Raw genomic sequence first — 111472 nt, forward strand, 5'->3', positions numbered from 1 at the left:
CTAAGAATCTCAAATCTGTTTCGAGAGAATTAAGGAGTTAGCAACTAACCTGTACAGTCCCCATAAAAAAAAAAACAGGGGTTCTGTCTCTTCAAGAAGTGGGAAATCTGAGGCCCTGGGGCCTGTTCTGTGTCCTGCGGTGGCAGACCTGATTCCTGCCCCAGAGTTCACTGACAGTTGAAAATATAATGAGGTGGTGAGGAACGGGGAGTGACGCAGTTAGAGAGAGCTGTCTAAAGGTCTCAGTAACCTGGAAACTACTGACGTGTAAAAGTGCCTACTGTTCCGAAAAAGCAGATAAGCAGATGAGAAAGAGCAGAAGGAATAACATAGACTCTATAGTATCATCAAAGGAAAAAAAATGTTTTTTTCAAACCTCATCTTAATTATAAGGAGGTACAAATATAATGACGAAGCTGCAAGAATTATGATTTTTTTTGGCAAAAAGCTATGCAGTTTTGGGGCTTCCCTGGTGGCACAGTGGTTGAGAATCCACCTGCCAATGCAGGGGACACGGGTTCGATCCCTGGTCTAGGAAGATCCCACATGCCGTGGAGCAACGAAGCCCGTGCGCCACAACTACTGAGCCTGTGCTCTAGAGCCCGTGAGCCACAACTACTGAGCCCTCGTGCCACAACTACTGAAGCCTGTGCCTAGAGCCCGTGCTCCACAACTAGAGAAGGCACCGCAATGAGAAGCCCGCACACTGCAACAAAAATTAGCCCCCGCTCGCCACAACTAGAGAAAGCCTGTGCGCAGCAACGCAGATCCAACACAGCCAAAAATAAATAAATTAAATAAATAAATTTATTTTTTTAAAAAAGCTATGCAATTTTGTTTCCTCACAGGCTATGTCAAAGGGAAAACACTGAAAAAAATTTTTTTAATCCCCAAGGGAAAAAAAGACACAAGTAGAAGAAACACCTTTTTCCCAGACCTGATCGCACTTACATTTGAAAAAATAGTGCACCTGTATTTATTTTAGAAAGTTTCCACCTATCAGAGAAACACCTTCTTTATCACCAGTTAAAAAAGACTGTCGGGCTTCCCTGGTGGCGCAGTGGTTGAGAGTCCGCCTGCCGATGCAGGGGACACGGGTTCGTGCCCCGGTCTGGGAGGATCCCACATGCCGCGGAGCGGCTGGGCCCGTGAGCCATGGCCGCTGAGCCTGCGCGTCCGGAGCCTGTCCTCCGCAACGGGAGAGGCCACAACAGTGAGAGGCCCGCGTAACGCATAAAAAAAAAAAAAAAAAAAAAAAAAAAAAAAAAAAAAAGACTGTCTCGGGGCCTGGAGGAAGAGGCTTGTCCGGTAAGAACAGAATGGGTGAGGCGTCTGTGCAGTACAACCCAGAGCCCCCGCCCCCTCGCGCCCAATACTCCAACATCCAGGCCAATGAGAGTGAGAAGGCCCGGCAGTTCCGGAGGCTCTTTGCCCAGCTGGCTGGAGAGGACATGGAGGTCAGTGCCACAGAACTCATGAACATTCTCAACAAAGTCGTGACCCGACATCCTGATCTGAAGACTGATGGTTTTGGCATTGACACGTGTCGCAGCATGGTGGCCATTATGGATAGTGACACGACCGGCAAGCTGGGCTTCAAGGAATTCACGTACTTGTGGAACAACATCAAAAAGTGGCAGGCCATATACAAACAGTTTGACATTGACCGTTCAGGGGCCATTGGCAGCAGTGAGCTCCCAGGGGCCTTTGAGGCAGCAGGATTCCGCCTGAATGAGCATCTCTACAGCATGATCATCCGACGCTACTCAGATGAGGGAGGGAACACTGATTTTGACAACTTCATCAGCTGCCTGGTCAGACTGGATGCGACGTTCCGTGCCTTCAAATCTCTTGACAAAGATGGCACTGGACAAACCCAGGTGAACACCCAGGAGTGGCTGCAGCTGACCACGTATTCCTGAACGGGAGTCGCAGACCTGCCCCCTCATCGCCTCGCTGTAGCAGTCACCTTGGACTCTTCATTCTCCCCCAGGGCTGATCCTGTTTGCAGTCACATCTTCATGGCTCCTGCTGACCCACAGGCCTTTCTGTTCTCCCAGCCCTTGGCACCCGGATTCTCAGTCAACAGCCAGGGCCCAACATTCTTCAACACACCCTGCCCCAGCACACCCATCTCACATCTACTCCATAACCCCTCTCTTGCATCTGTGCCAAGCCCAACATTTGTGTTGCTTGCACACCCCAAGGGCCCTTCTCTCAGTTCTGGGAGGATCACTCCAGTCCCCACACACCCTGGCACACCCACCCAGTTACCACCCAGGCAGCTGAACTCCAGGCCATAACAGGTCACATGCCCCAGTGCCTTTGTCTGTATTCTGCTCCCAGCCTGCCAGGCCCAGGAGGAAATAAATGCACCCTAGCTGCTGCTCTCTCTGAAAAAAACAACAACAAAAAAAGATTGTCTCCACCCCTTGCTATCAAGAATATTAGTCCTAGTGACTCCTTCCTTCACGTCTAAGAAAAGGGGATGCTATTTAACCATTTATTCACTTTATTCAACACGTATTCATTCAGTGCCTGGTGGTGTTTTTTTTTTAAGACCATTTTTATTTTCATTTATTTTTTAATTAATCTTATTTACTTTTGGCTGCGTTGGGTCTTCGTTGCTGTGCACGGGCTTTCTCTAGTTGCAGCAAGCGGGGGCTACTCTTTGTTGCGGTGCAGGGGCTTCTCATTGCGGTGACTTCTCTTGTTGTGGAGCACGGGCTCTAGGCACACGGGCTTCAGTAGTTGTGGCGCACGGGTTCAGTAGTTGTGGCTTGCAGGCTCTAGAGCACAGGCTCAGTAGTTGTGGCGCACGGGCTTCGTTGCTCCGCGGCATGTGGGATCTTCCCGGACCAGGGCTTGAACCCATGTGCCCTGCATTGGCAGGCGGTTTCTTTTTTTTTTTTTTTTTTTTGGCAGGCGGTTTCTTAACCACTGCGCCACCAGGGAAGTCCCAGTGCCTGATGTTTCCCTGGGCACTGGGGATAAAGTAATGACCGAAAAAAGACAGAGCCTTGGACTGGTGGTCAGAATCACACCAATAGATGTAAATTACACTCTGTGATACGTGCTTATCTTTCCAAGAGGAAATTCTCCCTGTTCTTAATTTGTCCCTTTTGCCTCCTTGTATCCCAGCTGCCTCCCCTCTCCAACATCAATCTCATCCACCTTCTTCCCTGTCAGCAACGTGCTCTGGTTCTTCCCTTTTACCCTGCCTCCAAACATCTTGACAGAATAGTTTTATATTCCTCACCTTCTTTTCAGCTAGCAAACCATGTAAGTTGGTTTCCGTCCACCCCACTCTACTGAAATGCTCTCTCAAGGTTGGCAACAAGGATCCCACCATTACGAATCCTCATCGCAGCTCCATCGTGGCTCTGGCATCATGGTCCTCTCCCAGGACCTAACACCCCAACTACCTCCATCTGCGAACGTTCTTCCCTACCAGACGGTGCTCTCTTCTTTCTCCTTATACTGCCAAGCCACTGGTGTTCCCAGGGTTCTGTCCTCAGCCCCCTCTGTCTTCTCTCCAATCTGGGAGATGCCATTCACTTTCCAAGCGTCAGTGACACTCTCTTTAATCACAGCTCCAGTTTGGGTCTCTCCTGGGCTCAGATCCATATTTCCATCTCAGACTTTACTTTTGGATGCCCTGTTGAACTTCAGATCTAAGGATGTGCAAAACAAAATTCATGGTTTTCCCTCCCAGCCTGCTTCTCCATTTCTATCACAATCAGTAATATCATTTTCCATTCAGGCACCCAAGTCAGAAGCCTCCAAGTTATCTGTGAGCACACTTTTCTCCTCATTCAGGCATTCTGTCTGCCATTGAGTTCTACACCCAGAATGTCTATCCCAACAAGGGATGGCAAGTAGGTTTCACCTAATGTACCGACTCTAACCAGTTAGTAGTGGCTGCCTGGAGGAGCACTGCTGTGTTGGGAAGGATGCTGAGGCAGCTTGTGGCCTAACCAAGAAAAAGCACCGTGATCAGCTATCGGTTCTGCTTTGGGTGGTGGTACACATGCCAGGTATTTGCCATCCAGCTCTAAACCTTCCCTGGTGAACAAATGAGATCACCCTTTACCGTTCCCATTACCCCTGCTCTGGATACTCTCTTAAAACGTATTACAGGGCTTCCCTGGTGGCGCAGTGGTTGAGAGTCCACCTGCCGATGCAGGGGACACGGGTTCGTGCCCCGGTCCGGGAGGATCCCACATGCCGCGGAGCGGCTGGGCCCGTGAGCCATGGCCGCTGAGCCTGCGCATCCGGAGCCTGTGCTCCGCAATGGGAGAGGCCACAACAGTGAGAGGCCCGCGTACCGCAAAAACAAAACAACAAAAAAAATGTATTACAATAGTCTCTGGGGTTTGCCTCCTTTCAGTCTCTCTCTTCTCCACATCATCAATCCTTCAGACCTTGGTTTAGCTCTCCGAAGCAAAGATCTATCTATTCATGCCCGTTTAGAAAGGCTCCCTCATACTAGAATAAAGCATACAGCATTAAAGGCCATTTAGACTCTAACTACAGCACACCTACCTACTGCCATATGCCCGTGCCTCCCAGATCAGGCAGTATAGCACCGTGGTTCACGGAACAGACTCGAGACCGCCCTGCCCGGTTTCAAACTTCAACTCTGCCACTTTGGTTGTGTGACCCTGAGCGAGTTATTTGACTCTCTGTGCCTCAGTGTCCTCATCGGCAAAATGAGGAGAATAATCCTACCGAGCTCATAGGGCTTAAATGAGTTAAAGGATAGAAAACACTAGAAGAGCTCCCGGCATGTGATAAACCCAATATAAACACTGACTCCTATCACTGCTACTACGCCTGGCACACTTACCCCAGTGACTTTGGCCAAGCTGTTTCCACTGACCCTGCCCCACCTTTCCCCACTCCCAGGGAGAATACATGTTCCTTGCTCTGTCCTCCCCCAGAATGTGTCATACTCCTCAACGCCAGCAGTTATCACAGTGTACTGTACTTAGTTGTGCTTTTTGTTTTTTTTTGGCCGAGCACAGCATGTGGGATCTTAGCTCCCCAACCATGGATCGAACCTGTGCCCCCTGCAGTGGAAGGGCAGAGTCTTAACCACTGGACTGCCAGGGAAGTTCCTGTACTTAATTTTTTTTTTTTTTGCAGTACGCGGGCCTCTCACTGTTGTGGCCTCCCCCGTTGCGGAGCACAGGCTCCGGACGCGCAGGCCCAGCGGCCATGGCTCACGGGCCCAGCCGCTCCGCGGCATGTGGGATCCTCCCGAACCGGGGCACGAACCCGCGTCCCCTGCATCGGCAGGCGGACTCTCAACCACTGCGCCACCAGGGAAGCCCGCTGTACTTAATTTTTAATGTGTGTGCCTGACCCAATAGTTGGGGGCTCCTTGAGGTCAGGGAAGGTTCATGAGAGAAAGTTTAGAGACGGATGAGTGGGTGTCTTATTTACTTCTATGTCTTCTACTTCTAACATGGTGTCTGGAAAATAGTAGATATGATTACGTCTGAATGACGACATGATGGATGAAGGAAGAAATGAGTTGGCAGAGGCAGAATGAGCACTGGGTAGTGATAACGATTATAGTTGAAACCGTGGTTTACCTACAAGGGAGCTAATATAACAGTCAATCTATTGGAATCCTGTATCAGTAGCAGGTATATGTGTTCTTACTTTTACACCAGTATATCAGCAGGAATCGATTACCCAGTTCTGACTTTTTCTTTGGCCCCAGAAAGGGCTTTTATTCACCTAAATGTTAGAGTGCACATTCTCATCTCTATAAACACGAACTGCATTCTTCACGGCCCAATTCCAACGTCACCTCCAATTCTATGCTAGATTTAGCACAAACAGAAGCTCCTTATTGGACTGTGAGACCCTTGAGGATCCCATGATCATGGCTATCAGGAGCCTGTCAATCCTGCTCTAACCCTACAGTTAATGATAAAAAGGGATTTGGAGAGCTTTGACTTACCACTTGGATTAGAAAGAATTAGGTCTCTTCTGAAAAGTACTTATCACATCACTGCCTAACACTCCGGGTATGATTCAGAATGTATTTTTTTTTTTCTTAACATTTTTATTGGAGTATAATTGCTTTACAATGGTGTGTTAGTTTCTGCTTTATAACAAAGTGAATCAGCTATACATATACGTATGTTCCCATAAGTCTTCCCTCTTGCGTCTCCCTCCCTCCCACCCTCTCTATCCCACCCCTCTAGGTGGTCACAAAGCACTGAGCTAATCTCCCTGTGCTATGCAGCTGCTTCCCACTAGCTATCTATTTTACATGTGGTAGTGTATATATGTCCATGCCACTCTCTCACTTTGTCCCAGCTTACCCTTCCCCCTACCCGTGTCCTCAAGTCCATTCTCTAGTAGGTCTGGTCTTTATTCCCGTCATAATGTACTTTTGTAGGCAATAGATTTCCACAGTTTATAGTAAACAGCCAGGCATACTTATGTGCCTCTTAGCTTCTCTTCGAGATTTACAACCTTGGTTCTGCCCTTGTGGGTTCAGAGCACATGGCATGCCCTTCAAACGTGCAGAGGAGGGAATCCTCCTCCATGTTCTCTTATTTTCTGCACAAACCAGATCTCCCAGTTCATTCCACAGAGATATTTGTTTGCTGACCAGCAGATGCATTGAAAATATGCACAGCACGTTGGCAGTGTGCAGATTGGAAGGACCTGTGGGCAGGAGCCTGTCAACCCTGTTCCACCCCACCCCGCTACAGCCCTGGCAATGTCCAGAGATCTGTTTGCTCCGCAGACGAGATGCTTATCTATAGCGGCTGAAGTGCTTTCCAGCTGGCCTTCTCCTCTTTGCCTCCCCTAACCTAACAGACTGGCAGGTTGGAGAAGACACACACAGAGAGTGTTATTGACTGTTCCAGTTTTAGCTGAAGGCTGAGGGAAATCCACGTAAAGCAAGCCTATGTGATTCTGTGCTGGGGGGAGAGGAGGTTGCATAATTTGGGTGTGTATGTATGATTTGGGGAGGGAGAAAAGAAGAGGAAAGAATCTGCTGAGGGATAGGTGGGGAGAAAAATGACAGTCCTGGAGAACGCAGCAAGGTGGAGGCCGTGAGTATTTGTTGGGGACGAAGACCAGATAATTGTGAATCTGAGCAAGCCTGGGCTGACAGTGGACAGGACACCTTGTAGAGAAGGTGTAGCCCAATGCCAAGTTCCCAGAAAAGACCTCCCAAGAGCAGGGTGTCCCCCAGGCCCCTGAGTTGTGGATGGGCGGTGTGAGATTCAGCAGGGAAATCCTGGAACATGAGTCAAATAGCAGCAGCTATGGCAACAACACTGAAAGCCAGTTCTGGTTCAAGTCTTTCTTTTTCTTTCTTTTTTTTGGCCATACTGTGTGGCTTGCAGGATCTCAGTTCCCCAACCAGCGACTGAACCCGGGCCCCAGCAGTGAAAGCCCGGAATCCTAACAACTAGGCCACCAGGGAACTCCCCCGATTTTTTTTTATTTTTATTTTTTTTTGCGGTACGCGGGCCTCTCACCGTTGTGGCCTCTCCCATTGCGGAGCACAGGCTCCAGACCCGCAGGCCCCTCAGCCATGGCTCACGGGCCCAGCCGCTCCACGGCATGTGGGATCTTCCCGGACCGGGGCACAAACCCGTGTCCCCTGCATCAGCAGGCGGACTCTCAACCACTGCTCCACCAGGGAAGCCCCGCCCAATTTCTTTTTTTTTGGTAGGGGGAAGACCCAGCCGTCCACAAGTCACATGGACTTCAGTGAAGCCCCATGAGGGCCTATGTTCTACATTAAGGCTCCTTGATGGCAAGTGACAGAAACCAGCTTCAGCAAGCCTAAGCAGAAAAAGGGGGGATGGGAGTGGCAGCAAGAGTGACATCGAAAATCCACATGCAGAAATGAGACTTGGCCTCTGAAAAGGCCTGGAACCAGACATTTAAATACAAGTCAGAACTCTCTGTGCGTCTTGTCTCTTCTCCCCATGCAGCTTCTTGATTCATCTCTGCAGACCAGCTTGCTCTGCTCTTCATTTCACGTGGCAGAACATTTCAAGTGGCTCCCAAGTTTACGTGGTACAGATGCGGCCACACATACCGACCGACTGATGGTCTCTTGGGGCCCCAGATCCAAGATCCCAGGTGAGAGAATCCAAGTGCTCAGCTTGTTTCAAGAGTTTGCTCCTGATCTTATCAACTCCAGCTGGGGCAAGAGGTCTTGCCAACAGGGCTGCTGGACGGCGGGAGGGGACTTCTGAGAGAAGTGGGCTGGAGAAGATGTCCAGTAGATGTCTACCCTGTCGCTTGTCTCTGCTGCTTTCAGTGTTGTTCGTGTTGGTCCCTCGTTCCCCAGGTCTTTACATGGCTGCCGCCTCCTCCCTGTTTACGTCTCAGCTCCATTATCATCTCCCTGGAGACAGGATCCCTGACCACACCAATTAAAATAACACTCACCCTCTCTCCACCCCTTCCCATTGTCTCTCTGTTGTGGGCTGAATCATGTCCCCCCAAAATCCATATGTTGAAGTCCTAACTCCCACTACCTCAGAATGTGACTGTGTTTGGAGAGAAGGCCTTTAAAGAGGTAATTAAGTTAAAATTAAGTCATTAGGGTGGGCTCCAAGGCAATATGACTGATGTCCTTATAAGAAGAGGAAATTTGGATAAAGACATGTATAAAGGAAAGACCATGTGAGGCCACAGTGAGAAGGTGGCCGTCTGTCTGCAAGCCACGGAGAGAGGCTGAGAAGAAACCAACCCTGCCGACACCTTGATCTCAGACTTCCAGCCTCCAGAACTGTGGGAAAATACATTTTTGTTGTTGAAGCCACCCGGCCTGTTGAACTTTGTCACAGTAGCCCTAGCAATGAATTCCTTGTTTGATGTTTCCTCAAAGAGGCAGTTTAGACCATGGTTGATGCCCAGACTGTGGCTCTGGGCTCTCTCAACAGTAATGGCAGCAGCTGGTGTGGCAGGTATGGGGGTTTTGGTGGTAGCTGGGGAGAAGGCAGGCCTAGGTCAGGCTCCAGGGACAGGCAAGGCACGGCTCAGGTGGCCAGGCCAAGGCAAGGCTGGAGAATGGCCTTTCCATCTGCTTTGGTGCCAGGGAGACCTTTTTACTGGTGCTACTGTCTTCCCCATCAAAGAAGGGGCAGGGGGAGGGAGCGTCTCCCTGCTAAGCAGGCTATGGCCTCCACTGTACTCCTGAGGGGCTCTAGTTAGAGTATGGCAGGGGACCTTACAAACCAGCACTGAGCTTGTCACTGCCACTGACCCCATTTCACTTGTTGACCAGGCTTTGATGAACCCATCATCCGGTGACCTAGTGGGGGTAGATTTTGCAAAATGGTTGAGGCACATATTAGGCCCCCATTAAATACCTCAAAAATGAAGGGAGTACGTGCAAACAACCAGGAATAGAAATGGCACACAGGCACAATCACTTTGTCCTGGATTTGGAAATTTCTCTGCTTCACAGGATATATTGTGTCCTCATAACACCCTGTATCTCCTTCAGTCATGCCAGCCACATGTCCCACGTTTCCAAGCTCAGAATCCAGTTGTTGGCATCAGATAGACCAAACGTCCCAGTGCCTGACACAACTTCTCACTTGTCACCTGGATGTGTTGATACTCTGTGGACACAGACAGAATTGCCAAACTTGCCAGGGGTTCTCCAGGGTCCAAGATCTGTTTGTTTTCCCTTATCTGGCTGTTCCTGTATTCTGTTTTCTATAAGACTTACTATCAACATATATTTGTTTATATTTCACACCGTATATCTCATAAGGGCTTCATCTTTCGTCAGACATTCTTTCCTTATTTGGCCCAGTGTCATGCTAGTTTCTGGGTAGTTTTTCATCATCTCTTTTCTGGCTTGTTCCAGCTCACTCAGACTTTTTATATGTCCATAATTCTCCTATTGTCCTCTCTATATTCTTCCTCTCCAATTCTATTTTCCTATTAAAAATTTGGCTGTGCTTTCTCCCCCACTTTATTTTTTCTCTTTTCTTTCTTTTCTTTTTTTTTTATAAGAAAGCATAGTTACTCTACCTATTCTTTTCTTTTTCTTTTTTTAAAATAAATTTATTTATTTATTTTTGGCTGTGTTGGGTCTTCGTTTCTGTGCGAGGGCTTTCTCTAGTTGTGGCGAGCGGGGGGCCACTATTCATCGCTGTGCGCGGGCCTCTCGCTATCGCGGCCTCTCTTGTTGCAGAGCACAGGCTCCAGACGCGCAGGCTCAGTTGCTGTGGCGCACGGGCTTAGTTGCTCCGCGGCATGTGGGATCTTCCCAGACCAGGGCTCGAACCCGTGTCCCCTAGCATTGGCAGGCAGATTCTCAACCACTGTGCCACAGGGAAGCCCTCTCTCTTTTCTTTACTCACCCTCTTTGCTCCCCTCTTTGTCTACTCTCCCCTGGCTCTCTCTAACAAAAGTTCCCCTCATCCAGGCACCCTCAGGATCTTCTGGCATGCCACCAGCTTCCTCAAAGTTCCTCCTCCCCATCCTGGTGAGAGGCCTCTCCCAGGGTCCTTGCTTTCATGGCAGGGTCCTAAAAATCTCTTTATCAGTAGAAATCAGCTATTGCTCGAGGGCTAATACCGGCCTTGTCCCTTATTTCAAATAGCATAGTGATTTGTATACAGTAGTCACTCAATGATATTTTTATTGATGTTATTAGATTGTTTTTTACACTTATCTTGGAAGAGTTTTATAGGCTTTGGGTAGGGTACTGTTGACTCATTTACTGCATGTATACAAATTATAAATTCCCAGGCACACCCGATCGTAGCAAAACCCTTTTGTTAGCTCTAAGGGGCATGGATTTGACACCAAAAAGCGGTGCTTGGGGATGTGCAATTAAGGAAGTGAAGCAAAAAAGATGTTTGAGCACATGACGAGCCCACTAAGAAGCAAGGGCATGAGCTTTATCTATCCCTGAAATGACCGAGAAAGAAAGGCAAGAGGGTGACTCATCTCTTGTCTCCATAACAACTGCTTTGGCCATCCCTTTTTCTTATTACCAGAGGCTAGCCCTCTAAGGACAGCGATGCCACTCCTCGCCCTGTGGCCTCATGACTCAAAGTCTTAAGATTTACAGCATTTTCTGAAGAGGCAAAGGCCCTTCCTGTCAGTAACTCCTTTTTAACACTCATAGGTTAGTCACTTACTATGGATGATTCTTTCAAGTCAATTGGTTGCCAGGCACCCTCTTCAGAGAAGGGGTTATATTTTCATAAACAATCCCCATCATACAGTGACTTCTATGTATAAGCCTAGAGGGGACAGCAATGAAAAAACAGTACCAGCCACTAAGGCACTTTCAAATGCATCCTAAAGGATGCAAGACACCTTCCCAATTCCATCAAGTGAGTCCTTCATGTGCACACTTCCCTCCTATGGTAGAAAACTGGATGAAAGAATTCATCTTTACACAATGAATTATTTGGTTATTTTAGAGGACAGGAAATTATTTAGGAACCAGATCATACCTGGTTTCCTCCCTAGTTTACATAAGCCAGTCCCTGCAAGGATTCACTGCTCCGTGTTTGTCTAGATAAGTTGTAAAAGTCAGGACTTCTGTTCTGTTCCTAGACATGGATGAGCTTGGATAACTGTCACTTTCCCTGACAGTAAAAATGAGATGATAATACTTATGTATGTCTTCCAACAAAAGGATAAGACAAAGTTAAAAGGAGAGTATACATAATTTGACTTTCCTGTGCAAAATGTACTAAGGAGGGGCTTCCCTGGTGGCGCAGTGGTTGAGAGTCCGCCTGCCGACGCAGTAGGACATGGGTTCGTGCCCCGGTCCGGGAAGATCCCACGTGCTGCGGAGCGGCTGGGCCCGTGAGCCATGGCCGCTGAGCCTGCGTGTCTGGAGCCTGTGCTCCGCAACGGGAGAAGCCACAGCAATGAGAGGCCTGCATACCGCAAAAAAATTTAAAAAGTTTTTTTTTGCTTTTTATTGTTTTGTTTGTATTTTACAAACATAGCAACCTATTAATTGAATTCATTATTAAAATTTTAATCATTTTAAGAGGCATTAAATAGTTAACTAAGAGGGAAAAGCACTGAAAGTGATAAAATCAAACAGCCACAGGGTTTTTCTCCAGTGCTCACACTATGAATTTATTTACTTAGCAAATGTTGAGTGCCTACTATGTGCCTCTTTGATTCATCAGTGAATAATACAGCAAAGAACTCCGCGGTCAGGGAGGGGAGTAGAAGAAAGTCAGGGGGAATCAACAATAGACAGTAGATATAAGAAATAAATCAATTCTGTAGCATGCTGGAAATTGATAAATACCATGAAGAAAAGAAAAATTAGAGCAGGGTAAAGGGGGACCAGCAGCACGAGGAACTGGGGAACTTTTGAGCTGCAATTTTGAATAAGGTGCTAAAATATTGAATAGTAGACTCCTGGAGAAGGGCCATCCGAGCAAAGACTTGAAGGAGGTGACAGAGTCGGTAATGGGAGGAGAGAGTTTCACATATGGGGACAGCCGGGCAAGGATGCTAAGCTCAGAGTGTGCAGGGATGGAACAGGTGGGGGCCCTTGTGGCCCCAGTGGGTAAGCAAGGGGAGGAGAATAGGAGGGAAGTCAGAGTTAAACTCCAAATAGAAATGTTTGCTTCCTTCAACTTTCTTAGGGGCAATACAGCTTTATACATTACATATCCTTCATTCTCTGACATCATAAGGCCCACGCAAGCAACATTGTCAGGCTACCTGGGTCACCTTAATGTAATGTCGGAGTTCATAGGGACATTGCAGTCCATCATGAATCATACATTTTAAAAACATTAATGTATCTTAGTTTTCAGAGTTATTTACGGATACATGGAGTGATAAATATTTATATATCTAAATATATTTTGCGGGCATAAAATGTAATTTGGACTTTTCATAAATTTCTACCCTTCGATCCTATTGTATCAGAGATTACACCACGAGGCCACATTTCCATTTTCCACTTTGGTTTACTGAGTGAACTCATTGCCCAAAACACAGAACACATGTAACTATCACCAAGTTACATCACAACTCCCAGTTGGCCTGTTCTAGCGAGGCCTCCTTTGTCCCACTGTGGGACTATGCCTCCCATAGTCTGTTCTGGCATAGAGCAGAGCCCTCCGCAGCCCCTCCCCTGCTCAGTGCACCTCAAAGAAGTAACCTGTGTGGACCCTACTCATGCTAACAAACCAGTGCGCCGGCCACCTCACCTCACTCCCCTACCCCCCACCCCAGCCCCTGGCAGATGCAGCCTCTGCCCGCCCCTTGGGAAATGTCCATTACCTACATGAGGGAACTCCCAGCGCCAGTGGGTCTTCCTGGTGAGAACGCCGTCGGTCCCGGGAGTCTGCTCTGGAAATCTGCAAAGAGCCAGCAAGTCCTGGGGTATGTGCAGAAGGGGAAAGGATAGATGCCGTATACCCCAGAGCTGTATTTTGTCACTTGGGCCTTGATGCCACTTCTCAAAAAGCTTTCACAAAGACAGCCCCATCAGCTTCTGGCCCCATTCCTCTCTCCCTGGGGCTCCAGCCCAGCAAAAGAGGCTGGACTGGAATTGGTTTCGACATCCCCTCCCTAGTTCTCTGTCCTTACTCCATTGTCTAGCACCAAGTCCCTTCCTCCTCTAGCCAAAAACCCAAAAGCTCCCAGACACAGGTCAAGCAAATACAGAGGCTTTCTCACATATGCTATCAGCCAGACACAGAATCCCACTATAAGATAGAAAACTGTCCCTCAGAATTGAAACACTGGAATCAAAAGAGCAAGTCTGCTCCTCTGTTCTTTCAGAGATCATTTCACGGTGAGGTCAATTCTTCTTTCCCTTTCTGAATGATCCCCTCCAACTTCTAAATCTACCAATTTTTGGTGGTCTGCTGGCAGTGGCGTTTTCCCTCCCTCCCTCCCTTCCTTCCATCGTTCATTGGTGTATTCTTTGCTTCAGTCTGTGGAATAGCAAATCCCATTTCCAAAGGCTTATTTCTTAGACCCTGACATACTTTCAACTTGATCTGTGTTGTGATCTTGGTCATATCTAATTCTCTATGCCTCAGTTTTTTCATCTTTAAAATAGGGATAAAAATACCTACCTCCCCCCCATATATGCATGTAAAGCACTAGGTATAATACAAAACACATAAGAAGTGCTTGATGAATAGTAGCCGTTAATATTATCTAAACTTCATTTACATATACATATAAAATGAGATATATTTATATATAATGGATATATATACATATATATATATGAAATGATTACCACAATAGTTACCACATCCATCACTTCACATAGTTACCTTTCTGTGTGTGTGTGATGAGAATATTTAAGATCTACTCTCTTAGCAACTTTCAAGTATTGTTAACTATAGTCACCTTGCTGTACATGAGATCCCAGAACGTATTCATCCTGTAACTGGAAGTTTGTGCCCTTTGACCAATATCTCCCCATTTCTCTCATCCCCCAGCCTCTGGCAACCACCAAACTATGCTTCTGTTTCTATGAGTTCGACTTTTTTAGATTCCACATGTGAGTGAGATCATTTCGGTATTTGTCTTTCTCTGACTTACTTCACTGAGCATAATGCCCTCAAGTTTCATCCATGTTGTCACAAATGGCAGGATTTCCTTCCTGCCATTTTTTATGACTGAATAATGTTTCACTGTGTGTGTGTGTGTGTGTGTATGAATGTGTATAGATATAGATACAGTATATAGCTATAGATATATATCTCACATTTTCTTTCTCCCATTCATTCATCCACGGACACTTAGGTTGTTTTCAGGTCTTGGCTATTATAAATAATTTTGCAATGAACATGGGGGAGCAGATATCTCTTCAAGATAGTGATCTGATTTCCTTTGGATATGTACCTAGAAGTGGAATTGCTGGATCATATGGTAGTTCTAGTTTTAAGTTTTTGAGGAACTTCCATACTGTTTCAATTTACATTCCCACTAAAAGTACACAAAGGTTCTCTTTTCTCCATCCACATCATCTCCAACATTTATCTCTTGTCTTTTTGGTTAATAGCCATTCTAACAGGCATGAGGTGATACTTCATTGTGGGTTTGACTGGCATTTCCCTGATGATTAGTGACGCTGAGCACCTTTTCATGTACCTGTTGGCCATTTGTATATCTTCCCTGGAAAAGTGTCTGTTTGGTTCCTCTGCCCATTTTTTAATCAGATTTTTTTTTTTGTAATTGAGTTGTATGAATGAATTCCTTACATATTTTGGATATTAACCTCTTCTTTGGATATATGATTTGCAAATATTTTCTCCAATTCTGTAGGTTGCCTTTTCACTTTGTTGATAGTTTCCTTTGCTGTGCAGAAGCTTTTTATTTATATATTGGCTGCATTTGGTCTTTGTTTCTGCACGCGGACTTTCTCTAGTTGTGGAGAGCAGGAGCTACCCTTAGTCGCGGTGCACGGGTTTCTCATTGTGGTGGCTTCTCTTGTTGCGGAACACGGGCCCTAGAGTGCATGGGCTTCTGTAGTTGTGGCTCGCTGGCTTAGTTGCTCCACGGCAGGTGGGATCTTCCCAGACCAGGGATCAAAACTGTGTCCCCTGCATTGGCAGGCAGATGTTTAACCACTGCGCCACCAGTGAAGTCCCTGTGCAGAAGCTTTTTAGTTTGATGTCCTCCCACTTGTTTACTCTGAGCTTTTATTGCTTGTGCTTTTGGTGTCATATCCAAAAAAATCATGGCTAAAATCAATGTCAAGGAGTTTTCCCCTGTTTTCCTCTAGGAGCTTTATAGTTTCAGGTCTTACATTTAGGTCTTTAATCCATTTTGAGTTAATCTTTTTTTTTTTTTGAAGTATAGTTGATTTACAATGTTTCAGTGTACAGCAAAGTGATTCAGTCATATATATATTATTTTTCAGATTCTTTTCCATTATAGGTATTACAAGATATTGAATATAGTTCCCTGTGCTATACAGTAGTTCCTTGTTTTTTATTTTATATATAGTAGTATGTATCTGTTAATCCCAAATTCCTATTTATCCCCCCCTCACTTTCCCCATTGGTAACCATAAATTTGTTTTCGATGTCTGTGAGTCGAGTTAATTTTTGTGAGTCTAAACTTAAAAAGAAATTCATCTTTGACATCCTTAGCCATTTCACTCAGCTATTACCCAGCTAAATGCTACCAAACAAATACCATTTCCCTTGGAAGCATCACTACTTGTTGTAACAACCTTTTTGGAGCCATAGCTTTATTTTATTTAATTCTTCCCTCCTTTATCAGGACTCTTCCCAATAGGAAGTGATTCACCATTTCAATCATTCATTCATTAAATAAATATTTACCAAACACAGGGTAGATGCTAAGGATGCAGTGGGGAGCAAACAGCAAAACAATTTAGGGCTCCTAGTCTGAGGTGTGGACCCACGTCACAGTTCATAACGGGACTGAAAGCAAGGCCAAGAACACGGAGCATCTCACCTAGCATCTCAGAAAACTGTGACCCAAGTCACTGTGCGAAGGCTTTGATGCTGAGAAGGGATTTAGGTAAAGTAAATGCAGAAGGGCTGAGAGTGCCTGAGATTCAGGCAGAAAAAGAGTAAACACGGTTAAAGCAAGTAAGCAAGCAAAACTCCCCAAAGAAGCACACACAAAAAGCTTCGCAGACTCTCCCTATCTTGGCCTGAGGAGTTAGCAGGTGAATCTGGTGAGAGGGCGGTGAACCCCGATCTCCAGCGGCTGCGGAGGGGACCGACTGGACGCTGCGGGGATGGAGGCCTCGGGTCAGGGTCCCACCCGCCGCTGTTCCGAGTCAGGCGTCTCCTCTGCGCCCTGGAACCGCGGCGCCTGGCCGCCCGGGTGTCCAGCGAGGCCGGGGACTCGCCCCGCCTGGTCCGCAGAGCGAGGCCGTGGGTGGCAGGGGTGGCGGCCCCGCCCCGGGAAAGGCGGGCCTGGCCCGGCGTATTTGAGGCGCAGAGCCGGCCGCCGCCCAGCCAGGACGACAGCACCTCTGCCGAAGCCACCCCCGCAGCGCGCGAGCTAGTGCCGAGGCGTCGGGTGAGTGGCGCGGGGTGCCGGGACTGGGGCGCGCACGGGCTTGCTGGCGGCTGAGCCTGTCAGGGTGAGGGCGCCCGGGCGCTGCTCGGTGCGCGGCCGGGGCTTGACTTCCCGGAGGCCCGCGGGAGGGGGTCGCCGAGAAGGGAGAGTGAAGTCTGAGACTCGGGGAAAGTTAGCAACGCCTTACAAGGACTCACCTGCATTCACTCGAGGCGGACGGGTGTGTTACCCTCTGAGGCGACTGGGAGGCTCAGCCCCGGCGTCGCGCCTTCCAGTCGTCGGCCGCCCAGGGCCGCCGGCGGTGAGCGGCGGGCGCGCGCGCATCACCCCAGCCCCGCGCTCCAGCTGGGCGGGAGGAAGCAGGCCTTCCTGCCCCCAGTCCACAGAGGTTACTGCTCCCGGACTCTGTCGGGCGGCTCCACGACCCCTGACTTGGCTGTCGACCACTTGATCTTGCTGTGGGATGGGAATGCGCCCTGCTACCTGGCCAACAGGGTCAAGGGCTGCAGCCTCTCTCAGGATGCTGATCCCGTAGAAAATGGTGCTGCCCCAAGGCTGAGTGGACATGTGCCCGGCTTGACAAAGATCGTACACCCTCAGTTTTTGCAAACCAGTGACTCATCCCTGTCCAGATTTGGGCATTAACGATCTCACATCTGTGCCAGGGATATGTGGGGTGTAGCAGAATGTTGGTCCCAGGGCGCAGAGGCCTAGCCGAGGCGGGGGTGGGGAGGCTTTTCAAACATGTTTGAGCATTTATTCTGGATTGTGAGTTGCTCAAATCAAAGCACGAAAATGCATGCGCTTTGAGGAGTAAGAGCTCAGGGACACAGGACTTGAGGCCGCGCCTTAGGCTTCATGCCCTCCCCTTAGCGATTCCTATTCCAGATACCGTGGAATATTTGTAAAGTGACTCCTGGGAGTTGGGTTGCTGGACAATGAGGACAGTTGGACCTCAGTGACCCAGTCTGTTTCTAGGATTCAGGAAAGGGAATGGAAGAAAGGCTCATTTAGTTCTGAAGAAAATGATAGCAATGAAAATTGACCTCTTGGCACAGAGCATGAGAGAAAATTTTCACCAGCTTCCAAAATTCTGACTCATTTGCCCCAAGTTAATCTTTCATACTAGGAAATTGTTTCCATAAAAGTTAAAGTTTAAAAATAAAAATTTATTGTTCCACAATAGTCTCCTTTTCAGACATTGACTTTGAATCCCTAGAGGAGAGTCTTTCATTCCTTTGATGGCTATGCCTCATCCTTGATCTATGGGAGATTGGAGCTCTTTCCTAAGTTAATAATGTGTGGGTGTTATACTTAGAATCAGCATTTACTTCATATTCTTGGGAGAAGTTTGATGATGGGTCTTGAATGTTTTGAGCTTAGAAATATTACGTGGTGCCTCACCCGGTTACATAAGAAGCAGAAAAGAAGGAGCATTCCTTGATAGATTGACCCCAAAAGCTAGTTTTTTGGGTTTTTTTAAGACATGCTTTTCTTTTGTAAGTCACCAATGCCTTTTTAATTTTTATTTATTTATTTAAATTTATTTATTTTATTTATTTATTTTTGGCTGTGTTGGGTCTTCATTGCTGTGCACGGGCTTTCTCTAGTTGCAGCGAGCGGGGGCTACTCTTCGTTGCGGTGCGCGGGCTTCTCATTGCGGTGGCTTCTTTTGTTGTGGAGCACGGGCTCTAGAGCGCAGGCTCAGTAGTTGTGGCGCATGGGCTTAGTTGCTTCGCGGCATGTGTGATCTTCCCGGACCAGGGCTCGAACCCGTGCCCCCTGCATTGACAGGCGGACTCTTAACCACTGCGCCACCAGGGAAGTCCAAAAGCTAGTTTTAAAAAAAATGGAATAGCAAATCTCACTTTGTTGAGGGGTCCTTAATCAATGACATTTTGCTATGCCACAAATATGCAGAAGTGCTTTATAAAGACTTTTTACTTATTGCTAGTGAGATCAAAAGCCAATATTGGTCTCACCTGTGATTTAGATACTGTTTGCCTAGAACCTTCATCAGTCAGACTCTAAATTTTAACTGTAATAGAGATATTTATTCATATAGTAAAATTTGAGACTCTTATGTTATCTTAAATACCATTTGGCTTGTAAACTTCATATACCTGAGACTCATAGTAACTGATCTAAAACTTAGCCTCTCTTTCCTGTGATAGTTTGGGACACAGGCTTCTCTGAGGACAGCTAGTTAACATTTTGTGTCTGGTGCCTGAACGGGTTCTTCTCATTAAATTCTGAGTGGTAAGCCTGCCAGGGAAGTAATTCCAATTTGCTGCTGACTAAGTATCATGTGTTCTCTCTTGACTGATGTTCAGCTTTTCCATAAGGGAAAAAAAAAATCAGTAACTGAGAGGCACAAAGTAACTTTACCTTCCTTGATGCTGAGGAACAATGATGAAAAAGAAATCCTAGTAAAGGACCAGTTTCCTTTATTCTAACCAGCATCATTGAATTTGGCTTTGGTAAGTGGGCGTTCCTCAAGGCCTGTTCTGTGTTTCAGTAAGGCCAGGACGTAGACTGCCTGTCCTGTGTTCTTTGGGGAGGAGTGTGGGCGGTGCTTGGGGTTCTGAAGAAATACGTTTGTGATCTACTTCCCTTACAGCTCGTATAAAAGTTGGGGCCCTTTGTGGGCAGAAATTTCAGAAGTGCTCCTGGGAACCCTGGCACCTGAATTAATTGCTGCATGGGCCTAGAATAGCTTAGTACAGTGGATAGCTACTCTTTATTGAAGGGCAGAGCTGCAATTAACAACCGATTAAAGTGGCCTGCGTTCTGACTCATGTTTAAATTCCTTATTCCAAAGCAATACTGAACTACTTTCTGTAGGTTTTTCCAAATGTGAAGACTCAGGTAGTAGTTTTTAAATGTTTTTGTCTTTGATGTAGTTTTTAAATGTTTTTGTCTTTGACATAGTGTTTCTATCCTGGCTTTCAAAATTCTCTGATTCTGGGAATGCCAGAGTTCGCAAACCTATAGTACCTGTGGAGTGGGAAGATTTTTTTAATTTTACATTTGATTGTCTCTATAAGCTACTCCTCTTAAAAAAAAAAGAAAGAAAGAAAGAAAAAAAAAGAAAATTTCCACGCAAGTAAGGAAGATATTTACCCAAATAGATGTGTGTGTGTGTTTTTTTTTAATTCTTTTTTTGGTTCCTTTTTTTGTTTTTAAGTTCTAAGGTTGCTAACCTTGATTTCAAAAGAACATTGGTTAGAACCTGTTTCATCAGAGATCTGATGGTTGGGAGTTGACATAATCAAAACAATGCATACCCAATTTTTGGAAAAGTAAGCTTTATCGGTTTAAATGTGGTTATAATTAGCAAAGTGACTGTGCAAAATGCCATCCTTGTATTCAGTATCACTGCACACTGAGTCACCCAGCTAGTTTTCTGACAAAAACATGATTTCTTTTAACTTATTCATTTTATTTACTTATTTTTGTCTTCATTGGGTCTTCGTTGCTATGGGCGGGGCTTCTCATTGTGGTAGCGCACAGGCTCAGCTGCTCCACGGCATGTGGGATCTTCCTGGACCAGGGCTCGAACCCATGTCCCCTGCATTGGCAGGAGGATTACTCAACCACTGTGCCACCAGGGAAGTCCCCATGATCTCTTTTTAATTTGTTTACAATTTCAGCATGTTTATGCAGTTCTGAATGTTTAAGCCAGAGAATGAATTTCTAAATGAAGTAACTAGCACTTTCGAAGGACTCTACTTTAAAATTTCAAAGTGTGAGGTTTTATACTAGTGTAAAATCAGCCTGAATTAGGAGTCAGGATGCTTGGACCCTGGTCCTTGGCCTGCCAATGACAGAATGACTTTGGGTCACCACATTACCTCTCTGAGACTCAGTTTCCTCACCTTTAAAGTGAGGATATTAATTTTTCCCTGTCAATCTCATAAGATTATTATCAGAATCAAAATAGGTAAGGTATGTGAAAGTGCTTTGTAAACTGAAAAGCACCACATAAATGCAGGGTGTCTTTATTCTAATGGGCTTGTCTAATGTGTCACAACACAATCCAAACTGTCATCCTTGGTGTCATGTGAAACACAGTAGAAATAAAGTGGAATCTGCTTTGTTTCTTAAATTGTTTGGGGCTAGTTGGATAATAAACTGAATATGCTTGAACAGAAACTTTGAAAAGAATAAATGTTACATTTTGGAAATGTAAATGTAAATGTCCTTGTGTGAGTTTCTGGTTATGATCAGCCTTTAAACACATCTAAATTTAATTGGATTTATGTTAATAAGACACTTTATGAGGCCAATGGAACAGAGTTAGCTAGTTTTAACAATTGAAACTACCTTTCTGTTTTTTATTGACCTGCATAGGTCAATGTATGTGAGGATACATATGCTAATTAGCCTACACCAGTGGTTCTCAAACCAGGCACAATTTTGCCCTCTTCCCACTTCCCCCAGAGTTATTTGGCAATGTCTTAAGACATTCTGCATTATCACAATGGGGGGGGAGGGGTGCTACTGGCATCTTGTGTGTTGAAGCCAGGGATCCTGCTGTACATACTGCAATGCACGGGGCAGCCCTTCCCTACTAAGTATCCCACCTGAAATGTCAGTGATGTGAGGTTGGGAATAAGCCCGAACACAATGGGGGTATTTAAAAGAAGTCAAAACACTTACCATGTTATTGCTGAGGCTTTGATACATTGCCCAGGAGTGGAAGAAGTTGTGTAATCAAAGGAACTAAGTAAGCTTTCTGCCCACCATGAAGTTCAAGATTGTTTCCTACTGGCATCCAAAATGAGAAGCTTTATTTTCTTGACTTAAGAAATGTCCTTTCTTTGTCTTTAACAACTCTTAAGTTCTTTCTGGGGTAGCAGCACAGTTTTCAAGGTAGTGGTAGCCTTTTGGGGAAGGAAGCACAGAAGAGCACCTGACTTTTGCTTTAAAAGGTCAAATACTATATACTAAAGACAGTGAATATAAGCCCTGGGAGAGTCACCGTGACTTCCTAATCAAATTGCTAGCAGTTTCCACGTTGGAAGATGGGCACAGTGATAACAGTGATAACCTGAGTGTTTCCAAATATATTTGGGAATGCCCAGATTAAAAGAGATGTGCAAAAAGAAAGACAGAGTATTTTATCCTACAGCAGAGTAGGATAAAATATCTGGTGTATAAATAAAGCACACATTAAGTTCTAGGAGGAGGTCTGCCTGTTTGGTTTTTTTAACAATAAAATCTAATATTTTACATTTTTAGGACCTATCAAGGAGCCACCATTTACTCCATTATTTTAAGACTAATAATTGAGTAACTATCACAAATAGGCGACTTAAGGAAAAAGATTCTGATCGTTCAAGTCCAGGTAATTTTGGCCACAGCACCAGTGATCCTGAGCTGAGAAAACTCACCCAGGCCTGAGGAGTCCAAAGCTACTCTCCTCCCCTCACCGCTAGAGAGCGCCAGCAGCGGGAGCAGGTGTAAAACATCCTGTTTGGATGGGGCCTTGGCACAGGGGGAGGAGCCGGAGAAGCAAGAATGATGTCTCGGGGCTACCCTTTGAGGCAGCTGTGGGCAAGGCCAACCCTTTCTGGTAGCATCCTACCCAAAAATATTTTCCTCCACATTGTCTAACTTTTTTTTTTTTTTTGCGGTACGTGGGCCTCTCACTGTTGTGGCCTCTCCCGTTTTGGAGCACAGGCTCCGGACGCGCAGGCTCAGCGGCCATGGCTCACAGGCCCAGCCACTCCGCGGCACGTGGGATCTTCCCGGACTGGGTCACGAACCCGAGTCCCCTGCATTGTCAGGCGGTCTCTCAACCACTGCGCCACCAGGGAAACCCTGACTTTTTTTTTTAACCTTAGTTGTTTGTTATACTGCCAGACATTTCATTTGGAATAACAAATATCTTTTAAAAAAAAAAAAAAAAGGAAATCATCTTGTGCCCGCCTTTCTTCTCTATTGCTTCACATCACAAGTCTCACATTTCCTTCAAGGCTTAGCTCAAGCAACACTGTCTCTTCCCCTGTTAGAAGTCATCTTTCGAGTTGTGACTTCCCACAGCATGCAGTCTGGCTCACAGAGTCCATCACTTGTGACCCCCTTCTGGCCTCTGGACCCTTTGGCCATACATCTTGGTCGATTTCATCTTCAAACCCAGACAGGAGCCTCCCGGTGCCTGGCCCAGAGTAGGCATAAATGTGTACAAATGAAGGAATAAATCAACAGCAGCAACTAGGTCTTGGAGGGTGGGGTGGGGAAGGCAAGGATTGTCTTTCAAATCTCAGTAGGAAGAACCAACTGCTTCCTCCCAAAACCCAGAGGAGGGTGTGAGGCTGTTAGAGGGAACCGGAGGGGAGGTGGGTGAGATTAATTCACTGAACACTTTTTATGAGGTGGTAGAAAAAGAACACAGGAAGGAAGGTGAAGGAGGACCAAAAACCCAGGACTGTTTACATTTGTTACCTAGGAAAGGGGCAGAGCATTTTATTCCCCCCTCTCCCACCTGCGTTGGATCGCCTGGTACTCCCAGGATTCAGGCCACAGGCTAGTGTGATTAGAGTTTAAAGGTATGAGTTAAATAGGGCGTGGTGATCCAGGTGGAGTGCATCTCCGCCCTTTGATGAGACATTTTTGTGGTTCCCAGCTAATGATTTCAGCATATTTGAGGAATAGACTGGCTTGTGTTAGAATGCCTGTACACTGCCTAGACCTGCACAATGAGCTGTTTGTGATGTTAAATTCATACGGAAACCAGTGAAATCTTTTCGGATCAATAACCTGTGTGTGTTTGTTTCTCCTTTCAGGAAAATGGCAGACAGTTTTTCGGTAAGTGTTTTATATCTGTTTTCCTACCCTAATATGTATGCAGTCATGCAGGTTGAAGGTGGTTTTTTTTTTAACCACTCAAGTTTTCCTAACTCTCCCACCACTTGGCTTCCTCTGGCCTCACCCGTCCAATGAGGGCTTGTCAGCTGGAGTCTTGTTTTTCCAGCAACAGATTTGGGAAGAAAGCCAGGAAGAGAGAGGCCTGGGCCTCACTAACAGTAACCCCTTTACCCAAGGCCTAGGACAGAAGTGGGTGGATTCCACGGGCAGGAGCTGAGAAACCAGCTGAACAAAGGGCAGTGTGGTACAGTCTGAGCATCCTGATTTTTTTTTTTTTTAATCCTGCAGTGCCCTCTACTCCTCCTTTCCCAAATGCTGGAGTAAAAGGCAGCCAAAATAAATTCCTATTAGCATGCTTATGTATTCTCAAATCCCTTAACAGAATGACTCACACCACCTACAGCCCTGAGCTTGAGTTGTTTTCTAAATCCGGTTTACTTTCCGTCATCATCCAGCCCTCTGTTTATCTCTCCCCCTCCCCCAGACCCCATGGGCTCCCTTCACAGCCTCACTCTGCTGCCCCATACCAGGTCTGGGGTTGGGTTCCTGATGCACCAAAGGGTCAGACAATCCTGGCAGATCATATTCAATCAACATAGAAGTTTTTACTGAGTATCTTCCATGTACCACCTAGCACTCTGCTAAATACTGTAGATGTCAGAGAGGGAGAAGGCAGAGTCTCCTCCTGGAGAGAAAGGACACAAACCAATGCTGGCACAGCATCTTGCGGTCTATAAAGAGCCGTCCCAAATGCTGCCTCATCTGTGCCTCACAACAATCACATGAGATAAGATCATTATCCCTGTTACACAGACAAAGACACTAAGTCCTGTACAAGTGACATGATGGCTCCAAGAGTTTGGGGCTCTTGAAGGATGGCACTGGATTTCAAACCAAATCTTGTGATTCCACATCCCTGTGTACAGGGCAGCTTCTCTGATACTAGCCTGGATGCCACTAAGTGGTGACTAACCTGGTGCACCTGAAGTGCAGTAGACATCCAGCAAAGGGAAGGCCAAGGCAACCAGCGCCAGCTTGGTGGAGGTTTTCCAGCCCAAATGCATCTTGATTTTCGTGATTGTTTTTCTCATGTCAGAAAGTATGTGCTTTTACACAGAGGATGGCTAGCTCCTGACTTTAGCAAATTACGAAAAGGCAACCCTTAATGATCTGAGAATAGAGTGATAAAGCATGTATAATCCTAAAGTCTAATTTTAGTCTTAGGAACTGAAAACTAATAGGTGGGGAAAATTTTATTGATATGAATTTCATATCTTCACCATATCGCTCTAATTCTTAGGTCACATATTCCTGAAAATTCTGTTGTTGTGAATGTCTTTCATCCTGTAACTGTTCATGTCTTTCTTTCCAGCTTAATGATGCCGTATCTGGGTCTGGAAACCCAAACCCTCAAGGATGGCCTGGTCCATGGGGAAACCAGCCTGCTGGGGCAGGAGGCTACCCGGGAGCATCCTATCCTGGGGCCTACCCTGGCCAGGTACCACCCGGCCCCTACCCTGGCCAGGGACCTCCTGGGGGTTACCCAGGCCAGGCACCTCCAGGGGCCTACCCTGGCCCAACTGCATCTGGTTATCCTGGACCAACTGCACCAGGTGCCTACCCTGGGCCTGGGGTCTACCCACCTCCTGGACAGCCAAGTGCTCCTGGAGCCTACCCTGCTGCTGGCCCTTATGGCATCCCCTCTGGACCCCTGGTAAGATGGTGTTAGTCATTTCATATGCTTGACTGTGATCAGGACAAAGCTAATGAAGCACTAGCAATTGTCTGGAGCGGTGGTGCCATCACTTTGTAGTGCTGTGGCTGGGAGCTGGCTCTGGCTACTGACCTGCAGAGGGCTTCTGGGAGAACTGAAGCTTTAAACTCACTGCTTAGAGCTGCTTTGCAAGGACCAGCCACAGTGTATGTTGGTCCAATAGAAAAAATAGTTGCTCATGTTGAGTTCGGTATGTGTACTGTTAAAGAGAAGCTAATGCATCTTTTGAAGGCATCTGTAAAGCAGCTTTAATATAAATCAAGTTAAGATCATAGCAATGGGGGAAGTTTTGGTTATTATTATTAATAAACACTGAGTATATAACATGTGCCAGCTGTGTGCTTCTACATGGATGATCTCATTCAACCCCATAAGCACCCTCTAAGATACTGTTATTATCCCCACTTCACAAATGAGGAAATGGGGCAATAAAGAGTTATACAACCTTCCCGTGGTCATAGAGGGAACCTTTTGGGGAACCACGGTAATCGGGTTTTTAAAAACCTTCTAAAGATAATTTTGTCATCTAAGGATTAAATTTTCACTTACATTAAAACCCATTTCAATAAATGAATTCTAAGCATAAAACTCTGTGGGGCTCCAGCCACATCTCAGACACAGACCCTTCCCTTCCAAATAGTGTAGTTGGGAGAAAAGATACAGATATGAGGAAAGAGTTCAATAGCACAGGACTATTGAGTTCCGGGAGGAAGCACAGGACTAGTACAGATCAGACAGATCAGTGCTAGAGAGAAAAGACTTGGGTGATGGTCGAACCCAGGGGGAAACAGTTTTACAGGAAAAAGAGAAGAGGCCAAGGACAGAGCATTGGGAATATTTACAGTGCCTTGAACATAGAAGGTCAAGAAATATTTGTAAAATGAACTGGGGAAGGTATTAATTGGAAAGTGTCCATTCTACAAATATCAAGTACCTGCCACATTCGAAGCACTCCTCAGGGCCTTGTGTGGGTGGAACATAGGGTGCCTCAGAAGCCCAGAAGGTACCACAGTGCCTGCCCACAGGGAGCAGAACAACCTGACAGAGAATGTTATATGACAAGGGTCTTGCCAAAAAATAGGTCAAGTGGATGAGTTATAGATTGGGATAGGCCTTGTCCTGAGAGATACAGTGCTCCGAAAGGGAACATGTTCTACCTTGGCACCAATTAACTGATGGCCTTATTCTCGATTATTAGCTGCAGTTGTGTAGGGAGCCGTCTCTCTTCAGGCCCTGGGCAAGGTGGCCTGAGAGTCTGAAAAGATGGCTAAAGTAGGGTTATGTGTTATTCACACATATTAAAAGTGGTTGAACTTTAGCGATATCTTTTTCTTTCTTGCCAAGAAAACATGACTCTTTATTGATATATATATATATATATATATATATTTTTTTTTTTTTAAATTCCCAGAATGTGCCTTATGACCTGCCTTTTTCCGGAGGAGTCATGCCTCGCATGCTGATAACAATCCTGGGCACAGTAAAGCCCGATGCAAACAGGTAAAGAGCAAAGTCAGCAAGTCTAACATATTTACTGATTGCTTTTGGAATAAAGGGTGATCTGTTTTGAATTTTGATAGAGTTTTTAAAACTGCACATTTAGAATCTTGGCTATACCATAGTTTGGGATTTCCCCATAAATCAATACGCATTCCCACCAAGAAGACAAGGTTTCCCTCACTAAATCTTGTGTTTCTCCCAGAACCAGAATAAAACAGAGTTTTACTTTGTGAGGACAAAGAGGAAGAGCAGGAAAACCCATTCTGTTGGTTCTTCTAGGCAGTGAAAGCCTTAGAATTAAAGGAAAGTAGAGCCTTTGTAATGTAATGTTTGGCCATCCCTCCACCTCTGAGCCATAGATTGTCTAAAACACAAAGCCCATCAAAAATTAGGGTCAGGGACTTCCATGGTGGTTCAGGGGCTAAGACTCCATGCTCCCAATGCAGGGGGCTGGGGTTTGATCCCTGGTCAGGGAACTAGATCCCACATGTGCCTCAACTAAGAGTTCTCAGGTTACAACTAAAAAAGATCCTACATGCCACAGCTGAAAGATCCTGCATGTCGCAACGAAGGTCATGCGTGCTGCAACTAAGACCCGGTGCAGCTAAATAAATAACTATAAAAAAAAAAAAACTAGGGTCAAAGACAAAAAGATGCCTAGTTGATCTGAGAGCTTAAATATTATACCTCTCGGGGCTTCCCTGGTGGCGCAGTGGTTGAGAGTCTGCCTGCTAATGCAGGGACACGGGTTCGAGCCCTGGCCCCGGAGGATCCCACAGGCCGTGGAGCGGCTGGGCCCGTGAGCCATGGCCGCTGAGCCTGCGCGTCCAGAGCCTGTGCTCCGCAACGGGATAGGCCCGCGTACCGCAAAAAAAAAAACCAATTATACCTCTCTGTCCTCATAGTGGTACAAATCTCCCTGCAGTTGTGCAGGTCTTGGTGCACTCTCAGATTTGTGAGCTTGGCCGCCATTTCCGTCTTCATACCGGGTGAAACAGCAGAGTCACAGATTCCCACGTGTCGGCCTGGTCTACAGATGATAAGTGACAAGGTGGGGAACCCCAGTCTTCTGAGTAGACACTGTTTACTTAAGAAGTTTGAAAAGACTCTGCAAGTTAAAGACTTTAAAAGTAAATCAGCCTCTGCCATTGGTACTGGTGGGGTGAGCTCGGGGCGGATAAGACTTTGAGCTCACTTGGAAAATCCATGCTGATTTACGGGCTGCCCTGGGATGCTTGGCTCTGGTTATCACCACTGGTTATATTTATATATAATACAAGCAGGCTAGGGCTATCCTGAAGCTGTTCAGTATGTCTGTCCTTGAGGTTAGTAGTACTATTAAAGCTCCTAGATTAATTAATGTTTCTGGGTCTTATAGAGAGGACACAAAAGGTACAAATTCCAGCTGTGTACACAGGTTTATTTAAGAATCTATAAACAGCCCCTGTGAGTGCCTGTCATCTTGATCCTCGTGAATCGGCAGGAGCAACCTCTGTTACCAGGAGGTGGACTCCGATTCTGATCTGATCGTTTTACATTCAGCTAACCAGTTCACTCCACCTCCAGCCAGCCTCCTCTGGTTCTACGTGGTAGTCACTACCCTAAGCCAGCTCTTCCTTCCACACAGCCTATACAGCTTCTCTCAGCACAATACTTCCCTACATAATAAAGCTTGTCTCACAGCAAGTTACACAACATACATATCCTCTGCCTGTGTCCTTATCCATCTTGCCTCCCAAAATAACATAGGACCCAGCGCCCTGGTCCTCTGCAGACAGCACTCACGATTCGGTAATATCTGCTCTCCTCCAGCTGCAGCTGCTGTCACGCAGGACCACACTGGTATCTTTGCCTTATTTATGACTGTTGCACTAAAAATGTTAGTTCCAATAACAATAGAGATGTCGACTGAGACTGGGGCAGGTCAAAACCAATTTTGGTTGAAATGATTAAGGTGGTAGTAAACTGAGAAATGTACTGCTTTGATCTGCAAAATCTATGTGAGCAGTTACATGAAAGACAAAAATCCTTACGGCGGTAGAGTTGACAATTATCTTCCTTTTCACTACTGAGAAAATACAGGCATTGCACATTTAGTCAAATACAAATTCTATTGCCATTTGACCATATTGGTCCTTTCCCTGTGAATTTAATCATTGGTGGTTGTATGTGTCTGTTACTGGGTGAATTAAATACCCAAGGAATCATTGTTAGTAGGTCTAGAAAGCAGACCTTGCTTTTTTTTTAAAATTTTACTCAATTGAATTTTCTTTTTTAAAAAATTTATTTTTATTTTTGGCTGCGTTGGGTCTTTGTTGCTGCGCACAGGCTTTCTCTAGTTGTGGTGCACGAGCTTCTCATTGCGGTGGCTTCTCTTGTTGTGGAGCACGGGCTCTAGGCACCCATAGTTGTGGCACGTGGGCTCTAGAGCACAGGCTCAGTAGCTGTGGCGCACGGGCTTAGTTGCTCCACGGCACGTAGGATCTTCCCGGACCAGGGCTCGAACCCGTGTCCCCTGCATTGGCAGGCGGATTCTTAACCACTGCACCACCAGGGAAAAAAAAATAGAACGCTTCATGAATTTGCGTGTCATCCTTGCCCAGGGGCCATGCTAATCTTCTCTGTATCGTTCCAATTTTAGTATATGTGCTGCCGAAGCGAGCACACCTTGACTGTTTTATGTGTAGAGAGTAAAAAGAGAATTACAGCTGAATAGAAGGATATGACCAAAGACAACGAGGCCAAAAAACTCAACACATATTGTTTTGTTTACTTTGAGATACTGTGGTAGTACATCGAATACAGTAGTCCCCCCTTATCTGAGGTTTCGCTTTCCACGATTTCAGTTACCCAGGGTCAATCGTGGTCTGAAAATATTAAATGGAAATTCCCAGAAATAAGCAATTCATAAGTTTTAAGTTGCCACCGTTGTGAGCAGCATGGTGAAATCTCACGCTGTCCAGCCCCATCCTGCCCAGTACGTGAAATCATCCCTTTGTGCAGCAATATCTGGCCTGTTAGTCACTTAGTAGCTCTCGGTTATCAGATCCACTGTCATGGTACCCTGGCGCTTGTGTCCAAGTAACCCTTTTTTTACTTAATAATGACCCCAAAAGCAAGAGTAGTGATGCTGGCAATTCATATATGCCAAAGAGAAGCTATAAAAGGCTCCTTTTAAGTGAAAAAGGGAAGGTTCTTGATTTAATGGAAAGAAAAAAATTGTATGCTGAGGTTGCTAAGATCTTTAGTAAGTACAAATCTTCTGTCCATGAAATTGTGAGAAAGGAAAGAAACTCATGCTAGTTTTTTATTTTTTCCTGTCATACCTCAAACTGCAAAAGTTACAGCCCCAGTGCATAAGTGCTTAGTTCAGATGGAAAAGGCATTAAATGTGTACAATATTTTGAAAGACAACATTCACATGACTTTTACAACAGTATATTGCTGTAATTGTTCTATTTTATTATTAACCTCTTACTGTACCTAATTTATAAATTAAACTTTATCATAGGTATACATGTATAGGAAAAAAGTGTGCGTGGATAGCTAGCCAGCTAGCTAGCTAGCTAAATAGATATTTGGTTCGGTACTATCCATGGTTTCAGGCATCCACTGGGGTCTTAGAACATACCCTCTGCACATAAAGTGGAACTACTGTACTTGGCCCAGTATACTTTCCAGTTTGAACCCATTCTCCGGTTTATTTGCTTTCTGTTTAGAAATTTTTCCTGTATTTTATAAATGATTTGCTCTTTAGAAAATTTTATGTTCTTCACTTGATACAAATGTACAATTTGAATAATTTTACTAACTCTGGTCTTTGGTTTAAAACAGACTTGCTTTAGATTTCAAGACAGGAAATGATGTTGCCTTCCACTTTAACCCACGCTTCAATGAGGACAACAGGAAAGTCATCGTTTGCAATTCGAAGCTGAATAATAACTGGGGGAAGGAAGAAAGACAGACGGTTTTCCCATTTGAAAGTGGTAAACCTTTCAAAGTAAGTTATTGCTACTGTTATATATTGATAATGTATATTTCTCATGGGGAATCACTCTTAAACCACAATGCACTGGAAATGAATTTTCATCAGCTGTCCTGGGACACCTAACCAGTACATCTGCCCTCCGTACCAGGGGACAGGTCTCAGAAATAGTGGCACTCTCCCCAACTCCATTCAGACACCTTACCGTCACCCGTTACCACCCCTCTGAGTTTAAGCTTTTCTGGAAGTGAGAATAATAGCTTCTTTAATAAAAAAAAGTAGAGAGTCTTTATGGTACAGTTGGGCTGAGACTTAATTCCTCAAAACAACATAGTTAGCATGGCAGTCAAAACGAAATATTGGATTTCCCTGGTGGTCCAGTGGTTAAGACTCCATGCTTCCAGTGCAGGGGGCGTGAGTTCAATCCCTGGTTGGGGAACTAAGATCCCACATGCCGTGTGGCGTAGTCAAAAAAAATTTAAAAACCTGAAATTTTTAAATTCTAAAAGTAATACGTACTTGTTTTATGAAAAGAAAAATTTATAGATTTTTAAAAATTAACTAAAAAGTCCTCCATCCTTTACCGCTTCCCCCATCCTCACAAAGGTTTCAACTTGAGTAACTTTCCAGTGTTTTCTATGACAAGCAACACACTTTTTATTTTTAAGCACTGCTTCAACAAATATTAGGTCCACAGTATCGGGTAAGGGTTGACTATAGAGTGGATTATAAAACAGCTAGACCGTGCAGGGGGGCACGGGTTTGATCCCTGGCCCAGGAAGATCCCGCATCCCGCGGAGCAACTAAGCCCGTGCGCCACAACTACTGAGCCTGTGCTCTAGAGCCCATGAGCCACAACTACTGAAGCCCGTGGGCCTAGAGCCCGTGCTCCGCAGCAAGAGAAGACACCACAGTGAGAAGCCCGTGAACTGCAACAAAGAGTAGCCCCCGCTCGCCGCAACTAGAGAAAGCCTGTGCGTAGCAACGAAGACCCAACACAGCCACATATAAAAATAAATAAATAAATTTAAAAAAACAGCTAGACCGCCAGCTCAAGGGCAGGGTCTAACAGGGACCATATTCTACATTTGGTGGACATCTTTCCTTATGAGAACATTGCCACCTAATAGTACTTCATTGTTCAGATGTGTATTAATTCAGCCTGTACCCTACTGATGAAAATTTGGAGTATGGAAATATTCCAAACAAATAAAACCAGGAAAGTTTTATTTATTTTACTAAAATACTGTGATAGCTATCCTTATAAATCTTTGCTTCCTAGAATAACTTTACTCAAAGAATATACATGTTTAAAATTTAGATAAGGATGTTGCCAAAGTGCTGCTTCCAAAAGGATGTAAGGATTAACACATCCTCTAACCACTGGGAGAGTATGTTTCCCCTACTCTTGCCAAAACTGGTTATTATCAATCTTCATAACATTTGCCACTCTAAGTAGAGGATTCCTATTTTAGCATTTATTTTTAGTTTTAGGTGTTTGAGGCCATCCAAAAACTTTAGGTTTTTTTTTTTTTTTTTTAACTTTAGGTTTTTATGTAGATAAATTATTAATCTTTTCCTCTGTGGCTTCACCTATATATCCTTCTAAAAATTTTATCATTTGTTTTGTTTAAATCTTGAATAAGTTGGAGTTTATTTTTGCTGTAAAGTTACTTTTTCTGACTTTAATTAGTTCTACAATTGATCATAAAGGTGAAATGCTAGACATCCTGAGCTCAGGCCACACTGGTTTTGTGATGAATGGGCATTCCTAACAGTTTTGTGTATGTGCCATTTCAGATACAAGTCCTGGTTGAAGCTGACCACTTCAAGGTTGCGGTCAATGATGCTCACTTGTTGCAGTACAATCATCGGGTGAAAAATCTCGGGGAAATCAGCAAGCTGGGAATTTCTGGTGACATAAATCTCACCAGTGCTTCGCACACCATGATATAAAGGGGCAGATACTTTTTAAAGAAATGAAATCGAACGTAAACCTTACACATTTAAAAGTTTCATGTTCGCTATGAGTGAAAAATTTTACCTTTATTCATCAATGTCCTTCTTGCAAATCATCCATTTAATAAAGAGTTACCTGTCTTTATATGTCGTTTAATTGGGGAAGTTTATTCTTGATAATGCACAATGGACTCAATGGAAAAGGACTCAATGGAAAAAGAAAGCTGTAGCAATGTTAATACTGCATCAGAGTCTCCCAAAGTTTTCAATATTTGCTAAACTATTTTTTAAAAAGGAGGGACTTCGCCTTCCAATGCAGGAAGTGCAGGTTCATCCCTGGTCAGGGAGCTAAGATCCCACATGCCTCATGGCCAAAAAACATAAAACAGAAGCAATATTGTAACAAATTCAATAAAGACCAAAAAAAAAAAAAAAAAGTAAATAGGAGTAAATACTACCCCCAAATTAACCTTTCCAACAGATGCTACAAAGAAATCGTTCTATTTTCTTACTTCAGGAAACATAATATATTCAGGAAATGAGAAAAGCAGAAAGAAAAATTTTACATATAGAGAATTACTGTTAGCATTCTGGTATATTTCTCTGGACTCCTTTTAACTATTTCATCTCTCTAAACTATACTTCACTGCTTTCAAATCAGTAATGGATACCAATATCAGACAATCTTCCCGTGGGTTCTTTTGGTTTTATGAAATATCCAGATTTGTAGAGGGAAAAAAAAGTAGGTTTTTAATTAGAAATGTAATCAGCTTGAAAAAGTTTATAGTTCCCATTGTTAATACTCTCAACCATGCCTTTCTGCCTTTCCTCATTACCAGCAAGGCCAAAGATTAATATAATTTCAAAACCTGGGTGTGCTCACATCACCTCATTTTATAGGAGATCAAGTATTACTTGATCTATTATTGTTTCTACAATACCATCTTCTCAAGTATTTTGTTGCCACAGGTTGGGTCCCCCAGGAGGCAAAGAGATTAGAATGCAAGAGGTTTATGAAGGAGTGCCCTTTCTCTCAACAGGTGTGGAGACGAGAAGGCACACAATTAGGCAGAGTAAGAAGTTGAGCATCCATGCCTCAGCCTACACTATAGGGGTTATGAGCCGGGATGATGTTTTAGAGCTGTCAAGAGGGGGATGCCTTCATATTTTCACTTCAGTCAGTTAATACAGGCCACAGTCTGATCTTGGGTGAAGTGGCTTTCTTCACCTGACACAGTTCTCACACGGGATGATTCCCAAGGACTGTCTGCTAGCAGCAGTTATAAGAACTAAAAAAATGAGTCCTTCAGTCCTAAAGTGGGATGTGAGCAGCACATCACGTCTCATTTCAAAAAGTATGTTAATTCCTTATTCTAACATTCTGATCTTGACTGTTCTACTCCAGTGATTAAACAGAAGAACACAGTAAGCTATGGAGAAAAAAGGGAATTTGGTTTATACAAAATTACTTAAATCCTCTGAGCCTTGGTTCCTTTGTCTGTAAAACTGTATAATACATTTTATAACACATCTTTTGTCTATAAAATGGGTTACTATGACCACTGAATAAAATATTGTTTGCAAAGATGTTGTCATATAGTAGGTCCTCAATAAATGGAAATTCCATTTTTTTTTTATTTTTGGAAAGGCTCTTGTTCTACCGTTTTCTTTCATTTTGTCTTTAAAGATTTTCTTAATACCTCATAATTCTAGAGTCCAATAGCCCAAGGACACTCTCTCTAGTTGTAGGACACATTGATGGCTGCCTACCCAACGCATTCCCTGCTTCCTAACAGTCCCGGTTTTACCCAGGTATAATCCCAGATAAAACAGGGAAACCTGATTAGTTTAAGCACACCCCAGCTGATCTGCAGATGGAGATGTGGCATTAGCTGGCCTAACCAGACTAAAGGGAAGGATACAGCTCTGATTACCACTAGCAACCATCATGTGACTCCAAAAGGACCCAGCTTTAGAGACACTGACACCAAGGATGCCAGAATGAACTATGAACAGATGTTGGACTTCGATGGCATCATTGAGCTGTTGATTATAAAGTGCCTGAAATCACCCTGACAACTTGTGAAATAATAAATTTCCTTACTGTTAAGCCAATTCGAGTTCAATTCATTATCACTTAATAGCCAAAAGCTTTCTAAATGATTCAATAGTACATCTTATTAAACCTACCAAAAAAAATCATGTTTACTCACATTGTTTTATTCTTATCTACTTTATCCTTGAGGGCAAATATTATTTTATTGTTATGTTGCATTTTTAAAAAAATTTATTTATTTGGTTGCGCCAGGTCTTAGTTGCGACAGGCAGGCTCCTTAGTTGTGGCTCCAGGGATCCCAAGTTGCGGCTCACCAGCTCCTTAGCTGCGGCACACGGGCTCCTTAGTTGTGGTATGCATGTGGGATCTAGTTCCCTGACCAGGGATCAAACCCGGGCCCCCTGCATTGGGAGCTCGGAGTCTTATCCACTGCACCACCAGGGCAGTCCCATTGTTGCATATTGCTTTATATAGATTCTAAGTCTTGGGTTGCTTTGTACCCATGTCTTTTACACGTTCATGGCCCTGGACCCTTAGAAAACCCTAACTTTTACATAAAATGTTTCTTTGTTCTGAATGTCTTGCTTGAATTATTTATTAATGGGCTGTTAAAGCTGCTTTTATATTTTGTTAAGACTAGGCATTCTGAGAATATGCTTCTAAACCAGCACCTCACATAGTCTCCTAACTGCTCACGTGGGCTTGATAATAAATACTGTCTTTTCCACAAGCCTAACATACCTTCCTCTGACAACAAAAGTAGATGTGCTTTCCCTTCTTGTTTGGAAACTCTTCATCTTAAAGGACTATCCATAAAGTTGCTGCTTGTTTGGTGAATACCTCGAACACTCACCTCATTTGCAAACAGAAATAACTGGATCCAGGTCTGGTGACAAGCTTTAGCTACAATGAGTCATCTTGGTGCTCTGTTATTCTGATCACCCTCTCTTCTACAAATCCTGTAGTTAAGAGTTTTATAAAAGAGAAAATATTTCGAACGCATTAAGTGATTGATATAATTCTCTTTAAGGGAAGGCAGCATTTCCTTCAAAGGCTGTCAGTCACGTCAAGCAGAAAATGAAAAAAAAAATACAAGAATTTAATGGGAACCGCTTATAATTTAACCATTTGAAACTGCAGCATGTAAACTGACTTCAGAATCCAGAAAGCTCATCTAAAGAAACTCAACATACCCTGGAAAATGCACTATGCAAAGCTGTTCAACATCAACAAATTTAAGAGTTCAAATTAAGAGTAAAGTATAAAGGAATGCAAATATTTCTGTCAGAGTTTAACACTGTATTTTGATTAAATGAAAGAATGTTCATAAGCTCTGAGTAGGTATACTTAACATTTAAGTTTATACATTTTAAACAAGAGAGGCAAGGCACAGTACATTTTTATTCTGCATGGTTAATATACAAAATATCCCCACTTCCCTTGAGAAACAGTATCATATCTAAAACATACTTTGATAAACACTGAATATTGAAATAGTATACAGTTGTTCCTCAGAATCCTGGGGTGGGGGGTATTGGTTCCAGGACACCCCCCCGCATACACATGCACAGATATCAAAATTCAAGGATGCTCAAGTCCCCAACAGTAGGCCCTCAGTATACGGAGGGCTGCTGTATGACACTATATAAATGGATTGAATAGAAGTGAACACAAATACATATTCTTCAACTTTTCAATATTCTAAGAATATACCACAGCACTGATAACATGAAGAAAAATGTCTGGATTTATTTTTAAATTCAAAATTCTTCTGGTTGATCTCCACTGAGGGGCTTTAGAGGTGAAAACGTAATCAGGTTACCACCAAAGGGAATGTGTCTGGTACGTTCTTGATGTCTTCTTTCCACCTGAGTGAATGTATTACTGCAGTTTAGGCCTGGCTAGAGAATAAATTTAGAGAAGTCACTATAGTAACCATCAAGAGTTTCACCAATTAAGTTTTCAACATTGCAAATTAGTAATGGATTAATTAATAATATAAATGACGTTTCTTATACACAATAAAAAGTTATTAATGATTATGCTACTTTCCATGGATCTAATTTCAAACATATAGTTTTTTTTAACTGAAAAGCATATTAGGAATATACGCCTTAAAAGGTGATTAGTAATATGTAAATGGACTTCAGCAACATATGCAGGATGAATAAAACTGAGGCCACTTATGCAGATTCCACAAATCCTAGTCCATATAATTGTACTTAATAGGTCTTTTACTAGTGTGATCCTGCTGGGATCCTTTTCTTTGTTCCCTCTCAAACCCTACTTCAAGTTCAAATGATGCACAGAGCTAGTAATAATGTGAGTCTAAAATAGACAGGTGGACCTATTAAAAAAAAAAATCCAAAAATATAACTTCTAAAATTTATGGAAGTGGAAAATAATTCACAGGGAGACTAAGTTTTAAGATACTAAGATTTATCAACAAGATAATATATGATAACTGTGAAGCAATCTTAATCATATTACTAATGTATCAAAAATAGAATATTATGATTAACATCCAGATTTACTTATAATACCACATATTATCAGAACCAATCATTCAGAATTCAGCTCTGAGAACAAGATTAAATCAGGTTTATATAAATTGGCCTTATGCTGAAATCCATCTCTCTAGGTCTCAGCCTAGGATTAAAGAAACCCAAGACTGGGACTTCCCTGGTGGCGCAGTGGTTAAGAATCCGCCTGCCAATGCAGGGGACACGGGTTCAAGCCCTGGTCCGGAAAGATCGCACATGCCGCGGCAACTAAAGCCCGTGAGCCACATAAACTGAGCCTGTGCTCTAGAGGCTGTGAGCCACAACTACTGAGCCCGCGCGCCTAGAGCCTGTGCTCTGCAACTTACAATGAAGAGTAGCCCCTGCTCGCCACAACTAGAGAAAGCCTGCATGCAGCAATGAAGACCCAATGCAGCCAAAATTAATTAATTAATTAAAAAAAAAAAAAGAAGGCTTGGACTGGGACTTCCCTAGTGGTGCAGTGGTTAAGAACCTGCCTGCCAATGCAGGGCACACGGGTTCCAGCCCTGGTCCAGGAAGATCCCACACGCTGTGGAGCAACTAAGCCCGTGTGCCACAACTACTGAGCCTGCACACCTAGAACCCATGGTCCGCAACAAGAGAAGCCACCACAGTGAGAAGCCCGCGCACCGTAACGAAGAGTAGCCCCCGCTCACCACAACTAGAGAAAGCCCATGTGAAGCAACGAAGACCCAAATAAAGCCAAAAATAAAATAAATAAATTTATTTTTTAAATAAATAAATAAAGAAGGCCAAGACTAAGAAGGAACAGTGTGGTCGCAGTAACACACTCCGTTCAGCTCCTGAGATGTAGCCACCCCAGAAGGCTGAATACAAAGAAGGCATCTTCGAAAGATAATAAAAGTCAACATATTCAGAGGTCCTTAAGGAATTAGTGGCTTAAGGAAGCCAAGCATTTGCCAGGCTTCATGAGGTTAACAAAAATTGTTTCTGTTTGATCCTACATTTGCCTTAATGAATTTTTTATATTCTGAGATGGAAGATTAGCAAACCAAAGCCACTCCCTGATTTATTTTAGCAATTGGTCCTGGAAAATTTCAAGGTAAGGTTATAAACCAGAGTTGTTGACCATGGCCACATGTTAGAATCGCCTGACAAACGTCCTAATACAGATCATTGAAATAAAAATATCTGGCAGTAGGGGTGAAAGCCAATGCTGTAAACAGTTAGTAGGCAAGAGAGCACCATTCCATTCATGCCCTACTATTCAGTGCCAGCATCCATGAATGCGAATCAGACAGCTCTGCCTAAAGAGGAATTTATAGTTAATAAGGGAAATAGATTCCTGAAAGTACAGTATGTTTTAGGAATACAGTATCATTTATTCATATTATACTCTTAATAAGAGATTCAATGTGTGCCTGTATGCATTGTGCACCTGTGCCTATACAGAAATTAACATGCGAGAGATGAGAGCTTTTACAGGAAGGCTTCACAGATGGGCAAATGTTTGAACTAGATTTAAAGGCAAGAGGTCACTAAAAGTAAAGGCTGGGGAGCTTCCAAATAAAATAGCAGGACATAAATATAGTAATCTAAAAGAACTAGAATGAAAATAAGCAATGACTGAAGGTAGGACAGACATTATCTCCCCAACTGTAAGCTTCAAAAGTATAGAAATCTTGCATTATATTTTTCATACATCACTGAGAACTACCCAGCATAATCCAAGCTACATATTAGATGTTCAAGTGTTCAACCACTTTGTCACAACAAATTTGATACATAAACCATATAGAGAATTAAATCTTCAGAGTTTAATACTAAAGCACACTATATTTTAAAGTATTAATATAACTTAATACAATTTTTCCCATTTTGAGAAAAAATGAATAAAAGTGAATTTCAGAGTAAATAAAACAATTACAAGATGTAAACTTTGCACATAAATTGAGAAGTGAGTAATATTCATTTTATAAAACAAATCTGGAATATAAAGAACTTTTCAAATCAAGTTGGAAAACTTACTGAATCAAGAAGATGGCATTCAGTAGTGAGACTTTTATTATCAAATAGTACTGAAAAACAAAAAGGAATAATTTTTAACTTTTAAAGTAATATTCTCGCAGTTAAGTGTTGTTAGAAAGGAACAAAGTCTTGAAAGATATGAAAAATTCCATACATCATATGCTAAGAAAAATATGGATCATCTTATGCTATAATATATTTTTAAATGTAGTTAAATTTCTTTGTAAAATTCTCATCCTTAATTTCAGTATAAAAAAAGGCTTCTATAAATAAATCTCATGCTTGTAATTTAAAGGTACCCAAAAGATGCTAGAACATAGCTGGAGTGCCTTAAATTTCTGACCAAGGTTATAATGTTTATTTTGCCTTAGACCCCAGCCAGAAAAGCACCATGCAGTAGCAGATGAAAATAGTAGGTGAAACCATCACACATTATATTATAACAAAAATACAAGAGCCATTTCCTACTGAACAATCACAACACAGCAGGTAGGAAAAGGCACTAGGGCAGAAAAAGAGGGTGTTTTGAAGAAAGGCTTGAGGAGTTTGATGGAAAAGAAGAGAACTAAAAAAACTTCAGGGAATTTTTCTGAGTCTTCGCAAACAACAAAGGATGCCACATAGTTAGGTCTAATGTAAAGTGCTGCTGACATCCAATATGGATTAGTATCTGTCGTTGATTTTTAATGGGTCTACCTCAAAAGGTTTGGGTGGATAGTAGGGTACCACAACACAAACTAATTCTCACAAGATATTTATTGCAAGTGTCCAATTTCTCAGCCTTCATTCTTGGCAACTGTATCCCGAAGTGTTTATAATAATCTATACTTTAGTCCAAGTTCATTTATTTAACAAAGCCTCATTTAAATATTAAACATTAAAAGACTTTACCTGACTGAGAAATTTTAGTTTCTTCTTCCTGTGAGATGTTATTTTGTGATGGTACATTTTTTTCAGGGCTAATCATCAAAACATCCTGTGCTGTAATTGAATTTAGTTCCATTCCATACACAACATCTGAAATTTCTTCCTTTTTGTTAGTATTAACATCATCTGCCACTTTGCCAGCAAGGAGAGCCAAATTCATTCTTTCACTAGGCAAACAATTTATTTCAAAGTTTATCTTATTTACATCCTGCAAGTAAAAATGTTATTACATTTAATTACCCCAAATTGAAATAAACAGAAAAAGTCTCATTGCTATTAAAAATGAGAAATAATAGAAGGATGACATTCTGAGCACAAGCTAAAGAACACTGTAAATCCTACCATCTTGCTTCTTGAACAATTAGATCAGATAATATTACAGCAATAGTACAAATGAAGGAAAGTTTCTCAGCAAGTACCAACAGTCCAGCTCAGAGATTGGCAAACATTCCATGTGATAGGCCAGGTAGTACAGCTGACCCTTGAACAACATGGGTTTGAACTGCGAGGGCCCACTTATACGCAGAATCTTTACAATTGTAAATACTACAGGATCTGTGGTTGGTTGAATCCACGGATGCGGACCCACAAATATGGAAGAACCAAGTATAAGGGGTGCACCGACTGTAAGTTATACGTGGATTTTTGACTGTGCAGAGGGATGGCAACCCCTCATGCTGTTCTTCAAGAGCCAACTATAAATATTTTAGGCTTTGTGATCCAAAGAGTCTCTGCACAAACATGAACACTCTACCATTATATTTTGAAAGCGGCCAGATACAATACATAAACAAATGACTGTGGCTGTGATACCATAAAACTTTATTTACAAAAATAATCTTGATGTGAGCTGAAAACCAAATTGGCACTATGATCTCAAACAAGCCAAAGGTCTTTGAAGTAAGAACTGTAATTCTATATGACTGCTTTAGATTTCCAATGGAAATTCCGGAGGTTGTTTATGGAGTTACTATATATAATGATATAAATAGATAACATACTGGGCTATCTAATGCACTGGAATAGGACTTACATGGTTTACTTCAATTAAATCTTGTAATCCAGGACACTTAGCATCTTCTACTATGCTGTTCCTGAAAAAGGAAAAAGGCAGCATTGTACTCAGATAATTAAAACATTTTGCTATGTTTTGAGACTATCCTTTATGGGTCAAAGATGGAGCCTCATCCAAGTTCAGGCCTGTTCCAAATAGATTAGTTGTGGATGACAGCTACTTCAGGATGGCCTTACAAACCAAACACATTTTCCTCAGAAAGCTCACAAGCTGTGACCGTGCTGGTCAGTCTGCTGGCAATCTTTTGAACCTCAGTCAAACCCAGAGCCACATACTAGAAAAAGTCAGGATAAAGCTTACTTCTGGGGGATTAAAGCATCAACTCAATTACTGTATGGCTGGAGTTGCCTACCTTTACTTGTTAGCTAGTTATAGCACAATATATTCTAATCCTGAAGTTCTTTTTTTTTTTTGCAGTACGCGGGTCTCTCACTGTTGTGGCCTCTCCCGTTGCGGAGCACAGGCTCCGGATGCGCAGGCTCAGCGGCCATGGCTCACGGGCCCAGCCGCTCCGCGGCATGTGGGATCCTCCCAGACCGGGGCACGAACCCGTGTCCCCTGCATCGGCAGGCGGACTCTCAACCACTGTGCCACCAGGGAAGCCCAATCCTGAAGTTCTTAACTTGCATTTTACTAGAAACATTTGTCTCAACCTCTTGGAGTCATTTAAAAATATATATATATACTCTATTTTTCTGGTTTTCAGCTTCACTTTGCCTTCATTGTACGAAGTTGTTTATTTGTAAGATGCTCTTTCAGGACTATTATCAGAAATAAAGTAAAAAATTTTTTTAAAGAGTACTTGTAATATCACTTAAATACAATTTTGGATCTTCTTAGTACAAGATAATGAACTACAGGGTATACAAAGTAAAGTAACTTGCATTTAAGAAATGACAATAAATTGGTATTTTATAATCCACAGATTTCTAAAACAATTTAATCCCTACAAAGGCTAAATATACTTTAGTTTATACTGAAAACTAGAAATTTTATAACTTGTTCCATGAAATATTTAAAAAGAAAAACTTTCATTTGTTTCCCCATTGAAATAGTCAATGCATAGGGTGTTCTTTATTTTTTGACAACCTTGTTTGGTGTGACGGCAGGATATTCAATGCTGTCCCATCTCCAGATTAATAATAAATCCAACAGTCCTATCTTGGCTCCAGACTACAATTTTATTTCCTACTTAAAGTATCTTTTTCCTATCATATTTCTGGTACATTTATGTTCCACGAACAAGGACTATATAGGTAATTTTGATGCATCTTTGCAGAGGCAGTACTATGTAGCATAAAGAATGTAGGTAACATCCACTTTCACCAACTGTAAGCTGAATTTGGGTAAGTTACTAACTTTTCAAGTTTCCTCAATTTTTAAAAATGGAGATCTAGTACCTCACATGGTTGTTTTGAGGATTAAATGAGATGATATATGATAGGAACCTTGAACAATGTCCAGCCCATAATAATTGTTCAGTATATATTAGCTCCCCCTTCTCTCACTCTGCCATCTGTCAAGTCAGCAACCTCAAGGTACTTTCTATAATGGCCGGTACAAAAGTGCCTACCTCTCAACGACACTGCAGGGAGGTATCAGCACTGTTCTGTGGATGATGAATCTGAAGCTTAGTGAGTTAATTAAACTTGTCCTGAAGTTTCATAGCTAGTATGTCATAGAGCTGGTTTTGAGCTCAGATCTGTCAAGCACCAAAACTTCAGGCCGTTTATCAACAAAGAACACTATATTACTTCTTTTCTTCTTGGTTCTGCAGCATTTACTTTGCCCATCTAGATATGACCATTTACCAATCTGAAATGTGAAGCCCTAATTTCCTCATTTATAAAATAGAAGTATTGCCTATACGTTACAGGGTCATTGTGAAATTTAATAAACAATACATATCTTGCATACTTAACCAGGTTAACAATCTGAAATGGTATTTAATGTCTGCATCTGTTAAACTCTTAATATTAAAGAAATACCTGTTTCCAGGAATATTTGAAATCAAAGTCTTATCAACATGTTCACTTTTGGTGCCCTGAGGATCAGGATTCTCTGGTGATGTGGTTTGTCTTAGAACGCCCATCTCAGCCCTGCTCTCAGACGCAGCTTTGCTGGCAGACTTAGGTATTCTAAGTCGTTGAGAAAGACATTCAGAAGAAAGTCCTAGAAGATGAGAGAAATCATCTTAATACCAAAAAGCTCTTTCATTCATTTTTCACTATAACTAGGAAGACAGTGCAAATTCTTCCTATTCCCCTACCTTTCTCCTATAAAATAATGTTTGTTAAAGTCAATGCCTGGGACTTTCAGTTAAAGATAGTACTGAATACACACACTAAACTGCTTCCTCTTGACATCCCACTACTATAAACAGTAACAGATAATCTTGAAAGGATGAATGCTACAAGGACAAAGCATCCTTTTTTTTAAGGTCAGTGGCTTTTAAAATTCGAAATATAATTTTCAAGGACAAAGGAAACTAAACCAGAAACAACAAAACTCAGAAAAATTTGGAAGCGTAATATAGATAGATGAGTGGGATATTACTTAGTAGACTCAAGAAAATAAATCCTAAGCCACTAGTCAGGAAAGATGTGAATCAACCCAGTTTAAAACGCAGCACCTCTCAAAAGAATTGGTGGCCTCAAGAATCTCTGCAAGCAGAGGTAAAAACAGGAAGATTGGTTCAAAGTCAGTTTAAAGAACAATTAAGAGTCCAGATTCCTTTCCTCATTATGCACAGCTGGGAAACTGTCAACAACCCCCTCCCACCACCAAGATAAAAAAAACTAGAGGCTTATCTCCCCAGAAAGGTGAAACAGGGCGTCTCTGGTTTAGGGGATAAAGTTGAGAGACTGGTACTATATGGAAAAGGGAGGATTAAATGAGTATTATTTAAATTGTTGATACACTCAGTTTCCCTCCCCCCATGTGGCTCCTGAAAGACTGGAAGCCAGAATTATACCCTCCAGGCAACAGATCAGAAGGATCTTCTCTGGGGAATCCAACTAGCCCTGAGAAAAGACTTAAATACAGTGATGATGTGCAGGTTCCCAGCATAATGGTGCAGCTAAATCACCCCACAGTAAAGACCTTATTACCCACACGCTGCCGTGCAGAGTCCCACTCTTAACCATAAGCAGGCAGTGAATGATCATCAGACACCCGATGGAAGACTCTAATATGAGAGACAGAAACCAAAACCAAACAGATGAGAGTATCTTGGAACAAATTATCCAAGGGAAGAATACGTAAAAGCTATCGTTAACGTCTGTAGAAAAATAAGACAGTGCACTTATGAAACAAGTACAGAATGTTATAAAATGGAACATTCAAAGACTAAGAAAGAGTTCTTGGGAATTAAAAACATGATAGCCAACAGGAAAGTTGAAGAAATTCAGGAAGTAGAAGAAAATGACAAGTACAGGAAAGAATGATAAAAACAGTCTATTTACCAGGAGAAAGATAAGAGTTTCTGAAAGAAAGATCAGAGAAAACCAAGGAAAGTACATCAAAGGAATAATTCAAGAAAAAAATCTACACCTTGTTCAGAGAGGGCTGTAAACAATACCCCAAGACTCCTTTAAGCATTGGAAGTGGTTGCCTTTAGGAAGTGACAAACGGGATGAGTGGGGCTTCCTGGGGACTTCTGTTTTGTAACAAACCTCATATAAACTATGAGTCCTACAATTAAAACTCTATTGAGTTCTATAATTAAAAATCAATTTCAGAAAGATCAATTTTGATCAAAAACCTTGATCTCTCTAGTCATAAGTACCAAGACAGCTCCCTGAAAGAATAGACAGTGGTGGGCCCATAGTCATGGAAACCACTAGGATCCTTGGGAAGTAAGTAACAAGGACCCATGCCATTAGCAGTGAGGCAATTCCTGGAGTCCAGGGAGTGCAGCTGCTTGGTGTAAAGGAAACACACCAAAACCACACACTAGGTGTGATACCTAAATTGACAGGGAGGTAATAATATACTTGAGGTGATAAATTTACATTTTAATGTAAATATTAAGTAGCAACTCAAGTTTATTGTCAGAAATCTTCCAAGTGGACACACCTAAATAATAGGAAAAAAAATCCCTTCTCCTGATTAGTACTTAAAGAGGACTTAGCCCCTTTCTCCTTGAAAATAAACATCTAGCACTTAAAGCATTAATAGAAGTGTCGGGCTTCCCTGGTGGCGCAGTGGTTGAGAGTCCGCCTAACGATGCAGGGGACATGGGTTCATGCCCCGGTCTGGGAGGATCCCACATGCCGCGGAGCGGCTGGGCCCGTGAGCCATGGCCGCTGAGCCTGCGCGTCCGGAGCCTGTGCTCCGCAACGGGAGAGGCCACAACAGTGAGAGGCCTGCACACCGCAAAAAAAAAAAAAAAAAAAAAAAAAGGTGTCTACCAAGATTGAAGGAACAGATTACCTCAACTATGACCTCTCATTATATGGCTTATATATAATTTCAATCTAGGTAAATAAATTCAATCTAATAAAGATAGCCTATGAAAAATGGCTATTGAAAAATACAACCAGAGTTAGAAAATCATAAGAAAGAATGGTTTCCTGAAGTAGTAAAAGCTGGTTACACTGCAATATTTTAAAATTAGGAAAATGGGGGACTTCCCTGGTGGTTCAGTGGCTAAGACTTCGCGCTCCCAATGCAGGGGGCCCAGGTTCGATCCCTGATCAGGGAACTAGATCCCACACGCCGCAACTAAGAGTTCGCATGCCACAACTAAGACCCGGTGCAGCCAAATAAATTAAAAAAAAATTTTTTTAAATAAAATAAGGAAATTGGTACATTTACTGTATTTCAAAAAGATAAGAGGAGGGGTTTCCCTGGTGGCGCAGTGGTTGAGAGTCCGCCTGCCGATGCAGGGGACACGGGTTCATGCCCCGGTCCGGGAAGATCCCACATGCCGCGGAGCGGCTGGGCCCGTGAGCCATGGCCACTGAGCCTGCGCGTCCGGAGCCTGTGCTCCACAACGGGAGAGGCCACAACAGTGAGAGGCCCGTGTACCGCAAAAAAAAAAAAAAAAGATAGGAGGAAAATTTTTACTCTAAATGAAAATTAAACCAAATCCACCTTCCATAAGCTATTTCTCAGAAATCACAAAAAACACATAAATCTTCATGTGAAAACTATTTTTCACCTCTTACACAAGCTCCCATCCAACCCAAATATTTCCGTTTAGTAGTCTCAGCAGAAAAACTAACCTGAGAATGATTTAACAGGACTTTCAATTCTGAAAAATCCAGCATCAAACACTATTTTATCCACTTCCTTTGGCATTGCAGAGGCTGCTGCCTCAGCATGTTCTTTCTGCTTAATTCTCTCTCTCACTGCATTTTTTATGGCAGCTAGGCGATTTCTAGCTGCAATTCTTCCACCATCATCCTGTTTGGGTTTACTCACTATACCTGAGACAACTTTTTTCTGTGAAGAGAAATTATGACTTATTAAAGGGATTCATTACCATCTTATAAGAAAAACAAATAAGGCATACATGAAATACTCAACACATTCATCATATACTTACCAACCTCCTAATACGTGCTAAAATGCTTGGGGGGGGTGTTGGACTTCCTTGGTGGCGCAGTGGTTAAGAATCCGCTTGCCAATACTCGGGACACAGGTTCAAGCCCTGGTCCAGGAAGATCTCTCATGCCACGGAGCAACTAAGCTCGTGCACCACAGCTACTGAGTCTGCTCCCAAGCCCATGGGCTACAACTACTGAGTCCGAGTGCTGCAACTACTGAAGCCCGCGTGCCTAGAGCCCGTGCTCCACAATAAGAGAAGCCACCGCAATGAGAAGCCTGCGCGCCACAACGAAGAGGGGCCCCGCTTGCTGCAACTAGAGAAACTCCACATGCAGCAACGAAGACCCAAAGCAGGCAAAAATTTAAAAATAATAAATTTTTAATAAATAAATAAATAAAATGCTGGGGGTCAAAAGGTAAAGGACAAAGTTCCTGCCCTCAAGGAGTTCTCAGCTTCACAGTGGAAGAGCTAGATAAGGACACTGAGAAGAATAAATGTCGTGTTAGAAATAAATTCAGAGGGCTGAATTTATCAATTAATCAACCTTCAGAGGCACCAAGAAAGGCTTATAGGAAGTAGCACCTGAGCTGAAATCACAGCTAGGTGGGCTACAAGATGGGATGAGGAAAGGGCTAGGTAGAGAGAATAGCATGTTTGCAAAACCAGAAATGAAAGAAAGCACAGAGGAGTTGGCAAGAGGTAAGTAACAGCTAATTATGATCCCTCACATGTAACCATTTTGAGGAGCTACATTTACACAGAGGACAAAGTAATAGAGGTTACTGATGATTTTTAATCAGGAGGTTAACATTATCAAATCTGCATTCTGGAAAAGTCACTCTGTGTCCAGCCTGGAGAATGGATTGGAGGGTTACAAGCCAGTTTGGAAGGCGATTACTTCAGGGATACTGGAAAAAGATGCTAGTAGTTAGATTACGGAGGGAAAAATGGAAAAAAGTAAACAGATTCAGGAGATATGAGGAAGAATTGAGAGGACTTAGCAATCTTTTAGATAGGTGGAATGAAGATGGTGAAATACAGAAAGGAAAGGACCACAGAAGATAGCCAGGTTTCTATCTTGGATGCCTGGAGGGATGATAATACCATTCTCTGAGACAGGGAAACATCGATGTGTGTGAAGATGATTTCAGTTTGGGATACACAGATTTTAAAGTATTACTGTGTCAGCAGTAAGAGTGGTTTGAAATACAGATTCGGGAATCATCGCCGAGTGGGTAAGATTGCGCATGAAGAATATGGAAGGAGAGAAGAGAGTTGAGGTAGGAACTGGAGTATCACAAACAAGGGATAAATGGAAAGAAACTTGCAAACATGACTGATAAAAAGGGACAGAGGTAGGAGGAAAATCAGTATAAAATAATTTCAAGAAAGAGGGAGTAGACTGTATTTAATGCTGCAGAGGGACTAGACTTTATAATTAAGTACCTAATAACTGCAGCAATTAGTGGATCAATAACCTTGGTCATAACTGTTCTGGAAGCATAGAGGGGGTGAAGCTGAATTGCAGTGAGTTGGAAAGGTAAGTGGGAATCAAAATAGTAAAGACAGAGTATAGACAACTTTTTCAGGAAGTTTGTCTGTGACTGGGAAGAAAGAAATGGGAATGGGGGAAGGGGAGGTACAGATAACTGTAAGAGATGTGGACCTCACATGTTTAGCTGTTGTTGTTTTGCTTTTTCCTAATGTAAACAGAGATAAGACCCTTAAACATATCTAAAAACTGATGGAAAAAAGAGGGAAAGATGAAAACAGGATAAGTGATGGAATGAGAGGCAATGAATAGGAGGTAGAAGGGAATGGTAACAAAGTATAGGTAAAAGACAAAATTTATTTTATTTGTCCAATATCTTAACAGTAGCCTATAAATAAAGTAGGAGGAGAGAGACACCTGGTGATAAGGGGCAGAATTACAAGGCTCTGATATACTACTGTACTGATACAGCCATTATCTGCATCACTGATGATATTAATGTTTCCAGGACTAAGTACTCAATAAGAAATATCCACAGTAGCTTCAAAATGTTCAAGCATCCTTTATTGTTTAGTAGATTTAAAACTCATTCAATCAATTTTGTCAATATCCTTTGAGTCTGTCATAACAATTAGTAAAATAATTTTATTAAAATGTTTCTTTAATACTCTAACAGCATAAACTCCTAAGGATTCAAAACAGTTTTGCTATGGATTACATAGCATGATAAAGTACCAATCTAGAGACCTGATTTTATAACCACAGGCATTTTTCTAAAATCTAAAAGGAAAACTGGCAATGCTCTACTGTGGTTTGAGAAGCATTCATCTGAATCAAAAACTCTGAGTTTAAAACATTACTAGAAAAAATTCTACAAATAGATAAGAATGGAAGCTATCATGATAAAGTAATAGGAAATTTTACAAGATAAAGTATAGGAAGAAGACAGACATTCTAAAGAGCCATTGTTTCTCTTTCTTTTCTATTTAAAAAATTCTTTCAGGACTTCTGTGGTAGTCCAGTGGTTAGGACTCCGCGTTTACATTGCAGGGCGCCCAGGTTCGATCCCTGGTCGGGGAGCTAAGATCCCGCAAGCCACACGGCATGGCCAAAAAAACCCCAAAAAATCTTTCGTTTTGAAATATTTCATACAAAAGCACAGCCTACTGGATAAGAATAGGAATTCTGGAATGAGAAAGTCTGGCCTGAAACCCAGTTCCACCTTGGGCAAGTAACTTAATCTTTCTGGGCCTCATATTCCTCAACTGTAAAATGGGGATAACAGTACCCACCTCAGGAGGATTGTTGAGGATTAAATGGGTTAAAACATGTAAAGTATTTGGAACAACATTTGGCACATACTAAGCATTATATAAATTATTTACTTCTACCATTATTATTACCAAAAAATGTATAAACATAATTTAAAGAATAAAACAAACACACACATACCCACTATGTAGCAACTCAGAAGCTCTCAATCAATCACAGCCCCAAATCAATCATAGCCCCTATCCTTCCTCCCTCCGGAAATAACCATTCTGAATTTTGCATTGCTCATTTCCTTTCTTTCTTCAAAGACAATCAGCACATTGTAAGCAATATATGAAACTTATTTTAAAAAATGATAAAAAATCTGAAGCTAAATGTTTATAAAGCTTGAAAATAAAAATTATTTAGAGTAGAAGAGTCTATATTAGAAACCCACAAACTTACCCGAAAAACTTTTTTGCTTGTATTGTTATTGTTTTGCCACCCAGATTCCTCAAGTTTGGTCAGATTGTTGAATTTTTGATTTACGTCTTCTATCTATTAACAAATAAAGCACAAGTTTATCAGATTAATGCTAACCACATTAAAATTACAAACTAATAAACTGAAGCTTCAAAAAAACTGAGAATGGCAACATAACATTAGACTAAATCCCCCTGAATTTAGTATTCAAGTGAAAAACTCTTATAGTAAAATTGTTCATTGTTATTTTTGGTGTTACAGACCTTCAAAATCTACATAAAGAATGTCATATATGGGGGCCTCCCTGGTGCCGCAGTGGTTGAGAGTCTGCCTGCCGATGCAGGGGACACGGGTTCGTGCCCCGGTCCGGGAAGATCCCACATGCCGCAGAGCGGCTAGGCCCGTTAGCCATGGCCGCTGAGCCTGCGCATCCAGAGCCTGTGCCCCGCAACTGGAGAGGCCACAGCAGGGAGAGGGCTGCGTACCGCAAAAAAAAAAAAAAAAAAAAAAGAATGCCATATATGGATAACTCTCCTAAATTATTTTTGATCACTAAAATGGTAGGAGAGATATCCTAAATTACACAATATGAATACAATCTCTCTCTCTTTTTTTACAGGACATCTTGGTTGCTTCCAAGTTTTGGCAATTATAAATAAAGATGCTATAAACACCTGTGTACACATATTTGTGTAGACATATGTTTTCAACCATTTGGGAAAATACCAAGGACTGTGATTGCTGGATTGTATCATAAGAGCATGTTTAGTTTTGTAAAAAACTGTCAAACTGTCTTCCAAAGTGGCTGTACCATTTTGCAATGTACCACCAGCAATGAATCAGAGTTCCTGCTGCTCTCCATATTCACCAGCATTTGGTGTTGTCAGTGGTTTGGATTTTTGCCATTCTAATAGGCATCCAGTGGTAGCTTATTATAGTTTTAACTGGCAATTCCTTAATGATCTACGATGTTGAGGCTTATCTTGTCATATGCTTACTTGCCATCTGTATAACTTCTTTGGTGAAGGGTCTGATCAGGTCTTTTCTCCATTAAAAAATCAGGTTGTTTAAAGGGTTCTTTGTATATTTTGATACAGATGTTTGTATCAAATATCAGATACATCTTTTATAAATATTCGTTTCCCAGTCTGTGGCATGCCTTCTCATTCTCTTCACACAATCTCATTTTAAAAGATTCAAATAATATCCCCATCCTTCCGGTATTTCCAATCTCCTCCAACGAGGTAACCACTGTCAACAGTTTGGTAAACTTGCTTCAAGACCCCTTACTATGCATTTATATTCATATGTACTCTCAATCTCTCTCTCTCTCAGAAAAAAAATGTAAATGTCAAAACGACTCAGGATTACATTTATGATCACTGATTTTCAACAAGTTGCCACTGTAATTCAATGAGGAAAAGACAATCTTTCCAAGAAACAGTACTGGGAAAATTGGATATCCTCAAGAAAAAAGTTGAATTTAGACTCTTATCTATACCATACAGAAAAACGAACTACAAATGGATCACAGACCTAACAGTAAGAGCTGAAACTATAACACTTTTAGAAGAAAACATAAGAGAAAATCTTTGTGACCCGTGGTTAGGCAAAACGAGTTCTTAGACATGTACACAACATAAAAGAAAAAAAGTTGATAAATTGAACTTCATCAAAATCAAAAACATTTGGGACTTCCCCGGCGGTCCAGTGGTTAAGACTCTGAGCTCCCAATTTAGGGGCACGGGTTCAGTCCCTAGTCAGGGAACCAAGATCTTGCATGCCGCGCAGTGTGGCCAAAAAATACAAAAATCAGAAACATTTATACTGCAAAAGACATCATTAAGAAATTATAACAGAAGCCACAAATTGGGAGAAAATATTTGCAAATATTTCTGATAAAGGACTTGTATCCAGGATACATGAAAAACACCACTCAGTAATAAAGGCAAACCAATTTAAAAATGGGCAAAAGATTTTACTAGACATTTTGCCAAAAAAGACATATGAATGGCTAATAAGCACATGAAAAGATGCTTAACATCATTATCAAAACTACAGAGACACTTCTCACCCACTAGGATGGCTGTATTAAAAAAGACAGACAATAACAAGTATGGATGTGGTAAAACAGGAGCACACATTGTTGGTGGAGACGTAAAATGGAGTAATCACTTTGGAAAACAGTTTGGTACTTTCTTAAAAAGTTAAACATAAATTTACTACATGATCCAGCACAATCTAGGTATTTACCTGAGAGAAATGACAATATATATCCACACTCATATCTGTATATGAATATTCATAGAAGACTATTCATAATCACCAAAGAGTAGAAACAATATAAATGTCCATCAATTGATAAATATAGATACAAGCTACAACATGGATGAACCTCAAAAACATCATGCTAAGTGAAAGAAGTCACATACAAAAGACCACATATTGTATTATTCTACGTAATGTGAAATGCCCAGAAAAGGCAAATCTACAAAGACAGCAAGAAGATCAGTGATGCCAGGGCTAGGAGTGAGAATGGGGATTGACTTGCAAATAGGCAGGACGGATCCTTTTGTGGTGCTAAAAATGTTCTAAATTTGGATTACGGTCAGGGTGTGCAACTCTGTAAATTTACCGACAGTCATTGAATTGTACACTTAAAACAGGCAAATTTTTTTAACATCTTTATTGGAGTATAATTGCTTTACAATGTTGTGTTAGTTTCTGCTGTGTAACAACGTGAATCAGCTATATGTATACATATATCCCCATATCCCCTCCCTCTTGCATCTCCCTCCCTCCCACCCTCCCTATCCCACCCTTCTAGGTGGTCACAAAGCACCGAGCTGATCTCCCTGTGCTATGTAGCTGCTTCCCACTAGCTATCTATTTGACATTTAATAGTGTATATATGTCCTTGCCACTCTCTCACTTCGTCCCAGCCTACCCTTCCCCCTCCCCGTGTCCTCAAATCCATTCTCAATGTCTGCGTCTTTATTCCTGTCCTGCCTCTGGGTTCTTCAGAACCATTTTCTTTTTTTTTAGATTCCATATATATGTGTTAGCATATGGTATTTAAAACAGGCTAGTTTTATGATACACAGATTGTACTTCAATACAACTCTTAAAAAAAAAAAAAGGCCCCAGCAGCCAGTTTGAAGAGGCTGTCATTGGCCAAAGCTGAGAAATGAGCATCAATAAAGACAGTAACTGTAAATAATGAAAACACATCAAATATCTTTAAATCCATAAATTAACAATGATAGTAAGAAACACAGAATTAATTGATCACCATCAAAGGATACTAGTTAACCAACTCATCAATATGAAAACTGGTAAATGTATATAAAAACTGCTCACAAAGTAATGCTTATATTATGAATAAACACTATTCACACCTGGGCCATAAAGTTATTGAGACTATCATGTTCCCTTACTCACTTTTCTCTAGACGTAATAAATTGTTTTGCTTTTTGTTTGCTTAGTTGTTCATGTGTCTATCATCGATTCAGTCTAAACTCTGCACAGTAAGTATAAATCTCCTCTTAAGGACTTCCCTGGTGGCGCACTGGTTAAGAATCGGCCTGCCAATGCAGGGGACACGGGTTCGATCCCTGGTCCGGGAAGATCCCACATGCCGCGGAGCAACTAAGCCCGTGCGCCACAGCTACTGAGCCTGTGCTCTAGAGTCCTAGAGCCACAACTACTGAACCCACGTGCCACAACTACTGAAGCCCATGTGCCTAGAGCCCGTGCCCCGCAACGAGAAGCCACCGCAGTGAGAAGCCCACACACTGCAACAGAGTAGCCCCTGCTCGCCACAATTAGAGAAAGCCCACGCGTAGCAACAAAGACCCAACGCAGTCAAAAATAAATAAATAAAATAAATTTTAAAAATAGAAAAGAAAAAAAAAAGAATGCATTAAATCTCCTCTTAATAAAAAACAAATCAGGTATTTTACTCAGTTCAGCTTTCCAGAGACAGGTCTGGTAGAGCCCCTGGTCCCCTTGTGCTGGTCAGGAAGTGCTGCTTCCTAAGCATGCTTCACACATTCTTGTCTCCCCTCGGCCTCAATTCTCTTGGCCCCTTGTTGGGGATCCAACCCACCTCCTCCTCCATTCTTGGCTTACTCCCTCATTTTTGTGAGGTACTTTCTCACTTAGCTTGCTAAGAAAGAGTGCTTGGGAGGTAAAATCTGAGACTGTGTGTGTTTGGAAAATGCCCTTCCACCCTCACACTTGATTGGTTCGCTACAGAACTCCAGGTTGGAAGTTATTTCCCTCAGAAGTTTGAGGGCATTGTTCTCCCAGCTTTAAATGTTGCAGTTGAGAAATCCAAGGCTACTGTGATCCTTGACCCTTTGTATGAAACTTGTTTTCTCTCTGGAAGCTTCTACAGTTTTCTCTTCATCCCAAGAGTTGTACAGTTATACTTAATGGCATACGTTGGTGTGGGTCTACACTTGATTCACAGTGCTAGGCACTCAGTGGGCTCCTTCAATCTGGAACTCATGTCCTGCAGTACTGGGGAAAATTTTTAAACCATTTCATTGATGATTTTCTATTCTTTCAGTACTCCTTTTCTGGAATACCTATTATTTGGATACTATACTTCCTAGATTGGTCCACTTCCTCCATCCAAATACCTTTCTTCTTATTTTTGCTTTGGCTTCTTTCTTTCAGGTTTGAGGCTTTCTTGAAATGTCTAATAGTTGTTGACTATAGGTTCCTGAAATAGTAATTTATATGCTTATTTCTAAAATATGCTCAAAAAGCTACAAAGTATCATCTCCTCCCATGCCTCTACTGATCTTCCTAGTGATTCCCTCTCTCACAGCACTTTTTTACATTAGATTGGAATTATATATTTTGTCTAACTCACTAATCAAACTACAAACTCCTTTGGGGCCGAGAATGTGCCTTATTTTATCAACTCCTAGTACAATGTTTGGCACACGGTAGGAACTCAGTAACTGCTGGATGAACGGAACTACTAAAGACTAGATTTACTCATCTTCTCACATGTAGAATCATTACAGATTATTCAACAGTTGAATATAATCTCAGTTTCCAACCCAAATAGAAATCATACTGACAATATAGGGGAGGAGAAGAAATCAGTCATCAAATTTAGACAGCACTTGGGACTTCCCTGGTGGTCCAGTGGCTAAGACTCTGCACTCCCAATGCAGGGGGCCTGGGTTCGATCCCTGGTCAGGAAACTAGATCCCACATGCCACAACTAAGAGTTCACATGCTGCAACTAAAGATCCTGCATGTCACAACTAAAAGATTCCCGAATGCCGCAACTAAAAGACCCCGCATGCCACAACAGAGATCCCATGTGCTGCAACTAAGACCCGACGTAGTCAAATAAACAAATAAAATAAAAATTTAGACAGCACATTACAGTTTATAAAGGTGCTAATATCTCATTTAATATTACAGGCACAGGGACTGCCCTGTTGGAGCAGTGGTTAAGAATCCGCCTGCCCATGCAGGGGACACGGGTTCGAGCCCTGGTCCGGGAAGATACCACATGCCGCGGAGCAACTAAGCCTGTGCGCCACAACTACTAAGCCTGTGCTCTAGAGCCCACGAGAAACAACTTCTGAAGCCCGTGAGCCACAACTACTGAAGCCCATGTGCCACAACTACTGAAGCCCACGTGCCACAACTACTGAAGCCCACACACCTAGAGCCCATGCTCCACAACAAGAGAAGCCCCCGCTCGCCACAACTAGAGAAAGCCCACGCTCAGCAACGAAGACCCAATGCAGCCACAAATAAAGAAAGAAATACATAAATAATATTACAAGCACATAAGTAGCTAATACTAACCCTTTTATACTACTGTTACCTCATTTTCAAAAAAACCAAAAAAACAAAAAAAACAGACTCAAAGTATTCAAAATACTTGACCACATACCTGAAAATTAAGCATATCCCAAAATCCATCCAAATCTGTACAGGTAGTTTCCTTTTCACCTCGTTTATATTCACAATTGTCCACCAGTCCTTCAAACTGTTTGAACCTTTCTTTCATAAGGAGTCTTGTTTGACCAACTGCTGTGCGAATAAGATCTTTAGCTAAAAGAAATATGAGGTTTTTAAAAGTTAAAGGACAAGACAGGACCTTTACTGCAAGCCAACCAGCTGATAAGACGACCTCATTCCAAATATCCTACAGTTACAGAATCAAATTCTTACTTTAAAGCAAAACAAAAAATATCTACTACAAAACTTTGCCATACAAATATTGAGCATTTACTATCTGCTTCAATTCCTGCTAAAAATTATCAATATACATTCTCATACATATTGCTACACGGTAAAGAGCATTCTACCTCTCCTTGTATTTTATAAGAATTCAACGTCAAACAACTCACTGCACATCAGTATCTAAGGACTGATGTGGCAGTACACAAATGACTTTTTTCTAAATAGCTTTCCTGAATAGGTAAGGTTGGAACTTTTCAGAAAACTTGATTGATTTTGCTTTGATTTCATATTGATTTAGGTAATTTTTGTTCAGAAAATATTTTTGTATAATTAAGCAATACCAGCTATAGCTGTCATTCATAAAGTCACAGTAAAAAAATCTAATAATAAAATAGGCAAATGTCTAACTCTCAGGAATCATAGTCAATATTCTAACTACTTATATCTTTTAAGTCAGGTACCATTTTAGCACAGAGATATTAGTGAACATATGTGAGATATGAAAAATTCTTGCTATTTTGAATAACAATGAAATTATAAAGTTGGACAACACTGGATTTTTGTGTTTCAAATAAATGTAACCATGTTAAAAAAAATAAAGGTAAGACATAAAAACATATAAATGTGCCCTCACCATCATCTGGAATGTCCAATTCAAGCTTTCTGTCCCACTCAAGGCAGTGTGAAGTTAACTTCTCAGTTTCTGACTGGAGAATATATCTAAAATGATGACATACATTAGCACTATGACAATTATACAACATTAACTTCCCAGAGCTGATGCTTAATTATTTTATGAAATGTGATATGTTAAAATCCATAAATACAATTTGATATTCTATGTATGTCCATCCTTCCACACCTAAAACTTAAGTGGATGGTTAATGCCAAGAGCCCATTTTTCAAGCTAATATTTCTAGTCTTTTCTGTTCTTATTTTTCAGTGGCTAAGCAGAAAGAATCAGACATTCCTTAGTTCTGTTATTTTCCATGAAACTAAGGCGAATTCAATTGCCAAGTGTAAGATGAAGCTAAAAACTGCTAAGTCTCAAATTACTGTAAGTCTCAAATTACAGTGATAGGGCCTTACAGATTCTATTAGGCTTTGCTTGTCCAAAGGCAGTGGTTCTCAACTGGGTCAATTTTTCCTACCAGGGAATATTTGGCAATATCTAGAAGCATTTTTGATTGTCACGAACTGGAGGAGTGCTACTGGCCAGGGATGCTACAAAACATCCTGCAATGCAGGGGACAGACCCCACAACAAGAATTATCCAGTCTAAAATGTCAGTAGTGCCAAGGTTAAGAAACCCAGGCTCGGGCTTCCCTGGTGGCACAGTGGTTAAGAATCTGCCTGCCAATGCAGGGCACATAGGTTTGAGCCCTGGTCCGGGAAGATCCCACATGGCACAGAGCAACTAAGCCCATGCCCCAGAACTACCGAGCCTGCGCTTTAGAGCCCGTGAGCCACAACTACTGAGCCTGCGAGCCACAACTACTGAAGCCCACACACCTAGAGCCTGTGCTCCGCAACAGAAGCTACCGCAATGAGGAGCCCATGCACCGCAACGAAGAGTAGCTCCCGCTCGCCACAGCTAGAGAAAGCCCACGCACAGTAACGAAGACCCAACGCAGCCAAAAATAAATTTAAAAAATAAAATAAATTTATAAAAAAAAAAAGAAACCCTGGCTTAAAAATTTAAACTGTTTCTTTACAAAAACATCCAAGCAGGAAAACTGAGGATAGTTTTTCTTAGAAGAATAATTTAGCTGCCTATGTCCAGTGGCAACAGAGAACAGCTTAATTAATAAGAAAGAGACCTGGCTTGGATCTGACATTATTTAGTTGGATAAATTGTTTATCATCTCAATGTCTCAGTTGAACAACACAGTGGATTAGCTAATCTCTGAAAGATCTTATAATTCTAAAACATTATGCTCTAAAAACAATTGAAGTGGTTCCCCAAAATATAAAAAGATACTCATTCATAATAGAAAGAATGGATATTAGAACTAGAGTAAGGGGAATTCCCTGGCGGTCCAGTGGTTAGGACTCCAAGCGTTCACTGCAGGGGGCACAGGTTCGATCCCCGGTCGGAGAAATAAGATCTCATATACCACACAGAGCAGCCAAAATAAATAAATAAATAAATAAAATAAACTAGAGAAAGCTAGTATTTTTTATCTGTTTGATTGGTAAAGCTCAAAAATTGTTAACATTGTATTGGAAAAGGTATGGGAATTTTCTTGCTATATTCACTCAAAGATAACAGAATGTAATCATTTTCTGTGTGATGTGGAATGTTAAGGCCTTTCTCGAAATGCACGCCTCTGATATGCTTCCAAGGCATTTAGGTGACATGTTGAAGTTCCCCAAACAGGATGTTAATTTTCAATTCAGTTAGAGAAACATAATCCTATCTCATAATTTGGTGGGCCAAAGAGCCTCCTACCATCTCCCATTATCCTTCTTTTATAAAATAAACTTTAATTTAGTTCTTTGTGGAGGAAAAAAAAAAGGTATGAGAAAATAGGAACTCCCATACCTTGCTGGGGGGAATGTAAATTGAGGTCCTTATATACTTGTACATGAGAAAATTGAAACATATACAAGTTTGTTGTTGGCAGCCTTGATTGTAATAGTAAGAGACTGAACCCAATGTAAATAACCACCAACAGGGACCTATTAAGTAAAGTATGGTATATCCATATTATTGGATACTATGTGTCCATTAAAGAACACACACACACACAGACACACACAAAAAACAACATGAGAAAGCTCTTTAAGTACTAAAATGGAATGTCTACTACATTTAACATTAAATGAAACAATATTAAAAATATATATATATATGTTTATGTTAGTTTACATATGCATTATCTACCTCTGGAAATATTCACAAGAAATGAGTAACATTTGCCTCCGTGGAAGGTTCAAACTATCCCTGGGAGGCAGAGTTGGGAAAAAGACTTCTCACTTGTACCTTTTTCTACCTTTTGAATTAGGAACCACATGAATGTACTAGTTACTGAAAAAAATCATTAAAATTTAAAAGATAAATGAAAATCACCCAAAATTCAATTTCCCCCAACTCATCTATTATATTCAGGTTAAAAATAGTATAATTTTGGTTTTAAATGTCTAGACATTGATACAAAATTCTTACACTAGGAACAAATGGACAAACCTGAAATATGGCACATCATGTTGTGGCTGAGATATCTGATCTTGATTTACTTCAAGTGATGAGACTTCTTCTTTTATTGAAAGGCCATCTGAATTTTTATTAGTAGTTTCCTTTTTATTTAAAACATGTTCTATAGATTAAAGAAAATATTACATATAAATTTCAAAGCAGCAACTCATAAAATGACATCCCCCACAAGACAAATTTTTTTAAAGCCTTTAATTTTTTTCAATGTTGAATTTTAAAATTTTATTTCTGACTCAATGATTTCATTCACCACATATCCTCTAAAGTGTCTCCTTATATTCATCTCCTCAAATTTACATTTATTTCCCCCCATCTTCTCAGTCTGTATTCCTTATTCCAACTCTTTCTCTCTCCAGACATCTTTCCCCATATTTTCCCATCTCTCCTGACCCTGAGATCACATCCCTGAACTATATGTTGAAAAGGGCTCTAAACAAATGTCTGATAAATCACAATCCAGAAAAGCAAGTAAAAAATTAATTAAAATACAATACCTTTATTCCAAACTGTGAGAGAACCCAAAGGACATTGCAGTTTACTTGAATCTTGATGTACTGTCTTGGCAGAGAAAGTTTTACATTTTTGTGCCAAGATTTCTTTTGTTGCTACAGTCTTATCACTAAAAACAATAGCAAAAAAATACTTTATGAAACATGAGTCTCCTATATCTAACTGAAGGATTTCAAAATGATGTTACTTTTTAAAAACCTGGGATTTAATAGAAATATGTTTCTATTTTTTTTTAATGTGTCTTTCTGGAGGGGAAAAATTTAAACACCTATAGTGGAATGTCCATCTTTACTAATTATAATGAGATCCAAAGACTGTGAAGATCTCTTCACGGAACATAAGCACTCATAGTCTTGGATGCTGCTGAGCAGTTTCTAGTAGATTTGCCGCAAATTTGCAGTCTTTGCAAAACAACCTTGCTGTTTCTCTTAATGATTCCAACTGATTTTCCCCCCACTTTGCAAGTTAATTATCTTTCGCTTTAGAAGTAGTTTTTCTAAAGTAATACTCGGCAAAAAAACAAACAAAAAAACCCCCAAACCATGTCTGAACTACAGTACTATAGAAATTTCTTCCTTCTAAACATTTATTTCTAAGTATTATAATAAAGACACTTATAAAAAGCAAAAAAACACAAAGTGTACCATGAAAATAATGATAAAAACAATGTATAGGAAATACCAAAACTGTCAAATACATTACTGTAGCCTTCTGAAGAATTTTTTTAAAAGACCAAATTTTCATGATTTATAATTAACTAACTAAATATTAACTTTTAAAAAGCACAGGACAAATCTAAGAAAGGCATTTGTTAACCATCTTAGCAAGGAATTCATTATTAACATTAAATTCTTACACTTCTGTGTTTAAAGGGGTCCAGGTATAACTGGGTGTCAAGAAAGCACTGGCACTTCTGGGAGTCATAGGTGTTACTTGATAGGTCTTCAGACCATCTAGTGGCTGAAACATAAAATCTTTAGGTGCAAAGGAATTCTTCCCCTTCATTTTTGCACTATTTGTCTTAGATAAATTTTCCATTTTTGATAAGACACCATCTGGATCCATTCCAATTGTTGTACTGGTTTGTGAATCCAAAGTACTTTCTTCACTATCAACTTTAAAAGAAATGGCCTAGATGGGAGGAAACAGAATGGAGTAAGAATTTCTCTTCTGGGGATATATTCAAACCAATTTTTACAGGCCTGAAAATATGAAAGTTGAGATATGTGTCCCTTGTGCATAATTTAAGAGAAAAAAATAAATACAATTAAATGTAAATATGGAATCAGTAGCCAGCTAACTAAACCACTGTCATGATCCAGAGAGAGACAGAACCAATCCTCATTAAAAGGACTAAATAATAGGTTTTAAGTATTAAAATTAAATATATGAAAACTAAGGTGGAAAAATTACCCACCTAACAAATATCTACCTTTTTATTTAAATTATGTTGATAATTACAATGGTTGAGAATCAGAAATCCAATGTTTATTGGATGACTACTATTGTCAAGGACCAAATCCTCTTTTAAAATCACCTTGATTATAAATAAATTTATCATGAGAAAAATATTTTTCAGTGTGATGACACAGTGAGATTAACCATATAAAATGTGAAGCTTATTTTCTCTGTCAATTTAATTATTTGGTTTTTTTAAAACTGAGATATAACTGACATATAACATTATATTAGTATCAGGTGTGCAACATAATGATTTGATATTTGTATATACTGCAAAATGATCTAGACGATGAGTCTAATGAACAACTGTCACTACACAAAGTTACAATTTTTTTTTCTTGTGATGAGAACTTTAATGACCTACCCTCTTTGCAACTTTCAAATATACAACACAGTATTATTAACCATAGTCACTATGTTTTATAGTGAATTCCCAGGACTCACTTTGTAACTGGAAGTTTGTAACTTTCGACCACCTTCACCGATTTCACCCACCCATATAAACATAATTTTTAGAGGTTTTTACATTTCTGATTTTTAATTTTTAGTTAAGAATCTAGCCACATTTCTTATACTTTGGCATAACTTTTTTTTTCTTTTAAAATAAATTTATTTATTTATTTTTGGCTGCGTTGGGTGTTCATTGCTGCACACAGTCTTTCTCTAGTTGCAGTGAGCGGGGACTACTCTTCATTGCAGTGCATGGGCTTCTCATTGCAGTGGCTTCTCTTATTGTGAAGCATGGGCTCTAGGCACATGGGTTTCAGTAGTTGTGGCATGCAGGCTCAGTAGTTGTGGCTCGCGGGCTCTAGAGCTCAGGCTCAGTAGTTGTGGTGCACGGGCTTAGTTGCTCCACAGCATGTGGGATCTTCCCGGACCAGGGCTCGAATCCGTGTCCCCTGCAGTGGCAGGTGGATTCTTAACCACTGCGCCACCAGGGAAGTCCCTAACTTTTTTTAAGGTTAAGGAACTGTGTAGCATGGATTATAAAACAAGGCATTGGGGCCTCAAAATTGTGGCTCTTTTTTGAAGACTCTACCACGTACTATGGTAGACGCTATCAGAAATGTTAGGTTATTTAATTCTTAAAACTACTCCATGTAGGTATTACGGGTTGGAGATGGGAAAACAAATTCCTAAGTTGTCCAAGGTTATATAGCTAATTGGAAGCAGAGACAATATTCAAACTCAGGCCTAACTGAATCCAAAGTCAATGCATTTCACCCTACTCCATCCTATCTCTTAGCTAGTTCCCACATGAAGGTTTCGGTCAGCTGTGTTTTTATCACTTTTCTCTATTTCCTGTTAATCAAATTATGCTTTCTCCACCTATAAAACTCTGAGGATAAGACACGTGAAAAACAACAGTAAATCCTCCTGATGCTTCTTTATGGTTCAAGAGATTTTAACACATGTGTAAGTTATCTTCTTGAAGCAGTGCTATATGCTTAATTTCAATTTTATGAAAGTAGCAGTGAGATTTTCAAAGTACCTAGAAATAAACAGATGTTTATACTCTACCTTGTCAGGTTTTGTTTCTAGCTTTTTGGCAGGTCTTCCTTGATTTGGTGCCTCTGTTTCTGCTTCATTATCTAAAATAAAAGTGAAATAAGCCATCCATTTAGACTAGATAAAAAAATGCTGCATTAAAAGTACTAGGTAATTTGGGAAAGGAAAACAGGCAATAGGAATGTATGTCAAAGAATTTTATGATTAAAAGTCACATTATAAAATAGGAAAAAAATAGATGAAATTTCCTGCCAAGTTTAGGCCATCTGTTTTCAAAACAAAAGTGTTAAGGTATTTTACCTTTTGCCTCTGAATATCAAATATATATTTATTATAGAAAATTAGAAAAAATTTTAAAAAGCACAAAAACAACAACAATCAAAAATTTTACCCAAGCTTACACTACTCAGTGGTAATCACTATTGACACTTCGGAGTACGTTTTCCCAGTTTTTTCCTATGTTCACATTCACATACATATTTTAGAATTTCAATCATACTGTTCAGAGTTTGAGCTGATTTTCTTTGCCCACTTAATACGATTAACCATGTCATTAAGTGTTCTTTCATACATTGTTCTTAAATGGTTACATTGTATTCCACCAAATGGATGGACTGTAACTTATTGGGGCCATTAATTTTTCACTTTGAAGCACTGCTTACACCAATTCAGTACTTCAACATTTGAGCACCCACTGTGTGCTAACGGGATATCGGGGCACAAAACCTATCTTTGGGAATTAGAATCTCCATTTCCTCCTCTCCTACTCAAAGAAGTACATGATGATTTTAAAAATTGAACACAGGGGCTTGCCTGGTGGTGCAGTAGTCAAGAATCCACCTGCCAATGAAAGGGACACGGGTTCGACCCCTGGCCCGGGAAGATCCCATATGCCGCGGAGCAACTAAGTCCGTGTGCCACAACTACTGAGCCTGTGCTCTAGAGCCCAAGAGCCACAACTACTGAGCCCACGTGTCACAACTACTGAAGCCAGTGCGCCTAGAGTCCATGCTCCGCAACAAGAGAAGTCAATGCAATGAGAAGACTGTGCACCGCAATGAAGAGTAGCCCCCGCTGGCTGCAACTAGACAAAGCCCGCACGCAGCAACAAAGACCCAATGCAGCCAAAAATTAATTAATTAATTAATTTAAAAAAATTGCACACAAGGAATTTCAAGTACCAAAACATCCTAGCTCAGTCACTGATCAAGAAATGTTCTTACCATTAGTAGCCCTTGTCACTGGCTTTCTTGCTGTAGTAGGCGGGACTGTTCTGGCAATCTGCTTTGCTGCTTGAGTAGCCGATCGAGTCATTCTCACTGGCGGCATTACAGGCTGTATAGCTGTGGGAACAAATAATAAAATCAAATGTTTGTGGTAATTTTAAATTATTGTTGTGGCAACATCAGAACTTACCTTTTTTCTCCTTGTCCAACACTTTCTTTTCAGAAGCCTGTCTTTGACCAGGTCGGATTGCTCGAACATCACTCCCATTATCAATCTATTCAAAATATTAGGTACTATGTGATTTAATTGCATAATGAACCAAACCACCACATTTTTAATGTGTAAATTGACCCCTCATTTGAAACCTGATATTGTAAATGACTCAGCAAAAAACCCACTACCCCAAATAAAATGAGATGAAGAAACAAGTTTTCCATTATATACATTTCCTTACAAGCTTTTTCAGAAACCTAGAATTTAGAAAATGCTAACAAGCTAAGCTATTAAAAAAATAACTGACTATAATCTTCTGAGACTCCTTAAACATACCAGGCATGTTTTCAATTCAAGATCTTTGAATTTTGTCTAGAAAATTCTTCTCCTGGAAGAAAGCTCTTTCCCACAGTTCACTCTTTTACTTCCTTAAAGACTTCATTTAAAATGCCACCATCTGGGAACTTCCCTGGTGGCGCAGTGGTTAAGAATCTGCCTGCCAATGCAGGGGACACAGGTTTGAGCCTTGGTCTGGGAAGATCCCACATGCCACGGAGCAACTAAGCCTGTGCACCACAACTACTGAGCCCACACACTGCAACTACTGAAGCCCGCATGCCTAGAGCCCGTGCTCTGCAACAAGAGAAGCCACCACAATAAGAAGCCTGCGCACCGCAACAAACAGCAGCCCCTGCTCGCAGCAACTAGAGAAAAGCCTGCGCACAGCAATGAAGACCCAACACAGTCCAAAATAAATAAATAAATAAATAAATTTATTAAAAATAAAATAAAATGCCACCATCTCAGTGAGGCCTGATCAAAATTCCACCCTACACCTACTTCAAAACTCCCCACCTCCCTTCTTCTTCTTTTTTTTTAATCTCCCCCATAATACTTAATACTTTTGACCATCTGACACACTTTTTTAGTGCTATCTCTCATGTAAGCTCCTTGAAAACAGGGAATTTTGTTTGTTTTGCTCAGTTATATTCTAGAGCCTAAAGGAACATGGTAGTGACTCAAATTCATTGAATACATGAAACTTAGCTTCCTCACCTGACAAAGAGGCATACTATTTCCCTCTTTGCCCACTTGATTTTATTTTAGTAATCCTCCTAATAAGTTTATCCATAACCGTGTTTTGAAGACCCATAAGTTTATAACACTCACCCTGTATGCTTTATATTCCTATCTGCACTTCATGGTGACATGGGATGCATAATAGAAGCCCGGTAAACAAACAAAGGAAAAAGAGTGTGGCACAGAGTTTAGTATAGATCTCATAAGGGATGTCTGGGCAAAGAATATTTTAAGTGACTATTTCCTTAGCATCTAGCCAAATCTGTTCTGCCACCATACCAAAACAGTGATTTTGGTAGTACTATTGACTCTAGTAAAATAATTACTATGCTTGAAGATGGTATTAGATTAAAAATAAATGTACTTACTCTGAGGAAAAAAAGTACAATTTGTCATTTTAGTAACAATGACCTACTAACTATCAACTTTACCTTTGTCAGCTCCATTTGGTCTTTGGCCTTTGACCTTGTAATCCGTACACAAGATGGAACAGCCTTAAAACAGTCAAAAGAAGATAAAGTTAAAAAAATAAATAAATAAACTGGCAAAATTTACTTTCATTATGAAATAAAGTTTCCATTTTAAATTTAAATTTTATCCTTAATAATTTATGGCAAAAAGATACTTGCTAACTTAATTTTTTTTTTAATTTAAATTTTAATTTTTTTGGCCGTGCCGTGCAGCTTGCGGGTCTTAGTTCCCCAACCAGGGATTGAACCCAGGCCTCTGGCAGTGAAAGCACTGAGTCCTAACCCCTGGACTGCCAGGGAATTCCCTAAGTTATTGTTTTTTCTGGTTCTGGCTTGATTTAAATTATGTTTAAGTTAATAACTTCAAAACTTACCCATATTTCTCAATGAGGAGAGAGAAGAAATTTCAAAGCATATTTTCCAAGTATTAGGATCCTCATTAATGTGATTAGCTAGACATATTTAAAAGGGGGTAGATGAACAAACTAGAGTATTAGGATCTTTTGTTTTCTGTTCATGAAAAGACACTGTACAGCTTACTTCCCTAGCTTTGACAATTTGCCTTCAAATCTCATGATTATACACCTGTCCATTGTCAGTAAGAAAATGGAGACCTAATCCCAAAATGTGAAAAAAATTTAGCATGAGAAAGACCAATTAAAAAATTATAAGGTATTTATCAACTCTGTAAAATTTCTTAAGAAACGTAATCAGGGACTTCCCCAGTGGTCCAGTGGTTAAGAATCCACCTTCCAATGCAGGGGACATGGGTCTGATCCTTGGTTGGGGAACTAAGATCCCACACGCCACGGCGCAACTACGCCCGTGCGCCACATCTAGAGAAGCCCACATGCAGCAACGAAAACCCAACGCAGCCAAAATTAAAAAAAAAAACAAAAAACCCACAACGATGTGTCTCTTGTTCCTCCTACGTATATTTTAAAGATATTTTAAAATAGTTGTTTACAGTGTAGACCAATGATTGTTATCTACATATTCCTAAAAAGACAGCTTAAATCTAATCCCTTCCAAGAGGTCTTCTTCGATGTTCCTCCGAATATAAACAATCTATCCTTCCTCTAATATAAAGAACATATTTATCTGTATCTTTCCACCATGAACTACAGTTTATTAATTTTGGTCTCTTCTACAGTGTCCTAAGATCATACAGAGTAAATAAATCAAAGATCTGTCAAATGAATCATTGAGATTCATGAAGCCTAGAAAAACAAGCAATATCTTCGGCCTTTATATTATTCAGTTCTTATTTAAATCAGGAATGAGTATACAGTCAATGAGATCTTTTATACATATCTTTAAATAGCAAATCAGGGATTTCCCTGGTGGCGCAGTGGTTAAGAATCCGCCTGCCAATGCAGGGGACACGGGTTCGAGCCCTGGTCCGGGAAGATCCCACATGCCGCGGAGCAACCAAGCCTGTGCGACACAACAACTGGGCCTGTGCTCTAGGGCCCGCGAGCCACAACAACTGAGCCTGCATGCCATAACTACTGAAGCCCGCGCGCCTAGAGCCCGTGCGCTGCAAAGAGAAGCCACCTCAGTGAGAAGCCTGCGCACCACAATGAAGAGTAGCCCCGGCTTGCTGCAACTAGAGAAAGCCTGCACAGAGCAACGAAGACCCAACGCAGCCAAAAATAAATAAACAAATAATAATAAAATAAATAAATAGCAAATCACCAGTGACTAGCAAGTTTACAAATCCAACTGATCTGTTCAAACTTCATCCTTCCTGATTCACTAACCATTCTCTTTAGATCACCCCTCCTTTAGCTTCTATCCTCCATTTTAGCTCTGCTGCCACTCTGACCAGTCCTTTTCAGCCTATCACTGCCCACCTAAAGGTATTCTCTAGACCTCACTCTTTCATAATTTTATGTACCCTAATTGGAATGGTCTCATTTAGTCCTACAGCTTAAGTGTCCATTCATACTCCCAATATCATATCCAAAATCCACATCTTAGCATGGATCCCCATCCTGATTTCCAAATTTTTATTCCCAACTGCCTGATGTCTAGATGGCCCAAATAGGATTTTTTTTTAAAAAGGGTATTAATATTCACCCACTAAAGCTTTTCTTGCCTTCCTCATCTCTTCTAGCAGCAGCAAAATTTGTATTATTGATCAAACTATTATCTTCAGAATCATCATCTTATCTCTAACTTTTCAACTTCCTCCACCCCTCACATCTACTTGGTCACCAGTCCTATCAAATTTATCTCTTAAGATGTCTTACATGGCACCTGTTAGAATGGCTATTATCAAAAAGACAAGAAATAATAAGTGTTGGTGAGGATATGGAGAAACAGGAACCCCTGAGCAGTGTTGGTAGGAATGTAAATTGGTGCAGCCACTATGAAACACAGTATGGAAGATCCTCAAAAAATTAAAATTAGAACTACCATATGATCCAGCATTTCCAATTCTGAGTATTTATCCAAAGGAAATGAAAACACTAACTCAAAAATATATATGTATCCCCATGTACGCTGCAGCATTATTTACAATAGCCAAGACTTGTAAACAACTCAGGTGTCCATCACTTGAGTGAGGTACAGGGTAGGTGAAATGGGTGAAGGTGGTCAAAAAGTACAAACATCCAGGTTTAAAATAAGTAAGTCCCGGGAATGTAATATACAGTATGGTGACTACAGTTAATAATACTGTATTGTATATTTGAAAGTTGCTAAGAGAGTATATCTGAAATGTTCTCATCACAAGAAAAAAAGTTTTGTAACTATGTGTGGTGATGGATGGTAACTAGACTAACTGTGGTGATCACCTTGTAATGTATACAAATAATGAATCATTATGGTGTACACCTGAAACTAATATGTCAATTATATCTCCAGGAAAATGATGTCTTAAACCTATTTCTTTTTTTGTTTTTTTTGTTTTTGTTTTTTTGCGGTACGCAGGCCTCTCACTGTTGTGGTCTCTCCCGCTGTGGAGCACGGCTCCGGACGCGCAGGCTCAGCGGCCATGGCTCACGGGCCCAGCTGCTCCACAGCATGTGGGATCCTCCCACACCAGGGCACGAACCCGCGTTCCCTGCATCGGCAGGCGGACTCTCAACCACTGCACCTCCAGGGAAGCCCCTATTTCTTCTTTTTAAACAAATGTCTCAGTCCACTTATCTCATCTCACCTATTCTATAAAGAATATTCACAATATAGACTCACAACTGGTCTTCCTATCTATAAATGCTTCCCTTTCTAGACTATAATCCTCAAGTCCAGCCTAATCTTCCCTGAGTATTACTCTGATAATGGTACAACCTCGTTTATAAACCTCCCTTGACTCTCCATATCCTAGAGGATAAATGCCAAATACTTTGGTATAGCATTCACTCTTCAGCCTGGCTCTACCAGCTGTCCTAGTTTTATCCAATCTCAACCTAAATATAGCTACATCAAGAGACCCTGTTTTCATCTTGTGAGTTACTGTTATGTCATTCTCACCTCCTACCAGCTAATTAAATGAATAAAGGGACTCAGGGGAAGTGGTTATTTTAGTCATCTAATCTCCTAAAGAAAATTCCAGTTAAAAGGAATATATATCAAGTTAGGATACTAAACTTACCTTTTTTGGCTCAGCTTTCACAGTACTCTGGTTTGAGAAAAGAAAACAAGGAATATCAGGTCTATAAAGACCCACTTTAAATACTCCTCGTTTAGCTTTCTCTCTCTGCTCTTTCAATTTTTGAAGCTGCTTTTCTTCTTTGTATTTTTGGAGCATTTGTTTTCGTTGATCACCTAGAATAGTTTTCACTGACTCTAAGTAGGAAAAAGAAAAAAAGAAAAATACAATATATAAAACATTTCAGATAAAAAGTTAGGCAAACAACTTCTAACTTCAACTGTTGCTAAGAAATGCTTTTAGTAACGTCTTGTTAATTCCTTAGCACTTCAAGTTATTTCCACCCCTATTTTAAAATTCCTATTTCTTTCACCTTCATTTGTTCAAATATATAACTGTTTACTATGTACTAGGCATGTATTACTTCACGTTTAAATTAACTAGCTTCTATGATGGTCAGCCTCCAAGCTGACCTCCAGCGATTCTCACCTCCTGGTAGACATGCCTTGTGTCATCCCCTCCCATACTGAATAGGGCTGACCTGTGTAACCAAGAAAGTACTGTGGAAATGATAGAGAACGACTCCCACAACTGGGTCATTAAAGACATCGCAGCTTTTGTCCTGCTCTCTCTTGGATCCCTTGCTCTGGGGGGAAGCCAGTGGCCACGTGGAACCTTAAGGAACTCAAGCGGCCCCATGGAGATGTCCACATGACAAAGAACTAAGGCCTCCTGCCAAAAGCCAGCATCATCTTGCTGGTAATGTGAATGAGTCACCTCAGAAGCAGATCCTTTACAATAATCAAAACAGGGACTTCTCTGGTGGTCCAGTGGTTAAGACTCCCAATGCAGGGGGCCCGGGTTCAATCCCTGGTTGGGGAACTAAGATCCACATACCACAACTAAGCCTGTGCACCGCAACTACTGAGCCCAGGCACGACAACTAGAGAAGCCCATGTGCCGCAACTGAGAAGCCCATGTGCCGCAGCTAAGAAGCCTGCGTGCCGCAACTAAGACCCGGCGCAGCCAAAATAAAAAGACAATGTCCTTATAATGATGGCCCTCAGGGCTCTATGGGAGCTAAGCTGTTTGCCTTCTCTAGTCATGCTTACCTACTTGCTTTCTCTGGAACATACCAGACCCCCTCCCACCTCCAGGCCTTCGCAAATGAGGAATAAAAGATATTCTAATAGCATATTGACAAGGTTAAATTTTGTTTGAAAGACTTTGGTCGAGGAAAGAAGCATTTGAGAGGGTATGAGTAGAGGCAAGGAGACAACTCAGAAGGTAATGTCACCTCTTCTCAGACAGAAAATGTCTAGTTCTTCCTTCAAAGGCCATCCTATATAATCCTACGACCCAGTGTTCATTTTCTCTGAACTCCTAAGAGATGTTATTCTTTACTCTATCCCCCTCAACCACCAACCCACTTCCTTTGACCTTCAAACATAAACTGATCACTTCATCTCAAAAACAAAAAAGTACCCTACGACACTCTAATCCACTTCCTTTCTCTCACTTTCCTTTAGAATCACAAAAATGACAAATCTGGAAGAAATAGTTTAGCTCAACCTCCCCTTTTACAGAAGCAATTAAGCTGAATATGTTGAGTGTCTTGTACATGTCACACATTACACTGGTTCTGGAAAAATGATAAAACTGAAGTAGTGAACACGTAAAACAACGTGACATCTCATTTCTTTCTCTATAAAACTTTTAAGACTTCATCTTTCTGCCATTTCTTCACAATTTATCCTTGCTTTATTTCACTGCAATCTAGCTCCTAGTGCCTGCTATATAAACACAACTAAATAGGAGTCCAATAAGTCCTTCCGATTAAATGCATGTTATTTCCCAGTTCTCTTCCTTCTTTTCTATAGCATCCCTTGCCTTCTAAGACAGCCATTTTTATTATTTTTATCTCTTGCTGAGATCATTCTCTTTTCTGGTTGGTTCTTTCCCTACTAATTACCCCAAATCCTTTTGGGCAAACTACAGGGATGAATCCTTTGCTCTTCCCTCTAAGAAGAGCTCCCATTGGCAAAGTACCCTTACTTCATGGATACTTCAATCAGTTCTATTTCTATGTCCCTTATCAATTTATCGTGTCAATATTTATCTTATCCAAGCTCCAGAAGTAAGAACTTTAGGATTCCTGTAAGGCCATATAGGTAAAAACTGTTATAATACTCCATAGGTGAATGGCTTTAGCCTAGCTAGGACGTCCACAGCCTTTACTTGAGTGCTTTTATTTGTGGGGGAGGGGGGCACACCAGGCAGCCTGCAGGATCTTAGTTCCCCCACCAAGGATCAAACCCGGGCCCCTGGCAGTGGAAGTGTGGAGTCCTAACTACTGGACCATCTGGGAATTCCTAACACAGCCTTTACTTGAAATAGACAGTATTTAGTTGTAGAAAACACCAAGTTATTTATTTAGAATGGCATTTCAAAACTCCATTCTTCTGGTCAGGGTTGTTTTTAACCTCAGGTATTAAACCAACTTTTATTCACTTTTCAAACACTTGAAATTACAATAGACTTTTACTTACTTGGCTTGACATCGGCCTTTTCTGGAACAAGCTCATGAGATATCTCATCTAATTCAAGAAGAATTCTACCTTCCAAGGTTGGAACGTTGACATCTTTCAAACCAAAGTGTCTATTGCGTTCATATTCCTTATGTCTGTTTTCTTTCTGAGACAGTGATTTCCTATGAGCAATTTTAGTTCTAATCATGTCGGTACTTAATTGCTTTCTGTGTCGACTGGCAAAATGTGATGAAGCCATCCTGTCAGGAAAAAGAGAGAAAGACCAACTTACATGAAATTTCATTTGATTATTTAAAAAGTTAGAATTCCAGTTCACCTCCCACCCCAGAGTCTTCTGAAAAAAAAAAATTAAAATACAGCTCTCTGGGCTCAGACCTAGGTTGTGGCAACATGGCTAAATGCACCAAGGTCAGAATCGTGGGTAAATACGGGACCCATGTTGCCTCCCTCAGGAAAATGGTGAAGAAAACTGAAATCAGCCAGCACTCCTAGCACACTTGCTCCTGTGGCAAAACCAAGATGAAGAGACAAGCTGTGGGCATTTGGCATTTCCTGCATGAAAACGGTGGTTGATGGTGCCTGGACCTACAACACCATTTCTGCCATCACAGTAAAGTCACCAGAAGACTGAAGGAACTGAAGGACCAGTAGAAGGCCACCATTTGAAACATTGCTAGCCTATAATAAATGGGTTAATTTACATAATAAAAAATACAAAATGGAATAAATATGTGACTGAAGAGTGGGAAGGAGGTTATCAAGAGATAAAACACTACAACCTATTTTGAGGTTCTGAACAGGAACTTGCTTGACAGATGAAGTGAAGCCCAGAAAGCTAAAGTCCAGAATATAAATAAGAGGGTCTAGGCTTACCATGGAGAGCACTGCAAAATAGAGTAGGAAGTAAAGGTGAAAATAGAGATATAGTATACAGAATAGTTTCCTTAACTTTCCCCTGGTGATGAATGCAGGCGGGCTGGCATTTTTTCTCAAGGCAAAAAACAAAACAAACAAAACACACAAGATGCCTATTAGGTAGGTAGGAATGATAAATAGGCAGTTAGATATACGAGATTGAGAAAAAGAAGGTTTTTTTTTTTTTTTTTTTTTTGCGGTACGTGGGCCTCTCACTACTGTGGCCTCTCCCGCTGCGGAGCAGAGGCTCCGGACGCGCAGGCCCAGCCGCCATGGCTCACGGGCCCAGCCGCTCCGCGGCACGCGGGATCTTCCCGGACCAGGGCACGAACCCACGTCCCCTGCATCAGCAGGCGGACTCCCAACCACTGCGCCACCAGGGAAGCCCAAGAAGGTTTTCAGAAATACCATGGTGATGCAGAAGGATAACCATATCAGTTTGCCCTGGTGAGGGCAAAATAAAATTCTTTTCGGCCATGTAAGAAATCATATAGTTTACTTGGCATATGCTCTTTTCTTAGAAAAATTCTTGGGAGTCCAAGAAAGACAATGTCATGGGTTCCAAGAAATCGCGGATCCAACTGAGGAAAAGAATAAAGGAAAGTGGAAAGTCTAAAGGCATCTCCTATACAGCTGGTATGGAGAACAACCAAGCCAAACTGGAGAAAGAGGATTGATTCTCCAGGGAAAAGTCTTACCAGCTTAAAATAGAAGGAGAAAAAAAAAAAAGGACGGAGGTCTGCCATTAGAAAGTTAGGGCAGGAATAAAGAAGTAGACATAGAGAATGGACTTGAAGACATGGGGTGAGAGGGGAAGCTGGGGCGAAGTGAGAGTAGCATCGACATATATACACTACCAGATGTAAAATAGATAGCTAGTAGGAAGCAGCAGCATAGCACAGGGAGATCGGCTCGGTGCTTTGTGACCACCTAGAGGGGTGGGATAGGGAGGGTGGGAGGGAGGCTCAAGAGGAAGGGGATATGGGGATATATGCATGCATATGACTGATTCGCTTTGTTGTGCAACAGAAACTAACACAGTATTGTGAAGCAATTATATGCCAATAAATGTCTATTTAAAAAAAAAAGATACAAGCACACTATACCTTCAACAAGAAGAGAATCCACTAGAAAAATGCAGATAAAAAAACTTCACAAGAAATGCAACAAATTAAAATGTTGTATTATTTTAGGCAATCAACAGAGTATAAAAACATGAGAATTCATCTGACCTGGATGCTAATAACATTCTCCTTTAAGGGCCCAGGGGAAGTGACAAAGGACTGTGCTTTTTTAATCAAGAACTCTCCTCTACTATTTGATTTGCCACTTCCCGCAAATATTAAAGAAAATTAAAATTACATACTAGGTATTTAAAAACACAGCATAGAACTATACACGGCAAATAGAGAGAGAGAGAGAACTAACACCGAAGGCATATTTAATTATCACCTAAACCCTAAAAGGTATTTAGTAAAACTGCCGTTATACAGATGAGGTAAATTAATTGCCCACATTTGCACAGCTAAAAGGTAGTGGAGCTGGAATCTTAAGCCAGGCAGCCTGGCTCTTCACACACATCTAAGTTCTCTTCTTTGGCTGACTGGAGTTTCTTCCAGCTTGAAAGTCTAGAATGCCTTAGTTTTGCTTGCCAAGGTTGTCAACCCAGGCGTTTTTAGTTGTCATAGAACCTGGAAAGAGCCACTGGAATAATGTTGGGGCCCAACGCCAATAACGCCCCGGTGGTGAAATGATGCTGCTACACAGATCATGGCAACAAATATTTACTCTTCCGAAGGACTGCGTCATCAGCTTCGGGAAGGACAGGTAACACGGTCCTAAGAGGAGCCTCCCCTGAGCGGCGTCCAGCTCGCAGCCGCCGGTCCTCCGACACTTCTAGACCTTCTAGAAGGAAGCGGACCAGCGCCCTCCCCCAGCTCCCCAGCATCCACCTACCTGAGGCAGCTTCTAGCGTGAAACCTCAACCAAACTAAAAGTAAAGGAACCCTCTGGGCCTGGAAGACCACCGCCGCCTCCGAAGAAGGAACGCCTACAAGGCTCGGCAAAATTCAAACTTCCTGCACGGAACTTCTGATTGGAGATATTTTAAGCAACACTTCCTGTAAAAGTACCCGCCTCTTCCCTTCGCCGAGGCTTGCGATTGGTTAGCTCCTTGCTATGTTTGAATTGATTGAAAGGTGAACGGACCGTTCAAAGGGTGGCTGTGAGCTGAATCAATAGGCGGGTCCGCGATGCGATATTGATGAGGCGGGGAGCGGTGGGAGCACTGGGGCTGGCGGGGAGCTACAATGACCGGCGGTTGACAGGGCGCTACGCCTGAAACCGCGGGGCCTCGCGGGTATCCGAGAAAAGACCGAGGAACTCGGACGGAGGAGAGGGGACTCAGAGTCTGAGTCCTTATTTGATTACATAAATCCAGCAGAGCTTATTGGAATATTTTCTTCACTTAACGTTTTAAAGAAAGGGCTTATTACCACATCAAATTTCTTCTTACATCTTTTACTGTTACCTTTCAGCGTTACCAGTCTTTTTTTTTTTCTCGTCCTTTTTTTTTCTTTTTAAATAGAGGTAAATTATCAAATACAGTGAAAAGCATAGTTTTTTTAGTATATGATTTGATGAGTTTTGCTAAATGTAAACAGCCGTGTAACCACCACCCAATCAGGATATAGAGCATTTCCATCACCGGTTCTCTCAAGCCCCCTTCCAAATTTCCCACAGCTTAGACAATCACTCTTCTGATTTCTATCACCTTAAAAATAGGAGTGGTAGGTACTCTTGTCTGCTTTCTTTCTCCCAGTGTAATGTTTTCGAGATCCATCCCTACTGTTACATGAATCAGCCGTTGTTTTTATTGCTGAAAAGTATTCCATTGAATAATTTGCTTATCCATTCTCCTGTTGATGGATATTGGATTGTTCCAATTTTTAGCTATTATATGAATAAAGTTGCTATAAACATTCTTGTACAAGTCTTTTTGTGGTCATGTTTTATTTCTCTTGGGGAAATGTAGGTGTGGAATTTTTTTTTAACTGAGCTCTAATTAACATACAGTATTAGTTTCAGGTGTGCAACATAGTGATTCAATATTTTTATACATTATGAAATGGTCACCACAATAAATCCAGTTACCATCAGTCACCATACAAAGTTGTTACAATATTATTTACCATATTCTGTGACATTTGTTTTATAGCTGAAAATGTTTACTTCTTAATCCCCTTCACCTATCTGGTCCTTTCCCTGACACTCCCTCCCTGGGCAACGAACAGTTTGTTTTCTGTATCTATGAGTCTGTTTCTTGCCGCGGACCAGCCGCAGGAAGAGGATTTCACCGCCCAGGGTCAGAAGGGAAGGGGTAAGGAACTGAAGCAGTACCGACGAATGGGGTCAGAAGGACCAAGACAACTGATGGTTGCAAGGCAAATTTTATTATGCTACAGTTGCAGATTATATAGACTAGAAAAAGGGAGGTTGGTTGCCAGATGGTGGTTTACATCATCTACAGACTGTCTCGGCTTCAAGGTTAACTTCCCTGGGAGAAAACCCATAAACCCGGAATCATCCAAAATGCAGGGGGGAGACAGCTTTGCTTGTCTTATTTTACATTCTTTCTGATTTCTGGGCCCTGGTGATTTATCTCCCATGGAATGAAACAAGGAGGCGAACAAGTAGGCACAGTCCCTTGGAGCAGCGGCGGCATGCCTGGCATGTCCGCAGCTTGCTCTCAAGGCTGACCGTTTCCCACAGTTTCTGTTTTGTTTTGTTTGTTTGCTTGTTTTGGTTTTTATATATAAATGAAATCATATGGTATTTGTTTTTCTCTGTCTGACTTATTTCATTTAGCATATTACCCTCCAGTTCCATCTATGTTGCCACAAATGGTGAGATTTCATTCTTTTTTAATGGTTGAGTAACATTCCTGTGTGTGTGTGTGAGTCTGTGTGTCTGTGTATACTACATCTTATTATACCACCGACGCATCCATTGATAGACATTTAGGTTGCTTCCATATTTTGGCTATTGTAAATAGTGCTGCAATGAACATAGGGGTATATATCTTTTGAATTATGTTTTCACTTTCTACAGATAAATATCCAGAAGTGGAATCGCTGGATCATATGGTAGTTCTATTTTTATTTTTTTATGGAACCTCCATACTGTTCTCCACAGTGCCTGCACCAATTTACATTTCCACTAACAGTGCAAAAGTGTTCCCTTTTCTCTACATCCTTGCCAATACTTGTTGTTTCTTGTCTTTTTGATAATAGCCATTCTGACAGGTGTGGGGTGGTAGCTCATTGTGGTTTTGATTTGTATCAATATTTCCCTGATGATAAGGGAGGCTGAGCACATTTTCATGTGTCTATTGGCCATCTATATGTCTTCTTTGGAAAAATGTCTATTCAGGTCCTCTTTTTTAATCGGGTTGTTTGTCTTTTTGATATTGAGTTGTATGAGTTCTTTATATATGTGGATATCAACCTCTTTTTGGATATATCTTTTGCAAATATCTTCTCCCATTCAATAGGTTTCCTTTCCATTTTGTTGGTGGTTTCCTTCACTGTGCAAAAACTTTTTAGTTTGCTTTTGTTGCCCTTGCCTGAGGAGACATATCCAAAAAAAAAATTGCTAAGACCAATGTCAAGGAGGATACTGCCTATGTTTTCTTCTAGGAGTTTTGTAGTTTCAGGTCTTACATTGAAGTCTTTAAATCTGTTCTGAGTTTATTTTTGTATATGGTGTAAAAAAGTGGCCCAATTTTATCCTTTTGTATGTAGTTGTCCAATTTTCCCAGCACCATTTCTTGAGGAGACTATCTTTTCCCCTTTGTTGTTCCCCATTCCCCATTCTTGCCTCTTTTGTCATAGATTAATTGACCATATAAGCATGGGTTTATTTCTGACCTCTCTATTCTGTTCCAGTGATCTATGTGTCTCTTTTTGTGCCAGTACCACACTATTTTGATTATTGTAATTTTGCAGTATAGTTTCAAGCCAGGGAGTGTGATACCTCCAATGAATAAAGTTGCTATAAACATTCTTGTACAAGCATGTTTGTGGGCATGTTTTATTTCTCTTGGGGAAATATAGATGTGGAATTTCTAGGTCATTCTGGGTATGCTTAATTTTATAAAAAATTGCCAAGCAGTTTTCCAAAGTGATTGTACCATTTTACATTCTCACTAGTGATGTTTAAGAGCTCACGTTGTTCCACATGCTTGCCAACGTTTGGAGTTCTCTTTAATTTTAACCCCTCTAGTGGTGTAAAATGGCATCTCATTTTAATTTTATAGTTCCTCAATGACTAATGATGATGAGCATCTTTTCATGTGCTTATTAACTATTTTTATATCTTGTTTTGTGAAATTCCTGCTCAAGTCTTTTGCCTATTTTTGTTTTTTTAATAAATTTACTTATTTATTTTTCACTGCTTTGAGTCTTCATTGCTGCGCACGGGTTTTCTCTGGTTGTGGTGAGCGGGGGCTACTCTTTGTTGCCGTGTGCGGACTTCTCATTGTGGTGGCTTCTCGTTGTGGAACACGGGTTCTAGGCACGCGGGCTTCAGTAGTTGTGGCACGCAGGCTCAGGAGTTGTGGCTCACGGACTCTAGAGTGCAGGCTCAGTCGTTGTGGCACATGGGCTTAGTTGCTCCATGGCATGTGGGATCTTCCCTGACCAGGTATCGAACCCGAGTCCCCTGCATTGGCAGGTGGATTCTTAACCACTGAGCCACCAGGGAAGTCATGCCTATGTTTTTAAAATTGAGGGTTATCTTTTAAAATTTGGTTGTCTTTTTAGTATTCAGTTGTAGCAGTTCTATCTATTCTGGGTACAAGTCCTTTTTCAGATATATGTATTTTGAGTATATTTTCCCAGTCTGTACATTGACTTTTTAAAATAATAAATCTTTAATTTTAGAATAGCTTTAGATTAACAGAAAAATCACAAAGATAGTAAAGTGAGTTCCGATATGCCCCACATCCATTTTCCCCCTGGTTACATTAGTTATGGTACATATTGTTACAATTAATGAACTGATACAGATACATTATTATTAACTAAAGTCCATACTTTATTTAGATTTCTTTAATTTTTACCCAGTGATCTTTTTCTGTTCCAAGATACCACATTATATTTGGCCATCATGTTGCCTTAGGCTACTTAGACTATGACAGTTTTCTTAGACCTTTCCGTATTTTTTGGTAACCTTGACAGTTTTGCGGAGAGTACTAGTCAGGTATTTTGTAGAATGTCCCTCAATAGGAATTTGTCTGATGTTTTCCTATAATTAGACTGGGATTATGGGCTTTGGGGAGAAACACCGTAGAAGTGAAGTGCCATTCTCATATCACATCAAGAGTATATCTTATCAACATGATTTATTACTGTTAATGTTAACCTTGATTATTTGGTTGAGGGAGTGTTTGCCAGATTTCTCCGGTGTAAAATTACTCTCTTTCCCCCTTATCCGTACTGTACTCTTTGGAAAGGAAAGGAAGTGTGGGCAGAAAAACACTTAAGGACTGAGAACATATACTCTATCTTCTTGAGGCACAAATATGAACCTAAAAACTACTTGTAATTATTCTGCATGGGAAATTTGTCTCTTCTCCCCCATTATTTGTTTATGCAATCACTTACATTAGAACTTGTGGATATTTATTTTCTACTTTGGGTTATATGCTAATACTACTTTATTTTGTTGCTCACATTGTTCCAATTTCAGCCATTGGTAGCTCTTTCAATTTGTTCCTCCTTCACTTGGACATGTCCCCATTGTTGTGGGTGTTTTGTTTGTTGTTTGCCTCTTTTTGTTTATTTGTTTTAGTATTACTTTACTTTCTGGCTCTACAATATGCTCCAGGTTCATCTTATATTTTCCTTGCCTCAGTACTAGAATGAGCCATTTCTCTAAGGAGCACTGGTTCCTCTTATTGGAGAATGGTACTAGAAACCAAGATCTGGACAGTAGGTGTGCTCCTTGCTACTAGGGAGTTTCTCAGCTGATAGGGTGAGAAAGTAGACTAACATATGTATATACAGATCTATAAATATTTCTATATGTAAACATCTGTACCTACATTAAGCTAATCATGAGTTCATGCTGATGTCTCCAACTCTAATCCATTACCACATGGATCATTCTAGCCTCCTCCCCTTGCTTATCTGTAACCTCCCACCCTAACAGTAGAAAACCTGGCTCTGTTGGTTGCCTTTGCATTTTCTTAGCATCACTGGTGAGCAGAGGGTTTAAGTTTGATGAAGTCTAATTTAAATTTTTTTCTTTTATCTTTCGTGCTTTGTTTCCTCTCTAAGAACTATTTGCCTACCACAAGATCATAACATTATTCTCCTATTTTTTTTTCTAGAAACTGGGTAGTTTTAGCTCTTATGTTTAGGTCTGTGGTCCATCTTGAATTAATTTGTGTGTGGTTATCTTCAATCTTTTCTCACTTTTTTAATACATTGTCCAGCATCACATGTAAATAAAACCCATGTGTATAGCTGTCTGTGGGAAAAGTTCCCCCTGCAAAGCCTCAGATGATTTTTTTGAGTTAACTATAACTAAAGCACTTTAGTGCATTAAGAAATAATAAAGCAAAGCATAACATATGGAAGGACACAGCATTGCACATTCAATCCGTTTAGCAGCAAGGGTGTGATTGGCAGCTTTGGTGAGAATTATTTCAGCTGAAGGATGGCGGCAGAAACCATACTGCAATGAATTAAAATTTCATTAGGAATTACTGAAACACAAGCAGAGAGTATAACTGAGGAATTAGCAGCTTTAGTGATGGGAAGGACTTTGAAGATCAGTGACTTGTACAAGATCCCACAGCTAACTAAGTAGCAGAATCAGGACTCAAACTGAGGTATTTTCATTGTCCTGGCTGGAAACATAGCTTGTTTCCATGTTGATTTGAGAATGGAAAGGGGCATAGGCTTTGGGGTCAAATGGATGACATTTAAAATTGCCACTTCACATTGGCAAGTTTTCTGCACTTCTCTGAATCTCCATCTCCTTATCTGCCTCTTAGGAATGTTAGGAAAATTAAACGAAATAATTAGTTCCTGTTCCGCTTCCTACAAGATGCTGACAAAGTAAAGTTACTAGCTCCTTCCCCCAAGATCAATCTCAGAGGAGCTACAGAGAGAAAACAAAAAACAAAAAACAGCCAAGTTACCTGGTAAACACCCAAATACCAAGGAAATAGAAAATTCTGGGGCGATATGGCTGTTCTGAACTGGTGTTTATGGGATAATGTATATGGCATGGGGCATAAGGCAATGGAGGATAAAATATGATAGAAATTGTTTGGTTTTTGTGTCATCCTTGCTATTCTCTTGGGACAAACTGCACCTGCTTCTGTATAGCAGCAGGTACAGAGAGACAAACAGATATTTTAAGATGAGCAAATACCTTTGTAATATTTGTTGTTGTTTAAAAACTGCTATGAGCAAAGGAAAAGGAGAGCATATATTTAAACTAACCTAGAATGAAACACTCTAGATAATAAGATATGGAAAGTGGAAATGAAGGAAAAACAAGGGATGTGAAGATGTCATAAAATTCTTGTCTAACTATATCATTTTTTAAAGTAGAAAACATAAAAAAGGTGAGATAAATTGAAATTACAAATACAGTTGATAGAAAAAGTTACAAAGATATCAATAATTATAGTAAGTATAAATGAAGTAATCTCACCAGTCAGAAGATAGATGGGATTTTAGAAATCCAGATATATTCTGTTTAAAAGTCATATGCCCAAAGCACATGGATATAAAGAGTGAAAAATAAAAGGATGGTATATACTATGTCAGGCAATAACTAACCAGAAAAAAGCTGGTACGTTGTTAGGGGTGGAGAAGGTCATGGTGGAATGATAAAAGGTTCAATTCACCAAGCTAGAGCAGTCTGAGACATGTATGCATCTAACAGAATAGCTTCACAGTAGATGAAACAAATATTTTTAGAGCTACAGAAAAAAATTGATAAATCCACCATTATTGTGAGCAATTCAATACACCTCTCTCATTATTGATAGGCCAAACAGACAAAATTTTAGCAAGGACATATGGAAGATGTCAACAAAACAATTAACAACTAGGCCAGATAAACATCCAACAATCAGAGAATACATATTTTTCTCAAGTATACATGGAACAGTTACAAATAATCATATATTAGGCCATGAAGAAAGCTTCAACAAATTTCAAAGCATATATGTACAATAAAATTAGTCATTGAGGGACTTCCCTGGTGGCGCAGTGGTTAAGAATCTGCCTGCCAATGCAGCGGACACGGGTTCGAGCCCTGGTCCTGGAAGATCCCACATGCCTCAGAGCACCTAAGCCCATGCACCACAACTACTGAGACTGTGCTCTAGGGCCCGTGTGCCACAACTACTAAAGCCTGCTCACCCTAGAGCCCACGTGCTGCAACAAGAGCAGCCACCACAATGAGAAGCCTGTACGCCACATGGTGAACGGGGGCTACTCTTCGTTGTGGTGCACAGATTTCTCATTACGGTGGCTTCTCTTGTTGCGGAGCACAGGCTCTAGGCGCGTAAGCTTCAGTAGTTGTGGCTCGCAGGCTTTAGAGCACAGGCTCAGTAGTTGTGGCGCATGGGCTTAGTTGCTCCGCGGCATGTGGGATCTTCCAGGACCAGGGCTCGAACCCGTGTCCCCTGCAATGACAGGCGGATTCTTAACCACTGTGCCACCAGGGAAGCCCTGACAAAACTCTTTAATGCTGACCCCAGGCACTTCTAATTATTTCTGTCCAAAGGAACCTGTGGTGTGTCTTACTTGTAACAGCATCAAATTTCAGGGAAGAGCTTTGAAAAACTTCTTTATAGTCCCTTTATGCTGTCAGGGATGTACTTGGAAGATGTAGACAATAATGTCTCTATTTCACAATAATGATAGAATCTCTGCAAAGGGGAGGAAACAGGGCTGATCAGCCGTCTGAGCTTTGATTTAGGGTAGCCGGGCCTGCCCTGCAGCTGAAGAGAAAAACTGGAATCTAAGAAAATCGAGAGTTCTTTTAGCGTGGCAGAGAATTTGTGGTACAAAAAAGGTGGGATAGGAGAAGAAAGAACTAAGGATATCGTATGCCACAACTACTGAGGCTGCGTGCCACAACTACTGAAGCCTGCACACCTAGAGCCCGTGCTCCGCAACAAGAGAAGCCACCGCAGTAAGAAGCCCGCGCACCACAATGAAGAGTATCCCCTGCTCACTGCAACTAGAGAAAGCCCGTGTGCAGCAACGAAGACCTGACACAGCCATAAATAAAATTAAAGAATAAATAAAAATTAAAAAAAAAAGAACTAAGGATAATGTGAACCTATAAAATCTGCTTTCATTAGTTATCATCAAGGGCATGGTGATGAGAAAACTTGTTCTCTAAAATCATGGACCTGACCTATCCAACATGGTTGCCACCAGCCACATGTGGCTAAAATGTAACTAGGGTGACTGAGGAACTGAATTTTAAATTTTACTTAATCTTAATTAGTCTAAATTTGAATTTACAACCTGGTACTTGATTCAGTTATTAGAAAACTCAAGTATGTTTGGAACAACTTGGGTCCATGAGTACACTTTTTCAACTGTAAATTTTATGACATCTAAATACAGATAAACTATTTCAATGAAAATCTAAACTCGAAACTGAGACCTGCTATACTGGATTTTGGAGACTTCGTATGAATAAAAGAAAGTGAGATTTCTAATTTAACTTTTTTTTTAATATATTGATTCTGTATTGAAATAATATTTTGGATAAATTGTGAATCTATTGAGTTAAAATATATTACTAAACTTAATTTCACCTGTTGTTTTTATAAACTTATTTTTATTTATTTATTTATTTGTTTGTTTATTTATTTCCGGGAAGAGCTTTATTGCTTCCATGATAGATGCCCAGGATGGCTGCCACAGCCTGGGTGAGGTCCCTGAGCCTTACTTCCCTCTGGTCCAGGTCCAAGGACCTGGCAGTCTCATTGCTGAAACTCAGAACAGCTGCCAGGTTGGTCACTCCAGGCCTCAGGCACAGTCCTAGGGGTTGGTGGCAGCTGGGGGGTGGGGCCCATCAGGCTGGGCCAGGCCTCACCTCCCAGGCTCTGAAGTTCTCTCTGCTCAAGCCCAGGACATCTTGTTGGCTTAAAGGATGGCTCCAGGGTTTCCCTGTGGGAAACCTGGGGGCTGCTGTGGGAATATCCCATCTGCTTCCCAAAAAAGCCAAAATGTGTCATGAGCTGGAGTGGGCTGGCCTGAGATCCTGCCCGCCTTCCCGGAGCCCGAGAGCAGGCTAGTCCTGGCACTCCCACTCTACAGGAAGCCCACTGGTTGGGCTTGAGCGGCCCTTCAGTGGGTCTCTTTCCGCACTGCCAGTGGACCAAACTTACATCTCCAACCTTATTGAAAAATAAATTAGCCCTACCTTCCCCCCACCACAAATTCACAAAATGATAATACTCTGAACACTGATTGGAGAAATGATTCTGGCAGCAGCCTTGCTGCCTAGTGTCCACATCCTGCATGCTGGGCCCGCTGGGCATGGCCAGTGGCCTCCTGGTCCTCTGGCTTCGAGGACACAGGCTGAGAGGGAGGCTGAGAGCTGGTGTCTGAGGCTGACCTCTGAGCAGACACAGCTCTGGCTGCCCCACGAAGGCCTCGCCACTCACCTGTTTCTTTTTAATGTGGCTGTTAGAAAATTTTTAATTGCGTGTCTGGCTCACATTACATTTCTACTGGGAAATGCCATTGTAGTTTATGAGAAACTTCGCTGTCTGAAATATCAAGGAAAATGGAACGTCTCACTCCCTGTGGGTTACTTTGACACAGGGAAGGAGCCTCAATTTCCAACCCAGGGATTCAGAAAAGAGGTTTTTAAACGGTAGTTTCCAAGAAACAGGTAATCAGACCAGAATATGTCTAACAGAAGTTTAAAAAACGTTTGCAACAGGAGGAGGCCAAGGCCACGTAAACAATGTTTCTCCTCAGGCTGTACAATTCCTCTCCTTTGGAGTGATCACTGCTTTCTTACCAGTGACATCGCCTGCTCTGCTTTTGCTTCCAGAACAAAGATGACAGAGAAACCTCAATTGCTAAAGTGCCCCTGTTCGTGACAGCACCAGTCCACAGTGGATCCCCGCTTCTTCTGCTCCCTCCTCAGCATCACTCAGCACTGGCCCATGCCCTGAAGTAAGCCCCTCCCAAGTCTCTCTTGCCCAGACATCCCAGGATCCCCGGGAGAGGCTGCATGCTCTCTTGCAGCAGCAAGTAAATTAACCAAACTTAAACCACAGGTGTGTTCCTGGTGGTCTTCATCCGATGGGCTTTATCTGTGGACCTCTTGAAGTGGAGTCTTGAAATCTTGAAACTGGATTACCAAAAAGGAATGAATCATTCATTGAGTCAAGAAACATTTATGATGTAAAGGTGGAGTTTTAGAGTCCAGTCAACCTGGGCTGAGTCCTGGGTTGCTCAATGTCTGTTCTCAAACTTCATTGATGCAGGTTCTATCAATACCTACTTGGTAAGTTTGTCGTGATGAATAAATAAAATACCCTATCTGAAGAGCCCAGCAGAGCAGCTAGCGTACAGCGAACACTTAAAAAATGGTTGTTACGGTTAGCTGACCACAAAGGGGAAAAGTTAGGATGCGAACCAAATCCTGTGGACATTCCTGTGTTCTCTGGACCAGCCCGGCTTCTGACAAGGCAGGGAGAGGGGGTTGGGTGGCAAATGGAATTAATTAATTAATTAATCAATTTGCCTGTAACAGTTAAAGTTGAAAGGAGAGTGAAAGGGCCTCTAATCTCCACTGGAATTAAAGGGTGAAGGAATTACACACAAAGGCTTCTCCTTTTCTGTTTTCCCAGGTTTTAAAGATGCTTTTACTTTATATGCTTACTAAACTTTTTTTTTAACATCTTTACTGAAGTATAATTGCTTTACAATGGTGTGCTAGTTTCTGCTTTATAATAAAGTGAATCAGCTATACATATACATATATCCCCATATCCCCTCCCTCTTGCTTCTCCCTCCCACCCTCCCTATCCCACCCCTCTAGGGGGTCACAAAGCACCGAGCTGATCTCTCTGTGCTTTGCGGCTGCTTCCCACTAGCTATCTGTTTTACATTTGGTAGTGTATATATAAGTCCATGCCACTCTCTCACTTCGTCCCAGCTTACCCTTCCCCTCCCCATGTCTTCAAGTCCGTTCTCTATGTCTGCGTCTCTATTCCTGTCCTGCCCCTAGGTTCTTCAGAACTTTTTTTTTTTAGATTCCATATATATGTGTTAGTATAAGGTATTTGTTTTCCTCTTTCTGACTTACTTCACTCTGTAACTTAATAAACTTTTAATGCCTAGTGGCTCCAGGGTCCATGTAAACCAAGCTTTGGATTAGCAGGCTACCAAGGTGAGTATAGCATAGTGTGGAAAGAGTATGGGCTTTGGCTCCATAGATTTGGGTTTAAATCCCAACACTGCCACGTTTTCAATCCATAGGTTAAAGGCCACATATGGCCTTGGACAAGAGACTCAATCCTTCCAGAGCCTCTGTTTGATAACACCTTCCTCATGGAATTTTAAGATAAAGATACATTATATAAAATACTTGGCAAATAGTAGATTTTCAATGAATGGTACTTTAAAATAATAACAGTGACAAAAATAAGAATAATAAGAGTATCCTTGAATCTACCAATAGAAACTATGCGCACTTCTAATTAAAATATTGAGAAATAAAGTGCAAGACGTATTGCTATCAAAAATTAGTAGGAATGACAAAATTAACGTTAGTTGGTCAAAACTATAAACTGGTAAAGTCTTTCCAGAAAATAAGCATAAGAGGGCTTCCCTGGTGGCACAGTGGTTAAGAATCCGCATGCCAATGCAGGGGACACGGGTTCGAGCCCTGGTCCAGGAAGATCCCACATGCCGCAGAGCAGCTAAGCCCATGCACCACAACTACTGAGCCTGCACTCTAGAGCCCACAAGCCACAACTACTGAAGCCTGCACGCCTAGAGCTCCGCAACAAGAGAAGCCACCACAACTAGAAGCCTGCACACTACAACAAAGAGTAGCGCTACCCCGCTCACCGCAACTAGAGAAAGCCCGTGCACAGCAATGAAGACCCAATGAGCCAAAAATAAATAAATAAAATAAAGAACACTCCCTAACACCATACACAGAAATAAACTCCAAATGGATTAAAGACCTAAATGTAAGACCAGACACTATAAAACTCTTAGAGGAAAACATAGGAAAAACATGCTTTGACATAAATCACAGCAAGATCTTTTTTGGCCCACCTCCTAGAGTAAAGGAAATAAAAACAAAAATAAACAAATGATACTTAATTAAACTTAAAAGCTTTTGCACAGCAAAGGAAACCATAAAGAAGACAAAAAGACAACCCTCAGAATGGGAGAAAGTACTTGCAAGTGAAACAACAGACAGAGGATTAATCTCCAAAATATACAAACAGCTGATGGAGCTCAATATCAAAAAAACAGACAATCCAATTAAAAAATGGGCAGAAGACCTAAATAGACATTTCACCAAGGAAGACATACAGATGGCCAAGAGGCACACGAAAAGATGCTCAACATCACTAATTATTGGAGAAATGCAAATCAAAACTGCAGTGAGGTATCACCTCATGCTGGCTATTATCAGAAAATCTAGAAACAGTAAATGCTGGAAAGGGTGTGGTGAAAAGGGAACCCTCCTGCACTGTTGGTGGGAATGTAAACTGATACAATCACTATGGAAAACAATAAGGAGATTCCTTTAAAAATTAAAAATAGAATTACCATATGACCCAGCAATCCCACTACTGGGCATATACCCAGAGAAAACCATAATTCAGAAAGAGGCATGTAGGGCTTCCCTGGTGACGCAGTGGTTAAGACTCCGCCTGCCAATGCAGGGGACACGGGTTTGAGCCCTGGTCCGGGAAGATCCCACATGCCACGGAACAACTAAGCCCGTGTGCCACAACTACTGAGCCCACTCACCTAGAGCCCATGCTCCACAGCAAGAGAGGCCACCACAACGAGAGGCCCACACGCTGCAACGAAGAGTGGCCCCCGCTCACCGCAACTAGAGAAAAGCCCGTGCATAGCAACGAAGACCCAATGCAGCCAAAAATAAATAAATAAATAAATATATATATTTATTTTAAAAAAGAGAGAGAGACATGTACCACAGTGTTCACTGCAGCCCTATTTACAACAGCCAGGACATGGAACCAACCTAAATGTCCATCGACAGATGAATGGATAAAGAAGATGTGGCACATATATACAATGGAATATTACTCAGCCATAAAAAGAAATGAAATTGAGTTGTTTGTAGTGAGGTGGATGGACCCAGAGTCTGTCATACAGAGTGAAGTAAGTCAGAAAGAGTAAAACAAATACCGTATTCTAATGCATATATATGGAATCTAAAAAAAAAAAAAAATGGTACCGATGAACCTATTTGCAGGGCAGGAATAAAGATGTAGACACAGAGAATGGACTTGAGGACATGGGGTGGGAAGGGGAAGCTGGGGTGAAGTGAGAGTAGCATAAACATATATACACTACCGAATGTAAAATAGTTAGCTAGTGGGAAGCAACAGCATAGCACAGGGAGATCGGCTTGGTGCTTTGCAATGACCTATAAGGGTTAGATAGGGAGGATGGGAGGGAGGCTCAAGAGGGAAGGGATATGGGGACATATGTATGCATATGGCTGATTCACTTTGGTGTACAACAGAGACTAACACAGTACTGCGAAGCAATCATATTCCAATAAAGATCTATTGGGGCTTCCCTGCTGGCCCAGTGGTTAAGAATACGCCTGCCAAGGCAGGGGACATGCGTTCGAGCCCTGGCCCGGGAAGATCCCACATGCCGCGGACCAACTAAGACCATGAGCCACAACTACTGAGCCTGAGCTCTAGAGCCTGCAAGCCACAACTACTGAGCCCGCGTGCCACAACTACTGAAGTCTGCACGCCTAGAGCCTGTGCTCTGCAGCAAGAGAAGCCACTGCAATGAGAAGCCCATGGACTGCAACGAAGAGTAGCCCCTGCTCAGCACAACTAGAGAAAGCCTGAGCACAGCAGCGAAGACCCAACACAGCCAAAAATAAATAAATAAATAAATAAAAATTTTAAAAAGATCTATTTAAAAAAATTAAGATAAAAAATTAAAATAAAGAAGTCTCCCTCCTGTTCCCAGCTACCGCCTCTCCTCCTCATGCCCTAATTCACTTCCCAGAAATCACTCCTGTTAACAGTTTCTGCTTCATATTTCTTCAAGTTCTATCAAATTTAACAGAATCTATTGATATTCTATTATAAAAGGTTAGGAATTTATCACGATCTAGCTACCTTTCCATCTCTGGATTTTATTGCTTATGTGTTATATTTTTATTTTCTAGTGGTTGCCTTATTTACTTTATTATTTTTTTAAGTTTTATTTATTTATTTATTTTTATTGGTTGCACCAGGTCTTAGTTGTGGCAGGTGGGCTCCTTAGTTGTGGCATGCAAACTCTTAGTTGTGGCACACATGTGGGATCTAGTTCCCTGAGCACGGATCAATCCTAAGCCCCCTGCATTGGGAGCACAGAGTCTTACCCACTGCGCCACCAGGGAAATCCTTCCTTATTTACTTTAAATAACATATTTAAATGTTTAGGTCTTGATTTATCAAATTTAGTATGGGTTGAGTACCCCCAATGAAAAATGAGAATAATACCCTCCTTTCTATTTCTCTCTATCTACCTCCCAGTTTCTCTTAGCTGTATTCATATGTGTTTGAATTATATTGTATTTTCCCTTTTCCATTTCTCCATTCAAGCAAGTAACAGGCTCTGAATTCTAGCACTTCAGGGGAAGTATAGGACAGGGAGGAAAGCAGAATTAGCCAGTAAAATTTGTTCTGGCTTTTGTTTTCCACAAGCCTAAGCTCATTGAGGAGCTCAGGATTTGAGAGAGAAAGCTTGATGACATGGAGAAGCAGGAGGTGGGGATGGGCTTCTCCCCTAGAGATTCCATGAGGGTTGGGTTGTGGTGATAACTTGTGTGCGACTCAAACACTGCTCCATCATGGAACTCTGAGGAGAAGGTAAGCCTCAGAAGAGGTAGTGATATCAGGTATCTGGAGAAGGCAGGACCCTAGCACAGGGTTCCCAACCTCTGCTAAGAGTCCCATGCCACACATGGGGCCTCAAAGGAGCAGAGACCTGCTGCATTGGAAGCAATCATTCACTGAGGCTCTCAGTTACCTGGGTGTACAGATTACTAATGTCTGGACAGTGCCTGTGCTCTCTGACGCTTTGGCAACTGTATACCTTGACAGGACCCAGGGAGGGCAGAGAAACCCCAAGAATATCTGTGCTTACATTTCCCATCAATCAGGACTTATGGGGGAGGTTGGAAGAGAAAGGGAATACTTCCCAGAGGCAAAAATTAAATTGAAATATAGAGAATAAAGTGATATCTCTTACATACTTGAACATGTTCCCTGAGATTTATACCCTGCCACATGATTTTTAAATTGTCATGATTTATGACATTTATGTGCACATCTGTAATATAATTATTAAATCTCCTGTGCTTTGGGCATTGTTTGATACCCAAAAGTGAAAATAAATAGCTAGCACATATGCTGTTATGATTACCTAATTATTATTCACTGTGAACCAAATATTGTGCTTGGACTAATTTAGAAGGAAACTGAATCCTACGACATTAAAATTTGCTGCTTAAATCTTTCCTTAATTTTTTCTGCTTCTGCTTAGTTGCCACCATTGTTGTATAACCTGATGTCTTGGATTCTTATTTTTGTGCTGAAGCACTTCCTCAAGTAATTTTTTTCATGTATGGAGCATGAGTGGTAAATTTTTAATTCCCAGATATATTTATTTTGTCCTCATGCTTATTCAATAATAAGGCTAAGTTTAAAAAGATCTTCCCTTAGATCTTTGAAGACATTACTGCACTTTCTTCTTCTTCTTCTTTTTTTTTTTTTTCAGCTGCGCTGCTTGTGGGATCTTAGTTCCCCTACCAGGGATTGAACCGCGGTCTTTGGCAGTGGAGTCTTATCCACTGGACCGCCAGGGAATTCCCTCCACTTTCTTCTATAGTCTTACTTTTTCTCCACTTCCTAGAGATTAAGAAAAGTGAATTGGAGCCTCTACTTCTTGTGTGTTTCTATTTCTCCTTGTATCGCCTATAGTTTTTGCTTTATGAATATTAATGCTATGTTCTTCAGTGGATAGATTTTATATCTCCATTGTGAATTTCCCCTTCAGTATTACAGAGTATCTTGTTTAATGCTTTTTGGGACCAAGTTCTGAAGTTACTACAAGTCTGGCTTTCATTTTTCTCTGAGGCACCAATACTCTTACCAGAAAGCATCTTTCATGAACTGCACTGATGGCTGCTCCATGGACAGCTCCTCTCTTAGAATTTGCTGTTGCTGAGCCTCTTAGAAGCAACCTGGTTTGCCTTTGTCCTGAGATGCAATTTCTTCTCTTGATTTTTTTCATGAAATTCAAGCCCATTTGCTTTCTATTTTCCCGGTAATCCTCAAATTTTCTGGTACACTGATGATACTCTAATCATTTTCTACTGATATGGTTTTGTACTTTAAAAAATACGTCTTATTCCAGTGGGAGGGTGTGGGGTTGTCATGTGTCACAGTCTACACCTGGACCTGGAATTTTTCCTAGAGATTTTTTTTTTTTCCACACCACGCAACTTGTGGGATCTTAGTTCCCGGACCAGGGATCGAACCCAGGCACTCGGCAGTGAGAGCACAGAGCCCTAACCACTGGACAGCTAGGGAAATGCCCCCTTAGAGAGTCTTAATAAACACCAAATTTATAGGAATAAAACACTGTTTAGCGTCTATCCATGTTTTTCTTCCTTCCTTTATTCTTCAACATGCATTGCATATGCACACAAAATCATTTAATTTATCATCTGTTCGCTTTTCCTTAATATTCATTAAAATTCTCAGTGCCTTAGTTCTCTTTTCTCCTCATAAATGTAAAAACTGGAAAATGTAAAATACTGGAAAGACCTATTTGAATGATGTATCTCTAGTGAGCTTTCAAAAAATTTGGCATACATTTTAAGACATATTACTATACTATTATGTGGCCATTGTAGAATGGCATAACTCCAAAGGGAATTACAGCAATCTATAGTCAGAATTCAGTACAATAATTTTAAAAAATGAATAAGTTCAAAGGTTTGAATAAATTACTTGCATATAATTTTACTCTTATACTTTCCATACATTACAAGCTTCAAGGCATTTTACAGCTAGCGGCTGATATTATTTGCAATAAGTCATTTTTTTCTTTATATGCTAAATATACAAGCAGAAAGTTATATATTCAATTTAACTATAAATATATGTGATGTCATTATCTACCTGATCTTAAATCCTCTTTTTGTAAGATAAATCTTTTTTCTTTTTTTTTTTTTTTTTTTTTTTTTTGCGGTACGCAGGCCTCTCACTGTCGTGGCCTCTCCCGTTGCGGAGCACAGACTCCAGACGCGCAGGCCCAGCGGCCATGGCCCACGGGCCCAGCCGCTCCGCGGCACGCGGGATCCTCCCGGACCGGGGCACGAACCCGTGTCCCCCGCATCGGCAGGCGGACTCCCACCCACTGCGCCACCAGGGAAGCCCCTTTTTTCTTTTTTAATAGAAACGTTAGTTCACTTACTTTGTTAACTGCATCAGAATCTGTGTTATCACTTTTCATTTTGGAAAGCTAATTGTTGGAGTCCTTCTTTAAAGGAACCAAGTTGCAGTACAGCAGACTTACCACGTGGTGGCACACGAAAGCCCAGAAACAAGCATCATACAGACCTGTATCAGGCCTGTACTTAAAAATTTAGGCAGACAGCTATCTTGTAGGTAGCAACAGGAAACAAACAGAGCTGTGAAACAGTCGTATTAGAAGATGCTAGGGACTTCCCTGCTGCAGCAGTGGTTAAGACTCCGTGCCCCCAATGCAGGAGGCCAGAGTTCAATCCCTCGTCAGGGAATTAAATCCCACATGCATGCCGCAACTAAGAGTTCACATGCTACAACTAAAGAGCCCTCGAGCTGCAACTAAGACCCAACACAACCAAATAAATAAATATTTATTTATTTAAAAAAATAAATAAAAATGCTAAAAATGTTCTATAACTTGATCAGGGTTGTGGTTACATAGGTATATACATATATAAAAATTCATCAAGCTATATATCTAAGATTTGTGCATTTTACTATATGTATATTATACCTCAATAAAAAATTTTTAAGTGATTAAAAATGAAAAACTTTTTATATAAGCCACCTTAAACTTTTCCCTATTATTGAACACAACAACAACAAATTTCAGAGGGAGGACTTCCCTGGTGGTCCAGTGGGTAAGACTCCATGCTCCCAATGCAGGGGACATGGGTTCGATCCCTGGTCGGGGAACTAGATACTGCATGCATGCCGCAACTAAGAAGTCTGCATGCTGCAACTAAAAGATCCCACGTGCTGCAACTGATATCAGGCGCAGCCAAAATAAATAAATAAATAAATAAATATATATATATATATATATATATATATATATATATATATTTTTTTTTGCGGTACGCGGGCCTCGCAGTGTTGTGGCATCTCCTGTTGCGGAGCACAGGTTCCAGATGCGCAGGCCCAGCGGCCATGGCTCACGGGCCCAGCCGCTCTGCGGCACGTGGGATCTTCCCGGACCGGGGCACGAACCCGTGTCCCCTGCAACGGCAGGCGGACTCTCAACCACTGCGCCACCAGGGAAGACTTAAATAAATATTTTTTTAAAAAATTTCAGAGGAGTACTATGTATTAACAGTTTCCCTAAACATTATGAAACTATTTAATAATAGTTATTTTAACTTAGTGCAATACATGTAAAACATTCTGAAACTGTCAACGTTAAAATTGTCAATTGCAGTTAAAACTGGACCATGAACAGCACAGCAATACAGTGGATGGATAAATCATGGGTATAATCACATATTAGAACATTATACAGTAATGAGAATTAGGGAAGCACAGCTACATGCATCATCATGGATAACTCTCACAACACAAATTAGGTGAATGAAACAAGTCACAAAAGTCACTTATATATAAACTTTTATATAAAGTTCAGAAATAGTCAGAATAAACAATATTGTTCATGGATGCATGCATAGGTGGTAAACCTAAAGAAACACCAGAATGATTATAAAAGGCAGAATAGTGGTCACCCCTTGAGGGGAGGGAGGACGATGCCATCTGCAGAGGAGAACACAGATGGCTTCTAAGGTCCTGGCATCATTCTGCTATATTTCTTCACCTGGGTGGTGGTTACACAGGGGTTTGCTTTATAATTTCTCTTGAAGTGCAAAAGAGGTAGATTTAAAGGTAAAAATCCAATAATCAGGTTTTTTATAGTCCAGAAAGCCCAGGGGTTTATCTTCTGGCAAACTGGAAGTAGTCACAGGCACCTGGCATTATATGTAGGGTTGCCAGATTTACCTAATAAAATAAGAAACTACAGCAAATAACAATCAGGAAGCTCAGTTAAATGTGAATTTCTAGTAAACAAAGACTAATTTTTTAGTATGAGTATATTCCCATTCAATATCTGATCCCATGAAATATCTGGGATACTTACTTAATCTGGCAACACCAATTATGTGGTGGCAACACTAATTATGTGGCAAGTTGCACAGGCAGAACCAGTTCTTAGTGGGCCATTGAGTGGAGTAACCAGAGGAGGATTAAGGGAAGGAAAGAGGAGGAAGAAAAGTCTTTTTTTTTTTTAATTTTAGAATATTTTTTTATACAGCAGGTTCTTATAAGTTATCCATTTTATACATATTAGTGTATATATGTCAATCCCAATCTCCCAATTCATCACACACACACACACACACACACACACACACGCCACTTTCCGCCCTTGGTGTCCATAAATTTATTCTCTACATCTGTGTCTCTATTTCTGCCCCTCTGGTAACAAAAGTCTTAAAATAAATTAGCCTGATCCTAAACCCCTATTTGAACAACAGAGTAATGGATGTGCTGAGTTTAACCATTATTGCAATAGTTCAAAAGCAATGAATCGACATAAACTATTGAATAATTTCCACCAACAAAAAGCAATATCAGCAACTATTTAATAGAGCCACCAGTGTCTCTGCTAAAAATTGCATCTCTCACTGCATCAGCATCTGTTCTGATGATTTTGGATGAAGATATTGTGGAAGATAGCCCTGATGATGTTCGTTCTGTGACTAAAGTTTTTCTAATTCATAGGCAAGGATTAGTAGGAGCGTGAAGTTGCGAGGTTGTTTTGTTTTTATTCTACAAATATCCTCTGATAGCCAGAACCCAACTTAGACCCAAAGGACAGGATAATGAATGACACAGACATAGTCGTTTCCTGTGGAACTCAGTGTCTAGGCCCTAAGGGACTGTAAGATGATGACAGACAGGAAGGCAAACATAGATAGACAGATAGATAGATAATTATGTGCACTAGGGAAAATATTATCTAGCAATATTGGATATCTGTTGTTTGCTGGCCAGCATTCCTCTTTCTTTTGGGAAATCACCAGACCCAGTTCTATGTTATTTTGTTTGGGTGGAACTGACCCCAAGCCCATGACCACAACTGATGATGACTGACTCAAGGATAGGCAAATAATTCAGTTATAACTGATGAACTCCCGAGAGACATGAAGTAGAGGCTTCTGGAAAAGTGAAGCATTCACTCTTGCCTTTGGTTATGGTCACTATGTTGCTAATTTGAGGGAAGCCATCCAGACAATCAGGCCTGTCAGATACATACCCCCAGGGGTCATCAATTACAGGTGTAAAAGATAAAGTCAGCCCCCAGAAAAAGCATCCTGGTGACCCTGTGGAGCCCTGATTCAAGATGAACTGAAACTCCTCACAGACTTTTCAGTTAAATTGAGCCAATAAATTCATTCATTTTTTAAGGGCAGTTTGAGTTTCAGTTTTCTATCATTTGCAGCAATAGAGTCCTAACTGATACAATAAAAGTCTAAGAGGAAATAAAAGATTTCTTTCCTATTCCCCAACATCCAGTTTCATCCCCTGAAGATAATCACTGTTACATTTCTTTCAGACATTTGTTTGCCTTTTCATGCAAATAAGACTGTATTCCACCACTTCCTTTTTTTAATCTTCGCTGTATTGTGAACATCTTCATTTGTCGATGCAAAGTAGTCTGTAAATGTATCATCATCAATTTAATGTTTTCCACTGACAGAAATTAATTTTTCCTCAGTTTTTACCTTGATAAAAAATACCTTGATACATGTCTTTGTGCATTTATGCAATTATTAAAAAACTCTAGAAACGGAATTGCTCTTTCAAAGGGAATGTATGTTAACAATTTTGCCCTCCAGAATAATTACACCAATTCACACTCTTCTCAGAAACAGACCATGTTTCTCCTCACCATTGTGAACACTGCGTTTTGTGAAATTTTGCCAATATGAAAATGAAAAGCAGTATTGTTTTCTTGATATGCATTTCTTTAATGAATGTATAACACACAAAACACAAATGGAGAGACCCATACATACTTAGGCTATTTTATAAATTAACTATTTTCTTATAAATTCCCCATTCATATCCTTTGCCAATTTTCTTTGGGTCATCTGTCTTTTCCCTATTGATTTGTCTTTATAAATTAAGAAAATAAACCCTTTGAAACCTCTCTGGAGGTCCAGTGGTTAAGACTCCACGCTTCCACTGCAGGGGGCATGGGTTCCATCCCTGGTTGGGGAACTAAGATCCCACATCCCACATGCAGCGGGGCATGGCCAAAAAAGAAAGAAAGAAAGAAAATAGACCCTTTTCTCGCATATGGTTTGAATATATTTTTCCAAGTTTGTTGTTTGTCCTTCAACATTTCTTTATTTCTCTCCCTCCCCCCTCCCTCCCTCTCTCTCTCTCTCCCTCTCTTTCTTTCTTTCTTTTACTTTCCTCCCTCCCTCCCTCCCTTCCTCTCTCTCTCTCTCTCTCTCTCTCTCTTTCTTTCTAGTATAACATTTCAAGCATACAGAAAACAGGAGAGAATTATGTAATGAGCACCTGTATGCCCGCCATTCAGCTTTAAAATGTTATCCTTTGCAATTTTGCTTCACTTTTTAAAAATGAAATAATAAAATGTTATAGATACAATCAAAGCTTCTTTTATATTCTCACTGATCCTATTCCTCTCCACCTCTCCCCAGAGGTAATCACCACCTTGAAGGTGATGTGCATCTGTTTTTAGAGATCCTTTACATACTTGAAAACCCCCTCTTATTCACCAAAGGTTTAAATATTTTCCTACGTCATTCAAAAAAAAAAAAAGACAGCAATAACAAATTGACTGTTAACAGTTGTTCTCAAGTAAGTCTCATCGGGATCTGCAAGCATCTTTCTAAGATTAATTCACATTATCCCAATAGTAGGGCTTGCAAAGTTCCCGTGAGAAGCTCTTCACAAAGTGTGCCAGCCTTCTGATTAAGGTTGCTAACAAAGAACAAGGAGGAATCTACCCATCAAACTTGACTCAAATGAGCTTATGATTGGATATATTATATATTATACTATAATTTATTTTGACTCCAGGAGAATTTATTTTTTAAGGGGTCATAGTACCACATTTTGCCCACTTTGAAGCATACGTTAATTTGGGTCAAAGCCCTCTATATAAGCAGTGATGGTCATGGGGGCAGGGGTGTTCAGATTCACTTGAACATATGAAAAGAAGAAATTTCTTAAATAGTGATGAAACCATTGTGGTCATGTCTGAACATTTTTGCAGAAAGAATTAAAAGAGTTTAAAAAAATCTTTGAATAATCTCTAGTCTTTTGAAAATATTCTGAAACTTCTACCTCATTGTTTATTTTTAAAAAATATTTATTTTATTAAATAAATAGTTTTAAAATATTTATTTGGTTGTGCTGGGTCTTAGTTGTGGCAGGCAGGCTCCTTAGTTGTGGCTTGAGGGCTCCTTAGTTGTGGCATGCATGTGGGGTCTAGTTCCCTGACCAGGTATCGAACCTGGGCCTCCTGCATTGGGAGCACGGAGCCTTAAGCAGGGAAGTCCCATCACTGCTTATTTTTAAAAGATCCCAAGTTAGGCTTAGCCTAAACAAGGGAGTCAACGGTGATTTTGACAAGCGTCTTAAACAGTATACTTCTATGGCTTTATACTTTTTTCACAGATCTCTTTTAAAATGTATATAACATAACTTTGTAAGATTGTAAAGTTTGTAAAAATTACTTCTTATTGTACATATTCTTCTGTGGCTCATCGTGGTTATTCATGACTTCAAAATGTATCCATGTTGATACATGTATTGAATAGCTTGGGTTGATTCATTTTGTCTATTCAATAGTTTTCCCTCCGTGAATTTGATTTTCCATTTTTAAATTAATAAACATTTAGATTCTTCTTTTTTCTTCTGGTAAAAACAGTGCTGCCTTGAACATATCTCCTTGTGCACATGTCTGAGAATTTCACTAGTTTGTCTGACTACAAGTGAAACTGTTGCTTTGTGAGTCCCACATCTCTGTACTGGATATTGTCAAATTGCTCTTCCAGAAGGTTGTATCATACAATTTCTATTTTCCCTGGCAGTAAATGAAGGTTCCTGTTTACCCATGTCTTTCTGTTTCTGGTATTTTTGTTTTGGAGTTGTATAATTTTAATAGAAGTACTTTTAATCAAATTATTGCCTTGTGACTTCTAGCCTCTGTGTGTGTGTATGTGTGTTGTCATGTTTGGAGGGTGGGTTTTGTTTTTTGGTTTTTGTGTTTTTTTATCATGTTTAGTTTAGGTTAGCTATTGCAGCTAATTTTCAAATATAGCTTTATTGTTGTTTATTTTGTTTCACAATGAGACAAATAGTGCTAATTTTTCAGAAATCTGGTAACCCTGCATCATGATGCTTTCCAAATTGCACAACTCTTTGCCTGCCAAATATTAAGAGGGGCTAATAGTAAAATTAAGCTAAACTCAGAAAACTGTGATTTGAAAACTGTGCTAACCACTATGTATAATAGCCAAACATTTTTCATTGGAAGGTTTTCGCTCACTGTACAGAACCGGGTTATCTGATAAAGCATTAATAAGTGTGTGAGGTCCAGGGTGAACAGTTAATCTGTAAGGTTTCAGTACTGATGTTTCTTTCCCCCTATCTTCCTTGTCCTACTTCTTTTGAATAGTGTTCACTTTCTCTTCCTTTTCAGGTCAATCTTAAAGTTTCAGTACAGTTTTAGAGGTAACAAAGTTCAGGTTAAAATTTTTTGCAGTGTAAGCTCATTCAAGGCACTGAACTTTCTCATGCCATCCCGGCTAAAAAAAACCAAAACTCCAAACCTGTAGGATAACCAGATGTGACATTTGCTGAACTGTCCTGTATAAATAAGCAATAAATTACATAGTGAACAAGGACTATAGCAGGTGTGGTAAATTAGGAATGGCTTTTTGACATAAACTGATGATATTTTTACTTCTTCTGGAACAATCAGAAGTATTTTTTTATTTTACATGCTCAATCTTTTTTGTGAAACATTCTTTCATAACAGTATAAAATCTAGCAACACTTTATCACAGCATCCCTGGGTGGGAGGTGTTGCTTTCTTTCACCATCTATAAATGTCCCTAAATGAAGAATTTTTGCCTCAAGATGTGCATTCCTCCAAATTATTTGTGAAATTTCCTTTGAAGAGAGTCCAACTACTGTAGAAAAGTTTAAAGCCCGCATAAGGATAGTCATTTTGTTTTCCAATATTTCACGATTTTTAGAAGGTGGCAAAGTCTTTAAGCTTTTTTGTCCAGACCTGGGCTTTTTTATTTATTTTTTATTTTTATTTTTTTGCGGTACGCGGGCCTCTCACTGTTGTGGCCTCTCCCGTTGCGGAGCACAGGCTCCGGACGCGCAGGCTCAGCAGCCATGGCTCACGGGCCCAGCCGCTCCACTGCATGTGGGATCTTCCCAGACCAGGGCACAAACCCGTGTCCCCTGCATCGGCAGGCAGACTCTCAACTACTGCACCACCAGGGAAGCCCTGGGCTTTTTAAAATAAGAATTTGAAGAAAACTAGTCTTCACTCAAGACACATGGAAAGACATCCCTAGTTTACAACGTCTTCTCAGACCCTTATGGTAAGGTATCCATAATCCTATTCTCTCCACAGAAAACTGCAAGGCACTTTTGGTTACAATTTGTGTTGCAACTTCTCTTACTTATTTATTACCTTTTGGTTAATTATTGGAACTCACTGTTCCATAAATCTGTGCCTGTCTTTTACCTTCTGTTTGACTCCCTGATTCTTGACTCTTACCTTCCTTCAACTTCAGCTCTCAGGTGAAATGGGTAAACTCAGACCTGAAGATATATTTAATGTCTTAAATTGCTTTTATTATCGTCTTTGATGTTATATATAGAAAGAAGTTAATAGATCCTTTCTTTCACATCGGGAAATTATAAGTCAATCCTGTTTAGTAGTATGTGTCTCTCCATGCTCACTAATAAACTCATAGCAACTGATGGTTGGTATTAATCTCTTTCTAATTAGGGAAGCACATGCTCTCATATCATTCTGAATAAGAGCAATGGTGTTTAATTTCTCTGATCCTTCTCACTTCATTGTCCATTAAGCAATACATGACGATTGTACGGCTTGTCAGAGAGAGTATGGGATGGTAGAATAACATGAGATTTGGAATATATTGCTTGGATTTGAGTTGTACACCATAACCAAGAAATTTATCCCAGGAATGCAAAGTTGGTTTAATACCCGAAGTGAATTAATGTAATATACTTTATCGATAGAATAAAGGACAAAACCATAGATGTAAGAAAAAGCATTTGATAAAATTCAATGCCCTTTCATGATAAAAGCAATCAATAAACCAGGAATCAAAGGGGACTTTCTCAACCTAGTAAAGGACATCTACAAAAGTCTTTCTTCTGGGAGCCCACACTTTCCTTTGCTCTTCCATTCCGAAAACTTTACTTTTACCTGATTTTATGTAGAGAGGTCTGGAATAGTCCAATGTCTAGGCCTGGGTGAGATTGTCTTCTAAGTGTGGGACTCACTTTTAAGAAGTCTACTTGCTCACAGGTATATGCCATATTATCCACTCTAGTCTTTATTAATAATAAAGGTGATATTTTGGTTCATCTCAGCCCCAAATGCCTTAGACTTTATATTATTCCTCAATTGGCTCAGAATTGAGGCAGGGAAGAGGGGTGATAGTGTTGGGTCCCTTTAAAGACCCCAGCATGGGGCAATAGAAGGAGCAATTTACAGACAGGTTTTAGACATGCACAATAGTAATCACCAGAGTAATGACTAGAATCTTAGGCTGTTTTTTAAAAGCTGGAAAGGATCCCAGAGGTCATCCAGCAGCTAGATTCTAACCCACAGGGGTTGAGTAATGTGTACAAGACTACCCGGCCATCTAGTGACATATCACAGCTAGAATCCAAATTTTCTTTCAGCCCACTGCACTTTCCACCACACCCTGCTACTTCCTTAATATACTGAGATAAAAAATAGCACATTATGCTATTTGTTATCATCTTATCTGCTTCCACGAAGGTCAGAATTTTGTCATTGCTATAGATGAAGAAAGAAATGCACTTAAGTTAAATAACTTTCCTTCGGTAATAGTGCTTATCAGAGGTAGCCCTGGAAATGAAAAATAGTACTCTAATTTTAGTTCAAGGCTGTACTCATGAGATCATTTTTTCTGTCAAAATGCCAAACTGAAATAAATAGGAGAGTGGGGCAGCATGGAAATACAGTCATTGCAGCAGAATCTCTGGTTATGTTAATTCAGCTGACAATCTTTGGTTCCTTTTCTAGCATGATGTCAGAGTATGTTGTGGTATTAAAATTTCCTCCTATAAGAATAGAAGGAAATAAGTAGAATGGGGTGTCACTGCCTAACTCGAAAGCCTGTGATCTTAATTAACTATGATGTTTACTGCCTCCCCAGATTCATAAGGTGCAAAGGCAAAGGTTTAGACAATAAAATGAAAGTTATTCATAAAAAGAATAGAACTTAGCACTTGGCTATTACAGCTTTCTTTAAATAATCGTTCCTGTAAATTTATTGGTGGAAACACAATAATGTGAAAGGAACACATAAGGCCACTGAGATGACAGCAGATCTGTTAATCAGGCCACTACTCTTTGCTTTTCTACAAAATCTACAAATGAATTTGATTTTCTACAAAAAAAAGGTCTTTAATCCTATCTGCTTGCCGTGTTGAGAAGTCATTCATTCATTCATATGTAGTTTTTGAGCACCTACTGTGTATCAGGCACAGCTTTAGGTACTGGGGGTAATACATAGAACTAAGTCCCTGATCTCTTTGAGAAGAGGGTATTATGAAACATGATAAAATCCCTTATTTGCTGTTGTTAGAGGTAGGCATTACTCTATTTAATAAAATTGTAATATAGAAAAGAATAGAATAGAAAAAAAACTGTGGTCAAATAAGTTTGGGAAATAATGCAACTATAGTCTCTTCTTAATGCTTCAAATTACACAGTGGTATATTAAAACCCCTAAGATATTAGCCAATAAAAGAAACTCTTTAACTCCATTTCCCTGACTTATTTGACCATTTAGGCTTTTTTTTTTTTTTCATTTTTGGGATAGCACTTAACCTCCTATGGAATGAGTGTTCCAAAGAAGCCAGTTTTAGAAAATACTGAACTGTAAGAGCTCTTCGTATTGCTGTTTTTCTGTTTATATATGTTCTATGATTCTGTTTTTAAAATTATAGTTGATTTACAATATTGTGTTAGTTTCAGATGTACAGCAAAATGATTCAGTTATATATATATTTTCCAGATTCTTTTCCACTATAGGTTATTACAAGATGTTGAATATAGTTCCCTGTGCTATACAGTAAATCCTTGTTGCTTATCTATTTTATGTACAGTAGTTTTTATATTCTATGATTCTATATCAGTTTTAGTTTTATTTTATATGGTTAAGTTTTGGAAGACAAAAATGAACCTGCACTTGCCTAAATACATAACAATAATCAACTATATTATATAAGGGTCTATTTGGGCTTCCCTGGTGGCGCAGTGGTTAACAATCCGCCTGCCAATGCAGGAGACACGGGTTCTAGCCCTGTTCCGGGAAGATCCCACATGCCGTGGAGAACTAAGCCTGTGAGCCACAACTACTGAGCCTGTGCGTCTAGAGCCCGTGCTCCCAACAACAGAAGCCACCACAGTGAGAAGCCTGTGCACCACAATGAAGAGTAGCCCCTGCTCACAGCATCCAGAGAAAAGCCCGCATGCAGCAACGAAGACCCAATGCAGCCAAAAATAAAATAAATAAATAAATAAATAATAAGGGTCTATTGGACATACTTTTTTTCTTTCCTTTTCCAGGTTTATTTATCTCTGTAAACCACTGTAACTTTTTAAAAAGTAGAGGGACTTCCCTGGTGGTCCAGTGGTAAAGAATCTACCTTACAATGCAGGGGACACAGGCTCAATCCCTGGTCGGGGAACTAAGATCCCACATGCCGGGGCAACTAAGCTCGTGTTCCACAACTACTGAGTCTGCATGATGCAACTACTGAAGCCCGCACACCCAGAGCCCGTGCTCCACAACAAGAGAAGCCCCTACAATAAGAAGCCCGCGCACCGCAAAGAAGAGTAGCCCCCGCTCGCCACAACTAGAGAAAGCCTGCGTGCAGCAATGAAGAACCAACACAGCCAAAAAGAAAAAAGAAAAGAAAGAAAAAGAAAAAAAAACATCTTGTTATGTCTTTTAAATCTCTTTTAATCTACATGTTCTCCCTCTGTCCTTTCTTTTCCTTATATTTTATCTGTTATAAACTCAGTCTGTTTGGCACATAGACTGTTCTATCAACTGGATTTTGCTGATTGCACACTCGTGATATAGTTCAGCATATTTCTGTACCCTCTGCATTTCCTAGAAGCTGGCAACTGGATCCAGAGGCTTCATCAGGCTCAGGTTCGATTCCTTTGTGTTCTTTATTCAAGAAGTCTAGTTTTGGGCTTCCCTGGTGGCGCAGTGGTTGAGAATCTGCCTGCCAATGCAGGGGACACGGGTTCGAGCCCTCGTCTGGGAAGATCCCACATGCCGCGGAGCAACTGGGCCCGTGAGCCACAATTACTGAGCCTGCGTGTCTGGAGCCTGTGCTCCGCAACAAGAGAGGCCGCGATAGTGAGAGGTCTGTGCACCGCGATGAAGAGTGGCCCCCGCTTGCCACAACTAGAGAAAGCCCTCACACAGAAACGAAGACCCAACACAGCTCATAAATAAATAAATTAAATTTTAAAAAAAGAAGTCTAGTTTTTCACTCTTTTTTCCTTTTAACATTAGCAACCATTGATACTCAATATTTAGATTCATTAATTCACTGAGAGTTGCAAAAAGATGATATTCTGTTTCTACCATTTTGCTTTTATGTATTACTTTAGATACATGACTGTCTAATGAGGTGCTCTCTTTCATCTACTATTTGGTTATCCAATGGAACAGTTTTTACAGAAAAGGCAGGAAAAAATGTTTGAGTTTTCCCTTCTACTTCCCTAGGTTTTGGTACAATGAATTGATTCCCTATCATGTTTTAAAATTTTCAATGAGGGCTTCCCTGGTGGCGTGGTGGTTGAGAGTCTGCCTGCTAATGCGGGGGACACGGGTTCGAGCCCTGGTCTGGGAGAATCCCACATGCTGCGGAGCAACTAGGCCCGTGAGCCACAACTACTGAGCCTGCGTGTCTGGAGCCTGTGCTCCACAACAAGAGAGGCTGCGATAGTGAGAGGCCTGCCCACTGCGATGAAGAGTAGCCCCCGCTTGCCACAACTAGAGAAAGCCCATGCACAGAAACGAAGACCCAATGCAGCCAAAAATAAATAAATAAAATTAATAAACTCCTACCCCCAACATCTTCTTAAAAAAATTTTTTTTTCAATGAGATTTTTAAAATATTATAATGAACTTAAACATATTTAAAGGAATTCCCTGGTGGCACAGTGGATAAGACTCTGCACTCCCAATGCAGGGGACCGGGGTTTGATCCCTGGTCAGGACACTAGATCCCACATGCATGCTGCAACTTAGGAACCGACAAGCTGCAACTAAGGAGCCCACCTGCCACAACTAAGACCCGGCGCAACCAAATAAATAAATAAATAAACATATTTAAGTGATTTCTTGCAACTCTTATCCATTTTTTTTTAGACCGCACCCTGTGACATGCAGGATCTTCGTTCCCCGACCAGAGATGGAACCCACGCCCCCTGCAATGGAAGCTCAGAGTCCTAAACATTGGGCTGCCAGGGAATTCCCCAACTCCTATCTTTTTTGAAGTTTCAATTTTCCCTTGTTTGACTGTGAGGACTCTTCAAATTGGCTCCTTGGACATGATCATAATAGTTTTCAATAGCATTCTTGCCAGCTCGTATGTCAAGATGCTCCATTCACTGCCACGGACTTTGAACCCTAGAATCAGCCATTTTCCGGAGGACTCCTGGTTTCTTTGAATGGGAAATGTTTCAAGACCACAACATAGTTGCTATTTCTAAGCCTCTTTAGTAGAATATATATTACCTTACAAGTTCATATTCATATTTCTGTTTTAAATTCAGAACGACATAGTTTTTACTTAACCTCTTCTAATATATTACATCTGTATCTTCTGTCTTCCACACCAAGAACCCTGGTTCTCGAGGTAACAGGGGATGATAGAGTTAGCATATTCCATAGTTTTCATTTACTTTTTCCCACATGATACTAACAACTAACAACAGAATAACAATACTAGTTGTCTCAGAATAACAATACTGGGACTTCCCTTGTGGTCCAGTGGTTAAGACCCCGTGCTTCCACTACAGAGGGCACAGGTTCCATCTCCAGTCCCTCATGCTGCATGGTGCAGCCAAAAAAACAAACAAAATAAAAACCAAAAAAAAACAAACAAACTAATACTACTATGGATATTAATATTACTAATATTATCACCAATTACTAAAAAAATAGAAAAGCTATCTAACCTGACCGTGGTGCTTCTTCTTGTTCTTATGTAATGTTTAAAAAATATGACTGCTTTCTGAGATATCCTAACCCTGTTGCCCTCAACTACTTTTCATCTGGATCTCCTCTTTACTTCATCAGTGTTGTCCCTATCCTTAGCATTTTTTATTCCGAGGCCAGTAGTTTCTCCTCAGGGGTATGTCCTGGAAGCGAGGTTTGGTTGGTCAGCATTGAGAATTCATATGCGTGAGACTGTTCCCACCCTTTCAGGTCTTACAAGGACTCTATTGCACTCATCTGCTATTGGAATGGACAAAACCCCTCCCAGTTTCATTTGCTATTCTCAGATTGGCTTTCCAGTAAATATCTGTTTCTCCTTGGGATTCTCCAATTTTCTGGTTCATTGAATATCTAATTGATTGATTCCTCTCCTCTCTTTCATAGACTCTAATATTGTGGTCCTGTGGTTGTTGGTGATTTGTCCCCACCTGCTCATATTTTGTGGGGATAATTTATCATCTTGTTTTGTTGTAAGTGTTATCCATAGGTTTTAATTTTGCTTTTCAATTTCTCTGTTTGTATGTAGGGTTTTGAGAAGATCCAAAAACTATGCTGTTACTTCCTAGAAGCCCAATATAACTTTCCATGGACTGAAATTTAATTATTTTTAAATTACACATTATGCTTTTTCAAAATAACTATTCTAAAATCATTTCACCCTTACAGAAAATTCTCAGAACAGTACGAAGGATTTTAGTTTGCCCTTTACACAGATTCTCTAATCAGTTGTTAACATTTTACCATATTTGTCTTATTCTCTCTCTTATCTCTTTCTCACTCAATTATTTTGTATGTGTAGTAAAATTCAGTAAAATCATTAAAATCGAGAAATTAAAATTGACACAAAACTATCATCCAACCCATAGACTGCATGCGAATTTCACTAGTTATGTACCATTAAATCACCCGTTCCCTTTTAATCCTGGATCCAATAGAGGATCATGTGTTATACCTAATTTTATGTGTCTTTAGTCTCCTTCTTGGAGCAGTTCCTCAGTTTTCCATGTCTTTCATGATGTTGACTATTTATCTATTTTTTGGCCACAGCACGCAACTTGCAGGACATCTTAGTTCTCTGACCAGGGATCAAACCCCAGGCCCACAGCAGTGAAAGCACCGAGTCCTAACCACTGGACTGCCAGAGATTTCCTGATATTGACTTTTTAAAAGAGAATAGGCCAGTTACTTTGTAGAACGTCCATCAATTGGAGTTTGCCTTATACTTATTATGATTGGATTCAGGTTATTCATCTTTTTGGAGAAGTACCAGAGATATGATGCTATGTTCTTCTCAGTGCATTATCAGGAGGCAAATTAGCAAGTGTTAATTTGTCCCATTTCTATCAGTGTTGACTATTATCATTTCATTAAAATGATGTCTGCCAAACTTCTTCATTGTAAAATTAATAAGTATCTTGTACTTATTAATTAATACATTGTTAATAAGTATTTTATGGAGAGCTACTTTGATATTATGTAAATGTCCTGTTCCTCATCACATTTTCACTCCCAGTTTTCATGTCCGTTGTTGGTTCTTTGCTGAACCAATTATTACTATAATGGTTGGCAAATGGTGATATTCTAATTCCATCATTCCTTCTACATTTATTAGTTGGCACTGTCGTACTCTAAAATAAAGCTTCTATTCTTGCCCCATTTATGTATTTACATCTATTTACATCAGGATAGACCTGATGTATAGATTCCTATTTTATCCAAAGAATCATAATCTGTTGCTTTCATTATTCATTTTAAGTTTAAATTGCCCCAGGGACTTCCCTGGTGGTCCAGTGGTTAAGACTCCGTGCTTCCACTGCAGGGGGCCCGGGTTCAATCCCTGGCTGGGGAACTAAGATCCTGCAGGCCACACGGTGTGGCCAAAAAAAAAAAAAAGTTTAAATTGTCCCAGATTTAGCTGACAGAAACTCTTCAGTCTGGCTCTTGTTCTCATGTGCCTCATCATTTTTCACCACATGTCCTCATCATGTTCCCTGTCCCAGCCCTGAATTCAACCATTTCTTCAAGGAGTTCTGGATCATCTTAGTGGAGAACGATATTCAGAAGCCACCTCTGGGTGCTAGGAGTGCTCATTACTACTAGGGGATCACTTCTTCCAGGCCAAGTTTTCTTCCTTTCCACATTAAGTCTAGCTCCCCTTGTCTCAATATACTTACTTAATCTTCCTGTATGCCATCAATCTCCTGACCTAATGGCAGACTGAGACATCACCCGCCACTGAGGCCAACGTGTAGTGGAAATGAGGCCTCTCCCAATCAGCCAGCTCCATTGCTCTTCCCACTATAACGTGTGAATTGCATTATACCAATACAAAGCAGATGAGATACTTCTTTTCAACTCATTCCTATTCTTTATGCAAAAGAGAGTATATCTGAAACTTGGGATTCCATTAATATAATTTATCATAATTTAAAAGATTCATTTTACTGTAGAAATTAATGTCATAAATATTATAACTCAAATTTTCTTATCTGAAATTTCTGGTTTCGTGTTTATGTGTTTGTTATGACACAGTGAGAATATTTGCTCAACTGCTTTCTGGGTACACATCAAACAGTCTGATAGACAACACATGACCAGTAGGAAAAAAATATAGTGAGAATTTTAAAAAATTCAATTAGCCACAAAAATCACTTCTTGTACTGAAAGACTGATCTTAAAAAGCTAACACAGAGCACAATGATGTGAATGTGTTTATTAATGCCACTGAACTGTACATTTAAAAATGACTAAGATTGGGGCTTCCTTGGTGGCGCAGTGGTTGAGAGTCCGCCTGCCGATGCAGGGGACCCGGGTTTGTGCCCCGGTCCGGGAAGATCCCGCATGCCGTGGAGCGGCAGGGCCCGTGAGCCATGGCCGCTGAGCCTGCGCGTCCGGAGCCTGTGCTCCGCAACTGGAGAGGCCACAACAGTGAGAGGCCCGCGTACCGCAAAAAAAAAAAAAAAAAAAATGACTAAGATGGTAAATCTTATGTATATTTCACCATAATAAAAAAAAAATGGGGAAAAAAAAAAAAGCTAACACAGGGACTTCCCTGGTGGTCCGGTGAGTAAGACTCCACACTCCCCATGCAGGGGGCCCAGGTTCGATCCCTGGCTGGGGATCTAGATCCCGCATGCGTGCCGCAACTAAGAAGCCCACATGCCACAACTAGGAGGCTGCATGCCACAACTGTGTGCCCTCATGCTGCACTAAAAAATCCCACATGCAGCAAGTAAGACCTGGCACAGCCAAAATAAATTAAAAAAAGGAAAAAAAGCTAACACAAATTTAACTCAATAAATGTGCCTCTAAAATATTAACAATGGGGGCTTCCCTGGTGGCGCAGTGGTTGAGAGTCCGCCTGCCGATGCAGGGGACACGGGTTCATGCCCCGGTTCGGGAAGATCCCACATGCCGCGGAGTGGCTGGGCCCGTGAGGAGAGGCCACAGCAGTGAGAGACCTGCGTACCGCAAAAAAAAAAAAAAAAAAAAAAAATATTAACAATGTTATTGTAAGCTTTGCCATAATCGATAGCTACTGTTTGCAGATAATAACTTTTATCTGTATGAGCATTACTGCTTATAAAACACTTAACTATTGCTATTATCTCAATTAATCTTTTTTCAGCTCTGTGAAGTAGAAGATATTATCTCCATTTTACAGATAAGATCACAGGCTCATAGAGGTTATGCAACTTGTTAAGGACTGCCCAACTATTAGGTGGCAAAAATGGGATGTAAACATAGTTCTTTTAACACATAACTTATTGTTTCCTTTTCACTATTTCATTCCTCTGAATTGGGATTTTTCTCTCATTTCACTCCTGTCCTGTTGGCCAGATTACAAATGGATAACTAACTACTTTCCCAAGTAATTTACTAATTAGCCTGAGGTTATTCAATCAACTCAGATCTCATTTCTCCAGAGCAGCAGAGAATGCTTGTCCCCCAATATTAATTTTCCCCTCATTCTACAGTAATAGAATGGTGAGCTGGGAAAATGGCCACCCAGAGTAAAGTTCATTCCCTAGCCTATCTGGCAGGTAGGTATGATCGTGTGGTAAGGTAGCCATGTGTGACAGCTTCTAGGAACCTTCCTTCACATGTGCCCCTTTGCCCTTTTTTGTTTGTCACTTCTTCTGTCCTGCTGCCTGCAGGAGAGATCTTCCCTTGGACAATGAGAATTAGGGCTACCCCCTAGGAATGACATAAGGGTGTCATTAGCTAGAGCGAGACTTCTGGGTCCCAAGGACGTTATGGAGCAGAGCTGCTGTACCAATCCTGTGTTACAAAGTTCCAGACTCTTAATGGAGAGAGAGAGATTGAAAACGTCTACTTTGTTTAAGCTGATGGTACTTTGACTTGTCCAGTCACAACCTAATTCAGTATCCGTTTGTGGAATCCTAGTTATCTTCCCAACATTTGTTTCAGCCTTCTGCCATTAGGAACCGGCCTGGTGGTGGAGTGAGATTGACCATAAACCCCGCAACTAGAGGTCACATGACTGATTACCAGCCAACCTGGGTTATTGCAATGTGAGGTGGTAAGAGTGATTGGTTCAATGATGAGCACCCAAGGCAATCAGCTTATGGCTTTCCCCTGGCCCTAGCAGTTGGTTCAGGTGTAATACAAACAGTGTGATGTTTGGGAGAAGGATGTAACCCTAGATGTAAACACTGAAGCAGGTAGCTTTAGAGAAACTGGGGTGAGGATATAGCTGGCTTGTGGAGGAAGGTGAACCAAGAGAAATGTGGGAAAATGGTGTTTTCCCTAAGTTTGGACCAACCCTAAAGCCTGCCCATTTAGTGGTC

General features: G+C 40.9%; 3 protein-coding genes, 1 non-coding gene and 1 pseudogene across 6 annotated transcripts; 3 read left to right on the plus strand and 2 right to left on the minus strand.

Moving 5' to 3' along the window:
- Window positions 1-1319: 1319 nt before the first annotated feature.
- On the plus strand, window positions 1320-2296 carry LOC116748633 (calpain small subunit 1-like). The gene is made up of 2 exons (XM_032621742.1): window positions 1320-2240; window positions 2286-2296. The coding sequence occupies exon 1, from the start codon at window positions 1320-1322 to the stop codon at window positions 1920-1922; it is 603 nt and encodes a 200-aa protein (XP_032477633.1). The 3' UTR covers window positions 1923-2240; window positions 2286-2296.
- A 14618-nt stretch (window positions 2297-16914) lies between these two features.
- Window positions 16915-33279, plus strand: LGALS3 (galectin 3). The gene is made up of 6 exons (XM_032621624.1): window positions 16915-17031; window positions 23823-23844; window positions 25277-25618; window positions 27090-27178; window positions 31013-31178; window positions 32964-33279. Exons 2-6 carry the CDS (start codon window positions 23827-23829, stop codon window positions 33117-33119), a joined length of 771 nt encoding a protein of 256 aa, XP_032477515.1. The 5' UTR covers window positions 16915-17031; window positions 23823-23826; the 3' UTR covers window positions 33120-33279.
- Window positions 29737-29843, minus strand: LOC116750292. Its single transcript, XR_004348988.1, has one exon. It is a non-coding gene; the product is annotated as a U6 spliceosomal RNA (small nuclear RNA).
- A 485-nt stretch (window positions 33280-33764) lies between the features above and the next one.
- DLGAP5 (DLG associated protein 5) lies at window positions 33765-75553 on the minus strand. 3 transcript variants are annotated; one of them, XM_032621621.1, is made up of 19 exons: window positions 75420-75553; window positions 72549-72787; window positions 70003-70196; window positions 66363-66425; window positions 64828-64912; window positions 64635-64754; window positions 63424-63494; window positions 61298-61572; window positions 60426-60550; window positions 59905-60034; window positions 57349-57434; window positions 56422-56582; window positions 50475-50567; window positions 46941-47160; window positions 43701-43884; window positions 41671-41731; window positions 40602-40845; window positions 39711-39760; window positions 33765-37079 (listed from the first exon to the last, which is right to left on the minus strand). In XM_032621621.1, the coding sequence occupies exons 2-19, from the start codon at window positions 72784-72786 to the stop codon at window positions 36939-36941; spliced, it is 2541 nt and encodes an 846-aa protein (XP_032477512.1). In that variant the 5' UTR covers window position 72787; window positions 75420-75553; the 3' UTR covers window positions 33765-36938. The 3 variants fall into 3 exon arrangements, with proteins under 3 accessions (XP_032477512.1, XP_032477513.1, XP_032477514.1); XM_032621622.1 differs by having other exon boundaries at window positions 36950-37075; XM_032621623.1 differs by lacking the exons at window positions 33765-37079; window positions 39711-39760 and having other exon boundaries at window positions 40687-40804.
- Window positions 72939-73199, plus strand: LOC116748502 (annotated as a pseudogene).
- Window positions 75554-111472: the final 35919 nt, after the last annotated feature.

This window comes from Phocoena sinus, chromosome 2 (assembly GCF_008692025.1).
Source record: "Phocoena sinus isolate mPhoSin1 chromosome 2, mPhoSin1.pri, whole genome shotgun sequence".
Lineage (NCBI taxonomy): Eukaryota > Metazoa > Chordata > Mammalia > Artiodactyla > Phocoenidae > Phocoena > Phocoena sinus.

Bases quoted from the DNA above. Each gene is read 5' to 3' on its own strand.
- LOC116748633 (XM_032621742.1), top strand. From the start codon at position 1,320: ATGGGTGAGGCGTCTGTGCAGTACAACCCAGAGCCCCCGCCCCCTCGC.
- LGALS3 (XM_032621624.1), top strand. The intron at 27,179-31,012 runs GTAAAGAGCAAA...GGTTTAAAACAG, and splicing joins GTAAAGCCCGATGCAAACAG to ACTTGCTTTAGATTTCAAGA. The intron at 31,179-32,963 runs GTAAGTTATTGC...GTGCCATTTCAG, and splicing joins AAAGTGGTAAACCTTTCAAA to ATACAAGTCCTGGTTGAAGC.
- DLGAP5 (XM_032621621.1), bottom strand. From the start codon at position 72,786: ATGGCTTCATCACATTTTGCCAGTCGACACAGAAAGCAATTAAGTACC. The intron at 70,197-72,548 runs GTAAGTAAAAGT...TTTCCTACTTAG, and splicing joins AAAGGCCGATGTCAAGCCAA to AGTCAGTGAAAACTATTCTA. The intron at 64,755-64,827 runs GTAAGTTCTGAT...TTGTTCCCACAG, and splicing joins GTTGGACAAGGAGAAAAAAG to CTATACAGCCTGTAATGCCG.